The 144,179-nt window shown below is 41.6% G+C and overlaps 2 protein-coding genes across 6 annotated transcripts in view; one reads left to right on the top strand and one right to left on the bottom strand.

Annotated features, from left to right (window-relative positions):
- Window positions 1-31,092: 31,092 nt before the first annotated feature.
- shf (Src homology 2 domain containing F) lies at window positions 31,093-133,727 on the top strand (the record flags this gene model as incomplete). Of its 5 annotated transcripts, XM_083900727.1 has the most annotated exons (8): window positions 31,093-31,782; window positions 53,747-53,879; window positions 105,116-105,334; window positions 106,717-106,815; window positions 117,330-117,476; window positions 124,590-124,764; window positions 124,898-125,017; window positions 133,541-133,727. In XM_083900727.1, exons 1-8 carry the CDS (start codon window positions 31,345-31,347, stop codon window positions 133,725-133,727), a joined length of 1,518 nt encoding a protein of 505 aa, XP_083756853.1. In that variant the 5' UTR covers window positions 31,093-31,344. The 5 variants fall into 5 exon arrangements, with proteins under 5 accessions (XP_083756853.1, XP_083756855.1, XP_083756854.1 ...); XM_083900729.1 differs by lacking the exon at window positions 106,717-106,815 and having other exon boundaries at window positions 31,093-31,779; XM_083900728.1 differs by lacking the exon at window positions 106,717-106,815.
- An 8,171-nt stretch (window positions 133,728-141,898) lies between these two features.
- Window positions 141,899-144,179, bottom strand: part of LOC310936792 (ubiquitin-like protein 7) — a 5,073-nt gene continuing 2,792 nt past the window's right edge. Inside the window, exons 9-11 of the mRNA XM_083900940.1 lie at window positions 143,915-144,091; window positions 142,829-142,942; window positions 141,899-142,251 (exon numbers count right to left, since the gene is read on the bottom strand). Coding sequence (XP_083757066.1) covers window positions 142,111-142,251; window positions 142,829-142,942; window positions 143,915-144,091 — 432 coding nt within the window. The 3' untranslated portion in view covers window positions 141,899-142,110. The remainder of the gene's footprint in view (window positions 142,252-142,828; window positions 142,943-143,914; window positions 144,092-144,179) is intronic.

The following is a 144,179-nucleotide window of genomic DNA, read 5'->3' as shown; positions in this document are numbered from 1 at the left end:
ACAGAAGAGGGGGGGGGGGAGGGGGAGGAGGCTGTAGCTGAGAAAACGGGACTCTGGAGGGCGTCTGTCTGGTCTACTTAGCCCTCATTTTCTGTCTGGGTAATTACACCTGAAATTGGGGGAGCCAGAACACCTCCAGTGAAACTCTTCAATTTCTCTACGGGCCCCTCATGTGGATGCACACAGTATATACACACACGCACGTGAAATGATACGCTCCATCACACACGCGCGCGCGCTCACAACCACACTTGTGTAATCTCAAATGGATGTTTTTTCTTTGCATTTTTTCCCCCTCCTCTCCTCTCCTCTCCTCTCCACCTCCCAGTCCCTTTCTCCCTCCCACACTCTCTCTATCCCTTTTCCTCAGTATCTATTAGGTGTGACATTCCATTCTGCTTTTTAATCACCACTCTCTTCTTTGTCCTTCTGTGGCCAAATAACTTTGTCGCTGACAAAAAAAAAAAACCCATGAACTCTCTGTCGAAAAACTGCTCGCAGGTACAAATTCACGATGCTGGAGTTCACATGTTAGATGTAAACCTGAATATGTGATTACGGTCTGTAATTCTGCAAGTTAATTGGAGAAGGGCTGTAGCCTCCTTTAATGCAGCCTGATCAAAGTGTGAATGTGGGCCCTTTCAAAAAAAAAAAAAAGACACACATTTCTACTCCTGGCTTTAGGCTGCCTTCAAATCAATGCCTTTGTAAACTTGTGAGCTGGCATGTTGGATGTTGTTGTGTTACGTGTCGTGCCTCTGATTCCCGGAATGCCAGCATGCTACCAAGCATACACAAAGGCAGGGGATATGTCACCTCTGCTTAGATCAGTGTAAACAAGCACAGCCAGCATAATAAAGAGGGCTTTTTTGATGGAAATAGAGCAGGCTATCCGTTTTAAAATGGTGTTAGATTTACTCGCGCTGTTGAAACACAAGTGTCCAGGCGATAAATACTTAGTAAAAGCATCATGCGACACATGATTTAGGCTTCAAGGGATAAATTCTGTCAAATAAAGGATAAAAAAAACAGAGATGACAGTCACACACAACATGCATCATAAGATGTCATTTGTCATTCTTGCTGCAGCCTTGACCTTTTAACCTTTTGTATGTCACATACGTATCTGTACCGTGACAAGCACCCCGTGCGCCCTGTTGCCCGGCGCCTCCGCCTTCCGCTCCCCGTCACTGATGAAGACAGACGGTATGCGAATGGTTTTCCAGTGCAACACATCGCCGGCGGGCGGTGAGACTGAAAGTCAAACATATGCATTCAAAGTCTCAATCTCAGTTGTGGCTCCACCACCAGTCACGCCCACAGGTGGGTGCCGCTGATGGTGCTGCATGAGCTCTGCCGTGTTATGTCGGCTCAAATCACTCTTATCTCACTCCAGAAAATATGTCTTTGGCTGTCCTTGGAGGGAGAGCAGTCAGGGATGGAGGGAGGCAAGCGTGGGGGGTGGTGTCGGGGTACGGCAGTGGGAGGAGGAGGAGGAGGAGGAGGAGGAGGAGGAGGAGGCGCGTGGTGGGGGCTGTGTTTCAAGTAACCGCAACACATTTGTATTCCACTCTCATCTGCGCCGGGGCGGGAAAAGGTGGACAGACGTGGGAGCAAAGCACAGCAGGGTTTTTGGCAGGAGGTTCAGGAATCAAAGATGCAGTGTTACAAGATCTTAGCATCACTCTGCACTGCTTGACCTCTGCTGGCAGCCATGGAGATGCCTAAATAAACAATGTGATGAGACGTCAGGAGTGTAGACGGACTGCTACGGAGAGAGGGGAATAATAAACAAACACTGGAGATCGAGATTAGATTGCATTGCCAAACAAATATTTTTAGACTGCTGGGGAACCAAAAAAATCCACCAAATATGGGATCAGTCACATCTTGCAGCCGGGCTTGTTGGTAACTTCCTGCTCAAGGTGTAATATTATGAGGAATCAATAAGACAAGTCTGTATTTCACTCACTCATACATCTGGTATAATCATTTTTTTGTGGGTTGTGTTGCGTCCTTGTTTCTAGGAAATTTGATCAGCGTAAATAATCGCACAGAAACAGCGTGCACTTCTTTTTTTCCCCCGTGGGCATTAAATTCCCTGCAGATGTGAGTCTATATTCAGTTTGATGTGTCACTGCACTTAGCTGATGATCTCGACCAGATTGACTCAAAGATCAATGTTCTAATAGACACCGACTATACCTAATCAGGCTTATGAAAACGCTCGCCCTGACCCAAACAACTGCTGATTTCGCCCGGGCGCGCTGCACGAGCAAGCGTTGAACGGTGAGTGATGAGCAGGACGTAACCTTTAAAATGAGAGGTGGACAGTGAAAATTATTCCAAAGCTGGATTATCGATCTGGTTGCAGGGCTAAGTGGCTCCGAAAGCCTCCCTGACATCATTTCACCATTAGTAAAGATAATGGCTTTTCCTGAGTGTGCACTTTTCATCATACGAACACACGCATGTGCACAGACATGCAGCACGCACACACACACACATTTATCTGATCATGTGTCAGTGTTGAAGTTATTGGCAGGGGAGGAAGTGGTGATATGGTGAAATGTGATTTATAGAATTTGTTATTTTTGCACAGACGCCACAGTGAATTTGATTTGTGCATTTATCCCATCCTTTTCACACAGCAGTAGTGATCACACACACACACACACTCAGGCGCAGGAGCAGAGCCTCCTCAGGCCTTTACCCATCCTGGGATTTGAACCAGCAACCCTCTGGTTACAATACCTTTACCATGGCCATAGGTAACCAATTATTTAGCCAGTACCTCAACAGAAAATCATCCTCAAAGTTCTAAACACTTACAGTGACTGTGCTCCTCTTTATTTTTGCATAATTTCTTTTACAGATTTAGAATTTCACTCTTCATCACCCTGTCTTTCACAGCACTCAGACATACACACTCTCGCATTTTTTGTTCTTGTCAGTTGAAAACTAGATTTATGTATCTGATATCGTAGCAACAAATCACTAATGTGAATCTATCATCTGTTTTAATCCCGCTACAGCACACACACACACACACACACACACACACACACACACACACACACACACACACACACACACACCTCCCCACCCACAGCCAGTCTTCACAGAATGATCAGATCCATCATTCTTCATCCTCCAAATCATCAAGCGCCATCACCACCGATGTCTGAACTCCAAGCGGATTTCTCAATATTTCCCCAATGTGTCTGCACAAGATCATCACTTCTTTTTGGACAACCTGCAATAAAGACATTGAAAGAAAATAACATCTTACTATAAGCATGTGAAGAAGAATTTGCAGTCGCAAATGTGCAGCAACAGGTTGATTAAGACAAAAAGAAGTAAAACCATCTGAATAGTACATCATACATCTTCCATTTTAATTGGAATCTTGCATATTACATGAAAAATTCAGGGTATCGAAGGACTCTCAAAAGCACAAACGTCACCCTCGTGAGCATAGCATGACTAATAAAAACATACGTTACTTTTGCAGCAACTTTGTATTGGTTGTATTAACCCTTTGGTAACTTCCGGAGACATCCAAATATGCGTTATCATGAAATTTGACCAATCATTGACAGTAATATCTCAAAAACTCATGATAGAAAGTTCCTGAAATCAGGACCAGGATTGGGAAACACTGTTCTAAAAGGTTCTAAAAAATAATGTTCCTTTCACCTTTTTTTGTGTTTTTCTTGTATATTCTTACGTATATGGGCAAGGAACTATACATGGTACGTTCATGGACCATTTTGAATAATGTAACAAAAGGAAAAAGGTCTTTTAAATTCCAAGTAAAGGGTTCATATGCTGTTGCTCCATAATCTTGCAGGAGAAAAAAAACGGGAGGGATATGGCGTATAACAAAGGCTGTTTGTAATAAAACCTGGACATTGCAGCTTGTGAATGTGTCTGTCATCGCAGACAGACACCACAACTACATCAAGAGGGTGATGCTGAACTGCCTCGTGTGGTCCTTTTAGGCTCCACGCTAAGTCAGGTTTCACTGTCGTAAAAAAAACGTCACAGGTAAATTATTGGAGCCTGCGTCGCGAACACATCGCTGGCCCCGTCACGCGTTCATGCTCTGTTGGTCAGTCATGATAAGGGTGCCAGCTGTAACTCAGAACTGTATGAAATCACAATGTGGAATGTGTAAAAGTCTGATAACATTCTGTGGATAAAGGTCTTGTGAATTCTCCATTTCTTCCGAATTTGCTTCTTTTACTTTATGTGTGTATTGTACACCAGTCACAGACGCTGGCAGTAATTGTTCCCTTGAATTTGCATGCATTTGTGGGCATATGCAGTTAGTCTGTCTGCAGACGCCCTGACCTCTGTGAAGCTTTGTCAGAGTTTTGATCAGACCAGGACAGACTAGGTGAGCACAGCACTGTCAGAAATGGCTTATTAGCATAAAGGCATCCACAAAACCTCACACTCGAGCGTGAAAATGAAGACACACCAAACCTTTAGGCAAGTGCTCAACACAAAACCCCTGCACGTCCACATCCACACACACGTGTCGTGCACACAAAATTGTTAGGGAGGAGGGGGTCGAGGTGTCTGCGTCCTGGTTTTAGTGCCATTTTGTTTAATGAATGCGACAAAGAAAATGACCGTGCCTCGAACAGCACTCGATGGTTGAACCCTTCAGGTCAAAGCAGCCCAATTTATCTTTTTATATCATTTACTTCAATGTTATGTATTGTGAGTGGACAGCCCCCACCCCCCCAGGGAGCTCAGTTTTATCACGAGGTGCTAATTACGCTCACACAGGCTGGACATGGCCTGCGTGCATTTGTGGAGATGATCAAATTAAGCTCTGTGAGGAAAGAACAGACTGGAACATTTATCACAAACGGTTGCTCCAGTCCTGTATCTATACTGTTGGTGATTGTCCGGTCGATTGTTTGTGCGCAGCAGTGACCACACAGGCAACGTTTCATTTGTTTTACAAAAGAGGAAGCCAAATAAGTTTCTTGATGAATTTCCTGCACTTTCAGTGTAAACCATAGCTGAAAACACAAAGGTCACGGCCTTGAAGATGGCGTATAACCTCGGTGCACGTGGATATTTATAGCACATGGTTTCTCTGTGTCTCCCTGACACCGTGTGTCTCTCAGATGTTTCTAACCGTGTCGATACAGACTGCACATTCTCCCGGGGGAGAAGCTGTCACAGGGTTCGTATCCTGAAGAAAACAGAAAAAAAAGAGACAGCATTGCGACATGTTGTGCTGAAGTTAAAGCTAATGCGCATGCAAAATAACTTACAAAATTCTGTACACACACTGTAGAACTGCTGGGTTCAATTATTTTCTCCTCCACTAAATTCTGGAGGGCTTTACACTTGATTAGATATCAGATATAAGATTAAAGCGGACCTAGACCGGAAGTTCCAATTAACGCTGTTTTTTTGGTGTGTATCTGCGCCTCGTTCAACAGTTCAGCCACTGCTGAGAACGCTGTGTTGTATTGTAATCTCGGGCTCAGCGAGATCTCTGAAAAAAACCCGCTCTGGTTACGTAAACAGCATTTCTTCTGAACAGCAGATCCTCCTGGTCCGGGCACATCCGGTTGCGTACATTGTACTGCAGAAGAAGAAGAACGTCCGTTGTCGAGGTGTTTCACGCGTGACAGTGTCTTCCGACTCTGTGTCTGACTCCGGGTCAAAGTCGTAAAAAGGGACTGTGGCGGGGAGTCGTGACAAAGCCATTTTTTTTTTATAATGAGTAGCAGTGCATCCACTGTTCCAGAAGGGGGAGCTGCACTTCTGAGAGCTAGTGTGCTGATTACGTCACTTCCAGCTATTGGCCAATCACAAGATAGTTGGGAAGGCTCTACGCTGGCTGGCCAATCACAACACAGTCCTGTCTTCTGGGGGTGAGATTTCAGTCTGAAACAGCGCGGCTGATGAGAGCTTCAGTGAGGAGAGATTTCTATCGGCTCGTTTCCAGCAAATTGGAGGTACATGACCGTAAAAGCAAGTTAATGTATGTAAGTAGACCTCCATAACATATTGTCATGGTAATTTGGTAAAAGATGGATGTTGGAGCCAGCTCAGGAATCAAACAAGAGTTTATTTCTGTACAGAAAGAGCAATCACGAAGCAACTTGCAGATTAAGTCACCCCGCGAAGACCGCTGAATCAATGGAAAACCTCTCTAGTTAACCTGTGTGGTGGGTGTGACCCCCCCCACACAGACAGAGCAGAACAAAAGGTTTCCTCCCTCCCACGGGAAGAGAGGGAATCAGGTAGACCCCCCATTGGGAAAGAGGAAGATAGGGTGTTTACGACTCAAACCCCTGTGTGTAAAACAGAATAGCAAATGGTCCCTTGATCTTAGGTCACTGCAGGTCATACTCTTACATTTATACAATATCAATACAAAATTTCCGTAACATATCCCTCCTGTTTATGCTGATTTTAAGCATAATTATAACATAAATTTTGTAGAGTGTGAGAGCGAAAACCCTTTCGAGCAGTTCAAAACATTCTATTTATCCATTATCCTTTCAGAAAGGGAAACTCTCTCACGGTTCCGCTGCCCCGGCAACCACACACAGGTACTCCATGTTACAAGAAACAGTAATCATACACAAAATAAGCATCATTTAAAAATCAAACATTGTTTCCGTCAAAACAAAACATAAAACATCCTTTCTTAATCTAACAATCCCTTTGAACATAAACACAAAATTACAAACATTCACACATGTCATCCGGTAAATTTGAATGTTAAAACTTCAGTCGTGTTTTCTCCTGAAATGTCCAGACTATGTTGAATCAGTTTTCCTGTTACTGACGTTCAGGGCCCACAGTCCATTTTCTGCTGTATGAGCTGTTGCTTTCATACAGTCAACATTTTCCCTGTATTTTTGCATCACTTTCAGACCAAATTCTGCTCTTGAGCTTGTTGTACACTTCCTTGTACTTGCTCAGTTGACACAATGCCATGCTCCTTCAGACTAAACTGCTGATGATGTCGTTATCATCACAGTTCAAGCTCCTCCTCTCATTGGCTCTTCCACTTCCTTTGCACCCCCCTTGGGTACACTGGTTCACAGCAGCCGCAGCCACTCAACTTCCTTGTCTCAAGCTGAGCTTCCACCATCTTTTCTGAAAGTAAAGCAAACCTATGGACTAGCCTATGGAGGGCAGTCATCTAATGTGGGTTATTTAATATTCAGTACATTGCAATCTTTAAAACAGTGAGTCCTTTCTGCAGCTGTGTTAGCATAAGTTCACCTGTTAGCATTCCATCCAGTGTTAGTACTGTGATTTAAACATGCAGTTATCCAAACATAATCATTTCAGTGTTTTGGTAGTACACTTTTCATAAAATTTTGTTAAATCACTGTTGCATTAATTGTATCAACCAAACCTTAACTTTAAAATTATCAACGGTAATGACAACCAACCACTCACTTCTATATTCACACCTCAATTTCCAACATTCAATATACATAATTCCCTGGCTAGGAGTTTAAACTTCCACTCTTTACCAAATTCCAAAAACATCTTTCTCAATTTGTTTTACCAACTGCTCTCTCTCTCTCTCTAGGTTATCCAATGGTGCTATTACAATCAAATGACAGACTATCAGTTATTACTTTATTTTTCCAAATGACTACACGATTCATAACTAAATATTTCAACTCTCGATCTGGTAATGGAATTCTCAGTGGAGTATTAAACTACCACCAAAGATTACAAATGTATTATTTATCACATCTTCCATTACATTTATTTCATTTTTCCAAAAATTTTAAATTTGAATTATATTATTTCAATATGTATTTCCATTATTGTTCTCCCCCCTTGCACAGATTTACTCTGTGCACATTATTACTAATTCTAAGTCCCCTTACTTTCGTTATTTTACCTTTACTTGTATCCTGCGCTTTGTAATCTTTATGAGGTCCTTCATGAAGTCAGCATGTTCCTTAAAGACCTAAAAAAATCTTAAGATTTATTTCTTTAAACGTTTAAATTAAATACCTAATTTTGTTCAAACCAGGCATTAGTTAATCTGCTAAAAAAATTTAAATTTCTGTATCCAAATCTTTTTAGTAAATCTCCACATTTGAATAGTATGTGTAGCTTACTTACAGTGGCTTTAAATATTGTTCTTTCTCCTTTTCAAAGTTTTTTTGAGAGTGTGAAGTTTCACACCACTCAGGGGGAGTGAGCAAATGTCAGAGAAACATGATAATAGAGTAACATATGGATAACCACTCCTACTTCACAGAGAATCTTCAAGTTTCATTTCTCACTAAGCCAGTGAAAAGTACACTGCTCCAAATCACAACAAAAACAACCATTCTCACTGCACATTGATTTCCTAATTGCCACTTACATCATTATACATCACTAAAATAACAACATCTACAAAAACTTACATCACCAACAATTGAAATACCTTTAATCTTTCCTTTGACCTTGTACTAATTTTAAATATCAACATTCTTTAGACAACCTTAAACTCTCCAATACACTACTCATATTATTTACAAAGACACATACACTCAAGGTTATTTCTGCAGAGTCAGTTTCCTATAAGTCAGTCAGATCTGTTAGTGGATTCACAGATTAATCAGGTAGTCATCCACTTTACCTATATCAAATGTATCTAATTGTTCTTCATAATATCCAAAATTATCAAAAGATATTTATTTGGTCAATTTGAGTTCACCCAAGGCTTTGAGAAGAAAAAGAGCGTCCCCGATTTCTCCTCTCTTGGCGATTCATTAGAAACAACATAGCGTCCTATGTCGTTCCTCATGACCTTTATTATCTCCTAGCCTAATTGTAGATTACTTTAATTATTATACATTTTTATTCTTAATCAATTATTATTTTAACCTTATAGTGACTGTATTGTATATTTCAGATGTTAGTTGGTTACCACTTCAGTCATTTCATAAGTCACATCAACAACATCCACCAACACACATCTCTTGTCTACAATGAGACAAAGCCATTTGCAAATCAAACAAAATCTTGTCACACCTTCAACTTAAAAACTATTTCCATTTGTCCACTGGGCCTTTCAATGCACTCTTGAACAGCTTGAATTCTCCCATTCATTCACATTCATGCTCTACATCAGCGGTGTCAAACTTATTTCCACTGTAGGCCACATCAGCATACTGGTTGCCCTCATAGGGCCAGATGTAACTGTACGACAGAATAAATATAACTAAAAATGCAAACGCAACCTCAGAAAAAGACTTTGAAGCACATGTGATTCTTCAGCCACAATTTGACCATTTGTTGTTTTCCTTAAATTCACACGTACTCTACATAAACCACACTTATCAAGAGCCGGTAAGGACTGTCTTGATCAAGGACACTCCATCCTAGACAATCTTCCTCTCATTAACCATCTCATGCATCATATAAAACACAGGAACAAATTAAGCTGAGCTAACTCAGCCCCAGCCACACATCATCACCTCCATAGTGACAAGAAATATATAGTTCTTATAACTAAATACACAGTTCCTATTATTTATTTATTTAATTAATGAATGTGTTAATTTATTGTTACTGTTGTTTTTACCTTTTTTTTTTTGTATGTATTTTATTCAACATTTTAATCATATCACAACTTCAACTTTAACTTATTCTTTTCACTTTCACTACTTTCCACAATCCTTTTCAATCAACTTTCTTTTCCTTGCTTCTCAAACAACTTCATCATTTTATAACAGTCTATTCAACATCCAAAAACCTCCAAAAGCACATGATTACCATGCACAATAAAACACTAAAAAACTTCCTCATCTTCTAGGTTCTGGTGTGTACGTGTGTGTGTAGGTGCATAACCTGTTTATTGTCAAGTCATTCTGATGAATCCTCAACTCATCTGGGTCTCCTTTCTCCTTCCCCCCTCCAGCCTCCTTGACCTCTGCCTTTTTGAGCCTTACATTGTCGAGCCCAATGTCCAAATTTGCCACAATTGTAGCAGCTCTCATCTCCATCAATTCTCCATCCTCCTCGTCCTCCTCCTCTTCCTCCTCCTCTCCTGCCTCCACGATTGATGTTGTCTCAGAAATACACATCAGAAAACGCATTAGCATACTTTTCAACTTTTCATACCACTTATCTGACCTTGTCGCTTTCGGACTTCCTGTGACACTTCCGGTATGTGCAGGAACAGAGAGAGGAGGTGCAGAGTGAGAAGGAGGGGGAGGAATTGGAGCAGAGGCCTGAGCTGGAGGTGGTGGTTGTTGAGTGCTGATGCACGGGGGATGGAGACCCAGAGGCGTCCTTCTCCTGTCTATCTCAGTTGGAGTTAAAAACAGAATTAAATTTATAACATCCTGCATCTCTTCTTCCTGTCTTTTCTCAATTCCTTCTGTACATTGTCTCATCTCCTTTTCTACCAATTCTTTGCATTCTTCTACCAGTAGTTTTCCTCTAAAACCATACTTCTTTTCCCACTTTTTTTCACATATTTCACATTGTCTAACGCCTTCTGGCTCATCCGTTTCACATCTCCTTTAAATTGAACCTCGTCAGGTTCACAACATTTGTAACTGTTACAGTTTCCCATTTTTATACTTTTTTATTTTTATTTAATTTTTTTTTAACCTGCTTTTTTTATTTTACCGGTTTTACCTACCATTCATCGAATGGGCGTGATATCACTTACAATGGGCTATCTTCTTCGGTTTTCAACTTCTTTTTCTTAACTTTGTTTTTTCTTATTCTCACACTAACTTTGGATAATCTTTTCAGCCAGGTGGTTTGTACGACACATTTGTTCCGAGCAACGCACCCTTGTAATATCCACAGAGGATATTTAAGACACTGAATAAGTCACCACTAGAGCTAAAACTAACGATTATTTTGGTAATCGATTAATCTGTCGATTATTTTCTCTATTAATCGATGAATCGTTTAGTTCATAAAATGTCAGATAAAAAATGTTGATCAATGTCTGTCAAACCTGAAAATGATGATGTTTCTCGAATGTCTTGTTTTGTCCACAAACCAAAATGATTCAGTTTTAAAATTTCTTTGTTTATGTGGAGCAAAGAAGCAAAGAAAATATTCACATTTAAGAAGCTAAAACAATCAGAAATCTTGTTTTAATCATGAGTTGACGATTAATTTAATAATCGTTTCATCGATTAATCGTTTCAGCTCTAGTCACCACAAAGTTTTATTCTCGTTACCACAAAGTTTTATCTTATTCTTCTATCTTCTTAACCTCATCCATTGTATAGAGTCCCTGACTCTTTCCTTCTCTTTTTATTTTGACGCAGTCGAGACTTCGGGATTAGTTTGACTATGCTGTCCTTCCAAATAACAGACCACCCGTTCTTGAAGCCAAACGAGAATTTGTTTTTTCAACCCCCACAAATTAAGTTTCCAATGATTTGGCTCTTCACGTAAACATTCAATCTTGGTGCCAAACAAGGGTTTTTTTTCAAACCCCCCTGAAATTAAGTTTCCAATGATTTGGTCCTCATGAGATATTCCTAATTCTTGGTACCAGACGAGGGTTTTTTTTCAAACCCCCCTAAGACTAATTCTCCAATGATCTGGCCCTCACTATGTTTGATCTCGAAGCCAAATGAACCAGTATCTGTTTCACCCAATCCAAAATTAAATTTCCAAACGATTTGGCTCCTCACAATACATACACGACACGTGTCTTACCTTTTTGATTGTTTGACTCCCTGGCTGGTCCGTCACCCCTCTCTGGTTGGTCACCGTCACTGTCCCACTCTTCAGGGGACCTGGCCTCCCTGACCAAACGGAGCTTTAAGAGCCCCGAGGTGGAGGTCTTTTCTGGAGAAATGTTTCTTTTCTCCGCCTTGCAAGGTCTTCAGGTCCACCGTTGTGAAGAGAGGGACAGGTATCGGGGTCCCACGTTGGAGCGCCAAAATGTCATGGTAATTTGGTAAAAGATGGATGTTGGAGCCAGCTCAGGAATCAAACAAGAGTTTATTTCTGTACAGAAAGAGCAATCACGAAGCAACTTGCAGATTAAGTCACCCCGCGAAGACCGCTGAATCAATGGAAAACCTCTCTAGTTAACCTGTGTGGTGGGTGTGACCCCCCCCACACAGACAGAGCAGAACAAAAGGTTTCCTCCCTCCCACGGGAAGAGAGGGAATCAGGTAGACCCCCCATTGGGAAAGAGGAAGATAGGGTGTTTACGACTCAAACCCCTGTGTGTAAAACAGAATAGCAAATGGTCCCTTGATCTTAGGTCACTGCAGGTCATACTCTTACATTTATACAATATCAATACAAAATTTCCGTAACACATATATGTGCAACAGGACCACGCAATGTGAGCTTTATGTGAATTTAAGTTATTGCTGCATAATTTTAACAGTGCAAATCAAACACTCTATACATGTTCTGTGCTCAATGGGATGTCTCCGTATTAGGTTTTGAGCTCTTACAAGAGCACAGATTATCAATGTTTTCTCAAGCTTTGCTCAAATCCACACAAAAAAAATTACATTTGAGATCATGCAACATGTGACAGACGTGTCTTTAAGGAAATCATCAAGTAGCCTTAACCCTAGAACACCATTGCCGGGTGGTTTTCACCAGAGCAAATACATTAATGTGATTTTCATGAAAACCAAGTTTTCTTCTTCATTATTTATGTATTTTTTAGAAATTTTTTGTTCCCAAATTCCTAATTTTCCAGTAATTTTGGAGAATTTTTATATGGTCTCCTCATGATGCTTTTATACTCAAATGTGTCATGTATTGTCATGTTTTGATGACAAGTACTTTTTATTGGGCGTATTAATTATCTCGGGTTATAATCACCCGTCGTTGTTGTTTTGAATATGAGCGATAGGGTTTAAAAGACGTCTAAGGGGTTGAATATTTCACACATATCCCGCTATTCCCTGTGCATTGCTACAAGACTTCTGTATAATGCTCACAATCACCATCATCATCATCACTGCTGATGATCCCACTACCTATCAGCGATACACTACGTCCTTTGACTTTGCTCAGAGGTTTCCCGTTGGCTGCCTCAGACGATAACAGGCCCCAGAATTATAGCCGCTTCAAGATAAAAGTCAGAGACAAAAAAGAAGGACAAGAGAACCGCCTGCAGCTCAGCTACATTCCACAGCTCATTAAGGTACTATACATCTACTGCTTTTTTACCACAGCCTCTATTTCTAGAGAAAACAAGCCTGTCTCTTTCACTGGGGACAGATTCATTCTATGCAACACAGCAGGATTTGAACAAAATGATTCTTAACTGGATCAGAGGAGCAGTAGTCATCGGGGATTTGAGTGTACATTTTGTGCCTGTCACACATGGATAACAAGATAAGAGTGTTCATTTTAGAATGAGACTCTCAAGAGGCAAATAAAAACCAGAACCCTGCTGGTTTTAGCTCTCCATTAACAAGCCACAACTCATCACGGCGTAAATTAGGGAGGAATTTAACTCAGGACGGACATGAACAGTTTTCTGCTCTTCATGAAATTGTGCGGACGTGTGGTCATTTTTAGTCACGCGTGCACGCAGCATGGTTCTGCGTGTGTTGACGTTGTTGTCGATCAGTCGGTGCTTCAGCTCAGATTGACATAATCTCTGGAAATGTTTGATCAAGTGCCGTGCAATGACCCCACCTCAAATCTTCTATCGTGGTGTAAATAACAGGGGACAATGAGGCAACAAAGGGGAGCTCAGACGGAAACATCATCCATGTTTGTGTCACAGGTCACACACATTGGTTTTGAGCTTCCTGAAATAAATAAGTGCATTGCCTAATAATGTGTTTTTATTTGCTCATTACAGTTGCCAGTGTTTCCGATCGTAATGAAGGTTATGTTTAACGTGCATAGCCTTATGTCTAAATTATGACTAAATAACAAATATGAACCCTAAAGGATTATGTATGAAATGCATTTATAAAGACTAAAACTAAGCACATTTTCACTACAATTTTAGTTAGTTTTTAGGGGTGGGGGAATAAATCGATTCACATAAAAAGCGATTCTAATTCTAAGTCTATTCATAAACTTCAAAAATCTATTTTTGTATTTATTTTATTTTTTTTTTTTAAGTTTCTATTTTGAAAATCCACGCAAAACACCAGTTTGTGTTATTTGTGTACAGTTTATTTTTATAGCTTCTGGGAGAAAAAGGCAGCTCGCCTAAGCTTTTATTTATGTATGTTATTTTTTGTACAGTAAGTAAGTTTTTATTTTTTTGAATGCATAAATGTTTACTTTTGTCTTAAGTTTGCCTTTGTGTGATTATATCATTGCAATCAGTTTATTTATATCATATTATATTATATTATATTTTTAATCGAGAATCGATTTTGAATCGTGAGACAACCAAAGATTTACAACCCTATTAGTTTTAGTCAGTTTTATGAGCACACTATTCAGTTTCAGTTAGTTATCGCTTAATCAGTTAACAAAAATGTTTTTTCAACATTAGTTTTAAAGCTATACTTACCTTTCTTGCATGTCTCACAGCACTTGGTAAAAATGTGAACATGAATACCTCCGCCTCCCTCAAAGTCCCACCCTCCAGGACGTAACGGTAGAGGCTATGCGCATGCGCGTTCATTAGCAGCCTGGACACAGAGTGCTCAAGTTGTCCGCTGTGCTCTGACTGTAGGCTGGGACTGCGGCAGTTACCGCGCTTTGGGAGGTGATCCCGGCAACACTCGCTGCTTGTTTAGCTCAGTAACTGCACGAGAGAGTCTCCAAACACCGCAAAAAGTCAGCAGATTTAGCGACAAAGCTGCAATGTTGGCAACACTGCTCTGTCAGAGAGGCGCGCGGCAGATAACAGAGTCGAGGCTCGCGACAGAAGACGGAAACGTAGCTCGGCCAATTATTTTATTCGGTCCGAATATTTTAAAGGTGCCATATGTAAGAATGTGGCCAAAAACGGTTACTACATTCAAATTCAAAATACCGAGGTCTTTTAGGTTTCATTTTCTGACGTAACTGGCAACCCGTGGTTGCTCGGCAGCAGAGACTCTACTGACTGCAATGATTGGTAGACGGCTGTAGGTGGCGCCACATGACAAAACATGATTTCAAAACATAAACATGATTTGCAGTCTGCAAAATATTTTTTTTAATGCAGATATTTTGGCTGTACTGTTGTTGTTGGTGAGTTCAATTTGTTATATGAACATTATTCCTGAGTCTCTGTGACATATTAGGAGGATTTTATGTCCAGTTGCTTTAGATTTATTACATAATGCACCTTCAATTGGTCATACTTTTATCATAATAATATGTGAATTAAATAAATATGATTTTCAAAACTTGGTGGGTTTATTATATGTTTTAGAGTGCCATACGCTTATTAAGAGCAATTTAAGATTACAAAAAAAAAGTGAAAAAATGCAAGAAAGGTAAGTATCGCGTTAAGTTATTTCATTAGTTTCCGTTAACTACAATATCCTTGCTCCTTATTCATATAATCATATTCCTGAGGCCTCCGGCAAAACCTCTATCTAAAAAGAAGGGATGTGAATCCTCCTGATTAATTGAGCGGGGGGGGCTATTGAGATCACCTGTCTGCTGTTCATGCCACAGGATAAAGACTTAAACCCATGCTATGTGTGTAATGAGGCTGCCACTGGCAAGTCATCAGCCATTCAGCCTGGACATCCTCATGTCTCCCACATTACCTATCACACATCCATCATCCTCAGGATGTAATCATCCCCTCTAAAAACGCCACTTCGATGGAGTCTCTGGGATCCGCTCGTGTGCACTGACAAAACAGCGAGAAAATTACTTATCACTCACAGTCCTGTGATTGTCGAATACTGCCAGTCTCTCCAGGTTTTTGAAGGCGAGTCTTGAGACTCTTATTTTCCCCCTCCCCTCATGCTGTTTGTATCTGTTTCCCCACCTCGGAACATAAAATGAAGATGAGAAGCCCATTGTCTTGTGGTAATTTCCCCGGGGTGAAGCCCATTGAGTGCTACCGAGCTGTGTCTAATTTGTCTGGGAAGGTGTTATAAAGGTACTCGGGAATGCTGGATGCTCATATTTAGTGGCATGTGAAATCTCACAGCAGCTGCGCTTCTTCACAACTCAGGCAATGTTTTCTCATGTAAACTGTCCATGTCTCCGACTGCTCGACAAACTCCAAAGGCGCTTCGTTATAGTTATTGTGCACCTGGGTCGGGAAATAAATGTTTGTGTACACAGCTAAGGAAAAATGAAATTGAATTCCACTGGTGGGGATTTAGACTTCAATTGGAATTGGCCCAAAAAAAACAAAAAAAAAGTTCAGCCGCACTTTCAGCCGCATTGAATTTATTCAGTCGATATGCAATTACTAGAGAAGCTGTTATTGATACGCTAAAGATTCAAGAGAAGAAGCCGACCACGGCATTTAAATACAAGCCAGAGATCAATCTATCACAAATACTGACTATAAAAAATGTATAAATGAGGAAAATAAATGTATCTTTAACCCTTTAATACCAAGTGTACGACACTTTACCACAATTAGTTTGTGCTATTGGGAAAAAAATCCTGTTTCTGAAAACTGAAGTTGCACTTCAAAGCTAACGTGTGGTTATTATGGTAATTTCAAGACAGCGAATCAGTGACTTTGTCACCAAAAACGTATGTATTCAATTCAGTTTTATTTGTATAGTGCCGAATCACAACATTATCTCAAGGCACTGTACATAGACAACATCATTGGAATGAAAGAATTCTCTGAAAGAACCAGACTCAAAGATGTGCAGCCATCTGCCTGGACCGGTTGGGGTGAAAGGGGAAAAAAAAAGGGCTTGTGTTTTTGGACATTGAGACAAAGACTCTTTTTATCTTAAAAATGTTTGTTACTGTTCAAATTTCAAATTGAATATTTGAAATCTGGTGTTCAAACAACTACAGTGTTTTTTCTATTTTTTTTTTGTTGTTTTTTGGTGTGTATCTGCGACATTACCTTGTTTATGAAGCCCTGAAGGTTCGAAACAAACAGTTTAGCGATTGCTGAGAACGCTGTGTTTTATTGTAATCTGGGGCTCAGTGATGGAAAAATGTATATCGACTCGTTTCCAGCAATTAGGAGGTTTTTAACCTTAAAATCAAGTTAATGTATGTAAGTAGACCTTCATAACTCGCATATATTTGCGATAGGACCACTCTATGGGAGCTTTAACATGCAATTAATTGTAAATAACGACCAGATATTGAAAGTTATTGTGGAAAAATGGGCAAAATAATTTACTAACATGATATTTTCTGGCTCTTTCATGGTTAAAAAAAAAAGTCCAGACAAGGCTTCGGTGTTAAAGGGTTAAAACCGTATCATCCCAAATTTCAAAACATCACAATGTAGTAGAAGTGAGTTTTTTTTTGGTCTTTTTCCATAAAACAGAATTACACGGTGAGGATTTTTAAACAATATTTATGACGACACACACTTCAAGTAGATGTGATGAAGTGCAACACCGGCGCAATCAGCCGCTCGTTTTTATTTGGAACATGTTTCCGATTTTAGTTCTTAATCATCCCGCCCTGCAACAAAGCACATCAATCTGAGTATCACTCTGGCAATTACTTATCGAGCGGGCCCATCAATGTTCTTTATTTCCAGCCGCTTCCTGGCAGCCCGCACCCATGTGCACGGAGAGCAGGGGAGGAGCACGTTGTATTACTGCAGATTTTCAGCTGAATACTCTGTTTAACGCTGTAAGACTTTAACACTCGGAGGAGGAAAGGGACGGAAACAGGCATTCATTAGAATAAAGAGATGTTCAAGACAGATTTAAGAGCACACTCGTCGCCGATCTGGTTACGACACATTCACATTAGCATGACGGTGATAATCGAGGAAGCCACGGAGGAACATTTCTCATCTTCTACAGACACTCAAAACTGCAGCACATGGTAATTCAACAACAAACACTCGACAACAACGACAACAAAAAAAACCACCTCACAACTCTTTACAACGCTGTGAAGCATCCACAGCTCTATAAGATCACCAGGGACAGGTTTACTGTGCGTTTTCCCCAGAAGCAGAAGCACCGAACACAAAGTGAAGCAGCGTTCAGTTATTCTGCTCCTCACCTGTGGGATAAACGGCCTAAATACCCGAGGTCTGCTCAGACAGTCAGCGCATTCAAATCAGGCCTGAAAACGTTATTGTTTTACTGGAGCTTTCGCTTAAACGGTCAAATAATCATTTTAGTGCATTTTGAAAGACGAGAATGGATTTATAACTTGTATTGGCGAATCACACTTTTATCTCTTGTAATTGTAATGTCTGATTATGATTATGATATAATTATGATTAAAGGGTTGGTTCATCGCACTTTTTTTCCCACTTGGTCAAATTACGAGAACAATTACGATGCTGCTCTGTTTGCTTAATTCACATGTTATTGCAGTCGGGTTCAATTTTATTAAATTTTTTAAAGATCTTTTACTCTTTAAACTAGTTATAATTGACAGAGACACAATGAAGAGCGGTGTATTTTCTTTGAAGGCCGTCACTTTGACGTCAGCTTTTTGTCAGTTTTATTCATTTTTTTTCCCTCTGTTGTCGTGGGAACGAGACGTGCCTCTCAGATCCACGATCATTTATCTCTGGAAATTAGTTTAAAAAAGCAGTTTTTTGGGGGTGAAGTGGCTCTTTAATGTAATTTTAATGTCTTGCTTTTATTGTGTAATTTATCTTTTAATGTATTCCTCTGTAAAACACTTTGAGTTGCTCCTGTGTATGAATAGTGCTATATACAAATAATCAGCCTTGCAGCTCTAAAAACAAGCTAAATCTGCTCTCCATTTACATCCAGATCCAGACAATTCGTTCTACTGTGGAACTGCGCTAATAGGTTGCTATGAGATCTGCTTTTAAAACTGCAATATTCCCCTTATCATACACAAGGCACAGTTAACCTGCACAGTTGAAGCCGCTTTTTTTTTTTTTTTTTCTTTGTCAGAGGAGGACACTCTGGAAATCAAAATTAAATGAAAAAAAAAAAAATAGCACAAGGATGCCTCAAGCAAGGCAATCAATATGAGTTTAACTGTTGGCAATTCTCACTTTGGTAATTGCGGTTTGGAATAATGAAATCGTATTCAAGTGAAGCGTGACCAACACAATAATCATTTTGTTCCTGCGAGAAACTGGAGGAAAGAGGTTGGTGGGAGTAGATTTGTAGATAATTATTATCAGTGGAAGAAAATCTTCCACTTAAAAAAAAAAAATTACTTGCAATGCTGGAGTTTTGTAATTACTTGGAAGGATTTGGAGACTCATATAGAGACTGTGTGGACACAAACACAGACATGCTGTCCAAATGTGCTGTTGCATACCAGCAGGGTATTGTGCAGGGACAATTACGTTTTCATTTATCAGAAGCCGCTGACCATGCCCCACTGAGTGAGGAGGCAGTCGTTTGGACCGCGCTGCTCTGATCCATCACAGTCAAACACAATATGTTAACTATGATAACGAACACCAGTTAAAGGCACCATATGTAAGAATGTGGCCAAAAATGGGTTACTACATTCAAATTCAAAATACCGAGGTCTTTTAGGCTTCGTTTTCTGATGTAACTGGCAACCAGTCGTTGCTCGGCAGCTGAGACTCTACTGACTGCAATGATTGGTAGACGGCGGTAGGTGGCGCCACATGCCAAAACATGATTTCAAAACATAAACATGATTGGCAGTCTGCAAAAGATGTTTTTTTTTAATGCAAATATTTTGTCTGTACTGTTGTTGTTGGTGAGTTAAGTTTGTTATATGAACATTATTCCCGAGTCTCTGTGACATATTAGGAGGATTTTATGGCCAGTTGCTTTATATTTATTACATAATTCACATTTAAAGAAAGATCCGTCTTAAAGAGTACAACTGAAAAAAAACTGCAAAAAACTAAAATGCAAAGGCTGTAAAATATTGTTTTAACCCTTTAAGGCAAGGGTGTCAAACTCATTTTCACTGAGGGCCACATCAGCATAATGGTTACCCTCAATGGGCCAGATGCAACTGTCATACAGAATAAATGTAACCAAATATAATGTAAACTAAAGGTAACTACTCCGTAATATATTGCTTATTAACTTTCTGTATGTATTACTTATTCAAGTTACAAATATTCTATTTGTAATATAATAATAAAGCAGCATATATCTATTTTAACACAGATTTTTAAGACCAATTAATCACTCGCAGGCCACATAAAATGATGTGGCGGGCCACATCTGGCCCCCGGGCCTTGAGTTTGACACGTGCTTTAAGGTACTACTCAACCATTTGGTCGACCACACTTTAAGTCACTATATCGCATTGAAAAATGCATCAAGTTGAACTCACTAACACTAAATTAATGTCACTTGTCCTGAATGTTGTACTTTATGAATTATGCAAACCAGGTTTATTATGAATGGACATCTCAACCGTTTGACCGTTAAAATAAAATAGTAAAAAATGCAAATAAATAATTTTTCCTTTGCTTTTTTCTTGGTGCGTACCTTAAAGGGTTAAACAACCCCATAAAAACTACAATTTTATTCTCTCTCTTTCTGCCCCAGATCAAGGCCATAAATCACTCAGGACATATGCCAAATACTCTAAATGCTAAATACAAATATATGCCTCATTTTTCTTCTTCAATTGGATATTTTTGCACAGTGCTGATTCCATCAATCTGGGGTGACGCACTTAGCCAGGTTGATTCAAAAGTTAATTTCTCATCTAGGGTGCTTCTCTTCTCTGCCAGAAGATTTTAAAACCCCTTCACAGAAAAGCGAGAGAGAGCGAAGAATAACTAAGGCCGGCAGAAAAAATTAAAAAGATAAATAATTGACAAGGCTGCAAGTCTCACTATTACATGCTGTTAGATCTGCAAAAAACACACAAACGTCTAGTGAGACAAGACTTTTTTTCAGATTCAGAGGACTGCCCTGAGCTGGAAAAGCCACAAGGGAAAGAAAGAATTTGCAGCTGGAAAAAGCTGACGCACACTCGACCAACATCACACACCTGAGATTAGATTTGTTCCATCACCGAGCGGAGTCTGAAGATACTGTTTACTTTGCAAGAGTTGCGTTTCATGGCTTGTGTCAGGAGTGTGAGGAACGAGCTTTAAGGAGAACCATGGAAAAAAAAAAAAAAAGACGAGCAATCTCATCTCAGCCCTGATCTGTGCTGTGAATCTGACTGACATATCCTCCAACAACATCATAATCCCAGTAATCTAAGGTTACACATCTAACACAGTTTCAGGGTTATATGTCCAGACAACCAGTGGATAATGACTCATTAAGTCAATCACGGTATATTTACATTTCAAACTTTAAAACATGTTTTTTTAAGGACATGAGGGCAAACTGATCTTTCAAGAAATACTGTTTGCATATAAAATGAGAGTTCAAAGCCGCTGCAAAGCTGCTTAGTGTGTTGAGGTGGGAGTAATCAATACCCAAAGAATCAATATGAGTAACTCTAGTTGTAGTTGAGTATCAGTGCTAATCTCGAAAGGATCAATACCAATAACTAAATCAATCAGTCTCATGTTAGATCACATTGTGAACACTCTTTTTGAGTGCAAAAATCTCTGTTCCCCTTTCATTTTAAGGACAAAAAGTCACAACTAATTAAACATTGCAAACCTTGATGAGGAACAAAATATTTGTGCTACTTGTTTTTGTCTTTAAATGGCAGTTATAATAGATTTTAATTTGGTTATATATCGGGTTTGCTAGTTTTTATTTATTTTTGTAAATGCTGTTTTAATTTTGATTAGTTTTCGTGACACACAAAGACACACATAAACATAACAACATTAATAAATAACCCTCATCAGACACATCACATTGTTCTCCATTGTGCTCAATGTGAGGAAAATGTGAGAAAAAAAGCATGAGCAAAATTTAAAATAAATATAAAAATAAACCCAATAAAATACTATTGATTCACTTAGATGAACCAATTTAACCCAATTAACTACAGAACAAATGTTGTGTTTAACTTGCATAGCCTTATGTCCCACATTGTAAACAGATTATTATTTTTTTTATTATGAAGGAATGAAAAATGCTGTCTCAATACAACCTTTCAAAATTGCCTATAGAGAAAAAAAAGAAAATTGTTTTCATTAACTATGATAACCTTGATTCTCACTTTGTAAATGTAAACATGGACATGGTAAATGTGTAAATTTGTAAATGAAAACATCCCTTACCTTGCATATAAATATATATATATTTTTATGGATTACATGCTCGAAACAACATAGTTAACATTAGTGTGATTATGTTTAACATAGCATAATGAAGAAATGCTACATTTTATATCTTTAGATGTAAGTTACTGCTAAAATCTCAGTCGTAATACCCGAGTAAAGCATCTTCTATATAACTCTTCCAGTGCTGAACAAACTGTGTTGAATTCATTTAATTCATAGGATGGAGCATTAACTACCCAGGATCAGTGACACCTGCGCAGAGGTCAGGCTTCACTACACTGCAAAATATAGTGCACCTGTTTCCACTGTCGCCACTGTCATCTGCAATAAACTAAAATAAAATAGTGAATGTCCATTTAGCTCATATCTATGCTCACCTGCATCCGAGCAAACAGGGAGGATCATACATATAAATCAGGTTAGGAATCTGTTCTTGTCCTCCTACAAAGCTAAGCCACCTGTTTTGTGCAGTGGTAAAGGTTTTATTGAACAAAAATGACAGTCAAACCGTTTCTGGACGAGAAGCTCAAAGAGCAATGAGAGACGTGAGGACATGAGGAGAATTGATCCATACACACACAACTCAAACAGAAGAGATGGAAACCCACAGGGTAACACAACTGAGTGCTCTCACCTCTATTGTGTTAATACCATGGATGTATTTCAGTTTGAGATCAATTTTTCTATTTGCCCAGACAATGTACTTGAATGCTTTGTGTCCAAAGATGTCGCACACATACGTTTTTGAATGAAACGGAGTGACGAGTAGATTAAAGTAAACACTTAAATCAATTAAATCTTTAAATATCCACTTAAACTGTGATTTGATGGTGTAGACTGAGAAGCGGCGACAACTTAACGGCAGGTTTTTAAGTCGTCATACATCTTGGACTGGACGTGTGTGTGTGTGTGTGATTATTATTTTTTTTTTAAGATTAAGATTAAGATTAAGAACCCTTTAAATCCCGCAAGGGGAAATTCAATTCTGCAGTGAGTTAGTGAACACACACAGCACACAGTGAGGTGTAGAACATGTAACCCAGCGCAGTGAGCTGCCATGCCAGTGAGCAGCGCTCGGGGAGCAGTGAGGGGGTTAGGTGCCTTGCTCAACAGCACTTCAGCTGCGGACTGGTCGGGGATTGAACCGGCTACCTTCCGGTCTCGAGCTCGAAGCCCTAACCATTAAGCCACAGCTGTGCACGGTATTCCTTATGTTGTGGGGACCCAAATCTGTTTACACAGTCACATTATGGGGACTTGTCTTCCTAAGTTACTACATTTTAAAGTGCAGATGTGTTTTTAAAGTTAGTGTTATGTTAAGGTTAGGATTGCGCAGTATGTGAAATTAATTTAAGTCTATGCAATGTCTTCTGTAGTCATGTAGTGGGTTTTAAAAGTTGATATTGGCCTTCTAGACTGACAGCGCGGAGGTGCTGTGGCTATCTCAGCTGACATAGGGCGATAGGCGGGGTACATCCTGGACAGCTCGCCAGTAAGTAAAAGTACCACTGTTTTGATAATTTACTTAAGTACAAGTAAAAGTACAGGGCTAAAATTGTACTCAAGTTAAAGTAAAAAGGTAGCTTTTTTTGAAATGTACTACTTTTTAAGTTACTTTTTTGGGGGTTTTTTTCTTTTCTTTTTTTAACAAGGTTGGAGTTCTTTCTTGTGTCATGCAAAAAGGACAAGGGGACACAAATCTCTTTTTTTTTTTTTTTTATTATTTATTTTACAAATGCAAATCTACAGAAAACCCACACACCTCACATAACCCCTCTGAGTGTAAAAGACATGAAACATTCAGTATAATAAGTAATGATCGAATGAAGCTATTATTTCGAACTTGTGAAGACAGAAAACATAGACAGTTTTTAATTGTTAATTAATTAATTAATTAATTAATTAATTAATTTAAATAAAATATGTAAACACATAATGTATCCGTCAACATGGGTCAAAGGTCACAGGTGCTATAACTTTCTCACCCAAAGTTTCTGTTGACCTTAATTGACTTATATTTAAATTCAGGCCAATACTTCCAAAAAAAAACATACTTAATTAAAAGTAAAATTACAAGTACACAAAAAACCCACTCAATTGAAGTAAAGTGAGTAACAATACTATACTGTGTATACTATACTATAAGAGAGAATAATCATGATTAATAGAAAATTACGAGGAAGGAAAGTCTTTAATTTTTCCTGACATTAAGTTGAATTCTGCTGCTATATTGACGTGGGATTATTCTCCGTTAATCCTTTAAAGGTTTTCTTCGACACACTTTGCTCTCTATGAGCAGCCGTCTCACCTCCTACTCAAACTGATTGTACATTCACAGAGGGAGCGTCTGGGCACAACCTCTGCTGTCTCCTTGAGCAATTACATATTGATTTCCCTGCTAAGGACCTCGGTGAAACAGTCGTTGACAGATGGGGAATTTACACCATCAAAGATGTTCCACTTCCATCAGTCTGCAGCACACTGAAATCAGAAATCAAACCCTTGAGTGACTCCGGGTGGAGAAAGAAAAAAAAACAAAAAAAAAACACACCTGATGCGATGCAACAAATCTTTCGTACGTTTGATTTGAAGCGTCCGGCATCTGCATCTCCTTGAATCTGCTTAATCATGTTTCCATGGAGACCACTGGAGTGCAGCTGTTCGGTATGTTTACCAGACAGAGGATAAATATTTGGGATAAATAATTAATCTGTGAGAAAAAGCACACATTTGAAACCACATTTGGAAGATTTACAGCAGCTGAATCAGATTGTATTAAAAATATTATATTAAAATAAACTAAGGTGGAGAGGTCATACAGGCACACTGCATTTCTGTGATTAGGTGTGTGTGTACCTGGTATTCCTTATGTTGTGGGGACCTAGACAGTCACATTATGGGGACTTGTCTTCCTTATGGGGACCCCATAATGTAAATTACTACATTTTTAGGTGAAAACATGTTTTAATTTTGGGATTTAGGTTCTTCGGCTTGTCCTCATAGGAGAACCCTTTTTGGCTCCAGGTAGAACCTTTTTACAAAGGCCCTTTTAGAGGGTTTCACCAAGAACCCTTTTAAAACCCTTTATTCAGGAAATGAGTTTTAAAGGGTTCTCTGGATCAAAATGATTCTTACTGGAACCATTAGTGTTACCAAGAATCCTTGAAAAACCCTTTCTTCAGGGAAAGGGTTTTTCAGAGGCAAATGGTTCCAGGTAGAACCTCAGCCCTTGTAGAAGGACACTTTTGGAACCCTTATTTCTAAGAGTGTAGATAGAGACCAAACCGTGTTTATTATGGAAATATTTCTTCCACAAAAGATTAAATCTGAACATTTATCAATTCATTTACCTGGTTGGGTTTGTCTGTGTTAAGTTGGAGGTTTTTTGTATTATTTCAGGTTAGACTAAAGCCCCTTTTCCACCTATGGTCCCAGCTCGCCTCGCCTCGGCACAGCACGGTTTAGGTTGGTTTTTCCAAAATCGTACCTACTCAACGTGGGCGGAGTCATCGCTGCATGAAACTGCTGTGACTTTTTACACGCGACACACACAAATGAGTGACTTGTAAAGCAGTTGTTTTCAGTGTAACTGAATCATTAGATTCAATTAATTAAAAATATTTGTTCAGTACTTCCTCCATGACCAGACTCCGTCTGTCATGTATGACGATCAGAAGTGCTGTCGCTTAATATCGTTTGGAACTTTGCCAGAGCAGGTACTAAAAAAAGTACCAGGTACTATCGCTACTGGAAAAGCAAAATAACCGTGCCGTGGTTATTTTGGCGAGTCGAGGCGGTGGAAAAAACACCATATAACTGTTGAGTTCAAATGGATCTAAACATCATTGATATGGTTCCTGGAGCCTCTTAGGACTCCCGTAAGTGTCCATGTAAACATAAATGTATGTCTTTGTACAAAGTGCTTCAGCTGTTTGCTCAGCATTTCTTTACATACGGGGCCTCGTTTCCACCAGTGTAAATTGACACAGTTACTGTTGCTTGTCAAGAGGAACTTAAACATAAGAAAGCTCTTGAAAGATTCATCAGGCACTCTTGTGCAGTAGTAATGCAACACTAGCACACGTGGATAGTGGATAGTGAAGTATTTTAAAATTCAGAGGCTTTCACTGTCACAGTTGATTCATGAATGCCTTCATTATCTGTTTGCCTTCTCCAACGCACTGACTCTCCCTGCAGCCACGCCCCCTGTCCTACTGTAACTGGGCTTAAAGCAAAGGTGAACTTTTATTCTCATGACATGTCATGACGTCATTTCTTAAACCGGAGCTGTGACACACTGCACAATTCACTCGAAAAGAAGGCATTACAGTATCAACAAATGCTCCGAAATATATGGTGTTGCTTTATTCTGATAAATATAGGTATGATTCAAACTGACTCAAACTACTGTGAAATGAGTGAAATCATGTGTTACCCAGTGATATCCCTGCACTGCACACAGTTTGATGTTCAATGTCAAGACAGAGGGAGGCAACAACACCGTCGCGCGAGTAAAGTCAGCTGCAGCGAACAGGATGAAGTGTGACAAAAAAGGAGAAAATTACAGAGGTTAATTCTTCTACAAAAAAATAGTGTTTCATGAGATGATTGGTTGACACTCACCCACCTGCACCTGCCACTGTAAACACACAGAAACTACAGTATACTGTTTGACAGAGCAGCTTTTCAGATGAAGGACGCGGCGCACAAATAATGTTACATCGTTTCTTTTCACGAAGACTGACATCAACGTAATAACATCAGCGACAAAAATCCCCTAAAGTTATGCAGCTTTAAGGAAAGGAGGAAAACACCATTATATTACACAGCCTTTCAAACACTTGAACTGTGTACAATATCTAGAACAGAATAACATTTAACTACAGCAAACTGAAGTGGGCACTGCCAGCTTCTGTTAATATAATATATATAATATATATATATACGTATAATATACGTATATATATATATATATATAGTATACGTATATCCCAATATGGCATATGCTGTATATATGCTGTAAATTAAGTTCTTGGTTCAAAGCCAGTTCTGCAATATTTTTAGTTTCCTCTGCCTGATGAGAAGTATTGACAATGCTAATAGACTACAATTCTGATAAATGTCTTCCTAAATCCTCCCTGGCAAAAGAAGCAGACTTGCCAGGTCTTAAAGAAAGAAGACGATTTTCATCCCATGACTATGAGGTAGTGGATTACAGGATTTGCATTTTTTAAAAAGAGCCAGCGATGGCATAGCGGAAGAAAACCGGTGAACGCAATCATGTCACTAATGCGAGTCGGACACTGTAACTTAAATAACACACACCTGCTCCTGCCACAGATCTTTTAATATTAGACAGGCTATTACCCTGCAGTTCTGGCAATATTTATATCACAGATAAATCCAGCACTTAAGTTACACCCACAATATAAACCTACAATTTACCATGTGTGAGCTGGGTTCTCTTTGCCCTTCTCTGCCTGAGAGACTGAGGTTGTTGCAGGACTGGGAAAAATACCAAAAATACTGCAATAAACAAAGGACCATCTGCACCCTTTTACTTCACCTTTTGTTTTAAATCTTTTATGTATAATACAAAAGTTAAACAGATTAACTTCCTGGCTGTGGGATGAAATTATTCCTTTAAAGTGTAAGGAAATAACACTGGTTAAAATGTCTCTGTGCTTGGCCAAAGTGCTGCAATGGCAGGATTTCAGGGCAGAGATTGTAGATCCTGTTTTGATCTTGAGAGCATGGAGTTGTCTCTCCCAGTGGGCTGTCAGGGTTAAACTCTGATCTGTTCACTGTGACTTGCTCCAGGCTGTGTGTGTGTGCGTGCGCGCGCGCCACACGTGCATGTGTGTGTGGTGTTATTAAAAAGAAATATTGCTTCATAAAAAACACCCTGTGCTGCAGAACATGACTCCTGTTAATGCAGACTGTTGTCGGTTGTCTCTGGAAAAGGGGAAATGGGATTATGTTTCATCTGCCCACCGACTGCAATTAGTGTTTAACATGTGAAGCCGTGACCGTGTGTGTTAAAAAGATTTAAAAAAAAACAAAAAAAAAACTACTTGGACAGAAGTGTTAATCTGCATTTGTTGTTTTTGTACAATTCTACTGGTGGATTTGTGTGTTGGTCTTAACTACAACAGTGTCCATTGTTACTACAGGCTCCAGCATCTCTCTCCACTGGTCATTTGCAATGCAATTTGCAATTAAAACAGTCTGCAGTGGCCATCTGGACACGAGGACACTGAGAATGAGCAGAGGACATTTTAACATCGGGTCCTGTTGGTGGGGAAGATGAGGACCTGAAGTCGTTCGAGGATTTGGATCTATTACCTTTTTTTGTGTGTAAATGTTTAGAAATATAATGTAGTTCAGATAAGGAGAGGGGTTTCATTTTTATTTTATTAACATTTAGCCTACTTTTTTCATGGATCCCTATTACCGGCAAGCTAATTAAATGCAACATTAACCATGGATATTTAAATGAGCCTAACCTCTTGCACTGGTTCACATGAAGTGGATTTAGCATTAGATCTGAAAAAAAGACAGACAGAACCATGGTCAGAGGACATTATCATCATCATCATCATCTCACCTCCAAATTACTCCCAGCAGAGCAAATCCTCACCTTTATTTTTTTATTTTTTTGCTTGCCCTGATGTTTCTGGAACTAAAAACCAAAGCGATGCAATGGTGAAATAATACATTTATCGTGGAACCTCAAATGTCTGCTTTGTTTACTGTTATTTTTGTGGTACCATTTCTTCCATTCATTAACATATTCAAAACGTGTGATTTTAAAAGTATGTTTTAAAACATATCCAGGTTATAATGGCACACATATTTTAGGATGAGCTAGAGCTTGCATTATGAAATTATGAGTCCAGGTGCATCATCAACTCCCCCAGCTTGGCTCCATTTTTCCCCCACAATTGCAGTAAAATAATTTATACAAAATGTTATGTATAAGAGACCATAGAGGACAATAAACATAGACATCGTTGTGCTGTGTTACTAGCCAGCCACTTTATTAGGTACTAGGTACACTGTACAGAATAGCTGATGACCAAGTATTGCAATTGCCTCTGTCATCCTATTGAATTCCAAACAGTTTGCACATAAATATAACATCACATTACACAAAAGAACATGAAAAACAGCAAAAGCAGGGACTGTTGGTGCCATGCTAAGATCGACCTATACAAGGGGTTTGCGACCTTTCAAACTAAAAAGAGCCCTTTTTGTCCCCTCTCCACCCATATAGAATTAATGTGGAGCCATAAAACCTATTTGACCCATAAAATGAAGATAATACAGGATTTTATCCAGATAAACTATCGATCTTTTAGATATAAAAGATGGATACTTTGTTGCATTTATGAAATTTAGGAACTACAGAAAGAAAACTGTTGACGTTTGCCGTTTATACCCAGATTCTTATAAAGTGGAGAACACAATAAAACACTGAATTATGTAGAACTAGGTTTGCGGACAAATTAATGGAATTAAAATCAACTCACTTTGATATAAATGAAGCAATATTTGGATTGCATGTATTTCATGTTTGAAAAAACCAGAGGGACGGGGCTCCAAACGTGTACTTCTTCATGTACACATTATTTCATTATTTAAGTGTCGGGAATGGCTGTACACATTATGACATATTCAAAATACACTCCTGTAATACAAAGATTTGACTTTTATATGTAAAAAACACAACATAAAATAAACAAATGCATATCAAACAAATACTTTAATAATAATGTAAATCAACAGAGGCACCAACAAGGTAATAAAAAAGGTTTATAAATAAATCACATCTGAGAACTATGTAAAAGGCTTTGGTAAAAATGGGGGGGGGGTAAATTCTAAATAAACTACTGCAATCCAAACTTTTTATTTTTTTTAGTTAATTGCTCTTGGGGACCCTCTAGAGGTCATGGTGCCCTAAGCAGCGGCTTAGTTTGCTTATGCCTTGGGCCGGCCCTGGTCGTGGGCCACGTTTTCATTATAACATGATATTAAAGGTGCCATATGTAAGAATGTGGCCAAAAACGGTTACTACATTCAAATTCAAAATACCGAGGTCTTTTAGGTTTAGTTTTCTGACATAACTGGCAACCCGTGGTTTCTCGGCAGCTGAGACTCTACTTGACTGCAATGATTGGTAGACGGCGGTAGGTGGTGTCACATGCCAAAATATATTTTTTAATGCGAATATTTTGTCTGTACTGTTGTTGTTGGTGAGTTCAATTTGTTATATGAACATTATTCCTGAGTCTCTGTCCAATATTCGGAGGATTTTATGGCCAGTTGCTTTAGATTTATTACATAATGCACCTTTAAGTCGGGGGCCGCATGTAATCGATTGGGGGGCCGCCAGTTTGAGATCTGTGCCTTAGTCAACATATCAAAACACTTACAACCCAATTTATTGCATTGATCTCTAAAAAAAATACACTTTTTTCAAAACTACTAGGAGCCACTGCAGAGCGACTGAAGAGCCACATGTGGCACCAGAACCGCAGGTTGCAAACCCCTGGTCTATACAGTCACACTAGTGACTGAAGAGTGAGCGTAGTTTCAGATGACCGGTAGGGGGCAGTGAGAGTTCTCAGGTGGAGAGCGCAGGTTTGTTTGTCGGGGGGGCGTGTGTTCGGTTGTTCCTCTTGCACAATCGCTCCCATGTAGTTGCGTCGTCTGGCAAAACCTGACGTGGAGAACAGCGCGGAGCAGTCAGTCAGAACGGCCACAGAGTGTGTGAGCGTGTGTGGGAGAGAAGGAACGAAAGAGCGAGAGAGAGAGAGAGAGAGAGAGAGAGAGACTGTGTCCACGCGTGTGTTTGAGTGTATGTGTGCGAGAGAAAGAGAGAGAGTGACAGAGTTGCGGCTGGGCAGATCAGAAAAGTGCCTGTGGTCTCTCTCCATTTCTCCTCCCGGCTCACTCACGCTCCACAGCCGCACCAGAGTGGCGACACGCGCTCCCAAGCCCGGTCGTCTGGCCGCGGGTGACCCGAGGATCCCACTCACTGTGACCGGAACACGCTCGAAGCTCCGCTGGAACTAAAACTACATTCACTGACTTGTGAGCGATGCACTGGCAGCATGGCCAAGTGGTTCAAGGAGCACCTCGGATTCAAAACTACCAAAGCACCTCCTCCGGCGCCTCCGAAACCGGACTACAGACATTGTCACACCGGTGTGCCCGGTGCGCCTGGCTTCCAGCAAACAAGCAGCTCCGCGGCCGCCTTCCCGAGCCCCGTTCAGCCGGACATACTCGCTGCCTACAAACTTCAGAAAGAGCTGGACTTCGAGGACCCGTACACTCCCGGTGGAAATATTTCGTTCGGGCAGAACTTGAACACCGTGGTGGGCTCGCCGGATATCAAGTATGTGTCGCCGAAGCACCGGCTCATCAAGGTGGAAACCATCGAGAAGAGCAGCCCGGCTCCGGGCGGCCCGGTCACCGTCACCCAGGCGGTGGCCGTGGGCAGCGTCAAGTCTCCCACCTCACCTGCTCCGGACCACGATAACAAGGACAAGGTGCGTATAGGACTCGGACAAGTTTTTTAGTTGAACTCAACAACTTTTTTTTAATGAACTTGAAACAAAAAATAATACTGAACGACTTTTAAACAGATTTTAGTTCAATAGTTCACATATTCTCTATTGTATGCAGCATTAGCACATGAGACGCCATTAAAAAAAATACAAACCACTCTTTATTATAATGCAATAATGTAGACTTTAACATTCAAATGATCATGTCCGAAAACAGTAAAGTATTTTAATAGTCTGACAAGTTAGCAATTGACCATTTGCAACATCTCTTACTGAATCACAGAAACACACTTGTTTCTCTTTAGCTTGTTTAGCTTGTTTTAGCTTGTCTCCATGGCACAGAGGTTTGACAGGTGTACATGATCAAATTAATGATGGCTGAGTTCCATTTAGCTTTCCTCAAGTTTAGAGTGCAATCCAAATATTGTGTCCTCTGTCTTTTCCCAGTCACTTTCTCCTTGAAGGAAAAATGTCACTGAGGTCAAGGACTTGAATGTGACAAATTTAATGAAAATACAACTATGGGTGTTTAAAGCTGCAGTGCTTCATTTCTTTTTTATTATGACGACCCAATGTCATTTTTGTTGAGTTCAGACAATTCAAGTGAAGCCGAACATCATCTTTGAAACTTTTTGTTTTACGTAAAGACTGCGCAAAGGAAAGGAGGAAGTACGATTGCAGCTATTGCTGCCTATGCTAGCTGTTGTGCTAGCATAGGGAAACGTAACAGGTTGGACTTGGCCTTAAAACGCAAATGGATGCATTCTACTGCTAAAAATAGTTGGATGTTAAGCAGTTTGATGGGAGAAAGGCTTTTGCCGGCTGGTGCCAGATCAGTTTGGCCTATGTCATCAACCATTCAAGGTACACACCAAGAAAAAAATCAAAGGAAAAATTATTTCTTTGCATTTTTGTATTATTTTATTATATTTACTTATGAGAACAATAACCAAAATCAACATATATTTTATTTTTTTGAAACTAGACTGGCCTCTACCAGACGTCTGTTCATAATAAACCATAAAGTACAACATTCAGAGCAAGTCACATTAAGTGTTAGTGAGTTCAGCTTGATGCATTTTTCAATGAGATATAGTGACTTAAGGTGTGGTTGACCAAATGGTTGAGTAGTAACTTAAAGGGTTAAGAGGCACTGGCAGTGTTTATGGTAATAGTGGACATCAGTGACGTAAGGGAACTTTACTTGTTAGTCATAGGAAATGAAAATGAAATAAAAGAATGGGAAACGTGGCATGTCACAAAAGTGGTCACAGTTACAGTCCCTGATGAGATTAACATAAAGCTGACAGGCGATGGTATCTGATAAGCATCAATGTCCATTGTAATTTTAGCTGCTGCTGCCTTTGATAATGTCGCAGCGTTATCTCCTTTCTTTTCATAAACAACGGTTCAGTCGCTGTATCTAACGCTACGGGACAAGCGAAAAGCTACCGTGTTACGGCCGCCTTCCGAGATATTTATGGCTCGCCGCGTCACTTTTTGGACGCACCACGGCTCACCGACTGTCGCACCCTCCTGACCCTACACGGGCCAAACGGAGCCGTCGTAAATGTAACGGCTGACCACCTGTGCCAGGACGTATGCTGCTGCTGTGGAAACAGGCCTGTAGTTTTCACTGTCACGGAGAGAAAAACAATCTGTGTATGAAGCGTTTGACCTCAGCTATACTCGTGTCAGGAATGAATCATTACAACTGGCTCTACTTGTTATCACGACCGCACAACAGCTGTCCACACAAGTTGCGACACACATCCACCACCCCCCCCGTCTGTCAGATAAGTAACCTGCACTAACAGGGTGTGCTGTGCCGTGCCATGCAGTGGAGGGAGCAGCCCAGGCCGTGTTGACACACACACACATCTCAGTATTTCAGTGGATATGAATTTAATAGTGACGTCTTTAATAGTGTCTTTTGTTCACTTTGTGCAGGGACATTAACTCACAGTTCACTACTGGGTGAAATGTGCGTGTGCGTGTGCAGCCTTTTCCCAAGCAACTCCACTGATGTAGACTTAACCCAGTGTGAGTGTCTCTAATTTAACTTTAATCTAATCTTATTTAACTAGACAGATCAATTTAGTGAATGTTCTCATTTTGCAGTGATCCCTGCTGCTGCTGCCTCCCGGGGATGGGGGGGGGGGGGGGGTAGTATTACTGGTGATGAGTTTATGGATGTATAGCTCTAATTTGAGCCTCTCTCTTCGCACACTTCTGTGAGCCTAACAGCTCAAACCTCGTCCCAACACAGAGCCGATTGCACATACAGGCAGAATGTGTGCATGACTGTTGTACTGTCACGTCAGGCCTCTCAGGAATTCACACAGCAGGTTCATTTGAAGGAACCTGAGACGCTTGGTGTCGGCGAGGTTAAGGACATACTGTATGATGAGTGCTATCCCGCCGAGGAATGCGCCTGCACGGCTCGCGCACATGAGGAGAAATCACGACCATGTGAAAATACACACTGTGCGCGCTCACTGTTTCCTCCTCGGATCACGCCATGCTGTCGCAGCCCGCGCTCCCAAATTCTTGCGGTTGTCTTAATTTCACCTTCATGCTACTTCCTCCTCCTCCTCCTGCCCAAACCGTGTTTGCTTTTACACCTGTGCTGTGTCCTGTGGCGAGCTCACAGTTGGTTTTAGCTCCACATTTTGAATCGGAAGCCACAATGTCTACAAGGTGTGTCACAAGAGTGTTGCATGATCTTTTTTTTTTCTTGTCCCAGTGTTTAATCACACAAAACACAACTGTTACCAGCATGGCTATTTTTTTCCCTTTCCCCTCATGCAACATGAATTTCTGTCTTCTGCCTTCAGCTGGCTTCAGCTCAGGTTTCATTAACATCCATCTTTTATCAGCAAAACAAATGGGCAGCCAGAATCTCCACACATCATCCAACCACTGCAACTGTTGAAACTGATTAACATAGATTAAAGTTCTGGTTAACTAATGCCAATTTGGATCTGCTCAAGACAGATGTCTCTGCCCAAGCTCTTTTACCATTTAGCTTTAACACACAGCGTAGATGATTATACAGTATATGTGGTTTAATTACCTCATACCACGTAGTGTGAATGAACAAAATCATTATAGACAGCTGATTGACAGGTGCTGAGGGATACGTTGAAACGGCGCAGTTCTGGAGAAGCAAAGTGTGACAGAATTGGTGTTTTGCTGAACATGACCAGCCCTTGTTTTTTGTCAGTTTTGTCACAAATTTGTTTCTAAATATTCTATATCGATGAAAGAGGCAACAAAGTCACAACGTAATCTGTGTCTTTACGATGCAGCAAAAGCAAGACGGTGTAAGGACACACAAACATGGCAGATAGTGAGTGAATAAGATTAAGATTAAGAAATTAAGAATTTTTTCACCAAATCCCATCCCAGTGGTCAAGAGAAGAGGAAGTAGAATTGTGGAAGCGACGCTTAAAGGGGACACATTTTTAACATCATGCTCAAATGTTCTTTCCACTGACTAATCCTCAGATTATGATACAATTATGAAGACTGTGACTTCTTAAAGCCGTTTCGATTTTGACTTTTTTTCTTTGTGCTGCTGTTGAATCAAGAGTTAAACCTTACAGAGAGAGAAGTTTGCAGCAGGAATAACTCTCATACATAAGACAGAAAACAAAAAAACAAAGCACACACACACACACACACACAGACAGACAAAAAAAACAGTCTTGCAGTTGTCACATTTAATAAGCCACCGGGTGAAATATTTCTAAAATGTCACGAACATGAGAACATGGCTGCAAATGTATTAGCGGATGTATAATTGGCACTTTAAAGCCTTTGTCAGTAAGTCACTGTGCTCTTCAGTAACTACACTGTTGCCTCATTGAGGGCTGCGAGGATTACAGTTCGACCTGAAGCTTCTTTCCAACTGTGGCTGGACATGATCATTTTGTAAATCTTTCTCAGAGAGAGACTCTCCAAGTGAGGATTGTTTAAGTGCTGTACACGAACCTGGCATATATGACGTATGTATGCGTGTGTATATATATACATGTGTATGTATAGTAGTCACTTGTCTCAACAGTCTCTGTGGGAGGATGCTCATTTTCCTGTTACTCTTCCCTCCGGCTGATGTTTGACTGTGTTAGATCTGTATTCATTCTGATGTTGCAATGGTTCGTGTTGGAATGAATAATAAAGGAAAAGATTGTCAGTCAGTCAACCCCTTCAACAATATTGTCGGATTAAAACGTGCTTTAGTGCAGGGTGTCCAAACTATGGCCCGTGGGCCAATCACGGCCCTTGGTGAGATGTTGTGCGGCTTGCACAGCTTCATGTTTATAATGTTATTTATGGCCTGTGACCGACTTGGACAAAAGCTCACTGCTCCCTGTTTTTATGTTTGCAATTCTGTCCGTGGGCGGGGCTTAGGAAGCTACCTGCTGATTGGCTAGTGAGTTTTGGAGCGACGGCTCAATGGAAGGAAGTAGACCTAGTTTGGATGTCCCAAAGATAATCTTCACAATTATTTTAATAACTGCAATTATTACACTTACAAGTACCTTGTCGGATGTAGGCGAGGAAAACCTGGGGGAACGAGTTCCAGACGTAAAAAAATCACAAACTCAAGCGTAATCCTGATCCCTGTGAGCAAATTCACTGTCTATCCCACAAGAGTTAACGGCACATCAACTTCAGTTTTATTGAGCATGAAAATAATAATCATAAATTACAGTAACAGTAAATCTGGCACCTTGTGGTGATGTAGCTCAAAGCCCGCACATTGATGCACTAAAGTTAAGTCAAATGAGTCGGTGCACCTAGACTTCTGTGTGCCACTGAATGTAATTTAGAAGTTTTATCATACTTTTATTTTAGCCAGATTAGACTCTTAGCCAGCCTCTCTGTCATCTAATATTCCATAACCTTTCCTCATACTTATAATAGTTTTTTAGCCATTGTAGTTTTACTTTACAACGTTATTTTTGTGGGCAGGGCAAACATAATTAAGTATTTGCAATCTACACATGGATATTAATGTGAAAATAACCTGAGACACTATCTGCTGTGTTTTACTCGCTGACTAAACACTGACTTGCAGGAGACAGAGCAAAGTAGCCAGTGTCTTAACAGCATTGCTTAGTTTCATTGATGATTTAATTACTTGACTCATGAATGCTAATTATATCAGTGCTTACCTAATTCCTGAAATGCCAATAGCGGCATCAAGTGAATTTCCTCAAGTCCATTTCAATTCACAGGCCTCCACTGGGTAAAAGGGAAGATAAAGAAGTTATCTCTATCTGTTCTGCAAATTATAATATATCAGCTCCATTTTCACATAGCCTTTTTTCCCCTACTATCTCCTTAGAGGTGTTGTCTGTTGAGAATATGTCTGTAGTTGTATTTCCATGCCTATTGTCACTTGTAGTTCTGAGGTTTACAAAGCATTTTGTTTTTAATGATGCCACTGGTCATGGTAAAGTAAGCTGAGGGAGATGATCAATTATCATCTCGCCATGGAGCTAATTAAAGGCTTCATCTCCCAGCTCATCGCTCTACTCGGCGCTAACCTCGCCTTTCTCAAGGACACCCGCAAGTCCTGACGGACTCCACTTGGAAACGCGTAAACAAAAGCAGCGGTGCAGAGCTGACGGGGCGGCAGCATCCTTGTGAAGTGCCGCGGCCCCGTCATCGTAAGTATCTTGGCTGATAGTGTATCTGCGCCTGGGAAACTGCTGCTCCAATCTCGCTCCTGCTCCCTACAGGGCTCTGGGTCCCTTTGACTCACTGATCCTCTGAGCCAAGTTGCATATCTATCTATAGAAGTATGCAGTTGCATCAGAGGCCCAGACAGCTAATGTGCAGCCAACAGAGGCGTATGGATTGACAGATGTCCTCTGTACTTATTTTCCCTCCATGCGCTATTGTATAAGAAGGCATGCTCAGCCAGCAATTCAACTTATTATGCAGGAGGGGTAAACATAAAAATATGGTTTTCATTGCTGAAAAGGTTGTGTTTTGCTTCCTGTGAGTGTGTTTCTTTGTTACTGGCATAATATTTTACAAATAACATCGCAGTGAAACCAGGTAGGATCTTTTATACGTGGTCAAAGAATAAGGTGAGGAAAGTAACACTATAGGTGCATTTGTAAAGCACTTTCCATTTTCACCAATAACACAGGAATTTAGGCCCCATCCCATTTCTCCCCCTTAAAAATTTGACATTGTTTGGTGTGCCCTCAACCGTAAATTCCCCTCGTTGAGGGAAGTGGCTTCCCTGTGGAATTGGGACATCACTATATGCAAAATTAGCGTAGTGAACGTAACGAACGTGCTTACATATGTCACATGTTGACGATACTATTCGGATCGAGTTTTTGTGTTGCCCGTCATGTAGCTTTACATGATGGGTATACTCTCTCAAAGCACTTGGAAAATAGCCGCTAGTTGGCTAGCTGCTTTCATAAATCGTCAGTTATTTTCTGACATTAGTTTTCAAAGAAAATAAAAAAAAGTCCTCTGGATGTATATCAAACTAACATATTCCAACACATTTCGACATTGTAAAGCGCTTATTTGCGAAAATATACTTACAACGAAATTGTTCCTCTGCAGATGTGGCCGCCATCTTTGTTGAAAAAACATTTACCGGCCCGCTGAATTCGCAAAGCATTATGGGTAATTTCATCTTCCACTTCGTTTTGAGCCCGCATAAGAGCTCACTACATTTTGAGGGTTCATTTTAAGTAAATGGTAAATGCATTGCAAAAAATGTAGGTTTAGGGGAGATTGGGATGGGGCCTTAGTCAGAAAAATTTCCTGCATTATTTTATATATATATTATAAATGCTACCGTTTTAAAGTATGACATAGATGCACACGAGCAGTGTCTTCATTCCCCATTTCACACTGGACATTTAAAGCATGATTTTAGCACGACTGAACGTGCAGGGTGCCAGCACCTGTCTGCCCTGCACGTTTTGCAGTTGATAATCGGTTAATCTGTTGATTATTTTCTCGATTTAATCGAGTAATCGTTTGGTCCATAAAATGTTGATCAGTGTTTGTCAAACCTGGAAATGATAATGTTCTCAGATGTCTTGTTTTTGTCCACAAACCAACATGATTCAGTTTTAATGCTTTCTTTGTTACGTGGAGCAAAGAAACCAGAAAATATTTACTATTTAAGGAGCAGAACCAATCAGAAATCTTGTTTTAATCACGAAAAAAGCTTCAAACCGATAAATCGATGATCAAAATATTTGACAATTAATTTTGCAATCGATTAATAATCGATTAATCCAGTAATTGTTTCAGCACAGCGTCTACAAAAAATAAATAAATAACAAGCTGCATAGTGTAAGCTTGCTTATGAAGTGGACACAACAATAGCAACAAAGGCAGACAATGAATATAACATCCCTACTCTAGTATAGTATATCCATCACATACTGTACATACACTTACCAGTGGAGGTATTTTATGATCAGGCTCGCAACACAGGGCTGTTGAAAACACTCAAAAAGTGTTGCTTTCTTCCTTTTCATTTCCTCTCGCTTCTATGTTTATAACTGTGATGCATTAGTGTGCAGGGACAGTAAACTGCAACGGTCAGGCATGTTGAGTGCAGACCACTTTTTCCTGGTCACATAAAAAAAAAAAAAAATTACACACTCAAAGCAGTATGGGTTGCCAGACCAGCAGTGCAATAACCTACAAACAAGTATGCACATGCTGAATTTTATTATATTTAATTAGTGTGTTTAATGAAAATGACTGTCATCTCCAATTTTAATTTGCAAAAACAAATCACATGAGTGCAACTTCTGGCGTTTTTTAAAGTGGTATATTTGTAGTGGGTATGCGCTGTACACCTGTGTATAACGTAGACTATAACACGGTGAGTCGTGTGTTATAGTGAACAACAATCCTAGATGGATCTGGGACACCTCACAGCCTCCAGACAGAATGTCCAGCGTGTTTTTTTTTTTGTTTTTTTTTGACGTCAGTGACATTGATAAATAAAAGCACAGAGCATTCTGCAGAAGTAACAAGCACAAACAAAGAACCTCAGGTTCTCTTTGAGGGACCGATGCTCCAACCTGTCCTCAACAAAGCAAGAATCATACACAGTGCTGTGTTTTCTCTCTGAGTGTTGTTTAGCCCTGCCTTGTGGTTCCTTTTGAATTTCATCACATCGATCGTAATGATCGGTCGGTTTTGGTACCACCGTGTCATCTGTCATGTCTGTCGGTCACGTCGCAGCATGGATTTATGGCTCTGTAATCACCTAATGTGACACAGTGACTGACCAAAAGATCATGTGACCTTTGTTAAGGGCTGCAGGCAAACATTGCCCTATCTAGTCATGATGCAGAACTCCCCTTGGCATCATCAATAGCTATGCTTACATGTGCAAAATGTACATCACTTCCACGTCCGTTTCATTTTCCTCCTCTTCTGTATCTATGACTTACGTGTCTGGTCAGTATTCTTTTTATGGAATGGAAATACACCGCTTTCTTCAAACAGATCATCAGTTCAATATGTCAGGTTTGTGGAAACCCTAACCCCCTCTGGTTTGGAATGAAATAGATTTCATAATGGGTTGTGTTGGATCAGTGTTTTTGGATTTTCCGATTAGACTTTTATGCCAATTACTTGTGTCCACGTGAACATAGCTTATGTTTGATATGTAGGTCTATATAAAAGGTCCCACATTATGCAAAATCAACTTTTTAATCATTTTACGACTTATATTTTGGAGTCTGGAGGCCCTACCAGTCGGGTTAAAAAAGATGACTCACTCATGTTGTTGTGGTCCTCCTCAGCCTAAGTACAGGAGATAAAGCACGCAATGTTGACTTCTGCACTCATTAGGACGTCTCAATGCGCTAAATTCCTGGAATTGTCTCGTGGAGCTCCGCTTTGTCCGTAAAACACTGACGAGGGCAACGGAATCCGAAAACCGGAAGTCCGCGAAAAGTTCTATTCTTGACTCCACAGTGCAGCACAGAGTCCTACACAAACTTCCAACCTGGGAGGATTTATCTGTTCAGTGGATACATGTTATATATGACGCCAATGTGTCTGCTGGAGCCTGGAAATGATCACTTTACCAAATGCTAACTGCTGTTAGCTCCCAGTAGCATCTGTGGCTGATCCTGTCCTTTAAGTTTCGTTTTACAAGTTTTCATTTTTAAAGAGATACTACTGAAGAGAGCGTTCTTAACAGGGCTGTTTTGGCAGGGTGGTTGAACTGCTGTGGTGCTTCATCCATGTTCATTAGGACACCAAGGAACTAGTTTAATTTGGCGAAATAGGATATAATATATGGGACCTTTAAGTCCATGACATCAATGCATTATTATGTGTATTTCTGTATTCGATCGTAAATATCCAGGTTGAACTCTAGCACTTTCAAAGTTCACAGTACTTCAGCACCGGTAGATGAGGGCTTGTAGTGAGTGTGTAGTGTTTGGCTCGTCTTCACTTCACCACACTGTGAATATCTCTGCTCAGTCTTCCACCCAGGCGCTCCAGATTTCAGCGCAGTTTTTCTTTTTTTTATAAATGCATCCCCACTGGCCTTTCGTGCCCTCATCTTTGCTCGCGATAGAAGAAATGTCGAGCACAAATGTCAATATCACCTGAGTCTGTGAGATTGGTTTTCCTCTGGGAGCCAGAAAATGAACGAAAGCGTCAGAAACCATCATGTTTTGTTATATCAGCCATTTTTTTAAGCGTGGTGCTTTTGCTCTCGGTATCAGAGGGCTGCTCGGGGTGATGGCAGGACCCGGGTGGACTAAAGTGTCGGGTCGTTGCAGGATGTGTTTTCACAAACCTGCTCTGTGACTGAGGAGAAGTCGAATATAATGTAAAAAATCACCACAGCGCTGGATAAAATGTAATCCCAGCATAACAAGTGCAGAGTTGGAACAGTAATTTCCCACAGTCCTAAAAAAATGTTGATGTTTTACTTTAGTTTATCACAACTGTGACAATATCATACCCAGGTGGAACAGATGACTGTAAAAGATGTGTTGTTCATGCCGTGTGGATTGTTGTTTCTCTTAATCATTCTCAGCAGTGACAAATTTCTTACCATCGGCAGTGGAAAGATTGTGACTCACGTCTTAAGCGAGCACATAATTGTTTTGACAATTGAGATAAATGTATAACTCAGCCTGTGTGTTGCCATGGCTGCTGTGACGAGCAACAGTGAAGTCTAAAGTGTGACGTCTTGCTATAGTAAGTGTGATTTGCAAGATTTGCAAATGTTTCCAGTCTGACTTTTTTAATTCTCTGCTGAAGTGTGAAAGAATGCCATGCATTTCCTGAGCTATTTTAAGCATCTGAAGCCTTTTCATAAACTCACTGGGCTTCTTCAAGACTGGACACGATATTCAGTCTTCATTACCTTCGCCAAAATTATACAATAAAGTACCTCCTTTCACTTTCTTTAACACTCTCCAGCTTTACTTTCATTGAGAAAACACTGTCACAACACATTCCTGTGATCTGAACAAAAATCCTTGAAGAGTACTTTGAAAGGGAGGAAGGAGCACAGTGCGCCGTGGTGCACGGCTTCATACTGTGCGTGCCTCCCTCTAAACAGGATGAAGTCATCCGGTGGATATGCTGGAAGCCATAATGCAATGCTCATTCAATTGAGCACTGAAAGGTTTTCAGCTTTTTGTCGAGGTATAATTTTGGTAAACACCATCTCACCACATGTGCCTGAAAGTTACAGACCTCTGAAATGATGGCCTGTAGCTATTGTTTGCTTATTTTCCCCTCTTCCCCACTGTATGGGAGAGCCTTCTCTGCAGTTTAAAGAGTCCCCCGATGGAGGGCTGTTGTGAGTGTTGTGTTGCTCGATTTGCTTTGTCTAGCTTTGCACCAGAAGATCAGTCATGTGACTCCACCAGGTTACAATTAGTCTGCAGACTAGTGCTGCAGCTCTGGCCACTGGGGAGTTGTCAACACATGGCTCTGTTTTGCTTAATGACAGTGTGTATGTAGCTGAGTCTAGAAAGGAGGGGAGTCCGGGTAGGCTGAGGCAGATCGTCACACACCGATTAAAAGGAACAAATAGTGCCCTAAGGGTGCAAGCCATCTGAAAGGGAGAATCACTATGAAACACTGAGTTGTTGTTTTTTGCACAATTTCGGTGAAATCAGATTTTCCTCCCAGACACAGCACAAACGATCTTAAGTGTAACTAAAGAATTATATTTGCATCAAAAAACAATATGTGGGAGAGAGCATTGCAGCCAGTTGTTTTTGTGTCACACTGCAGCAGCAGACAGTCAGACTTCTGTCTTGCAATGCGATCTGAGCGCCCACCAGGAAGCTGAACGCTTGCATTTCTCCCGAGTGGGATTCCAGACTTACATTTCATATGTTTTACAAATGAGACACCACACTGATCCTGTTGTGATGTCGCTCCGATCTGTTTCCACATTGCACTGGCATTGTTAAAGCTGAACAATATTTGATTATGTGATTGGAATGGTTGGGTTGCTCCAGGATTAAGGAAGTGCTCCCTTCCTGACAGGAAGTGTTTACAACTTGGTGACATTCCCTTTTTAACTTGACAAGTCTGCGCTCGCCTCTCCGTGTAGGCTGCGCGTCCTGGCTGCTGCTGCGGCTCGCGTCGCTAAAATATATCCATGGTTTATGTTCTCAGCTGTTTCAACGAGATGTCAGAAATGGTGACAAATGGCGTTGGCACATACTTGTTGTAGCTGCTGACAGCTGTTTGTGGCAGCAGACTGGTGATTGTTCCTCACCCCTCTTAATATAGCCTCTCTCGACTTATGCTGTCCTACTTGAAGAGGTGGGAAACCACGTAGCAATGGCAGCGTGATTGGACTCCACCCTGCATATTCCCCCTATTGTCAGATTCGGCGACATACAGGAAATTTGATGTATCCTTGCCACACACAGGTGATCTGAGGCCACAGTTTGACCCAGATCTCCTCACATTAAAATCTCTAGCTGAACTGAGGCTTGTTTCTCCAATTGCTTTATGAATAACTGCCCCAAATATTTAAAGCCTGCATCCTAGCACATCTTTGAAAAGCCATGATGAACAATGACGATTTTGCATATAGGCATTCTGGGAGAAACATGTACTGTATATACTGTATACCTCACACTTTAATGAAAAATCTGCTTTTTTATTAATGTTAGAAACCTTTTGTAGCCATGTTCAGGGTCGCTCTATCATTCACATAGGTTCAGGATTATTGTATTTTATCAAATTTAAACTTTCCATCATAGCGCCTGAATTATTCTGGAGAGTGGCGCCGCACCGCTAACTGTGTGTAGCAGAAACACTGCCAATAACTTAGTCACACAGGGATCGGAGCAGGGGAAGGAAATTGGATTTTGTCAAGCATGTCTTAAAGTACTTAATCTTGAATATCTGCCGCATTAAGAACACCTTTAAAGGGTGCAACCTTCGGGCTCCTCTCTCTTCTCCACTGGTGGTCGTAAGTGGCTGTGTGGAGTTTGTGTCAATGAAGCAGGTCCCTAGAGACAAGATGTGGTGGGTTTTTTTCTTCTTCACTGCCTTGGGGAGGCCATGCTTTCATTTATCAGAAAAGAGCAGGCACCGAAAGAGTGTATTGATTTGTGAGGGTTCACGTTTAGGTGGGTGAAATTGTCAAAGACAGGTAATTACCCCGTAAGTGAATTGCTGAGGTAGAATTTATAAAAAGGGATGGATGATTAAGATATACGTTTTTTATCGGTGCCGCTTTCAAAATTATCACCATTATTTATTCACACCTGCTTACTTTATAGCCTGAAAATTATGACGCAGGAGTGATATCAGGTGCCTGATGTTTAGTTATTTATAAGTAGGTTACATTAAGCAGTGCTTTAAGAACTTTAGAAGTGTATAAACAATTTATTATGCATAGCAAAACCATCCTTGTAACCTTTTGACCTATAAAAACACACAAAATGTTAAACTTTTTTGTTATGGTGTACATTTTGTTTGGTTCAGAGGCCAGAATGCCACATTCTCTCCTTGTCTCTCTGTTACATATGCTTTAGTGGGGACCAAAGCAGCTGAATGTTGTAGTATATGCACGGAATATAAAAGTAAACACACCAGTGCCAAACCACCTGTCCAACAACTGTGCAGCAAAGCAAATTTTACCTATTTTGGTCCCTACTGTGTTGTCAGAGAGAGTGTGTGTGTGTGTGTGTGTGCATGCGCGTGTGAGTGTGAATGTGAATGTGTGTGTGAGACCTCCTCCAGCTGACATACACACACACCTATGTGAATTAGTGGGGACCAAAGCAGGTGTGCATTGCTGTTCATCAGGGTTTGCACAGAATAGAGATGTCGGAATCAGAGAGAGGTTAATTGTAAGAAATACAACTGTAATCACCGATTGTTCCATTAAATACTAAAAAACTATAGTTTTGATAAGTTCATTTTGATCACCTGCAAGCCCATAGGTGTAATTATCTATGGACTTTGCATTGATAATGAAGATATTGTTGATTGAGATCTTGTTGAAACCTTTTCTCATGCATGCAAGTGTGCGCAAATCATGCAGATGCTCATGATTTGCGAGTGCATATGTGCAACCCATACTGTGGTGTTATGGGGGAACTTGAATTTGCATTCCCTTTCCTTCATGCATCACTGATGTTTTCCTACAGAAGTGTGGCGCATGTTATCAGCGTTTGCTCTCGTTGCATCTGGAGTCGTTCCCATGCAAACCATGATCAACAGCAAACGTAACCTCTGTCTGTGTGCCAAAAAGACCCGGCTCCAGCATTGGATGTCGCGCGGAAGCTGCCCCACATGGGCAAGAGTGCAAGAGTTCTGAGGAACTGACATTTAATGTGTTCCCAATGTTTAAGTGGGGGTTGTGTGTAATAAATAAGTCGGCAGCTAGAAGCGAAGCTGTTGGACACATGTGAAATTGGTGGTGTTGCTTGATCTAATCCAGTGTAGTTTACATCACGCACTGACCATAATAGTCCTGAACCTGCTAATGTTAATGCCAAGAAACAATGTTAGTGTTTTTCTGAAGCTTAAGGCTGTGCTTCAATTAATTATTAGCTAATACGTGAAGAAATAATTAGAGATTTGACCAAAAACAGTATCTTATTTGACGATTTTATCCATTTAGTTGTAGTTCAGGATCAGATTTCCCTTTAACTTCCATCACCAACCTCCTCCTGGACTCCTGTAGTTAAGATAAGATTGCTTCAAGTTGGGACATTGTTTGAAGACGGTAGAAAGCTTACTGAAGATTTATTGTTGCTATTGTTTACATTGGGGCCTGCCATCTTGCTTGTTTCAAGGCTTGTGTATTGTTGCACTTTATCTCAAAGGGGAATTTTTGTTCAAATCCCACAAAGGAAAATAAAAACAAAGTTATAGCAACTTGTTTTGAAAAATGTCAGTTGTAGTTTGTTTTTAAGAAGGAAAAGAAATAGAGAAATTCGTAATTTGTGTTTGTTGTGAGATTTTACTTTCACTGTCACTCAATATTGACAATTATCACATTAAACTGTTAGCCAGGTAAAGACTGAGTGTTGTTTTTGAGTGAGAGTTGAGCAGTTAATCATGATTTTGAATTTCTAAACACTTAATGTTTAAGGTGAAACATTGATCACAATTATGTGTTATATCATAATGTGTGTGTGTGCACAGTGCCTAAACATTGTACCACTATGTGTTTGACCTTTTTTATGCTGATATAGTAGAACATTATATGGCAATATATATTGTTATTGAATTATTTGCCCTAGTGTAAAGAGATATTTTTACCTTGTTTGCTCAAATGTCACAGGACAAATTGTGTGTTTACCAAGGCTGCTTTTGAATAATTGTCCAATTAGATTCAAAGCAAACCAAAATAATACACTTTGAAATGAAGATGTTTTTTGTTTATCTGCAGCGACGTGTTCTTCATTCATGTACGGACTGCAGTAGCGTTTGACTGATTGTGAAATAGCGTCTTCGTAGTAAATGTAATAATCTGATTAGCTGCCTCAGCAGACTCCCTTAAGTGGGCCTTTAGAGGAGGCACATCCCTCTTCTCGGCGCACTGAGAGGCAAAATGCTCAAGCAGCAGTCGTTTTTTTTTTTTTTTTTTTCAGGAAACATTTCAATAAAGTTTCATTAATGTCAGCTCTCTCGGGTTGGAAATTCACTCCGGCACTGTCTCTCTGTTACAGGCGGCACCAGTTTCCCCATCTGCCTAATCTGTTTCTGGAGATAAAGAACCCAGTAGGGTTCAGTCTTCATCAGGAGGCCTTCAATGAATTGTAACAAGATTTAAACTCGTGTCTCGGAAATATGAACCTTCTTGTATTGATAGTAACTGCATTATTTCAGCAGAAAAGCTGTGATTATTGCCGCTTAAATACATCCCCTTTCGTACCAGTTCTCAAACTGTGGCCAGGTTCTCTGCAGGTGAATGCACACACACACACACACAGCATCCATCCTGTGTTTAAAGACAAAGATAAGGTGCAGCAGCCGTCAGCACAGGCACTTACCAGAGCTTGCTGACTTTTGCTTTCACTGGAACATTTGAACATTTTTTTTTTACCCCCCCCCCCCCCCATCCAGACAGTCGAAACTGTCATCCGCATTGGAAATAGTGTCTCTTCATTCTTTGTCTTTTTGTCCCTTGCCTTACTCTACCCTTCTGTAAAATGTCTTTCTGTCCTGACAATAGCGGCATGTTTACTTTTTTTTTTTTTCGTTACACTGAAGAACAAAAGAGCTGCCGCAGCGGAAAAACAAAGCCTTTTCAAATGCCTTGATGCAATTGAGTTGCTAAGCACTGAGTTGTATTAGGTTATCAGTGGTTGAAATCCCTTGTGGCGCGAGACATAAATCACACACGTCAGTCCCCCCTTCACCCCTCCTCCGTCTATAGCCTGCTGCTGCTGCTGACTTTTCCTCCAGTCTCAGAGGGGCTTTAACCTTGACTAGTCCCTGACGCATTCAATCCTTCCTAGATCGGCCAAGACATTAATATCATATTCTTGTCAGGACTCATTCAGCGGGAGTGCGACTTCATTTCCATCGATGAACATGTCTGAATGTGTCTGCGCTGTTGTCGCATGGTGAAATTACCGGTCTGCCGTTAAACCGCAGTGGCTTATATTTGTTTATCGTTTCAAATTGCCAACACTGGACGCGTTGCTTTCTCAAAGTGCCGACAAACACAGCAGCTTATTATAACTGAATCCCCGACTGTGGGGATCAAAAAAAAAGTTTGATTCTTCTGCTCCAGATGAACTGATTAGCTGGCCAAACACAATCTCGCTGTCAATTAAGAACGCAGAAAGAGTTGAAGCCTGTGTTTTCCCATTTCTAATGAAAGACCGAGGCCCAATCGAATTGCAATCCTCGAAGCTCCGGCACCGTTGAACAATGAGCCAAAGTGGCAGGTGCCCACTCCACTCTCCCTCCTTTACTAATGTTCTCCCTCTGTTCTCACTGATTTGAAATCAGCTTTATCGCCTGAGAGCCACATTGCATTTCAAGAAGTCTGTGTCGGGGGCTGCCAGAGCTCTGGCAGGTGTAAAACGTGGGCCAACCTGGGATCTGAGCTGTGGAATGAAAGTAATTGAGTGAGTTCTCACTCTATGCTGCCGAGCAGGACCCAACCAACGCATGGACATGGCCTAAGCCTGTGAGGCACCTTTGTGAGATACGCACAGGCTTGCATCACAGCTTAGCCAAGACCTGATATATTAAGGCACTCAGCAGTCCCTCCGCACTGCTGAGAGGGGAATTTTACTTTCATGACAAGTGTGGCTTGGCTGCAGTCCTGACACACCCTGGCATGCCACAAGGCAGATGGTGTGTCCCCAGGCGACGCCATCACTCTCGAAGTACCCCTCTCTTCACAACCTCATGCTCCTGCTTCTGTTGAGTGCACAGTCATTAGTGCAGTGGGGACACATTGCAACAATTTGGGGAAATATCAACCACATCTCCCACCGAAACATGAACCGGGCTGCAGTGGCTGAGGCCTTTTTTATTTAGAGGTGGTCTTTTGATGGTTTCAATCCTGAGAAACCTGAAAAGGGATCAAGTGTTGGCCGCCTACTGTTGAACACTGATTGTGACACTGGGTGGAGTTGATACTCACCAAAAACGGATAATTTGTAGGGATTTTCTGGTCATTTTGAACTGATTGGGAATTGGCAATTGTCCCATACACCTGACCAAGATCATTTCCTCTAGCTTTAGGGCTTCCTTCGTGTAGCTCAGCTGTACACTATAGCAGTATTTATGTCATATTACTTGTGTTTGATATAAGTGGTCATATAATAATATTATAATATAATATATATAATAATATACCTTGTTTTGATCCGCTGTGGTGATGCGCTTGACACTCAAAGTGGGGGGAGGCTGTGGGTGAATGTTGCTGTATCTTGAGTTTGGAAGGACATTTGTCTGTGTTTGTACAGAATATAAACGTGAAAACCCAACAGCCACCACCTGCTCTCCCAAACCAAACCACCTGTTCAACAAACATGTAGAGAAGTGTTATTTTCGCCGTTTTTGGTGGCCATTTAATGACATGTTGTGCACAAACACGGTGCTGGCTTAGCTACAGCCCTGCCCTCCCTCTCCCTGTTTCTCTACCAGCGGTACCTGCTGCACAGATGGATGACAGAGAGGTCTGTTAGGAATACGTATTATTTATTTATTTCATTTTTATTACTACAGACGGTAACCATGTTCTTAAACAAATGTTATGAAGAATGTAGTTGGACTTTTGAGTCTCAAGTCAAAATGAAAGTGAAACCACAACCAACTTCTTTCAGTGTCATTTGTATTTTTTTGTTGAAAGGCTGGAAAAAAAGCTGGTTTTCCCTGCTGACTGGAAGAAACATGAGTCAGGTGCTGAAAGGAGGTTTTACTGCTCTACTTTGAGCTAAATATACACATGCTTGTAAAATGTAAGTCTTTTTTGTGTGGCATAAGCTGTTTGATGACAAGCCCCTACAAACCTTATAATGTTAGTGTACACAGCAGGTGCCACAATTAAGTTATTCAGTGTTTTCAGCTGCAGATGTATTCTTAAAATCAGACCAGTAGAAGTTTAATTGAGAGGTTTTAATTTAAAAGACTCATTTTAGCTTAAGACTCATTTTAGCTCGTTTACGGAGAGCCCTCTACGTCGCCCGAGAGCCTCGCCGTCGTCTTCGGCTGCACAAAATATTTTTTAAGTGTCCGTAACTCCATCAAGGGACAACGGAGACGGCAAGAGCTGCAATTAGTCCTCAACCAGTCTCTGGGCGGCATCAACGGGGATGCAGTGGGTGCTCTGATGATTAATATGAGGTAGCAGTTCATCAAATTTGCCAGCCGCCATTCGGAAGTACCTGAAGTGGGTTTCTTCGTCCATGTCCCTCATCGGTCCAATACGACTGTTAAATTCGCCTGCCATCAGTCTCGGTTCATTTAGTGGACGTTCATCCCACCTCCTGACACAGTCTCCTCAGACTTTCACGTCTCCATTTTTGTATCAAAAGTACCTATATTTCTCTCTCGGACGCCATTGCTCACTGTAGTCAGAAGCACAACAACCTTGCGCAGCCACCCCTACTGATAGGGAGGGAAATTGCAGTGCGTATCCGGGGAACTATGAGGGCTCGAGGGGTCCCTGTGGTTACACAGTTGGATAACGCATTACGCAGTTTTAGAAGTATAATGTGGCCCTTAACCTTGTGGACTCTGATTGCATTTGATCCTGATATCATTAACTCTCGGATGCTATCAGACATTTCCATCACATACCCTGTCCTTAATTTGTCCTGCATTATGTCAACAGGAAAGGCAAAAAAGATGATGTCATGTGTTTGGAGCGCCTCCACATGTACTGTAACTCCAGCCAGAATGTTGTGCTTTCATTTCCTGAAACATGCCCGAACATAATATTGGATAATGATGAAGGTATATGAAGCAGCGATGTGCAAGGAGGTTAATGTGCTCAAAACTTCACTTAAGGCCAGACATGAGCAGCAGAGGATAATATAAGAAGTGTTTAATCACATGTTTGTTTTTCACTCTCAAAGTTCTAGCCACTCTTCTCCAGAATGTGCACCACAGTCACATGGACACTGGCCATGATCCCGTCCATTTAGGTGATTCATGTGTTTTTTTAGTGAGGGTTACTTATTCTTAGGTTCGGGCTGTGTTCTCAGTGATGGATCCGAAGTGGGTTTGGCACCTAACACTATCATTACTGATGGTTCTGTTTCCATGCAACAAGGTGTGAGATGGTAATGACACTGTGGCTGTGATGCATAATTTTGAGTTTTGGGACCTCTGGGCCTGCAAACATGTCGCTCGTTACAATAGCTGCATTTTAATTAAGCATGTGAGGGGGAAATATGTACAGTTGTTTGTGGCACAAAAACAAACCAGGGAAATGTTTGGACTGGATCTATCCCCCCTGCTTGAATTCACAGAAGCAAAAAAAAAAACATTTGAGGAACCCATAATTATGTTGTGGTAGAATAAAAGTCCTGGTTATTTCCCCCCAAAACAGATGAAGAGGGAATATTGAAGAAGTTTAAACACACAGGATCTGCTATGAAACACATCTGTGGTGTTTACTTCCTCTGCTATTGTTGCCTAATCCATGTATAGTGCTGGTGATTTGTGCAGGAATATACCTGCCAGCCTTTCTCTGTCACTAAGCTGCTTTACTCATTATCCCTGTGAACTCTGGAGCTTGTGACACTCGGAAACTTTCAAAAAAACAACATTGGTGCTTTCCCAGGTGAAGAGAAATCTAAGTTTGAGAGAATGTGTGTGTGTGGGGAGGGAGCTTCACATGGGTGGCCTACATAGGGTGTTTTCTTTGGCATAGACGGGCAGTAGATGGACAGTGGTTGTTCTCAGGGGGAAAGGTTGCTCCAGCATGAGGTTAGATCCACCTCCAGTTTGCTGCGCCCAGCCTCATCCACCAGATGAGTGACGAGTTTGACATTAATGTGACCAAATCCCTTCCTGTTCACACACAGTCATAGGGTGCAGTGCCAGTTATGTAAGAGTTGACATGCTCACATAGGTTTGTGCGTAAGCTTGTCCTTGTATGGGTTTAACACTGAACACACAAAACCTAGTTTTTCTAACAGTTTGCCCACTCATAGTACAGATGGCTCAGATGGAACATTATTTCCTTTCAAATTACCTTTACTTTGGCTGTTGCGTCCTCAGAAATGTTGCCCCAAAGCTCTATAGATGTGTGGACTGTTGCTCCGCTCTCTCTCTCCCTGAGGCTATATTTCTGGATCTCAGGACATCCACTTAATTGCCATCCATCGCATAAAACGCTCAGCAAAAAGAAGAAAAAAAAAAGAAGACTGCATTTAGACTGTGGCTCACTGCCAGCTCAGCTCAAATCTGCTAAATTGTTTGTCTTAAGAAAGTTGAGCAGTTGTGGTTCTCTTCTGTTGTCGGGCTATCATATAATTAGGCAGACCAGCAGTAGCAGAGAGTGTGCTGTGAGGCTAAAGGCTGAGGCATTGTGGTGGTGTGTTGAGGCACACAGAGGTAGAGCGGTGTTTATATACAGTACTTGTCCATCTCCTGCTCTGCCTCGGTGGATGTCACTTGATTTTTTTGCCCATAGGCCAAAGCCGTACTGGTGGTGCAACTTCCCTGATATAATTGTCACATGTGGTCAGATGGTGTTCCATGTTGTTACATACAATAACACTATTGTTGTCACATAATGGTTACATGTCGTTACCTATAGTAATTTGCTATCATTCAGTTTCATTCATTTGCATTCTGTCACACATTGTTATATTCCGTCACACATTATATACAAAAGTAATGTAAATTTATTGCAAAATATGATTACATAATTTTCAAGATGGTTACATATTGTCACATATGGGTGCATATTGTTACATAAAGTTGCCTATAGTTATATTCAGTCACATATTATCAGATACAGTTGTTTACAATTACATATTAGGGCTGAACGATTTTCTATAAATATTGAATTGCAATTACTTTGACTGCGATTGCGATATGATTCAGGATATGAGAGGGAATGGTGATTTTTTACACAATTCTCATTTGCATTTGAACAACATGAATATTTAAAATGATTTTCTGCGTGATACTTGTGCAGGTCTGTGAGAAACAGCTCTGGCTTAAAGAAATCTTGAAATATTGAAAGTTTAGCCCTATTACATATTATTGTTACACACAGTTGCATATTATTATATACATTTGCATATGATTACAAACAGTTACAAATGATTACATATGGTTGCATAATTGTTACATAGAGAAACATATAGATATCTAAAGGTACATGTTGTTACATATATGTACAATTTCTCTTGGTTGCATATTGTTATACCTCTTAGGACCATCAAGATAATCAAGCTGCCTGGATTTTGTATTGATTTAATGGCTGTAGTATAGTCAAAAAATGTGTGTCAATCAATGAGTGCTCCTGCCCACTTCTGCTCCTTTTTCACCTTCAATACCTGGCAATATTGTCTGTGATTGGACGGTCGTTCCACGCTACCGTAATGAAAGGTATATGGGCACAAAGCTCTATTTCTCTGCTTTCTTGTATTCAAGATTCAAGATTCAAGATGCTTTATTTATCCCGAGGGAAATTATTGTGCAACAATTGGGAGGTAAAAGTGTAGATGTACAAGAGTTAAAAGATACATAAAATAAAATAAAATAAAATAAAAATAAAAATAAAAATAAAAATAAAAATAAAAATAATATATAGTATCCATCCATCCATCTCCTACTGCGGAGTACACACTCTGGACAGTCCATAGTTTTCTAGATTACAAACGGTCCCATATGGTTACATAGTTTTGCATACAATTCTAAAAAGTTCCATTTGGTTACTTACTGTTACATATGGTTATGTAATGTCATCTCACCTCTTGTCCTACAGCTTATTATCCTTGAGGACTACGCAGACCCCTTTGACGCGGAGCAGACTGGCGGCGCGCAGACCACCACGGAAAAAGTGACGACTGAGAATGACGGCTACATGGAGCCATACGAGGCTCAGAAGATGATGGCAGGTAGGCTGTCATTTTCACACTTTGAGAAGCTCCAAGTTAAGTGATAAAGAAAGGCTTCCGTGCCTTTACGTTGTGTGTCTCGGTGGAGTGTTGATCAATATGCAGTGTGATTTTCCGGAGCAGGGAACTGGTGAAGAGGCTGAAAAGGCTGAAAGTCAATTTACATGACAGGTGCATCAGGGCAGAAATGGCCCGCGGTGTCATGAATGATACTAAAAACCTTTTTCTGAAGCTCAGACTCTGTCCCCTGAAGTCATTGCGGGCCTTTAAGTGCTTCAAAAACATACCTTAGAAGTATTGGATCAATAAAGGGAAATGTTCATTCATCTAAATTGCGCCCACACAGGACACTCACTGGGATTTCCAGGAAGGCCTTTTTTTAAAGACAAAACAATAGATGTGTGTTAACATAAGAATTCAGCTGAACCACGTTCTTCGCACAGCTCGTGTCATGAGTACACCCATGATTCTGTGGCTAAATGAGCGCAGCACTGACAAAGACAAAGGAATGTGCGGAGAGTGATGAAACCTGAAGCGCAAAACATGTGGCAGCTGTTTCCTCTTCTGAACCGACATATGAAAATGTTTGTATTTAGACCTTGATATATAGTGACCTAGTCATATCACCCCATCGTTGGACGGTTTCTCTCACCCTTGCTTACAGCGTTGTCATAGACAAACACACACTTGCTCCCACAAATACAGGACACAAATGTCCCTCCTTGGCAATTTCTGTTCAATGGGCCTCCAGACCTTTGACCCCAGTCATTGCCTCAGCTAGGAATAAAATATTGAAGATTTATCGGCTCTTTCAGGTGGAAGAAGAGCAAATCATTCACAGCATCACTCGATTCTTTAACTTACTCCAAGATTTTCTTTGCTTTTTACAGTTTTAACTCGACACCCTTCTGAAATCTGGTGTATTGGCAAAACAGTGTTGGCAGCAATCGTTCGTTTGATTTGATGAAGTCTTCGTTTTGCTGCTGTTGTCATTCCTTGGTTTTCTTCCCTTTGAAGCATGAAGCTGTGCAGTTTTCAAGCTCTTATCTATCATATCTATTGATCACCTGATGCTTTGTTTGGGGTGTTGGGGTGGATTTATGTCAGATTAATTTCACAGAAATTAGTGCATATGGAGGATTTCTGCTTTTTGAATATTGGCTATTTTGACATTGACAGGGTCATTATCCGTCTCTGCACAAATCCATTGATTTTATGAAAGCGTAAGACAGACAGGCTATATTGACTATGCTGTAGAATGTTATCTTATTAATAATTAGTGCTGGGCGCGTCAACATGCGTTAACGGCGTCAATGTTAACGTGCGTTAACGCATGATGCGTTTCCATGACGACTGACCGGAAAAAGACATGCATGATGTCATTTTTACCGAAGTCCAGGTACCGTTTACCAGTTAACTCCTTTAGCTCCTTTAGCGCCGGTTAGCCGCCTACAGTCGAACTGGAGCAAACGGCATTAGCGACGTAAATGTGTTAATGTGAATGTTTACGTGCCGCGGCACCAAAATCCAGGCACCGGTTACCAGTTAGCTCCGTTAGCTGCATTAGCTCCTTTTGCGCTGGTTAGCCGCCTACAGTCGAACTGGAGCGGACTGTTTACTAAACGAAAAGAGCAGCGCTACAAATAACCAGCGTACCTGTGTACTGCGTATGTGTGCCTCTGTTTTTAATGTTTAGTGTTACTTTAAAGACTAATTTTAACAATCCGGAGTCACGTAAACATGACGTCATACGCGTCTTTTTTACGGTCGGGCGTTAACACGCAGTCACGTAAACGCATCATGCCTTCATTATAATTGAGGCACCCTTAAATGTATGTGTGTGTAACATTAGTTTTGTTTGCATAATTGAACACTTTGCAAACACTTTAAATTTATAATTATGAGTGACTGAACCCACTTAGTAGTATGTTGTTTAGGGTTGTAATGATTAAACATCACTTACTAAATTAATCACCAGCTATTTAGGTAATTAGTGGGTTTTGTTTGTGTTTTTTAACAATTAAAATAGGTTCTCTGATTATTCAGCTTGTTAAAATGTAATATTTTCCGATCTCTTTGTGCCATATAATAAAAGAAATCAATAAAACTGAATCATTTTAGTAAGTTTTGATGTTTTGGAAACACGGAGGAAAAAATAATTGGCAGATTAATCAATTCTGAAAATAATTGTTAGTTGCTGCCCCAGTGTTGTTAAACATTTATGTATCTAGTGCAGAAACACTGCTTTCTTCTGCATTTTCTCATTGCCCTTGAGTCAAGTTTGTACATTTGTCATTTAAATGTATTTGGTCAAGGTTAAGGAAACCTCAGCTGTGTAATAAAGTGTCAGGTGCTGCTCTTTCAATCCCAGTCTTCCAGAGTAATCGCTGCATCTCTCATTGATGGTGTGCTGCTCAGGCAGAACCACACACTCCGTTTATTTGGTTAAAAAGAAGGAGAGAGAGCAACCATTACATGGGCCTTTGCACTGTAGTAAAGTAAAGTAGAGGACATCAAATCTTCAAAAAGTTAGCACCGTGTATCTACCTCGTTCTGTCACCGTTGCTCTCTGCAATTTCTTTTCTCTGTCACTCTGCAGGCTTTTTAATTCATCTGAATGTCACAGCTCTCAGACTTCTGGCTAACAGCCTCCCTCTCTTCTCAGCTCTTGCTTTCACAGATGGATGCAGATGAACACCAAACATCATGGCCGACACATCACAAACCTCCGACTGTCAGAACAGTCTTTTACACTTTAGCCAGATTTATTCACCCAGAAAACACGTTGTCCTCTCGCTCACAAATCTACAACTTAAAGTAAAATCACTTTTTTAAAGCTTCACGTGGAACATTTTAATGTGTATAAGGTTTGCATTCAGGTGCAGAGAGGTGGAATATCTCACACACTGAGTTTTATTAAGCTGCTCTGATGGAGTGGATGTGATTTTGAGCCTCCATTACATCTTACTCTGTTTGCACCAAAAGCTGCAGCTGTTAGTGCTCTCTAACAAACAGTTTTCTGACACTTTTACATCAGTAATCTTATGTCTGAGAAGATTTTCCTGAGTTAAAAACTATCTGGTACTGGGATCTTTAGGACAGCTGGTGAAATCAGGAGAGGACAAAAAGGTGTTTTACTTATGCTCTCTTAAAGGTCCCATATTATGCTAAATCAACTTTTTAATCATTTAAATCCTTATTTTTGGGACTCTGGAGGTCCTACCAGTCAGCAAAGTGTGACAAAAGATGACTCACTCATGTTTTTGTGGTCCTCCTCAGTCTAAGTACAGGAGACAAAACATGCAATGTTGACTTCAGCGCTCATTGGGACGTCACAATGCGCTAAATTCCTGCAATTGTTGTCTCGCGGAGCAGTTCAATCACCCTCTTTTGGCAGGGTGATTGAACTTCATCCTTAAGGTATTTTGACCAAAGCATGTCACAGACATGTTCATTAGGACACCAGGGAACTAGGTTAACTTGGAGAAATAGGATATAATATGGGACCTTTAAAATATCTTTTGGTTATTGTGTACAATCTTATTATCTCAGCATGTTAAATGATTTCTGTTCATGTTGGTGACATTAATAATGACAAGTATGAGGTCAATTGAAGTTTTCCTCACTCAAGCCATGCCGTGTTTCACCACAAGTTGTGTGTTCTCAAAGTCAGTGGAAGAACATTCCGATAACGATGAATGAGAATCTACAATCCACTATAAATCATTCTGTCAAAGTCTTCTGTGCTTAGAAACATGTGCAAGTACTGAAGACTCCGATTACAGTCTGTCAGGTTTGTGTGTTGTCACCAAGAGATATTGATTTTAAGACTTAAGAAAGCACACAGTCCAAAGTAAGATTGTTGCATGGATTCAAGAATCATAAAGCTCCTCCCATAAACCACATGTTGTTGAACTGCACATTGGCATTTAAATATACAGTATATCATGTTTTCGAAAGCAGTCATGGTGATGTAGTTATTTTTTGAATGCCCAACATTCACATTTAGATTCACATTTCGGCCACATGGAGCGTGATGCGATGCGTAAAACCCAAAGCAAAGAGAACCGAGCTGTTTACATAACCCTGTGTGTGTGTGTGTGTGTGTGTGTCAGTGTGTGTGAGCTGAACTGGCCCAGCACTCGCATCTGTGCTCCAAAATCTGTTCTCTCTCTCTCAAGAGCCATCTCTAGTGAGGTAAAGCTGGCTGATTTATGGGCCTGCTGGAGGGGCATGTCACGACTTCCTTAACCTGAAAATCCAGCCCCACCTCCTCTTCACACACACACACACACGCACACACCACCCCTGCAGAAGCTGCTCTCCACTAACTGCACCACCTGCGCTTGTGTGAAGCACATTCGAAGCACAGCGGTTCCTCTCCGCTGTGCTTCGAATGCTTGTCATGTCCACATTATACATGCTGTCTTTAGTCTGCTGTGTGACGTTGAATCGTTGGTTGCTTGTATGTGTTTTAGGTGGAAGTTCAAGACGGATTTCACAGATAACGTTTTTCTCTTGTGTGAACACAGATATGATCACAGTGACAAACACACACCTGTTAGTATGGACATTCCCATCATACCTTAGCGCCAGCCTTATCACAGGAAGAGCTGTTGGAAACAAAGTTGGAAACATTTTTGTGTGTGTGATGTTACTTTACTGCTCCACTTGACTGTTCTCACACACACACACATTGCTGTAGCTGTTGAGACTTGTCCCACTGACACAAGCACACAGGGCTGGGCCAGTGCTGCAGAGGAGTGTGCGTCAAGCCATTTCTCAATGAACACACACACTCCCTACTCCCTCTCTACACACACAAACACTTACACACATTTTTACTTCCTACTCACTCACTCACTAAGGCAGGCAGCTACCATGCGCTCACTCACACGTACGTGCCACTGTAACGCTCGTTTGTAGGCGTGCTTTGATGGCTCGCAGAAGTCACCAGAGCAGTGCGTGTCACTTTGCGGCAAGATTTACTCCTGTCCATGCTATGCTAAAGTAATGTCAATGTGGTTTCTGCTGTTGTTGCGTGCACTCTGCTCAACAAAAGGAAAAAAAAAAAAAACACTTTTCCTGAGATCTCTGTTTAGAAAGTGCTGTTCTAGCATACACGCGAAACATGAATTACCTGGCATCTGTGCGGGGAGAATCTGCATGACGCAATTGTTTTGGCCCTTGCCAATAAGATTATGCACAGCAAAGGATCCACAATGCAGTCTGGCATTCTGAGAGGATGCCCCATTCAAAGTAAATGTCGGTTAACCTCCGCCTCACATGTGGTAGCGCACTGTTCAGCAGACACAGGCGAGCAGAAGGGCAGATGACCATGTGACACTTTTTTTTCCCACAGAGCACACAAGGAGGCCTGTTGTACAAACAGCCCGTCCACACATCTTCATCTTGCCAGCGTGTGTCTGTATGTTTCGGGGGGGTGGGGGTTAAGTTTTGTTGCAGTGGTGAATTTATGACACACTGCATCATAGTTGAAACTTCAATTTCTCCTCATCCCCATGTTTCTTGTCATGCTCTTAGTCATTTGGCGGCAGGAGAGTTGTGCAACAAGGCCAGAGCAGCCGGAGGGTAAAAGCCTTGATGTTTTCCATAATGGTTGACTCACGGTCGATGGGTGTTTGCTATTTCTCCCTCTTGTCCTTAGTCTTTCTATGTCTGAGGAATGTGTTGGGAAATGTCTCCCGGCAGTGGCACCTCCTGCGTTGCGCTCCTGATGATGTGGATATGAACATTCTGTGCCAAGGAGATGAGTCATCAGCAACGGAGCTGATTAGTTAAAATTACCCATGATAATGTGGCACTGAGCCCCCTGTTGGCCCGACAACATAAATCCCAGTGTTGGCAACAACGTTAGCAGGTGTGGGGACACTGAAAAATATATGAGGTTGAGGGGAAAAAAGGTAAATTGAGATGAATGAAAGGGGGAGAATTTAAATGAGACTAAATGAAAACTGAATACAAACACGGACTGAGACAGAAAGTTTAAAAAAAAGTTGGACAGGACAGAAACGTGGAGGCAGGGAATTTAGGAACAAAGTCATTCAGCACCTGTGGTTTAGTTTGCAGGAACAGTTAAAGAGAAAATAAAGGAGGCATGGTGTGCTGAATGGTTTCCATCTCCTCACTCACACAAGAATGAAAACTCACCCCAGGCAATTACAGGTACATGTGGTGGCACATTTCTGCCTTTATTGCCTGGAGCTGTAACTTGAGGAATATCCAGAGCATGTACCAACAGCGACACCTTCCCGAAGGTCAATTATAACTTTTACACAACCTCTGGAAGTCTGTGCTGTCAATGTGGGAATGCTGGCTTTGTGTGTCGTTGGTATACAATACATTTGCAGCTATCTGTTCAATTAGTTGTTGGAGGTTCTATAATTTGAAGCACATGTAGTTTGGTCTACTGTAGTGAGTATATCATATAATATATACTTTTTACTGGCATTTTGAATCATGTAGTCATACAGAGGGCCATGCAGCAGTTAATGGACACTAAATGGGCCGTGAGTGTGCGAGTGAATGATTGTTCGGTTCTATGTGTTGATGGACTGGCGACCTGTCCAGTGTGTACCCTGCATTTCGCCCCATGTCAACTGGAATTGGCAACAGCTGTCTCGTGATCATCGTGTGGAGGATCGTGGGTATACGGCTTATATTTGGGGTTTATGTAGACCAGTGATTCCCAAACTGGGGTATGGTAATGGTGGTGCAATGGTGTTGCTCATCTAGATCTTTTTGGTGAGCAATGATCAACTTTGAGAGATTTTATGTGGTGAGTGCCGTTTGTATTTTTCAAGTGCACAGGAGTAGGGGTTACGTGGCTGGAGGTCAATTAACTGAAGGGGTATGGGACTGTGAAAAGTCTGGGGACCACTGATGTAGACTACTGCTTGATGTTTATTCGCTTCATCTTGAATTACCATCTCACACATCTTGTTCATCGCTGTCCTCATGCCTACACTCTTAGAAATAAGGGTTCCAAAAGGGTCCTTCTACAAGGGTTGAGGTTCTACCTGGAACCATTTGCTTCTGGTTTTTCAAGGGTTCTTGGTAACACTAATGGTTCCAGTAAGTACCATTTTGATCCAGAGAACCCTTTTCCTGAATAAAGGGTTTACAAAGGGTTCTTGGTGGAGCCCTCCAAAAGGGTTTTTCTTCTGAACAATTTCCTCCAGGATAATAAAAGTATCCTGATTTTTGATTCTACGAGAACAAGCCGAAGAACCTTATATTGCACTTTTATTTCTAAGAGTTTACTTCACCCACACACGGGGAGCATTGTACAGCAATATCTGTATTAGAGCCAATCAGAGGCAAAGACCTATCCCATCTCTGTCTTTGAAGATATTTGCCTTTCTTGAGTGTGAGTTGGATAGAGAACAGTACACAGGCTTCTCAGATGGACAATGTGGAAGCTGAAAGACCGAGGCATAGTCATACAAAATGAAAAAAAAAATGCACTTGAAGAACTTTGGTTGACTTTTGATATACAACCCTGTATGTATCACCTTGAAAACCTCCGGTGTTGATCATATTCAGTATTGATGTGTCGATACAGGTCGACGCGTTCCCTATAAGTGATCATGACGTTTGCATGTCCTCCACGGGAATAATAACACAACTCAAGAACAGTGTATGTAGGCTTCGTGTGGATTCAGCTGCAGTGTTACATACATCTAAAATTCAACATAGTCTGATGTCACCCTGCTCCCTGACTGTAGACATTACAGTTACAGCCTAGTCAGCAGGTGCCAGGTTTTGTCTGGAAGCATGGTACTGGCTTATGTCACGTCTACATTATACATGAGAAATGACTGACAGTTATTAAAAACAGACTTGACATGGTGGCGCTGATTGAAGCACCAAGTCAGTTTTTTAGGCCTGGTGCTATTGATGGAGCCTTGTTATTTCAACTCATGAAAAAATGGTCTGTTAAAAATGCATTATGTAGTAAGAGCAGTGTGTGGTTTTATATCTATAATAGGAAGTGCACCCATAAAAGTCGCAGTTATAGATTTCCTTCTGGTTCCTTAGTTAAATCGGTTCCTTTGTTTCCTCCATCAATGTTAAAGAACTTTGTCCTGGAACAAGCATGAATGTGTAATACAAAATTGCAAGCACGGTTTCAATAGAAGTTGTTTAATTGTGCAGCAGCATCTTTGATAAATTATTCATTCAGAACAGAAGACGGTCACTTGGTCATCCCTTCCTTGGCTGTTAGCAGTGTCGGCTGCAGAAATCTTTCCACCTCAGCTGTTTTTGTCGGAGGGAGTGAAGTTTCAAAGAACCTGACGATAAAAAAAAAAAGCTGTGATTTGTATGCGACATTCAGTGGGAAGGAGAATGAGGTTGTACTGAGCTGTGCTACTGTGTTGTACCAAAAAACAGCACACATCCTCGGCAAAACGTTTCCTGGCAAAAGTGATGATTTAAAAATAGCTGTGTGTTTCGCTCACTTTGACAGTGACATACAGGGTTACGGCTCTGTGTGTGTGTGTGTGTGTGTGTGTGTGTGTGTGTGTGTGTGTGTGTGTGTGTGTGTGTGTGTGTGTGTGTGTGTGTGTGTGTGTGTGTGTGTGTGTGTGTGTGTGTGTGTGTGTGTGTGTGTGTGTGTGTGTGTGTGTGTGTGTGTGTGTGTGTGTGTGTGTGTGTGTGTGTGTGTGTGTGTGTGTGTGTGTGTGTGTGTGTGTGTGTGTGTGTGGTCTGCTAGATAATGGGCCAGCAGAGTGTGTGGTGTCGAGGGTCATTTGGCGAAAGCTGAAAGAGTGGAAGGTGTAGGAGGTAGGAGGAGAAGAGAAGCGCAGCAAAGATTGACGACTTATTGATGAAATGTGAAATCTCCAGCTCCGGTCTGACAACCTCCCTCCTCCTCACTTAGCAGCGAATGTCGCCCGGCAGAGGAGTGTGCACACGCCGCGCATGCCTTTGTGCATAGCTTTGCTGCTGGGCGTTCATCAATATATTTGACATTTCCTCGAGATGGTGCCCGTGAGGGCGAATCATAATGTTAATTGTCATTGTCAAAATCGTGCTCATCTCAAACGAAATATTCAACAAAAACGTGCAAAGCCGTTTGTTTGTTATACCTGTGATTTGATTTTATAATGGCTAAACGGAATAACTAGTACTAGCAAATAATAAAATCTGGAGAAGGATAATTATCCACTGATTTATTAGTTGGACAATTTTTTTTTTTTATAAGAAATGTAATCATCTCTTTCTCATTCCCTCTGTGGTGAGAAGCCTGTGTATCACATTTCTAACTGACAAGCTGATTTCACACCGGCACACACTGGGAAAACAGAGAAATGCTATAGAAAAACAGCAAGAAAACGTCTCGTTCTGGCCAAGACCATTCCTGCTGCTCTACATTGTGCTGTGGTGCCAGTCTGTTCCAAACCAAAGGACGGATAGGATGGCAGACCCACTCTCGATTCATTACGGCTGCGTGAGTGGGGAGGGGCTGGATGACGGTGGAGGGACCAGGCTGCCACTGTGGTGCAGGTTGGAGGTGCTGAAGTCATTCATTTTAAAGGTAAGATTAATGATACCATTAATCCATGCCTGTGCCACTGCAGAGGTACGACAGTACAGAATTCATACTCACAGCTGGCCTGCAGCACACATCCATGCACAATCTCTTGTTAATAGTCGCACACTAAGGTAGAGGTGTACACAGCTGCTGTTTTTCCTCTCTGTAATCTGATGTGTCAAGTGTCCTTAAGTAGTGATGGAACTCAAGGCTGTAGTTTGTGTCCTTGTTGTTGGCATTTATTTGTCTAAGGTTATTGGCCTGATTATATTGGCTCGTGAGAGAGTGAGAGTGGCGGAGGGAGGATGACAAACTGTGCTTTTTGTAATGGCTGAAGTCAAACTGGAAAGGAAACCATGCCATGTTGAAATTCCACTGCGGCAGAGAGCTGTTAGGCGACCGGATCTCTGCAGCTGTTGAGGGACACGACAGATGAGCACAAAAAAAAAGCCAGAACCAGAAACAAGCATACTGTACTGGGTAGTGTGGAAGGATTTGAGTCACACAAACATTGTGACATCATATGTATGCTGTGTCCTTGATATGAAAAATGGCTCTGTCAAGCAATACTATCAGACCTGACTGACAGAATGTTATATAACGTATAGAGTGGCAGTGCAGGCATTGGAACGACTTGATATTCTGAGAATAGAAATCACATTTTGTAGGCGCTTCTCTTTGTTGTCATGCTTCAACAACCTGTTAGCAGTTGTCTTGCTTTACTAGCGCAGTGTTTCTGTTGCCTCTCTCTGTCATAAAACACAATTCATATTCTGTGTGCAGTTTGGGAATATGGCCGGGTAGAACAGCGCTGCTATACTGAGTAACAGGGCGAGTCGTGTTGAGCTGATAAGCTTAATCATGGCTTAAATCTAACAGGCATTTGTTTATATTCAAAAGTAACACACCACAGTTTTAATTAGGTTTTTGTTTGTTTGGGTTTCTGTTCAAAGATTAAAAAAAAGAGAGACAAATGAATCTTATCTTCCCCTCAGAGTTAATGCTTTAAAAAATGTTTGAATAGTGATAAAACTGAGCTCAGAGTTGGTGTTTGAGATGATTTTTTTCTGTAGCTTTATGTTTTAGGACATGCTCATCTGCAGTTTGAGCACACAGGGATCAATACCTTCAAATTCACCTCGTCCTTGTGCTGTTTGATGAGGATTTTCCACCATAACCCAGAACTAATATCCTCTCACACACCCAGAGGCTTGTTTTGGTCCCTTTTGGATCCAAAAGAGAAATGAAAGAAAAGATGATGGAAGGAAGGTGAAGGGAATGAGACAGAATCAGAGAACGGAGAACAGACCTGTTCACTTTTCCCAGTTTTTACCTTGTTCTCCAGCTGACAATGGCGTGTTTGTCTCAGATAGCCGCTTAGACATTGTCGTGAAGGGAAGCTGTGCAGGTTCCACATGCATGAACGTTCCCTCTGTCTCTGCAAAAGGTTTCCGACCTCTCAGGAAAAAATTACATTTCAGACAAATCATGACAAATTCCATGTTTAAGACTTGAGTCCATTTGTATTGCTCAATTATGTGATTCCATCTGCATCATGGAACTCAAACTCCTAAAATAGTCCTACATACTACATTGACCATGTCAAAATGGCCCTTTACATGGTTTGTGTGGTCAACAAAAGATAGCTTGTGAAAATGTCAGAAAGTTAGGAAAACTATCTCACAGCTTGTGTGCTGCTACGGCCTGTTACTCCCCGCTGCTGCTGCTATATATTTTATATACTAACTTGCGTTGTAGCCTACAATTCAATAGCTGCCATCAGTGTCATTAATGATGCGAGGCTGCGAGCTTGTTCAGGGTGTCTGCATTTCAAAGTCCATAAGACACGCCTCACATACACCCCCCCTCTCAATTGGAGGGCTATTTAAGCTGCATTTTGTTTGCAGAATGACATCTCTGATGGTGACGGGATGCAAAAGATGCCACCAGTGCAGCTCTATTATAAGTTTGAACTGGAGAAAAACATGGTTTTACTCTGTAATGTTAGAAAGTAGCAGTTTTAAACTATCTTTGACAAAACAACAGGGTGCACAAATAACAACAGCAGCCAAGTTTATTAGTCGCAGCTGTTGTGACGAACCACCACCGGGTATTTCAATCCATATCGGTGACACTCGGCGCGTTACCTTCAAGTGAGAAGTTGCAGCCAAATGTTTTCTACACTGCTCTGTTAATGCTAATGATGCCAGCTAATGATTTTGCACTGCACCTGTACACTTCCATGTTTTGACTGAACGTAGCTTCATGCACCAGTTAAGCAGACGTCATAAACTTTTAATCATTTTACCACGTCTTATTTTTGTCTCCCTATCGGTTTCTACCGTCGCCAACCATTTGAGTTTCCTTTCCTCTCATTCTCTGCATCTGTCTTCTCTACCAGTCTCGCCAGGAGGCAGCTGTCTGGGACATTCCTGTTTTCACTGTGATAGACTATAGACTAAGCTCTTTTATAGGGTTCTTGTTGTCTTGTAAAATAACCCTGGAGTCTTTTTCTCTCTCTCTCGCAGCCAATTTATTGGTGACATTTATTTAGAGATGACCTTCTCTTCGTGTATCTTTCAGCAACACCCAGCGTTATCTTTCCTCGCAGGATAATCCTGCCATTATTGTAGCTTGATTTAAACATTTACCCTTTTCCTGTTTTTAGTGTCCGTTTACATCTCTGTGCTGAACAATGCATATACATATACTATTAGGAGTGTGCATCACTGGTTATAATATAAGACTGTTAAAGGCTGTTGTTACACTTGAGCCCACTAATTAATTAAAATAGTTAACCACTACTATAAAGGTACATGGGGGATTATAACGGTATCAGAGCATGTCAACAGTGCACTCCAAGATTCAAGATCCAATTAAACAGATGGATGTTATCACAGAATACACTCTCCTGTGCATGAGTCCTCACCTGAGTGGTGTTCGAGTCTGACGGTGAGCCAACACTGATGCTTTTGGGAGTGTCATCACACAAATGACAAAAATAATGTAAAGCCATTTAAATTAATTACTTTGAAACTAATACAACAGTTCCCCCCGTTCGTTTCAGGCGAACAGGGGGAGGATCTTTGGCAATACTCAATGTTGCTGTATGAATATAAAATGGATATTCTTCCTACAGACTATCTCTGACCTTTAACTCTCATTACTTATTCCATCAAGAGGATAATTACTCATCTGAAAGGCTGATAATTTTGCTTTCAAGGAAAATGGCGACATGTACTTTGGCTCCCACTGTCTCCCTCTCTCTCTCTCTCTTTCTCTGTATCCTACGGTACTGCCTTTGTTTGCATCCCATCTTATCAATCACGCAGTGCGATTGTCGATGCACTGCAGGGAGGTGAGGTGCTGGGTCTGCCTCAGGCCCGGCTGGTGGGTTTTGGGTTGTAATAGGTTGGTGCAGGCTGTTAATTTGATACGGTGTGTGGACGAGGAGCCTCATTAGGGACAGTAGCTCAGAGGGAGACTGGGTCCTCCATCATCACCAGGATACCACTGGCAAGAGCAAAATGGCGTAAAGGAAGAGAGTAGAAAGGTAATTTGGAGAGAGGTTGAATGTGATGGAGAAAGGACAAGCGCCCTGATAACATTAGAGCAGCATGGGTCAGTGTAGAAAAGATTGATGACGGATAAAGGAAAAGTCTTAACCATGGACTAGAAATGGGATTATAACGTTATTTTCAGAACTGTGTTTTTCATTTCCCGGAACAATTGGCCTGACTAAGTCTTTGTGATATGAGAGTCAGATGTTGTCATCTGCTGTTATTTGCACCTGCGTCATTGGTAAATACAGTGAATGTGTGAGGGTGAGAACGGGTGACTGCAAAAGAGAGAAAGAAGCAGCGCAGGAATGATATCACCAGTTGATCTGAAATTGGAAGGAAGATGTGGAGAGGGGAAAAAAATGTGCAAAAACAAAAATAAAGTTGACAGGGTGAGAAGAGAAGCGGAGAATGAGTTCAATGTAAGAGTTCATATTCATTTGAGCATTACATTTTCTTTCCCGCTGTGTGCCTCAGTGTGGTCTCAGAGATGAGATGCAGCCACGGACAAGAGTGAATTATTAATGTAAAGATCTATTTCTCCACCGAATCCAATAACTTGCCTATGATTTGGCTGTCAAAAAGATTGGTTGCCTGGGTAAAGGAAAGTCCTTGGTCACGTGGCATTGCGAATTCTCCTTCCTTGGTAATTGACTCATGCACAGTATTGACTTTCTGGTCACAGTGATTAAGGGAGCCAGACCAGACTGGAGCCCAGAGTCTGGCTACTCGGGCTGGGTCACTGGACCTCACAGCAAGCCTTCCCTGGATGACCTTTGTGTAGAGCACAGAGCCGTTGTTAACCCGCAGCCGAATTATCTGGAAATACTGATCACTGTATTGACGTGGAACAGTGGAAGCTGAGAGCAACTGAGTGGTTTTCTTGACTGCTGTTCTTTTTTTCTCGAGTAATACATATAAAAACAACGTACAAAGAAACTAAAAGCAACTGGAGATGTGGCGTTGCTGGTGCAGGTTGCGTGTTCCTTTGGCTTTAAGCTTGTATAGTTCTATTATAAGTATTTTTGAATGAAAGTATAACAATCAAGTAACAAACTTTGACTTGCAGTGTCTTCAAATGTACAGAAAATGTTAGCATATAGAGCTCCAGTAGCTGACCATGGTAACGCCTACCTGGCAGGATGCTATGCTGTTCACCTCTATGGAAGTATATACTAGACACAACATAAATCAAACATGATCGAGATCTCGTCTTTTCCCCGGCTGTTTTCATCATAAAAGTTGATAAGAGTTAACAGTTGGAGACAGGCTAACAGGAGAGCTGCCTCTTACTAATGCTAATATGCAACACTTACCCTTCCAGTTAGAACAACGCTATCTTTAGCCGCAAATCTCCAGAGTTGAATGTTGGTCACAAAGCCAGATTGCGTCCCTTTGTTTCCCCTCCAGGATCTTGTAAACTTTCAGTGACTCTCTGGAGTAAGATGAAGGGAAAGTAATCAGGAAGTTGGAAATGTCAGGATACTGCATGTCTGCTGGAATAATGTCCTCTCCGGCTGTTTCAAAACTCAATGGGGCATTATATGGATCAGATATATAGGTCTGTCAAATTTTGCGATATATATCGGCAGATCTCCGTGGATTTAAAGTGTGCAGTGAACTCTTACAGGTTGGATCCATCATACGTCCTGTTAATTTTTGCCGCATCTTAGGCTGCAAACATGGTGATTTACTGAGTCAAGAGTTTGGAGGTCTTTTTGAATAAACAGCAATGATGCTGTTTCTACACCCGTTTCACTGATCACAGTCTCTTTAGGAGGGATGAGGGAAGACGATTCAGAGAGCAAAAATAGGCTTAAACAGACCTGTGGTGAGAAATCCAGCAGGAAAGTGACCTCTGTTCATGTGGGACTTCTCAGGGGTTCGATCATCACAGGGGATGTAACGCAGTTTGGTTGACCTGGACCTGGAGTCTCTGTGGTGGACATTTAGGCGTTTTGATTGCACTGCTTCATGCCTTCAGAATACAGAACCACAGGCAGAGGTAAACAACCATAAAGGACACTGACTGCGTAGAGATTTTGATTTACCACACAGTTAGTGTGTGATATACAGAAAAAATATTTTTCATAGATTTTAACCATAACACAATATAACATATTAAGCTACTTTTTTGGAGCCGTCACCTGACTGACATGAATGAACGATCTAGAAAAATAACCCCAAGATGATTCTAAAAAGCATCGTAAAATTAATTTCTAGAGGCTGGGATGCTTACTGACTACAACTCTGGTGATCTGTGACATCTCAAATGCTTAGAATGTTTTACAATTTCACAGAAAGCTTGGGAGTTGGAAACTTTTATTGATTCCACTTTGATTAGTACCCCACTGATCACATATTTATGTCTGAAACAAAACAAAGACTCAGTCTCCAAACCACGTTCCGGTGTGCACTAGTGTAATTGGTGGTTTGGATGTAATGACATCAGTCTGACATTCAACAAGTATGTGTCCTTGTGACCAGCCACACATGACGGCTGTTGTCTCACTCATCCTCTGAAGACACATGGCACCATGTCACTTCGCTGCATGCCAACCCTTGATCGGTCTCATTCGGTCTCATGCTCTTTCAAAAGATTCCTCGTACTTCCTTCAACCTCACTTGATGCAAGTTACTGAAACTCTCATATAAAATGTAGGCTGTAAATCTAAAATCAGATATATTTTGAATTTGTCTGCTAAGAAAAACATTTATTCGAGAAAAAGTGACTATGTAAAGTTGGACTTCAGTAAAATAAGACTGGTTTTTGTGTTTCAGCCTCCTCTGGCCCTGCAGCGCCTTGCTGTCTGGAAATAAATGCAGTTATAAGCTGATGACAGCACTTTGGACATTAATGTGCTATCCACCCACCTATTCTGATATTATTATTGGCTTCCTGTTTTGTAATCAGAGCAGTACACTAGAACGCTTAGACAATAACTGGATAGATTTCTTTAATACATTTTTCTTTGAATTTAGACAACCAGAAATACTTTCTGTGCACTCATTATGTATTTAATTGCTAAAAGGAAAGTTTAATATGTTTTTTCTTCAATAAAGACACACCAGGCTGCACTGAAATACACCCAAATAAACAAACAGCTTATGATACATAGAATGTTACATAAATGCCTGGATTGCTAGCAACCTGCATTATATTTGAATATATCAAACATTGGTTTGCCCTCACATGTGACTAAAGCTTATGGGATGAAGGAAAACAGATGAGGAAACTGGCAACAAATACCATCAAATCTCAGCTGGTGACATTTTGCAGGTTTTATTGGCAGATCCACAAAATCCTCTGTCCTTTTAAGACCGGCTTTACTGTCCACCTGTCACTGCATCTACCTAAGCTACAACTTGAGTAGATGTTGTTCAGCGACATGTGTGGCGACACGTTATGCACAACCTTCATATTTGGGTAATGAGTGCAGACAAGATGGCTGACAACATGTCTGCATGACCCGTGTACGCTACGTGTTGATATTTTCCTCATGTGCAGGCACATCATCTTTGCACTCATGTAATGAGTAGTGACGGCATATCAGTGTCTGTTTTTGGTTCGTCCCCCATGCACTCAGAGCAAAAGAAACCCTCTTCTCGCTGCTCTATTGTGGAGGCATTAACACCATTATCAGGGCCCCTCAATAAGGCCAAGCAGATGTGGCCGAAAAAAAAACTGAGGTTGATTGCTTGCACAAGGCAGCAGTCAAATTGCAGAGGGTGAGTGCTTTGTGATAACACAGGTCTTTATGTTGCATCTATGTGCACATTTCTGTGGGTATTACAGGTTCTATTTTTAAGTCGTAGCCCTCATGGTGGCACACAATAGGACATGTCATCATTGGCGCTATGAGAAATCCTGCCACATTGGTGAATCCCTGTGCTTTAAAAACAAAACAAAACACATCCCTGCATCTTGCTTACTTTTCTGTTCAAATGCGTGTGTATGAAGTACATCAAAATCACAAAAAATAAAAGCACCAGAATGAGGTTTGTCTGGTATTAGACTTTCAAAATGATTTATTATGTGTAGATATGTACATTAGAGCGTGATCAACTGACATGAGCTGATAGTTCCCATAGTTTTTCCCTGCACCCAACTGCAGAGGTCATTTAATCTCTTCTGTATTGAAATTGCCTCAATGTTTTGCATAATCATGTTGCAGCAGAGGTATAATCTAATATAGTTGAATTGAAATAAATAACTATATATAAAAGTATTAGTTATTATTATTAGTCATATTGGGGATCTTGGCGTGCTTGCTGATGTCCGATAATACAACCGATATCAGCTGATACCGACATTGTGTCGATAATATCATGCAAAACTTAGCAAACTTTATATAAACAGGTCATGTTTGGACACACAAAACAAGATGTCCGTCAGGATTTGGACAGAAAAATATAGTCTGTGATCTGTTTCCTGGGCAATGTATAAAAATTAACTGAACATGTTTAAAAGTAAATCTCATCAAATAGCATAAGCAGCATGTAATTTCTTTCTGATAAAAAATGGATTCTTCCATGATGTTCATTTCGAAATGAGATTAAAAAGTAATTACTTTATGGCATCCAGTGATGTTGGAGGAATATAATCAGTCTCTTTGTTTGCATAGGACAATTCCAATGTGGATTTTTTTTTTTTTTTCTTGTTTGTGCACTGATTGTGAAGGTGATTGGATCCATATTATTATTCGTGATGATCGGAGGGCATCGAAGTGATCTGAGCATGCACTGTATGCATTTTATCACAGTATCATTTCAAAGAGATGAGCAACCACGGTTAATTTGAGAACCATTAAGCCTTCCTTTAGAGCCTCTATCGCTGGCGATTCAATTTGATCCTCCTGACTTTTTGTATTCTGCCAGAGTGTTCAGAGTTGTTCCAAGCAGACCCGAAAATGTTCAATGTCTGTCATTCTAGCAAACCGAAGAGTGAGTTGCAGAAGTGAATGATTAACTGACTGCACTCGATTGCTCCGTTCTGCCCGGGTGTTCCACTAGTCTTTGCTCTTGCTGACAAATAAAGTAGGGGCATCCATTACTCGCCACCTCTCCACCTCAGCGTCGTCCCCCTCTGCTGCTCCACACAAATGCCGAGCAACAACGCCTCAACATGCCCCTCTCAGATGCCCCTCGATGCGCTGTCAGCAGGCCTGCGTGTCGCTGTCAGCGTGCCACTCGCAGTTCATCCAGGCTGGGATACCAAGCCCATCAGCATGTCTGTGGGTGACACTGAGCCCACCCACAGGCTAGCTGTGCCCGGTCAAGCTGGCTCAGTCATGGGGTTGAATGGAGGTAGGCTATATCCCGAGGAGATGAGATTGATGAAGAAGCAGAAGCTTTGTTCTGGTTGGAACATATGGTCTCCCCAGCTATCCTGGAAGCTTTTGGTCACCTCTGAATCAAAACCCCTCATGAAACCAGGCTTTGTCACTGTTTATAGTGTTGTGAGACTGAGTCATCTCTCCTCTTGGCAGAGCTTCGCTGCTCAGCGGGCAAAGGGATCTGTCAGTGAGCGGAGAACAGCTGGTCCTTTCAGGGCAGACTGCTACCCCACAGGATACCCCGCTTGCACACTGTCAGTCTAGCTGATCTGCACCCACAGACACACAAAGGGGACTTGGCTTTGCGTATTCCTGCTTTTTTTTTCCTCCTTGGTGTCCCTTGGTTGACATGATCTTGAATTGAACTTAGTTACTTATTATGATTAATTTGTTTTCCAAGGATTCTTCCCCTGTTTTCAATGCAGGGAAAAACATTTGGTGGGTCATCATTTTCATTGAAGTGCAAGCTAAGATACTGTGTATGTGAATTTTGCTTGTGGAAGTGGTCTAACCATTAATCAGATAGTTTAGAAAATTACAGAATGAGAGGGTGAAGTTGTGGACAATGCCTCTTGCCCCTTCAGTATATGTGGATGTTAATTAGTCTGGCAGTGTTGGCTCAGATTCTTAGTGTGAAGGAATGAAGTAAGCCAATGTGGTTTCAGTATTAAGAAGTGAGACTGATGGCAAACTACCTCTTATGTGGTTCTTGGAGACGGCCTTTGGCTATAAGTTATAACCTAAGGCCTGTGTGTGTGCATTTGTGCAAGTTTTTGAGGTAATCTATGTGTTGTGCTCACTACCATTTGCAGGTCTATTTTTTTTTTTTTTTTTCCCATCCTCAGAGTTTCCACTGCACCTGAGTAGTCTCGTATGCCCTCACAGCTGAGCCCATGCGTTGATGTATAATGCTCTGATGAATTCCCCCCTGAAGAGAAACATACTCAGTGTCTTCAGGGGTTTTTGAGGAGAGACCCTTACTATCTGTCCAAAGTACCCTTTGTGTTGATAGGGCGGATTCAAGCACAACAAAACCCTTCAGCAGTAAAGTCTCTATACTTGGATTGCACCAGGTGGGTCATTTCCTCAGCAGAGAAAGAAAGGCACAGTGTGGAGTCTGCAGAACCATACGAATAACAATGGGCTCTTCTCATCCTGAATCAATCAATCATTTAGAGTAGTCTGCAAATGATTACAGTGCCGAAGCCATTAGGAAGGGCTTCAAATAATTATGATAGTGCTGGTTTGTGGCATTAAGGGGAATAAAAACCAGAGGAGACGTAATTTCACGAGATCGAAAATTGGTTTGGTGATTATATAGAGGCTACGTGGAGAATTGAACACGGACAGTGTTGGCACGAGACCCAAATAACTGTGCAGCTTTTCAAGCTATTTTAATCTCGGATCATTAGAATTTCTAATTTCAGTATTCCAAAAATAAAATGGCCTCCAACACACTCAAGGGCCATTTGGAGCAGAGTGTAAATTGGACAGGAAGTGCATCAGTGTGTTCATTAATCTGTCAGAGAATGGAGGACAATCAAGGAACAAATTAACACTTTGTTTTAGTTTCTTTGCACATGTAAAGTTTATTCGAAGGCTGCTTTTGATAAGTAAATTGTCACAGCAGTGTCGTCAATTCAGAAATGACATCGGACTGTAGAAAATCCTGATACAACCTCTGGGTTTTTAGTGACAGAAGGTAAGAGGCATCACATATTAGGCAAAACCGCCTTTGTGAGGTAGTGCAGGACACCTGAAAGGTTCCAGTAAAGACAGTTTGGACATCAAGAAGAAGCCCACCCGGATGCTGCCTTCCTTTCAAGGTACAAGCCCAGACGCACAGAAAAAGAGGACAGATTATGGACGGATGTGACAACAAAGGAGCTTTTGTGGTTCACCTTTGAGTTGTCTGCCGCCTCCTAATTCTGAAAAACAGAAGTACACCCAACATCACCTTTTTTTTCTCTATTGCAAAGTTCAAGGCATTATGTTAAGCTTTTAGTTCCGTTTCTGCGCTGCTCCACCCTTTGTGCATACATCCCAAGGCAACATGTCGTGGGTTTTTATCCTTATTAGTTGAAAGATTCATTGGATCTTCTCCAAGCCACTCCTCATCTTTAACTGGAAGTCCACTGGGATTGTTTGCTCTGAATATTACATTTATGCATGCAGGTAGTGATTATGCATGCAACTCCAGGCAAAGTATAAAGTGAGTCTCTCTGTGTGTGTGTGTGTGTGTGTGTGTGTATACACTTCTGGAAGTGTGTCAACAGAGTGATGTGGCTTCTCTGAGCGAAACTGCCATGTTTGTGTGTGTAAAAATACATTCAAAATAGGATTCGACATGTCTCCTTACATAAGAGACATTTTTGTGGTGTTGGCCTTTTCACGGTCAAGCCATCACAGAAATGGCAGAACGTATATTTTGGACATATACGTCTTAATTTGTGTTTGTGTCAGAGTGGACATTTTCCCTATATCTCTGATCAGCATTCTGTAGAGTAATTGCTGTTTCATCTTCAGTAATTGGACTCTTTGGGCTTTCTTGGAGCACTACAGTGCCGTGCAGAAAATCCCAGCCTGAGCAGCCTGCAGCCTCTCTCAGACAAGTCTGACCTAGTATTTCAGCAGCGCCTGAACACTCTGAGGATACAGACAGTGGTTGGTGGGGGTTTTCGGAAAGGAGAGGAGCGAGTTTATGCAAAGCCATAGCAGCAGTTTTTACTTTTCGGAAACATTACTGCGCGCCTTTTGTTCTTCATTTCTCATTCTAGTCTCTCGTCTGCTCCCAGGAGAGATTTGTTATCACCCCTTATATTAATCAGAGTTTCTCTCCAGCTCCTGCCAGGCTCTTCTCTTTTTTTTTTCCTTTTTTTTCCCCAGCTCTGTAGCCCTCTCAATGGAAGTTTACTTGTGTTCGGTATCTGTTGGGACGTGGTCAGAGGCCCTGTGACACACTCAGGTGGGCTTAATGTGTGTTTACTGCGGCTTTGGCATTATTACCAGAGCTTTGTGGAGGCGTGTGGCAACAGAATGACCATGTCTGTGAAGTGAGCGCGTGAAAAGAGGCGGAAGCACACTGCTTCCCTCCCTCCCACCCACGCTCTTCATATCCTGACAAAGGAAAGGCACTCACTGGGTCATACGGTGCCAAACTTTTGAGGATTGCCCCTTTCTGAGCTCCTTTCATTGCCCTCCCCGTCTCTCTCTTCCCTCCTCTTTGCTCGATGTCACTCCTCTCTGCCACTTAGCCTCAGTATTTGGAGGAGGAGGATTGTATAAGAGCTGGACTGGTTCTGCTCCTGGCAAGCGAGGGAGTTTAAATTGAAAAGGAGATCCGGAAAGAAAACTCCCATTCCTTTTCAGGCCTGTGTTTTGTGAAGGCTCAGAAATGTACGAGAGGAAAGAAGATGAAAATGTACAGGAGAGTCGGAAGAAAGAAATGGGTCACATTCTTAACAGACAATGAAGGACTTTAAACGGAGAGGAATTCTGACATCCTACCTGTGTCTGCTCTGCCAATAATGATCCCAGACTCTGGGTTGGCCGAGCAAATTGAGGGTATATTTTTCTATACACTGGGCAGTTTATTAAATCAAGTGCACCAAAACAGATGGCCTCTAGTGTATCTAAAAATAGCCAGTGAACCATTATTTTGTAATTGACTAATATTGCTGAATACCTTTTGGGACGTTTTTATGTGTGCCTGTTGGGATATGACAAGTTTGCTCCTGTTTTAGCTTTTCCTCACTTGTATTTCTTTTTTTCTCCTGATCTTACCAAATAAGACTGACGGTTCATTTGGGAGTGACTTGAACTCTATTGCATGTTTAACTTCCACGTGCCTCTCCTGAGCTGCACCAGTTTGTCTGGGCTTCCTCTCCCTGTTGTTGAGCACCAGTTCCCTTATCCTATCCATAACTGTGTCGACATGCTGATGATGTTTACAAAGGAGATTGTTCAGTGACAGAGGTGGGACTGGATCAGCTGATGGTTATCTGTGTGTTCTCAACAAAGTTAGTTAATGCCAGGGCTGCAGCTGCACTACATTTTTCGCAGATCTATCTACCCAGGAGATCTGAGTAAGACTAAAAACGGTGAGCGTGCACCGCTGCCCACACAGCAGAGCCTTCAGTCTGCTCACGATACTATGCAAACACAAGATCCCTGTGGCTGATTATTTATTCAGTACAACTGAAGGCCTTATAAGGTTGAGAGCCACAAAGTCAAAAGGCTTCTTTGCCTATTAATTGCCTTTGATCAGCAGTTGATGCATAATTGAGTGAGTTTAGCAAGATATAATGCAGACAATGGAGCTGCTGAAAATGACCTTTCGTGTTTGGTGCAGATTTAAGATACCGAGTTGAGATGAGACTCTGGCAGGTTTCTTAAAGCTCTTTTTTTGAATATAATTTTTGCCTTTTTGACAGTCAATAAGCCGCAATTTGACATTATCTCAGACCCTTGTGCTGCTTGTGTTACTGTTATGCATTAACTGCTTTGGATACATGAGTCCTAGATTGATTTATGCTGTTTTGATAATGACATGCAGGCATGCTCTTAAGTTCAAAGTGTCCCTTAACAATGGGAACAGAGAGTCTGTTTGGCAAAGTCACTGTCTGTGCCACCACAATAACATCTGTTGTTAGGGGCTCGTCAATTTAGCAAGTGCCTTATATTATTGACCTCTGCCAAGGAGGTATATGTTTTTGCCAGAGTTAGTTTTTTTGTTTGTCTGTCTGTGAGCACCATAACTTAAAAAGTAATTTTTTAGGAAATGTCCGCATTGGGAACAGGATCAAGGGATTGAATTTTGGGTGTGATCTGTGTGACGCGAGGTTACTGGTTACAACATTCGCAGTCTGACCCAGACGTGCTGGCAGGGTGTATTTTGTAGGCACTGAGCTGCCTTGGCGGAGGTCTGCGCTCACCGAGTGCTTTTCTAGTTTTCTTTATGCTTCTGTGAACTGAACAGTCCTGTTTTATGTTATAGTGTAGTTAGATCGTAGGCATTGATTGCACCAATTGAATGATACAAATAGTACCAAGAATTGTTTGGAAGTTAACCATGAAGGTTAAGCTTTAGAATTGTGTTGCTGTTGATCTTTCTTGGGTTGGAACTCATTAACTTGAGTGAATTCATATTTGGCACACATCATCTCCTTTCTTTCTTTCTTTCTTTCTAAATAAAGAAACCCTTTGTGTTCTTGCTGAGTAATGAGTCTACCTGCGTATTCTTTCAAGCTGCTTATTACAAAAGGAAGGAAAATTGTAGCAAGTGCTCTTTCAGGTCAACTACTGGAATTTCAAAATGTTACTATGACCGAATGACAAACAGAAAAACATAGAGCCACTGTTTGGTCTGTGTGGGCACACACATTACAATCATAATACTGTAAATTAACAGTTGGATGTTTGTTCAGACCACAGCAAAATCTGTGCCGTGCGTGGACGATAGTGTGGTTTTCATACTGATCAGCAATGAGCATGCACCCTGTCCAGTTGTGTTATTTTCTTGTATGGACTTAGATTCAGGTCCATTTTGGGTTCTTGGTCAGTTATTTTCTTCAGTCGCCTCAAAGCTGAGGAACACAAACTCTGCAGATAAGACTTATCTTATATCAAGTCAGGGAATAGTTGAAGAATTCTTGATTGCTTTCTTGTCAAAACAGGGGCTGCCCTGTATTCATTTGTAATTTCATCTGATTAGCTTTAAGTGGAGGTCAATAGTGCAGGAAATAGTGTTGCTGTGCAGTTATCGGACTCCTCTGACACAACAGGTTGGCGTATCCCTCTTCCATGAAGATAAGTGAGTTGAAGCTAAATCTCTGCTCTCGGACTGTCAACTCGCCTTCACAGCTGATTTGTATTCATGGAGTTGGTGTTGCATCGCATGGCCCTGACCTGACCTGACATTTTCATATTTGACTCATCTGATTGGCCCTGTGGTAGAAGGACAGCCTGCTGATGCCATCGCTTGATAAACGTGGTTAGGATGTCACTCCCACATGAACATCAATGCTATAATAATGTGAATAATAAATAAGCAGATGTTCTGACTAATGCCCCCCCTGATGTACTTTCTCAGTGTAATTATTTCCCACAGTGCACTATGTTTACATATAGTACATCTTATCAATGGCAGGAATATTGTATTCCTTAATAAATCATTTCCAATAAACCAGAGGCAGACAAGAACCAGGTCACACAGTCTCATCTATGGATGTGGTGTTCACAATCATGGTTTCATATCAGTAGGCACTAATCTTTGTATGCCATCAGACAACATGAATTAAAAGCTATTTGAAATCCTTCTGGATTTGCTGTCCGATTGCCTTCTCAATCTCAACTGAGACCTCAAGAGAAATCTTTATCAATCTGTGGAAATGCAGAAAATAGAATGTCTCCATCTTATGCAAGGGAGCTTGGATGTGGAGCACTGCTCCCCCCCTTCCCCTGTCTATATCAGTTTAGCCTTGCTCAAGCACTTGCAGAATAAACAGAACACTGGGCAGTAGCAGTTCTGCCTGGCTGGTTAATGCAGTAAAAAAAAACATCCCTCAAACTGAGTTGAGTCAGCCCTGCTGTCATGCACTGGCTTCACTTGTTTACCTGGATTTAAGGAGGAGGCCAGAATTGACATATTCCATCAAGTATTTTTTTTGTCAATTATATAATAGATAGATAAATGGCCCGATTGCCTTTCCGTCATTTGTGTTGACTGTTAGGCCTGTCAAGCTTGCTGTTCTTGCACAGTTAACCATGTTGCAGCAGTTGTAGAATCATCCGCTGAAATGTATCGAGTTCCCGGTTTCACACAGAGGTTGAGTGAAGCAGGTAATGAAATTTCTGGCCAGCCACTGTCGATGCTGCTGTCAGAAATGACAACTGCAATTAGCAGATTTCCTCCTAACAAATTGTGTGAGTTGGTTGAATATAGTGTCTGTGGCTGATTGGTTTGTAAACTAGAGTGATGTAAAAGCCTTGGTATCTATCATAGCAGAGCGTGTGATGCTCTGGACACTAGTCAGCATTTTCACCAGATGAGTAATAAGATGCCTGGAGAATGGGGACTAACCAATGGACTGTCAACATGGGGGAATTTAATATTTAGGAGTAGAAGCGCTGTATATCACATGTAGTGACTTTTATTGACTTTCAAAGTATGCAGTAGCATTAACTAACACTCTACTCCCTCGCTCTGTAGTAATGTTGGCTTTACTACAACAGTTGGTAAGCTTTTTGTTGTGTTTTTTTGCAACCAGCACCACCCATTATTGCATGTCCTGTAAACACAGAGACAACATATGAAGAAAACCAAAGTTTGTCCTGCAGGTCTATACTGCGCCAGGTTACAGTTGCCGGAGGTTTTTGCCAGAGTTTCGCCCACGTTCATTTCGTCAGATCCAGCATCCCAGGTGCAGCGTGGGGTTTAGTAACACCCTCTACTTAAACAGACTCACAGCAGGGACACACCTTTCCATTTGCTGCTGCACATCCAACCAGCCACCTTACAATAACCAGCCATTTTCTCCTCTTGTTCACCACCTGACGACACCATCTATGCTACACTTGTCCTGCAATTATATCAACTATCAGACCCTAAAGCCCTGACAGTCACACCTACTGAGTCAAGACATATTTAATTAAAATATCCTCAATTTTATGATTGTTACAAGATATTCTGACATGCCAATACCATGGACAATAAAATACTAAATGGAAAAAGCCTTTGAACCTGAATACACGTGTGACTGGCTGACTGTCTGAGACATGTAATGCTATCACATAGAGTTTAAGGCATTAGCATCATCTCAGTGGGAGCAAGTGTAATTGAGACGTGGCACGTGGTCAGAAATCTGATGGCAAGCTGTGTTTTAAATGGAAATTGAGAGAGAGAGAGATCAGGCAACATCAGTTAGTGCTGATTATGTTACTCTGAGAACTGTTCAGACCTGGGATAGATGCATGCGTTTGTGGATTAAAACCCATCTGGTTCGCTCTATTATGAGGGCTGTTAAGGAGAATGTTTAATTTCACTTGACGTGGCATAAGGAATGGCATGTAGCAGGTGCTAAGTAGACTTAACAAACTCATAAAAGCAAAATATATCCCAAAGTTGGCTTTTGGGCAACCACCAGTTCACTTGCTTGGACATTTTAAAAGACAAAAGAAAAACATAAGGTCGATGACGTACTACGAGAGTCAGGTTTTTCAGTGTATGACGCCGCAGTGTCTCATTTAGCAGAGATGTTTATTAGTTCATGGGGGGGAGACTGCGGGCAACACGCTGTGGTTTGGCTGAGTATCAAGCCTCCGTCACTGTCACAAGGATGACAGGAAAACTGAGACTAGCTGCCCAAACCCATTACTGCAATTAACAGTGATGGGATTGTGCAAACGCACATACACATGCGTGTGCACACACACACTCGCACAACCATACACTCACGTCCTGTGACACATTTAACTGTCTGGCTGTAGTTCTAATGGAAGGACAGGCTCGGCTTTTAAAAGCGGTCAATTAAGCCCAGTTGAAGGAAGGAGGGAACTTGGGCTTGTAACTTAATGAATGTCAGGAGACGAGTAATAATGACGTGTCTGGAGAATATGACTCCGGCATGAGAATGAGCTCATCCAGACCGCCCGCCTTTGCGATAATAGCGATTTATGTGATAGGGATATAACATGTACCCCCATCTGTGGAGCGTGACCTATGAATGAAAATGAACTGATTAATATCATCTTTGTTACAGAGAAGGATGATGGTACTTATAGGGCAACCAGGCAGGAGGTCGCAGGTTTGACCGCTGCAAACATTAGCTCTAGTGGTGTCTAATGCTTAATATATAATTCACAAGTAATTCTCATCAGGCAGTAGCAATTATTTTAAAATGCCAGTTATCAGTTAATTAAGCATCTCGCCAATTAATTGTTCTGTGGCAAGAAACATCCTTGTACGATCGCACAATAAAATCTCAAACTGCGTTGGTTAATTTTTCTAAGTGTGTGCTTAACACAGTGAGCATCAGGATTCCTCTTCCGATGCATTCAAAATACTAACAATCCTAATAACAGTGACACTTCTATGGGTTTTATCCATACTGTGGTGCAATCCTGAACTTTTGACCTGATTTGACCATTTCGGAAAAGATCCTTATATTGTTTTGGCTGGTTTAGAGTCTGTGTCATGTTCGCTGTCATTTCTTTTTGTTATCTTCATGTTGCTTTCATGGCCACATAATTTTTATTTTTTTTCCCGAAAAGTGCAAAGCATCTTCTAAATGGCACACAAAAATATCACATGTGGCACCATGAAATAAACTAAGGACGATATAGTTTCAAATAATCAGCATTTTTTATTCTATCATCACATGATAAAGTGTATCATTATATTACATAGCCCTAGTTTTCAGTATGCTGCAGCAGTTAAATCATTCAAGGCCTGCTTGTGACATCAGTGCGAACATGATGTATGAGGTAAATTCACAGCTAGTGAATTAGAGCTATACACTTTCTTCTTCATCCCTCGCCTCCCTTCTTGTTTTCTTATTCAGTCTTTCTCTTTTCCTGACTGCCTTTTAAACATACTGGAATTGATCCTGGCCTATTTTCTGCTGCTTATACTCCCCGAAGTCAGCAGAAATGGGCCTTTTCATTGTGTTATTTAGCTTCCCCTAACATCGTGTCATTTTCTGAACTCACCAGCATGAGAGGTAGTTAAGAGTATTGTGTTTTTATGTTGTATTATCAATGGACACCAACTTGAAACTGGTTTCTTCTGCTATTTTGTGCGCCTTTAAACTGGTTTACTGTGCAAGTTGCGTCTGTGTGTCTGTCTGGGACAGGCATATCTTGCTGACCGTTAGTCAGATCGCCCTAAGACTTTGGATATGGGTTGATCATGGACCGATGGTGTGCATCCTTGATTTTCCAATTTTTTGAAGAATTTTAATTTTCACTGATTTATAACGCTACACCAGGCAGGCAGCAGCTCATCAGCAGCAGCTGGGCTGTCTGGAGCGGGGAAGAGGTAATGAAGAAGCTGTCCTCAACGTGGGTGAGACATTTTCACATGGTTCACCACAGAACATGGTGTTATACTGAAACGACGAAGTCGGTGTCCATTCACTAATACTCAAGCACATATTTATTCTGCATTAGTATGCTACTACTTTGCGGCTAACTTGGCGAACCTGTTTCCAAAGGTAAGCTAGTGAGGCTACAATTAGCATTGGCGTAGGGCTAACATTACAATACAAACACTGTGCAACCTCATTAGTCACAATGCTAATATTTTCATTTTCGATGAGCATTAGCGTAGCTAGCTGTTTTGTGACTGTCAGCCACGCCAGAGGTTGCATTGTTAGCCTTTACCTTCCTCATCATGCATTACCATAACTGAAAAATCTTCTTCAGCTCCCACTATAGGCACTAGTATTTAGAAATTTGAATAATATGGATATCAGGTGGAGGCAGTAAAGGTTTCTTGAAGTAGATTCCTCTCTGACATTATTAAAGTAAAGTAATAGAGAAAGTGCATGATTAGGAGTGATTCAGGAACACCACCTGAAAGAGAGATGACACGTCAGTGCTTTAGGTAAATATTTATGTCCTGTTTTATGTTTTATGTCATCTTCTTCTTCCCACCACTATTGACATTATAATATCCGTTTGTAGCTCAATGCAACTTTGAGATGACTCTTGTTCCACTTAGTTAGAACTCGGCTCTGTCCTCCTGCCAGCCATCATTGTAAACACAGCAGCACTCCTTGCCAAAGTACTTCCACAGATGGCTCAATGAAGCTCTCTGCAGTGTTGTTCCTGTTTATTCAGCACTGCTCATCCCCTTAATGAAATAGCTTCATTACAGCAATTTGCACTCGTTCAGCATTCTCCGTGAGAGCATACAGATGCTCAAGTTGCACCGGTAGGTGTTTGCGGAAATTAACTTGCCCCGCTCTTTAAACACAGCGGTCATTCAGATGACTTGGAAACCTTACTTAATGTGTTTGTCACGTCGCATATTTTGATGCCTCTGATGCGTTTTACTCTCCTCCTGGTCCTGGTACACACACTTAGTCACCCGTTTTACTTGTGTACTTGTGGCAGCTGAAACAAAACGCTCTAAAACTAAGTAGTTGAGACATTATGCATGTGGGAATTTAGTTTGGAGGCCCATAGTTTTCAGCATTCAGCCATCTCAGCGCAGTCATGTCACTGCTTTTTGAGCTCTCTTACGTGTAAAAAAATGTGAGAGAACTGGATAAATTCAGGCCAAAACTATTCCTTATGTCCACTTTAAGGGAATACTAAAGATACAGTAAAGAAATAGTAGACCACCTTCACATCACTCAACGCACCAAAGGTTGTTGCTCCGAGAAGGACTGTTAGTCTTCATGGCCATTTCCTGAGCACACTATGCACCATTTGTTTAATTATCTTTGTGTTATGAGAAAGCCAATATAAATTACCATAGGTTACCATGAGTCATTTGTTATAAGTGGCCATAAATCACAGGGAGTTCAATTAAGATATTGGCCACCTTTGTTGTGCTAAGACGTGCAGCCGAGAACCAACAAAAAAACCCTCAAATTATTCACCTCACAGCCTCAGTAATCATCTTCAGACCAGTGGTGACCTAATATATCCTCCAATGACAGTCGTCTCTGCTTGCATAATTCTGCAGCACTTCAAAGCGCTGTGCTCTAATGACCCAATACAGTGATGTCAAAGGGAATACAATCTGAGGTGCACAACAAAGTGTCTCGCTGCCAACTCAAACTCATTGATCCGTTCATCTCAGGTGATTTCACCTGTTCATTGTTTAGGTTGAATCACTGAGCTGCGTTATGGTTTAACTATGAAATTATAAATCATTTTCAACAGGTGTAACTCGGTTCATTCCCTTTTTATATGAATGCACAGAAATTATGCTGCTTCCATACAGGGATATTTGTACATTTTATTTTATTTTTTTGCCAGAATGTGTATTTGCTACCAATTCTGGCATCCAGCGGCTTTGATATCACCATGCTTAGTATTCATGCTTTGCCCTCGTCCTGCTCTCATCCTGAAAGGATAATAATTTTCACATTTTCTTAAAGGTCATGAAGACCCCAGCCATGTTAAAGATAAAGCCCCATGTGTGTGTCTCCGTTACCTGTTCCTATAAACAACCAGGAAATTGAAAGCAACAATTCTTGACAGGGTGGCAAACCTGTCTGAGATGAGATTTTTCCGTGACATTTGAGTTTCCTTTGCTTTTCTGTGCTTATTTTTCTTCTGCTAATATAATTTTTGTTATGTGGGTGGTGGAGACTTGTCTAGCAATTATTTTGAAATAAAACCACTCTCAAGTGAGCTCAGTTTCTCATCAATGGAGACAAAAGTGCTTTGCTGTCTTACGACATCAGAAGATCAGGATTGTCTTTGATCCAAGGGCGTAGAGAAGAGGCAATCTGTCAGTTAATTGTCCACTGTTAAGCAGGATCTGCAGTCAACGGAGGAGAGTGAAATGACTCGTTGCACTTTCAGCTGTAATGCATTACTTTTTCGGAATCAGTGTTGCTGTGCAGCATCTCCGCACTAATTTGACATTTCACAGCTCCGACTTGATGATTTCATATCCTGCAATTGGAGTGCAAATCCCCAGTGGTTCTCTCATTGTTGAAGCCATAACATCTCAGGCAGATTTTTGTCTATCGCATTCATGCATGCTAAATAGGCGCCAGGTCAGCTTTGAAGCCGATAAGAGATGACATTCTCATGCAAGAATAAAATTGACAATAATATCGATGAAAGGAGCTGGGAAACAAAAGATGACCGCCATTGATGCTGGCAGCTGGTCATGCTTTTTGTTCATTTGTCATTTTATGTTTTCTCCCCATACTAAATGTTTTTGGTTTTTTTAGCAATACTTCAGCAGAGTGTGAAATTAGCATTACATAACTGAATGATTGTGCCATGAAAAGATAAGGTCTGGAGAATGTTTTAAAACCTCTTTATTCAGTGTTTTTACAAGGAATGCATCTGTTTTAACTACTGGATTATTTGTTTTGGAGTCATACACAAATATGCAGATTATTTGCACTTCTGGTGAAAATTATTTACTTGAACAATGAACGCTGAAGGAATCCAAACCCAAAGTAGTGAAGAAGCATTGTTTACCTGTTACACGTCAACTCAAATGGGAATGTAGCTCTGTAAAAAAGAAACTACTTAGTGTTCAGTTTGTTTTACTTTACTAGATCGCTTGATTGCTTTAAGTGAAATGGGGGAAAATGCAACCTGTTTTCTGGGGGAAATGTAACAGACGTTTGTGTACAGCAGATGGTTTCTGAAAACAAATCCTCCGAACACCTGACTGTCTTGATCCACAAGGAACAAAAATCTCATCCCTTTTATTACTTCATAGTCCAACAGAATTTACAACCAACTCCCAAAAAAGCTTTCTCTATTTGTGCATTAAAGTTATTCTGGACATTAATTCCGTCTAACCATAAAATCGCAATAGTTAATCCTATTTTTGTACCCTCAGAGAAACTTGGATTCGATTTAGTTCGCTCCATATGTTGAACATTTGGGTCCAACATGGAACCTCGTGGATAGGCCCAGGGCCTTTCACATTGTGGCAGATGGTGGATTATCCAAACAAGCGGACAAATTACCTAGGATTCCCCTCTGTGCCTGGGCACTGTTGAGAGCGACTGAGGGGCCAGCAGACAGACCTGCCAGCAGCGGGTCAGCTGGCACCGTGAGCTGCTCACACACTGCCCCTGTCTCACTTCCTGTCACCTTTACCTCTGTTCCTCTTCTCTCCCATTTTCACTGACAGCGCTAACTCTAAGTAGATTCTGTTTCTTTTTTTTCCCTCTCTTTTAGCTGGAAGTAATCGCTTTGCGTCGTGAATATAATGCTGCGGATGCACTTATTTTGATCGAGTTCATCTCCCGTTTGCTTGTCGCTGATGGAGGCCGTGTAATTATACAGCCTTGTTCAACCAAGAATGTGTTGTAGATAAAACAATAAAAAACAAGGTAGCAGTGTCATTAGTTCAGCTGAGCTCCGTTTCTAGAAGCGACACATACAAGGCTAATCTCGTTTTAGCCCATAAGAGTTCTAGGAAGCCATGTGTCACCTTCCAGAAAATGTCCAGGACGCTTAATTCACTATTGTCATACAATGGACCTTGATGGTGATAAATGATGCTTTTAGGAGGTGAGTCTCAAGTCTTAATAGTGATCAAATGCCTCTTTCCTAATTGAATTGTCCTGCAGACATTACACAGTCCATGTAAGTGTATCAGAACTGGAGATTTTTTTGTGTGCTCTGTTCAAACGGAGCCTGAATGGCTGATGAATGTTATTAATGAAGCCTGCTAATGCAAGCAGACAGCCATTCAAATGTAACCATTTCAAGGGGTAGCAAAGCCGTTATGGTGGAATAATCCCCTTCATCCACAACAACCACATCATCTATTTAAGCCGTTCATGTATTTATTCATGAGTTCTTGGAGTCATCAGCATTTTTCAGCGCGCATCTCTCTGCCTCTATCCGTTTTCCTTGTTGCATCTGACCAGGACACACACACACCCCCACACACAAACCCCCACAGACACACACACACTCCTGAGTCTGAGCTCACAGGTTGCCAGCGGGAAAAAGGTCAGCCATCATTTAGCCAGCAGAAAATGTGTTTGCTGGTGCCTCATCCTCCGTGGGTTTGTCCAAAAGAATTCACACAACAGCAGAGGAAAATGTCAGTACATGGCGAACATGATCACGCCACACATTTGGCTTTATTCTACCTGAGTTGTTGTGAGTTGGATGTGGATTAGCAGTAAACAATGAATCATAGTGTTTTCTCTTGGTTTAATCGCAGTGCGTGCATAGAAACATGACATTGAGTCATCAGTGTGTGTAGGTGTGTGTGTGTGTGTGTCTGTCTGTGTGTGTGTGTGTGTGTGTGTGAGAAAGATTTTGGAGAATCTGAGCATGCATGGAGGAATTGGCCCCTCCTTTTCCTGACAGGATTCTGGTCGCTTCCTATGTCTCAGCAGGAAGTACAAGAAGTCAGACTTGTATCCATGTGTTTAGGAGGGACACGTCTTGTACACTGCTGGAATATTCTGCCTTCATCTTTGTCTTTTTACCTTTTGTCTGTTTCACATTTTCACACACGCATAGAAGCGTAGACACCATAAATCAAAAGTCTCTTACAGTTGGAAAACACACTCCCTCAACCGCGTTTTTCATTTGCCTAATTTCCTGTCACACTGTTAGAGACTTTTCTCTGTAAAACTATGTTTTATTCACTGGAGAAAACAGTTAGAATTGCACTTGTCAGAGGTTAACAGCGCAACTGTGCATAGCAGAGAGATTATGACTGTTCAACATTCAGCCCCCTCACTCGTGTGGAATCCAGTGTGTGTGTGTGTGTGTGTGTGTGTTCCCTGAAGAGAGCTGATGGGCAGCAGTCAGCGGGGAAGCAGCAGGTGCAAGAATGTGTCAGCAGCTCTGAGCACGATGGTTTTTGTCAGCCCGCCCTCAGCTAACTCCGAGGAGGAGGTGTCTGAGGGTGTGCCACTGCGGAGGCATCTCATACGTAGGTACAGGCGCGGTTGCCGGCGCCTGGTGTGAACTATGTGCTGTCGTTTGTGCCAGTTATCTGTGCCCTGCAATGACTTTACGTGTAAGGAATAGGCCTCTTGTTTTTTTTTGTTTTTTTTGGAGCTGGCCTGACTTGTACGAGCAAAGTCGCCCACACAGCTGGAGGAGGAGAGGAATCCAGCAACCCTTCCATTTACTGGTTCTGTCTGAAAACCAGGCCTAACAGGCAGATCTGCAGCCCTGTGAGGCTCTGACCTGGTATTTTAGACTTCTGTAATGAATGGTTTTCCCTCGACCAAGGTGGAGTTTTTAGCATGTGTGTATCTGTCTGGGAGTGCGCGTACGCCTGCGCGCGTGAATAATTATAGTAGAAAATGAGTGGTGTGCTATTCCCTCTGAATAGCATGACGTAAAAGAGGGAGACGGCTTAAATCAACAGCAGCATTCCTTTATGGAACACGTTCGGCAGCTGCTCATAACTCCGTGATAACACACTCCCTGCCCTTGTGACACAATGAGCTTCATCATGCCCGTCATCGGGACAAATAAAAACTTAGTTGGGTACGTCAGTAATGCATGTTTTACTTGGACTGTACTAATAATAGTTTTTAAGTTTTCTAATACATGCACTGTTACAGTAGCAGGGACAAACCCTGAAGACACGAGCAGTTTGTTTGTCTTAAGCTCAGTGGTGTCATCTACAGCATGACTAAAAATATTACTCTCAACCTTCTCTTGAAAGTTTTTTTTTTTTCCCCCACAATGGCAGCAGCGTGTTATTGGATCCGGGAAAGAGGGATGAAGCAAAGATTACTCATGTAGCATCATGCTTTCTTTTTTTTTTTTTTATGGCTGTGAGTGTTTTTATGGGATTGCCACTGACTTTTAACCGCCTCTACTTGCTCACACAGCCTATGAGAAATGACCATGCAACTCCCAAGCCCTGATTCCAGGCAGTTGTTAATACCTATGCAGCATTAGTGACACTGCCCTTTCCCAAAAACACTTTGTTGGCAGGGATCACTACTTAAGCCATAGATTCACTAGTGGTTTTTTTGGGGGATTTGGGCTGTAAAAGTCAGTGGTGCACTGATGGATGTTTGGCAGAGTCCCCCCCCCCCCCAAACGACTAGTGGTGCTGCTGTTACTGTTTGCGAGGTTGTTGGAGGAGAGCCCACGTGGCACAACTGCAGCCACATGTCTGGGGCCTTGCCAAAAAAAGGCGGCATCATAAAACTCAGGCATGGAGCCTGAGACAGCACACACCGACAAAGTGTTATTAATGTGCAATCCTTTTTTTTAGCTAATGAGAGCAGCAGGGTTTTTTGTTTTTTTTCCCCATATATCACGTATGACCTTCTTTTTCCCATTCCATCTATCTATAAAGCAAGTTGTGTCTGTGACGGTCATATCTCGCAGTTAGTCAGATCGGCCTAAGATTTTGGATATGGGTTGAGCATGGTCCGATGGTGTGCGTCCTTGATTTTCACGTTTTTTAGAGTAATTTTAATTTAGCTGATTTATCACGCTACACCAGAAAACACAGTGCAGCACAGAGTTCTACACAAACTTCCAGCCTCAGAAGATTAATCTGTCCAGTGGATACATGTTATATATGACAGCAATGTGCCTGCTAGAGCCTGCAATTGATCACTTTTCCAAATGCTATCTGCTGCTAGCTCTCAGAAGCCTCTGTGGCTGATGTAATTTCCTGTCCCTTAAAGCTCACATAGAGGGGTCCTGTTGCACATATATGTTAGTTATGGAGGTCTACTTACAAACATTAACTTGTTTTTATGGTCAAAAACCTCCTAGTTGCTGTAAACGAGCCGATAGAAATCCTCTTTCTGACGGTGTTCCCCAGCCGCGATATTTCAGACTCAACCCTCACACCGAGAAGACAGAGTGTGTTGTGATTGGCCAGCCAGCGTAGAGGCTTCCCAACTGTCTTGTGATTGGCCAGTACCCAGAAGTGACGTATTCAGCACACCCGCTCTCAGAAGCGCAGCTCCCCCCTCTGGAACGGTGGATACACTTGTTTTAACAATGTTTAAAATTAGCTTCTTTACGACTCCACGCCGCAGTCCCTTTTATGACTTTGACCCGGAGTCAGACCCAGAGTCAGAATACACTGTCGCTCGTAAAACACCTCCACAACGGACGTTATTCTTCTTTTGCGGTTCAATGTACGCAACCGGATGTGCCCGGATAAGTGCCCGGAGCAGGAGGATCTGCTGTTCCGGAGAACCGATGTTTACGTAACCGGACCGGGTTTTTTCAGAGATCTCGCTGAGCCCGAGATTACAATACAACACAGCAGTTAATCGGAACTTCTGGTCTAGGTCCGCTTTAAGTTTTGTTTTACTAAATGTTCTTATTTTTGAAGGAAAATCACTTCTTTTCAATGAATATAACATTAAATGAATCAGAAATACGCTCTATACATTGTTAATGTGGTAAACGACTATTCTAGCTGCAAATGTCTGGTTTTTAATGGAATATGTACATAGGTGTATAGAGGCCCATTTCCAGAAACCATTTCTCCAGTGTTTGCTAATCGCATTAGAAGGCTATTGGATGATTAGAAAACCCTTGTGAAATTATGTTAGCACAGCTGAAAACAGTTTTGCTTGTTCTTTGACGAAAGCAAAGTTTGAAGGGCAAAACTTCATTCTTGTCAACAAAAGTGTGACTTTTAATGGAAAACACACTCTCTTTATAAGTGACCCCAAACTTTTGAACAGTAGTGTATATACAACTGTAGGTTGACTTCAGTTTATGATGGTTGTCTTTTCAAATCAAATTATGTAAGAGTTTAAGACGCAATGAGGCATCACCTGCAGCACATGTCATATCTGTAAAATAATATCTTTAGCCTTCAGAATTTCTGCCAATAACTTAATTGCGGTATTTTGACCTGAGGTCACCAGAAGTATTGTATATAATATCCCATCTAAATATGACGGGACTGTAGGGGGTGTTAAAAGATTAGCCGTGATAGAAGTAGCTTCGTCAAGGTGTACATTGCAGCTTTTGTTTTCATAGGTAATCACTTTTGTTGAGCTCATTTTGTACAGCACACCCTCAGGGTCAATTTTAGTTAATTGTCGTTTGGGGGTTTCTGTTGCATGTTTGACTCGTGATGGAAACTGAGCTTATCATTTTATGAGAGGGCTCTTTGTAGACTGTAAATACAGCAGGTTTGACACTCCATTTGGAAAAAGACTGAGCTGACGCCGTCAGTGTACTTGAGTGGGATTTGTATTTTGTTTTGTTGTTCTTTGTTTTATGTCACCATAAGTATGTATCACTGTTTACCAGTAAATCAGCCTCAGGTGGCCAAACAACATAAATTCATGTGCAGTGAAAATGTGTCTTTTCAACCAAAGCAACATCCCCTCCTTTTTTGTGTGTGTGTGTGTTGTGAGTTGTCTTGTTTACTCCTCGGGGGCAGGTGCTCAGCACTATTGATTTTGTACACTCTCCTCATGAATTTTAAAATCCATTTGATTAACAGAGGGGCTGTGAAAAAGCTAATGAAATTTCAGAGCCACATCCTTTGAAAAAAAAAAAAAAAAAAGCATCATCTCATGCAGTGTTGTCAAATATTGATTTAAATGCCAACAAGGGATCTGGTATTTTTATTTTTTATGCTGCGTGACAAAACGCTGATGAGATTAAACGAAGGGGGCAGTGCCAAGACAATAATAGAAAATATCAAATCGCTATGGAGAAGGCGGAATAAAAACGGCATTCTGTTAATGTCCGTCACTCCACGTTTCTGACAGACAGCCAGCAAACAAAGTACACTGCAGCACATTTTACTTACAACTTTGAAGTAAGCCATGTTTGAAAGATGCCAAAGTTCTGCTTACTCACGTCTATATTTAATTTCTGTCACGTCTTCAGACAATGTTGCTATAAAAAAAAAAGATGCAGATGACCATCTGCCGCTCTGTGTTCCACTCCTCCATTGTGAGCTGTAAATGGGCAGGTCTACACTCAACTGCACCTGCCTGGAGCTCAGTTAAAGCATATTTGTGCCAACTGGTTGGCATTGGTTGAATCGATGAATCTTCAGTTCAATGACTGCAAAACTCACTCTGTATCTTGCTCGATTGCATACCACAGTGTGAAACGGCTGCGTGAGATCATGTCTCGCTTACTTCGGTGGTGTCTGTAAAGTCATGTCATCGCATCGCAGACCGTATTCCATGTGCCGCCTCTGCCCTGGCCCGTTCTGACCTGTCAGAGTGAGTCAGGTTTGATGGGTCTGAGAAGTCTGACTGGACTCCAGAAGCTTCTCTGCGGGCACTTTTATCTTTGATCTAATGGGAGCTGAAGAGGACAGACACACTAACACACACGTTGTAGACGTTTGTCCTTTGTCGCTCATTGGTTGGAATAACAGATATAGAGAGACTCCACAGACTAGCGTGTACTAATATTGTCTCGACAGAGCAATCATAGTGTGAATTGCATCATATTCTTGATTAGGAACAGGCTTTTTATGTTTTGCTCTGTTTTATTTATGTATTAATTTTTTATAGCCAAGTGCACAAATCGGGAGTAAACAACACTACAGCCTCAAGCTGTAGTCAGACACGTGTACATTCGATTTTAATTAGGCTGTGTTGAAATGTAGGTGTCTCAGAGAGCTGGCCTGGACCTTATTTTTGGATGTCTGATTCAGATCCATATGTCTGGCTGTGTTTTCTATGCTTTTTATAGAAATGCAATATTAATACAACTCTGCTTTGAGCTGTGTACTGTGTTGTGACCAATTGAAAGAAAATGATTTTAACAGCAGAGAAATGACGAGCTGCTTAAGTTTCAAATTGCCGCTCTCCCTGAAGGATTCACTGTGTGAGCCAATGACACATGTTGCTCTGTATACTTTATTTTGTGAAAGTAGTTGTAGCAGTAAAAATAACATCTATTAACTAAACGTATACATGTACACTTTGGATGAAAGTGTTGGGCCACTTACTCATTACATCTTTTATGAATCTATAGCTACGAGTGCAGTGTCCATAAGAAGTATGTATTCCTATAGTGGGAGCTGAAGTAGATTTTTCATTTATGGCCAAATGAGGCTGTGTGTGAAAGTTGGATGTACAAAGAGGTGTAGTCTTGTGTAGACAATCCTGACGGTGCCCCTGCCTGGTGTAGCGTGATAAATCAAGGATATTAAAATTACTCCAAAAAACTTGGGAAAATCAAGGATACACACCATCGGGCAATGCTCAACCGATATCCAATGTCGTATCATATCCATCTTAGGTGGATCTGACTAACGGTCAGCAAGATATGCCCGTCACAGACACAACTTGCTTTATAGATAGATTGTTATGGACTTTGCAGCTTCCATTCTTCTTGAAAGGCATCCTACAAAATTTGGAGTGCATCTGAAACCCACAAAAGCTTATTGTGACCTCAAACACTGAGGTTGGACAGGAGGGCCTGACCTGCAATCTCCATTCTCGTTCATCTCAAAGGTGATTAGAGCTGAAACGATTAATCGATGAATCGATTATTTATCGATTAATAAATTAATCGCCAACTATTTTGATAATCGATAATTGGTTTGGCTTTTTTCATGATTAAGACAAGATTTCTGATTGTTTTAGCTTCTAAAAAGTTAATATTTTCTTGGTTTCTTTGCTCCACATAACAAGGAAATCATTAAAAGTGAATCGTTTTGGTTTTCGGTGAACAAAACAAGACTTTCAAGAACATCGTCATTTCTAGCTTTGACAAACACTGATCAACTTTTTTAACATTTTTTGACATTTTATGACTCAAACGATTAATTGAAAAAATAATCGACAGATTAATCGGTTACGAAAATAATCGTTAGTTGCAGCTCAAATGGTGATGCACGCCTTCATGGACCTTGCTTTGTGCACTGGGGCACAGTCATGCTGGAACAGAGCTTTTCTTTGTTCCCACAAAGTTGGAGGCATAGAATTGTCCAAAATGTCTTGATGAACTGAAGCATACCAAACTTCACAGATGACACAATGCAGTCAAGCAGGTAACATTCACCAAACAGATAGAGAAGCATCTACTGTATACATTTTGATTTACAACACATTTCAAACTGACTTCAGGATCGCACTCATATCCAGTTAGCTGTATAGAGTATTCCATTCTTTTTACAGGCAGACTGTATGACTAAATGTTTGATTTTCTACCCCACCCCCCAACCTCTCAGACCTCAACAGCACAGCCACTACACACAGAGCTCACCGCACAGCACTTGACCCACTTAATCTATACTTTGTGCTCCTTCCATCAGGCCACCGTTACAAGTCGCTCACCTGGAAAAAAGTCAGGTTCAGCAAAAGTTTCATCCCCAGTGCAATAACTGAACTGAACGAGTTGGTTGGTGGTGTGTACATGCTGCTATATCGTTGTTTTTATTCACTGTCCATGTTTGTGTGTGTGTGTGTGTGTGTGTGTGTGTGTTTCTCATGGTTGTGTGGAAAGTGAAGGAATAGTTCCTGAAAAGGACAATAAAATAAATAAGAATGTAATATTATCCACCTGTGGCAATGGGACTGCATGAAACGTCTAAATTCGAATCATTAAGAGGTGTGTCCGAATACTTTAAGTATTGATTTATGACAGAAAGTCGTTTTTTGGTGTAACGCTACAGAGCAACTACAGTGCTAGCATACTGTATGTAGTATGTACCACCGCGTTTTGATCATTTTGGGTGTTTCCATTTGGAGATATTTACTGAAACGATACCGTCTTTATGGGGAACCTTTTTAAAACAGCATGAAAAGATTGTTTACGTTTAGTGCCGTTTACGTCTGGACATGGCTATATTTTGGTGCCGTTAGTCTTACCCGTTGTGTAACCTGTTGGTATTTATGTTGTGTTTTATTCACGCCAGGTGATTGGCCAATCATTTTTCTCACTGTAATATAAACATTGTTAGCAGCTTATGTGCTAATCCACCTAAACTGTATTTACCCGCTCCACGTATGGTAATATAAAGCCTACATCAGAGGGTCAAAATGCTGCATACACAGAGAAACACCAAGGTCACTACTGTTTAACTATTTGCATTTGCCAGAGCTTTGTTCATGCACGCTTCCCAGAGGACGTGCACGTCCTGAGAGTGGAAGGATTGGTAAACACATCACAACGCTGCTCCGGCAGAAGTGGCCCTTGCAGATAAAAGGAACAAATCAATACAAGTCCTGCCAGTATTCTCTTTTCCCTTTTTTCGTCAGAAGATGCAACTGCTTTTTTATTTCAATTTTTTGTTGTTGTTGTTTTTTGGCTCCAGTTTCAACCTCATTATATACTTGATATGCCTCTTAAAAAGCTTCAACTTTGAAGTTCAGGAATGGTAAACGTGGTATTATGCTTGTGGGGTGTGTTTGCAAAAGCTGCTGCAGTTTACACTCGCTGTCATATTAGTAAGAGTAAAAGTGGCTGTGCAGATTGCAACAAGAAGAAGAAGAAAAATATGTGCCGCTATCCTCTGTTTGTAATCCTGTTTGTGAATAAAATGTCAGGGTTTCAGCATGCATCCATCTTTGCTAACGAGAGACTGCCCAAGGAGAGTACGGCGACTGTCGGCTTCGCTCAGCATGGAGGCGATAGAACTTAATTTCCCACAGAATTCTTAACAGTAGCTTCTGTCTGCATTGTTGTGCTGCAGGCACTCACATTATAAGATTATCATTCTTGAGTGTCTTCTGGCTTCGTTTGAAAAAGCATTCTTAAGAGACGCGACTTGATCAGGCCGAGGAGTCTGATGTAAATGTTGTGAATTCGCACTCTGTCTGACCCACGTCATTATTTTTTTGCTTTGCTCCAGTTCAGTTCTCCTCTTGTGCATGAATAAGACTTTTCCTCTCACACGTCTTACTCCTCGTTTTTCTCTTCTTTCCGACAGAGAAGAGTAGAATGAGCAGTCTTGACATTCCTCGTGGGAATGTGAGCTGGTTGAAGGCTGAGTTAGCGGGGGGGGGGGGTTCATGAGTGGGTCTGCTGACTGTTGCTGGAGGCCTATCACCATTAATGGGCTATTGACCCTCCTTCGCGTGGGGGGCATGAAGTGACTATTTATCACTGCCACATCCCCGTGTCATCGGACTCCCCCTGTCCCCATCCACTGCAGCCACACAGGCAGGTTATTTGGCATCATGTCAAGAGGCGCTCACTGGCGTCGGCCAACTCATCCTTCTTTTCTCTTCCTATCCCTGCCTCTCTCACTCTCTGTATGTTTATCTCCCCTCGCTTTCCTCCCCCGTTCACTTCGCAGAACCAATCCCATCCTCGCGCTGCCTTGGCCTCCTCGCAGTCGCACACAATCTGAACTCTCGGTGCACCCTCCTCTAATCCACCACCAGTCTTTATCTACGCGCAGGAACAATAGCCGCAGAGCAAGCGCGGCTCTGAATCGCAGCCTGCAGAAAAGCATTTGCTCAACTTCCACAATGCTGTGGGCATCAGCGTCCGCCAAGCAGCCTGTCGCTGCTTTGCAATAAGCCCTCGTCACTGTGTTTCAAGAAAAGGTTCAAGCGTCTGTGTTTGTGACGATCATCCAAATGGTATTTCTGCAGTGCAATCATTGCCGGTTTGCTGATCTACTGCCTGTCTTTTTGTTTGTTGACTGTGCGTGAGGTAGCTCTGAAGGCTGTTCTGTGATTCGTGGTAGGTAGGTAGGGTGTGTGGGCACCTTTTCAAACTGCTGTCCCTATTCATCTTCTATTAATGAGCTTTCACCTGAGTCCTAATGACCTGTAATTGCAATGGTGCTCCACACCGGATCAATGGGCACCGTCCAGCCCTGCAGTGGCCAGTCATTTACATAGGTGAGGCATTGCCAGTGTTACGATGTGAGGCAGGATCAAACCACAGGGAGTCCCTCAGTGGTATTACATCATTCCACGTTAAAGAGCAAATCCACTTAATTACCCAGTGAATGCCGGACTTTGTTAATTAACAGTCATTTCGGTGATCATAGGAAACTCCATAGCTTGTCGGAATTTAGCACTCGACTTTGTGCTATCAATCCGTCCAGGGACTGTTAGGTGGATTAAAGTTATAGCGTCTATAGAGGTGAACAGCACAATATCCTTCCCAGAGGGCATTACCTTGGTTGTGTGACGTCAGTTATCGGAGCTCTATACCCGTTCGTATAAAGCTTTATTAAAGGGGACATATTATATCAACGTTTTAATCATTTTAATACTTATATTTGGGACTCTGGAGGCCCTATGATTAGGCAAAGTGTGAGAAAAGATGACTCACTCATAAATTAGTGGTCTGCCTCTAAGTACAGAAGATAGAACATGTGACGTTGACTTCCGCAGGGTATGTGACGTCAGATTTCTGGAATTGTTGTCTGCGAAGCTCCACTTTGTTCTTAGAAACACCAGAGTTCAGGCGAGGGCAATCGTATCCCGAAGAGCGGAAATCCATGAAGTGTTCTATTCTTGGCTGCACAGTGCAGCACAGAGTTTTACACAAAGTTCCAGCCTCAGAGGATTTACATGTCCAGTGGATACACGGCGGTAAATGACCCCTTTCCCAAATGCTAACTGCTGTTAGCTGCCAGAGCCTCAGTGACGCTGACGTAGTTTCCTGTGTCGCATTTGCATTTAAAGAGACAGGCACTCAAAACCGAGCTTTTTGAACAGGGCTGTTTGAGTAGAGTGATTGAACTGCTGTGGTGCTTCATCCTTAAGGTATTTGTTCTAAAAAGAAAAGTTCGCACACAGCATTCTTTATACGTCTTCTTCTTTGTTTTTGGTGTAGCAGCGTTACAGGCCTGACATATACCACCGTGTCGCTTTGGTACATTACATACGGATAAAGACGTTTGCTGAAAGGCCTTATTTACAGATAACTTTTTTTAAAACGCTAAAGAGAAAGATTGTTTTATGTTTCGTTCAGTTTCTGTGTAGGTAGGTAAGGTACATTTTTCATGGAAGCAAAACCGAGCATTCAAATAATACGTCATTAGCTCCTGGACATGGAGAACCTTTTTACGGCTGTTCATATTATTTTATTATGCACATTCTCCTCCCATCACTCTCCTTGACTTTTGCCGCATTCTCTGTTTATTTCTCCGTCTGTGACAAACTTGCATCACCTGCCTGTCTCCCTTATTTTCAGTCTTGCCTCCTCCTTTCTCGATTCACCTACTGTTGCTCTTTGTCTCTTTCTTTGTTTTTCATCCATTCCCTCTGATGCTTCCCCCTTTTATTCATATCTGCTACTCTTAGTCTGGTTTACTTCTGTCATCAACCTCCTCCTCCTTGTTTTCTGATTTATGTGTGTTGTCTCTTTCGGCTTACTCTCTGCTCCAATTGGGGAATGAATCGATATACATGTCAGCGTGTTGTGGAAGACACTCTTCAGCTTCTCTTCCTTTCGGCGTTGTGGGAAAACACTCAAACAGACACACACAAGCACTGGCATGTGACTGGATGCACAAAACTTAACGCGTATTTAATGTTCTTGGATTTTCCTTTTCAACATCCTGACGTGAACAATGCACATTTGTGACTTGTTTGAAAGACTTTTAGATGGATTTTTTTGAACATTAGTTCACTCGGGCAACACCAGCTCTTTGGATCTGTTTCAAAGAGCCACTCATGTGTCATTACATGAGGTATGGCTTTGAGAAGAGAAGAAAAAAAGCATTTGTAAGAAAGCACAAGCCTAAAATAGTGCAGCGAGACCCAAAATACTCGCCTCTCAAGGCCAAAGCAGGAATACACTTTGGCTGAACCTCACCTTCTAGGCTTCCCAATAGTGTGTGTGTGTGTGTGTGTGTGTGTGTGTGTGTGTGTGTGTGTGTGTGTGTGTGTGTGTGTGTGTGTGTGTGTGTGTGTGTGTGTGTGTGTGTGTGTGTGTGTGTGTGTGTGTGTGTGTGTGTGTGTGTGTGTGTGTGTGTGTGTGTGTGTGTGTGTGTGTGTGTGTGTGTGTGTGTGTGTGTGTGTGTGTGTGTGTGTGTGTGTGTGTGTGTGTGTGTGTGTGTGTGTGTGTGTGTGTGTGTGTGTGTGTGTGTGTGTGTGTGTGTGTGTGTGTGTGTGTGTGTGTGTGTGTGTGAGTGAGACAGGCAGGCAGAAGCCTGAGAGTGTACCCACCACAAGCTTGGCTCAGTATGTGCCAGGAGGAAGGAGAGTGAGAGAAGAAAACAGCATGGCTGCTTTTGTTTTCTTCTGTTTTTGTTCTGTCACAGGGCTGATGGAGATGCAGCAGACACACAGACACACATTTTCCCTTCACAAAAAGACAAAACCTGTCATGTGAACACAAAGGCGGCAGGCGCATGGCTGGCATGCTTATTGATCGCTGACACTCCAAATTGCCTCCAAATATCAAATCAAGCAAAAAGAAAGACAGATTGAGGGATGAAGCACTCATGCTAATTTGATTCCCTTTGTCTTTGCTGCTTTTGTAAGTGGAACAATGTTATCAGAATTAGGGAATATATCAACACAAAGGCAAGGAAGGCTGTTTTATCTTGGCTTATTGTTACCTATTTTTCCAGAGGGAACAGTTGAGTCAAAAAAGCCTTCTTTTTTCTATCTCCGCTGATAGAAAAAAGCAGAATGACGCTCAGTAGTAGCAGGCCGCCATGGGTCAAGAAACAAACACCTTCAGTTGTCAGCCAGCTCTCCAGACTGACGTACGGTACCCGTGTGTGTGGTCCCTGGTACAGCTCAAATCTGTGACCGGCACCTGCAGATCGACAATGTTCACTCAGAATGAAGTGAACCAGAATGACGCTCAAGCTACTGAAATGTCTCATTGCTACTATACAGGCCTTACTGCGGGAGCTTTGGAAAATGTGTCTTTCCTATGGAACACGCGTGAACAAGCCAAGGCATGAGTTAACCCCACATGCAGTGTGCAGCGATGTATATTGAGTTTCCTGTGTTACTTCATCGTATGAATGCAAACAGCAAAGATCTGTCTTGTTAATAACCGGCCTGACGCGAGTGGAGGATTTCTTCAAAGGTGTTGTAGCTGTTGAAGGAGGCAAATACAATCCTTGAAACCTTGGTTTTCGGACCATTGTTTTCCTGGGCTATAAAGTCAATCACATTTAATCCTTCACTCGTGCAAACAAAAACATTCCCCTCAATCAAATCTAGATTCTCTGTGCCTCTAAAGGCGCCCCTTAACAGCAAAGACTGTCTGGCTCAGTTGACGTAGGTGGAAGTCTACATTTGTCATTTGTAGAGACGCATAACCTTTAACCTAGCAATCAGAGCACAGTTATACAGTTGTATAAGTGCTATCCCTTTTATTGGTGGGCAATAATAATGGATGAGGCCAAATTAGACAGTAGTGCCTGATGAGGACTAAACAGCCTGGTCGGTCTTTTACATGCAGCCGGATGCATCTGCCAGGTTGGTTGAAGTTAATGCTTTTTGATTGAATCCAGAGCTCTCTTCCTGCCCTCGCACGACCATGATAATATGCCCCGAGGACTCCTAAGAGGAACAGGATCCTCCCTGGGTTTATTGCAAGGAATATTTTTCATCTCATCTCCCATAGGAATAATCTCTCCAGTTCATGAACCAGGAGAAATGTTGATAACATAGACGTTATCTGTTGCATGCTTCAAGACATCTCTGCCTACTCCATACTTTTTAGGGCTGGGCAATATGGGGAAAAAATCTTATCAATATATCATTTGATATTTATAGATATCACAATATAAATATCACAAATATTTCTGTCAAGCTTAAAGGTAGAGATAGACCAATATGTTTTTTCAGTGCCGATATGATACGATTATTAGTAGTCAAGGAGGCCGATAACCGATATTTAGAGCCGATATTCATTTGGAAACGTTATCACAGATACCTTATCACTGTATGTCCATATCTAAAATCCAGCCCTACTTTTATGACAGTGCCGGTCTCATTAGGGAGAAATGGTTCTGGGCTCAAAAGCAGCTGTTTTGTTCACAACAGTATGCTCCACGGTCCCCTGCTGCTGCTGCTGCTGCTGCTGCTGCTGCTGCTGCTGCTGCTGCTGCTGCTGCTGCTGCTGCTGCTGCTGCTGCTGCTGCTATATGTGACTGTTGAATAACCCTTTGAGAGCAACAGCAGCAAAAACCTTTTAGTGATTTAGAGCAGATTCACTGCTCAAAATACTGAAAACATTCAGCACTCTAAGTGAATGGTGCAGTGATTGTAGTGGCACCAAATGTCATAAAATCCCTCTCTTTCTTCCTGATCGAACTGTAAAATAGACGGGAAATTATGTTTTTTTTTGCTTTTTGGGAGCAGTGAAGGGCAAAAGGCAAAAGAAAGGAAGTGCAGCATCTGGACAGGAACTCTGGCATCCGGGGAGGTACAAGGTCCATCAAGTGGGGGGGGGAGAGGGTGTGGTGCATGACCTCCCACCCTAAACAGAGGGTAGAGGTCAAAGATGGAAGATAGACTGCAGCTGCGCTGCAACATGCAAGCCCCACTGCCATGCCAATCACTGCAATTTGCCTCGACAGATGTGTCCCCACCCAGTTTACCAAGCGTGCTTTAAAAGGAGCTGTCAGAGGGAGGAGGGAAGGAAACACTGAAGCAAACCAGAGAGAGCAGGAGGAGGAAGGGAAACAGGCCAATAAGGTTCCTATCTGCAGGAGCAGGAGACTCAATCCACTGCAGCAGTTAATCCAAGGCAGCGTGCATCCAATTAACTGCTTCTTCCCTGATGTTTTACTCACCACCTCACCAGTTATACTCCATCCCCCTCATTTCACCCCATATGGCAACGTCCGTTTGACTCTATCGCCCCTTTCTACAGCTATTTGTTCTTCTGCAGGGGAGATAGGACCTAATCATGCAAGCATCTCGTAACACAGAGTCTTTTAACTGCTAAGATCAAAGACTACAAGTTTGCCTAATGCAGGATTATGCTGAGATACCAGACCTGGCAGCCTCAGCTCACTCCCCTCCCCCCCCCCCCCCCCCCGCCCTTCTTCCTTCCACCTCCAACACCACCAGCGGGTAGCTCCATTAGGCTGTACGCATTGCTCATTTTTCCGCAAGAGCTCCCTTGGGCTAAGAGGCAATTATGCAGTAGTGTGGCATAATATTTCATTCTCTTCGCATTGCATTGCACTATGGTGGCGCTGGCCGCTAACAGCTTCATGTGGCCCAGGAGGAAGGGTGCATCCTGCTAACAACTTCATACGAGTAGAGGGAGATTGAAGACGGGCAGAGGAGGAAGTGGAAAGAGGAGGAGGAGATTTTCATAAGGGCATGATGCTTCATTAGGAGTCTGGTCTCCACATGGAGAAAAAAAGGAATTCAATTTTTTTTGTATTTGAGGGAAGAATTTCATTCAGAAAATCTCTCTGAAATGGTAACAAAGGAGCACAAAGCAGCAGCCAGTTCCTCTATATAGATGCAACTTTGAAAGTGGGTTTTTTTTGTTGTTTTTTTTGTTTTTTTTAAATCTGATTTGAATGCGTCATTTTGCGGCGTCCTTAACCCTACAACACCATTACCGGATGGTTTTTACCCAAGCAAATACATTACAAGTTTTCATCTTCATAATTTTTTTTTTTTTTTTGACATTTTTTGTTCCCAAATTCCTAATTTTACAGTAATTTTGGAGCATGTTTTGATATATTTTGATGACAAGTACTTTTTATTGGGTGTATTTATTATCTTGGGTAAAAATCACCCGGCGTTGAATTTGAGCGATAGTGTTCTAGGGTTAAATGTAACGCCTAATACGAGATACACTATATTCATGATTTTAACGCTTTTAAAACCAAACGTATCGCTGACGACACATTTGCACAAGCGCACTTTGCATTATTGTAGGTACGCAACGTTTTGTGCTATCGGAAACATTCCAATTACAATTTCTGAAAGCTGAGAAGCTAACGTGTGGTTATTAGGTAATTTCACTCGTACTGTTTCATGAAGCCGGAGAATCAGCATCTTTGTCGCCAGAGAGGAGAGAGTGGGAAGAACATGTATAGTTTGACCTGTTTTTACATTGAGAAACTTAAACTGTTTTATTGTTAATATGTTTTATACTGTTCAAATTTCAAGTTAAACATGGAACTGCAGGGATTTTCTAAATAAATTTCCACCCATCCATTATCTACCGCTTTATCCTTAACTGGAGGGATTTCAAATGGGCAATTCAAATTCTTAAAACTGTGCAGTAAATTGTACGGAACTCCCAGATATTGGAAGTTGTTTTGGAAAAAACGGGCAAAAGCACTTAGTTACAGGACATTCTCTGGTCCTTTTTATGGTTAAAATAAATCCAGACGGACATTTTGAGGGTTAGGTGTTTAAAAGGTTATGACTATATATACACACAGTATATATGCACACACTGGCGTGCAGGAAAAGCAGACTCAGTGTATATCATGGAACAAAGTATCTGTCTTCTTTTCTGCAAAATATGAACTAACGCCATCACCACCGCTTCCCGACCACTATAAATGATAAAATCCACATCATGTTGAGAGTCTAGCAGCTTTCCACTCCAACGATTTCTTTTCTTGCCCTGCTCCCTCGCTCTCTATCTTCGGATGAGTGTCACGTGTCGTCGAGTATAGCTGCTCTTGACAGGTTTGTACTTAAATCCGTTGAGAGGAACATTTATTTTGCCTTTGTGGAAATCTCTCGCCTCCACGTCTGAGTTCGTAAAGTTCTTGTGGAATCTCGTGGATTTGAGCCCACCAAGAAATATCGGTGGCAGTTTTATCCCCTGGTGTGTTGAGGCCGTTATAACAATATTGTTTGTTTGTTTGCTTTTTAATAATATTAAATGATTAGATTTGATTGCTGCGATTATTATGGTCTTTAGTGATTGCAGTGGGATTTTAGACTTAAGTCCCTACTGTATTTTTGAAGTACTAAGTGCTGTATTAAAAACTGCTTGGGTATTCATGCTGAGAACCAATTTGTTTTTAGTGCTGTTTGGTGTTTGGTGTTTCAAATTAATTTAAATGTCTAACCTCCATTCATCTGCTGTTGGTTTGAAAGAGATGAGTGTGGCGTTCAGCCATACTTCTGTTCTGACAGAGCAGGCATGTATAGCTCGAGGCAAGGCAGTTTTTTGGAGGGGTGATCAGTGTGTTTTTATCTCAGACCTCTGCCTCCTCACTACAGCTCTGCTAGTGTCTCTGTGTCTTTCTTCTGTCATTAGTTCAGGAACAGTAAACTGCCTGTTCATGTAAGAGGCCCCTTCCTGCTTCCACACCACCTCAGCTGAGTGAGATTTGCTCTTGAGATACAACACAAGTGTGAGAGTTCCCAGCATACATTAAGCCTCGTTGACAGACCTGGTTACCAGCATCTGTGTCTATTGTGTGTCACCGTTAAAACTCATAGTAACGGTCTAACTGTATGAATTTTTGCCTGCCATGTATGATGCATCCAGCTCTGGTACAAAAAACTAGCTTCAAGGGAACATATTATGCAAAGTCTACTTTTTAATCATTTAAATTCTTATATTTGGGACTCTGGAGGTCCTTTCAGTCGGCAAAGTGTGAAAAAAGATGACTCACTCATGTTTTTGTGGTCCTCCTCGTGAGAGTGCTGGCGAGGGCAACGGTATCCGAAAAAATTAAAAGTCCGCGAAAAGTTATATTTTTGGCTCCACAGTGCAGCACAGAGTTCTACACACACTTCCAGCCTCAGAGAATTTATCTGTCCAGTGAATACATTTGATGGCAATGTGCCTGCTAGAGCCTGCAAATTATCACTTTTCCAAATGCTATCTGCTGTTAGCTCCCAGTAGCCTCTGTGGCTGATGTCATTTCCTGTCCCTTAAGTTTCGTTTTACTTTTTTTTAAAGAGATACTACTATACCGAGCGTATCTGAAGAGGGCTGTTTTGGCAGGGTGATTGAACTGCTGTGGTGCTTCATCCTTATGGTATTTTGACCAAAGCATGTCACAGACTTGTTCATTAGGACACCAGGGAACTAGGTTAACTTGGAGAAATAGGGGATAATATGTCCCCTTTAATCTGACTGTGTAGCTGAAGCTGTTTTGTCCCTCAAAAACATTCACCATTACAAAATGTGTTGTTTTAGTGTCTCCTAAGTGCATACACAGTGGTAAATCCTCATTTCTCATTTGCCGATGCTGTTGTTTCCCATGGAGTTGCATTAATGACCGGTCTTTCTCCTCGATTCTAGAAATACGATCCAGCGGACGAGGGTCTAAAGAAGGATCCGTGAGGCAGCTCCCTCTGTACGACACGCCATACGAGCCAACAGAGAACGGCGGTGACACGGACCCCGAGCACCCGCGCTGCCCGAGGGAAAGTCGGCTGCCCCAGGACGACGAGCGACCCCCCGAAGAGTATGACCAGCCCTGGGAGTGGAAGAAGGAGAGGATTTCCAAAGCATTTGCAGGTACGACAAAACCAGTGCAGAGACGAGAGTATCACCAAACATAATATATGACTGATATTAAGAAGAAATAGGTAAACAAGTTTATTTGATAATAATAATATTAATAAGAGTGCACAACTTTGCCACTTTACTTTGTCTTACAAGATGTATTTCAGTTGGTGCTGGGCACGTTACCGGCGCCTGTTAATGGCGTCAACATGGCATTTTTCGTGCTGCGGCACCAGAATCCAGGCACCATTTACAAGTTAACTCCGTTAGCTACTTTAGCGCCGCTAGCGCACATACAGTAGAGCTGGAGAGGTATGTTTATTAAACGAAAAGTTACGTGTTTCAGTTAATGCTGGGCATGTTAATGACGTCAATGACGCCAATGTTAACGGTGTCCGTTAACGCCGCCAGTGTGACGCGTTTCCATGAGTGACCGGAAAAAGACACGCGTGCATCATGTTTACGTGACTCCCTATTGTTAAAATGCGTTTCTCTTAAGTCCCACAGTTTTTCGTGCCGCGGCACCAGAGTCCAGGCACCATTTACCAGTTAGCTCCGTTAGCTCCTTTAGCACGCCTCCATTAGAGCTGGAGAGGTCTGTTTATTAAACAAAAAGAGCAGCGCTACAAATAACCAGCGTACCTGTGTACTGCATACGCGTTCCGCCACGCGCGTCTTTTTCGGTCAGTCGTCACGGAAACGCGCCATGTTTTAACGTTAACGGCCCAGCACTAATTTTAATTCAACTCCTTTTTGACAGACCATAAATTAGCTTTCTTCATCCTAATTTAAATGGAAATACCTGTTGCATAATGATGTCAATACACTTTGAATCTACCCATGTTCAAATTCAGCGTAGCTAGGACTGCATTTTTCCATTTCAATCTCAATGTTTTAACAAATACATCTTTCTTTTCTGCTCGACTAATCCAGGTGACTGTTGACAGCTCTAACATATTTGCTTGTGGCTTCTGACAGGTTTAATGTTTCTGCTGCTGCTTTCAACTACATTTACACTTCTTCTTCTTCTTCTTTTCCCCCCTGTGTTCAAACACCTGCTCAGTTCACTTGCAGGTGTCCAGCATACTCTGTGTTGTTTTGATCCAGCTGCTGTCTGTTCAAACTTAAGATGATATCTTCTGCTTTGGGGGTGGAAAGGCATGATTGGTTGTGCAGGTGCATGTAGGTGCAGGTAGTCTCTGTGTTGTGGGAGCTTTAGCATGGCTAACACAGCCATAACATCAAACAGGGCTGTTCCTGGAAAGAACATGGCTTTGGACTATAAATATGCACCCCAAATTAAAAAAAAAGAAAGAAAGAAACATCAAGCTTTTTAAGTGATTAAAGAAGGCCCTTTCTCTTTATATTTTTTCTTTTTTTTTATCCTTGAACAGCTCTGCTTTGTTATGACTGCATTAGCTACGAGGGCTCTGTAGGTGGCACTGGATCAGATCCCCACAGAAGAAAGGACTGCACCTCTAAATCCCTAACAGGTACCACTGGAGACGGGGGATGGGGAGTGTCTCATGTCTGTCTGTGTTTGTTTTTTGTTTTTTTCTTTTTCATGTTCACATTGTGACAGTGATGTCTGAGCCTTAAAGGACTCTTTTGTTGGTTTTGGGGGTGAATTTCTAACTGAAATCCTCAGAACTAATGATAAAAAATTTAATAAAGTCTTGCAGTAGATTTGAGAAAAGGTCACTTCACCCACTTCAAAGGCAAAATCAGCTTGATTTGAGACATTTCTTGATTCAGATGACATTACCAGGACGCTACAGTTGTGATTATCCAGTGTGCTAAAAATGGCACCGGGACTCAAATCAGGATTTTAGTGGACACACAAGTGTTGTCAGGCGTAGGGGTGATAGGGAGGTAGGTGGGTGCCACGAGAAAAATCTTTGGGGACGTATTGCTCACAAACCTAAAACTGTCCAAGTGACATCTCTGTGTTACAAAGCTGTCCTGACATTTCCCTTTTCCATAAAGAGACAAACACACACACCAATCAAACAATGAGCACGTGTTGAGACATTTCCTAAGTGTTAATTGCCTTCAAGGCATGAAATACAAAGAAAGACCAACGAAAAGAAAAGAAAAAACTTTAAAAAAAAATCCATTCTACTTCTACTGAGATAGAATTTGCTTTTATTTCTATTTAAGAAAGTCTTCAATTCGAATGTGTATCCTGCACAATAACATCAGGATCATTAAATCGTGACGGTTCCATTTCCCTTTTTTTAACTACAGTCACTTCAACAATGCCTTTAAAAAAAATAAAATACGCATGACCATTTGTGGAGTTGAGTTTTTAAATTGCGCTTTATAGACTTGTTAATTTTTATCCTCCATCCGTGTGCTGAACATGAAATGGTGTTTTAATAAAGCCAAATTGATATCTGTAGATAGATAAATTGAGATCTAGTTAATCACGTTTGGGAAGTGGAGATCAGGTGGTGGATTTAACTTTCTATGTCCTGGTAAATTACCTGTATTTATGAAGGGCTTTTCTTTTAGCAATGACCGCTCAAAGTGCTTCACCCATTCATACATATATTTTTACCGTACTGTATATGCAGCCCTGTTTGGCACCTGTCCACTAACCCACAGTGTCACACGTGTGTGAAACAGAAGTCAGTATTTCATGTTGATTGATTTCTAAAAAACTTCCTTGATGAATTTAAAGGTCCCATATTATGCAAAATCAACTTTTTAATCATTTAAATCCTTATATTTGGGACTCTGGAGGTCCTATCAGTCGGCAAAGTGGGAAAAAAGATGACTCAGTCTAAGTAAAGGAGATAAAACTTAAAGCTAAATTCCTGGAATTGTTGTCTCGCGGAGCTCCGCTTTGTCCGTAAAACACGCGAGAGTGCTGGCGAGGGCAACGGCATCTAAAAAACGGAAGTCCGCAAAGTCTGTGAAAAGTTATATTCTTGGTTCCACAGTGCAGCACAGAGTCCTACACAAACTTCCAGCCTCAGAGGATTTATCTGCAATGTGCCTGCTAGATCCTGCAAATTATCACTTTTCCAAATGATAACGGGGCTGTTTTGGCAGGGTGGTTGAACTGCTGTGTTTCTTCATCCTAATTATTTGACCAAAGCCTAATGAACATGTCTGCGTGTCGCAGACATTAGTTTATTAGGACACCAGGGAACTAGGTTAACTTGGAGAAAAATGGTATAGGACTGTTAATATCTGAAACCTTTAGGAAATGTTTACACTTCTGTTTAATTGACGAGATGAGCCACAGTAATCGAGGTAAGAGAGCAGAGATGATGCTGACATGGTCTTCACTGTAGTTGCATATAAGATATAAGCTTCATTATTATTATTATTATTATTATTAATAATAATAATAATAATAATAATAATAATAAATGTGTGTTAAATCTTTGTGTCATCAAAAGGAAGAAAGCTTGTGAATCTTATTTGTGAAAGAGGCTCAAAGGAGGTTTGGTGCATACTGATGCTGATCTATAATGAGTATACCAGTCTAATACCTTACACTAAGTGAACATCTTGTCATCTGCGGCAGCCGTCCCGATTTACATAGAGCTTAGTCTTGTTTGGACAAGCTCTGTTCCAACTCATTCACACTGCACGTATAATATATTGACACACTTTTCCTTCTGTGTTTTCTTGACATTTATGTTACTTCCTCTTTTTTTTCTCCTTGTATAATCTAGGCCCTCAGGTGTCATTCTCATAGGAGTCGTACTGTTCTTCCTCCGCCACTGATTAGTTAAATAAGAGATGCTGCTCTCTTAATCGCTTTTCCTCTCCCCTTCATTATTTTTCTGTCAAGCAGCACTCAGAGGAGGTTGTTTCAGATGCTGTTTACTAACACGTCCCTCTTTCAACTCCCCTTTACAGACACTGTCCCTCTTTTGATGATGATTAATTTAATTTCCCTTTGGATGTCAACGTGTTGGCTGGGAATTGGAAGAGCTAAGTCCTTAAATTGTCTTTCAAAGGAGAAAGGTGCAGGCCAAAAAGTACTTTGATTTATTGCACATCCTCTATTCGGGCAGCAATAATTCCCCCCACTGTTTGGAAGACGGGAAGAAAGATGTGAAACGAGTCTCGGGGACAAACTTTGGTTGGTTTTGTGGATGAGCCTCAGATCCAGACATCAAGAGGCTTACAGAAAGTTACCCATCTTTCAAGGTTGGACTTTGTGCATCTGCACCTGAGGCTTTGATCTTTGCAACCAGCTTACCTCAAATGTCAAGAAAGTACACAGTGCCTCAGCATTTAAGTCCATTTTTGAAGCAGTTCTTTAGGGCTGCTGACGGTGCTATTGTGTCCGCTTCAGAAGTCAGCGTTGCATCACTTTTAAGAGTCAGCTCAGGGTAAATTGTCAGATTTTACCAGTTTGCTGTTAGCTTAATCTTAATCTAAAATCTCCCCTGTAATAGAAAATGAGATTTCCCTGTCTCATTTTCTCATGAAGCAGGTGCTGTGCAGTTCTCCATTTGGTTTTTAAACGATAGCTTTCATCTAAATAAGTAGTAAGTAATAAGTTTGATAACAATTCTCTTACTGACTGTCGATTTCATTCTTGAAATTTTCATGTCTCATTTTGGGCAGCATTGAATGCTTTGCATGATTGTTAGGTTAAATTAGGTAAATGAAACAAAACTTAAGGGACAGGAAATGACATCAGCCACTGAGGCTACTGGGAGCTAACAGCAGTTAGCATTTGGAAAAGTGATCATTTGCAGGCTCTAGCAGGCACATTGCTGTCATATATAACATGTATCCACTGGACAGATAAATCCTCTGTTTGTGTAGAACCCTGTGCTGCACTTTGGAGCCAAGAATAGAACTTTTCGCAGACTTACGGTTTTCAGATACCGTTGCCCTCGGCAGCACTCTTGCATGTTTTACGGACAAAGTGGAGCTCGGCGAAACAACAATTCCAGGAATTTAGCGCATTGTGATGTTCCAGTGAGTGCGGAAGTCAACATCGTGTGTTTTATCTCCTTTACTTAGACTGAGGACCACAAAAACATGAGTGAGTCATCTTTTTTTCACAGTTTGCCGACTGATAGGGCCTCCAGAGTCCCAAATATAAGGATTTAAATTATTAAAAAGTTGATTTTGCATAATATGGGACCTTTAATTGAAGAGAATATAAAAAGAGGCCAGGCCATAATGGCTTCATTGATTGAAGCCATTATTTGTAGGAACAAATAACAAAATTTAGGTATCTGATACTGTTACTTACAGTAAAGAAAGTCTTTTATCTAAAGCACATATTTGCATGTCAAGTTTCCTAAATTGTTTGTTTTAAGGATGCATTAAGTTTTGTAAATTCACCTTTTGATTTAACGTTGGCTATCTGCAATGGATGATACCATTATTACCCTAATTTACAACATGGTGTGTACCTTCCCCTCAGTAGCCAGTCCCACATGGCTGAACAGGAAACGCATTAACGGCTCCGCAGTGAAATTAGTGATTTAAAATGTTCTCCCGTCGCCGTTTCAACCACTTCTGTAGGCAGACGGCTTCATTTATACTCCGTCTATACTGCGCCGTTTGCTGAGCGAATTTGCTCCTTTATGATTCTATAGTTTCTGAAGCTCTTTATGGCTGCGTAATGTCAATGACTAATGATGCTGTTCACAGGACTGGATTTCAGCGGCACTTTTGTGTGCGCATCAAAAACACTCACGTTTTACATCCCAACAATTATGTGGCACATCAAAACGTCTGCAAAATAAGTATTAACAGATAATGAAAAAAAAGATGTATAACCACACTTAAACAGTGCAGTGTTTGTGAAAAAAAAGAAAAGGGAATAAATAAGTACAGAGTAGGGCCTACACCTTCCCTCCATGGTATAACACAATAATGCAATCTGCAGACTATTTGTCTTCATTAATGACAGGGAAAGGGACAGCAGACTAATGCTCGTGGCTACAGCACTTTTCCCCTCAGTTGTCCCCATGGCTGCCTGCATTCTCACCTCTACACAACATGGTCTGGCGTTATTATTCACTCTCTATCCTGACAGGTATGCAGTGGAATGTAAATTCCCTGCCTTGTTAAGGTGCTTGGTGGCTGTGTATTTGCGGTTTGGTTAATCACTCATCCCCCCCACCACCCCAGAAAGAACACACACACACACACATGTCACAGCCTCTGTCACAGCCTCCCTTTCGTCTGTTGAGTGCGGGTGATGGATGACCCCGAGCGTGAAGAGTGAGGAAGACGCATTAGAATTGACCACATGACGACGCTCGCAATGGAAAGTGCGCTCGTGTGTCCCGTCGGCTTAATCCCTGCGTGCTTTGTGTTGCACATGTGGCACGCTCACTCACACACCCAGACGTGGACACACCAGCGTCGGAAATATGAACCTCATCGCAGCAGGAAGGGGGATCAAGAGCTATTGTTACTTAATCTCTTTGCCCTCTGGTACCTGCTAGTAACTCCTTTCTTTTGGCTCCTGGCCAGCGGGGTACCATGCATTTAACAGGGAAGATAACAGTGGGTGCTGTCTGAAGTTGCTCCCTTTGGTATTGCGGAGTGTTATGGTTTCTTTTTTAAAATGAATCTTCGTTGGCCCAGGAATTCAAGGCTCACGTCCTAAAGTAAATAACAGTCCTGCAGTTGTTACCTGCACCAGCTGTTTTTGTCTCTCAGTTTTGGTGATTCAGATTTTTCTGAATCCTGTTTGCCTGTTCTGGCTTCCTCCCGTCCTCTTCTGCAACTCCTTCCTGATAACCTTTCCCGCCTGCCCTCTTCCTTGAGCGTCTTTGTGTCATGCCATCTTTCTCTGGGCCACGGGGCGTTATCGCACTCGCACACATTGGTCACAGCACAGCAGCGCTGTAAACCTTCCTCACAAAGTAGAGAAGCGTCGCGTCACCCGGCAAGCCCTCCAGAAAGCTCCTGCTCGGCCAGCCGTCACTCACCTATCTCTCACTTCTTTCTCTTTTTAAGAAGAGGCCTGGCTGTCATCTCATGTCATTCTTGTGCCAACAAACAGATCTGTGCTTTGAAAGAGAGCTGGGCCGAATAATGTGGCAGATACCATATGCAGAGAATTATGAGGTGGCATTTTCGCTTCCCTTGCGCGATACACGGTGGTTATCTGTTATGATTGGGGTGTAGCGATGGAGCTAACGCATCTTCAAAGGAGGCTGGCTTTGTTTTCCTGAGCTTTTTGGCTCGAAACGTGCAGCATAAACATCACAATCTTCGGGCTTGTTTTTGAATTTGCATGCAATTAGCCAGCCAGATTAAGCAGAACCAAATTAAATGGCGTTGGTGGAAACGAGCGTCGCTGGTGATTTATGGTGTTGCGATGTGTTTACAAGTACCATGGGCTAATGAAAAGCCGAGGTAAACAAACACCCAGCTTTAAAAATAGACGTGCTCCTGGTCAGAACAAAGGGAAGGTAAACTTTAATTTTGAGAAAACAAAGGGAGCAGGTGCCCCTTTTTTCCAAGGATTCAAGCTTTCAAATAACGATTCGGCTGCAATGTTTACAATGCTCGTAATCAAATGTGCTGTGTTAAAATCCAGGTGAAATGTTGACTGGCACAAGGAAGAGATTTTTGTCCTATAGGCATGTTTGTGTGGTTAACTTGATGTTTCATTGATTTGGATTCATTCATAGTCGACAGGTGTCGTGTACTAATATGGATTGAGAATAATCCAGTTAAGAGATAGCATATTGATCCAAATGTAATCAGATTAAATGGCAAAGATAGAGTAATCTTTTGGACCTATTTCAGCTTCCCTAGAAATAGTCATTAGGCTCTTTGTGGTCACATTCAGGGAAGGAAAAACATACGTTTACTGTAATCATTAATTGCAATAGTCAGAATCGGAGACTCCAGATTGATGTTTTCTCCAGTCTTTAACCCTGTAAAGCCCAAACCATTAAATCATTGACAGAAAATCCAAATTCTTTGAAACTGGAGCCTTTATTGTTCCTTCTGAACAAACAAACATTTTCCTTTTTTTTGGTCAAATATCAATTTCCATATAGCGGTTTTTAATTTATATCATATTTGATACAGCAGGTCACAATGTTTAAAGATTCTTTTTTTTTTCTTGAACAAAAAAGACACAAAATCTAACAAAAACAATGTAGCAATGGAACTGGCAGGGTGGAAGTCTGGAAGACATAACATTTCAGTTATTTTTTTTTACTCATTTGCTGTTCACAACCTTTTTATTTTTGAGTGATGGCAGGCTTGAAAACTGTTTTTCAGACAGAGATGCACTTTGCATTTCTCACAGTACACATGGGCAAAGTGGCCCATGCAGTGCTGGCATCTCTGTCGGGTTTCCCGTAATTTTATATATCGGGTTTGTCAAGGAAGAAATTGTCACACTGCTCATGTGGGGGGCTCAAAAACAAATGTATCACATATGATACGTTTGGTGTTATAGGGTTAAATGACTACACCCTTTTCCCCCCATAAACTAGCTTTTGACTCCTGATAATCAGCTGGATACATGGTTATTAATGTTGTTTGTATGTTGTTGTGTTGGAGATGAAAGTATGGAAATCTCTGAGGCAGCGCAACGAACCATCAGGGCTGATGTGTAAATAAGCTCCAGTGTGTTACCGGCGCACTACATGAACAACACTGCTTGGCGTAAATATTGTCTCATCCATTACGCAACATCGCACACAGAGTCGACGCTTATTAAGCAGGGTCTCCGAAAGGGCATCATTTTTTAAAAATACATTTGAAAGTGAGTTTCAGTCGCCCAATTTTGCGAAAAAAAAAAAAAAAAAACTCCTGGATCCGCCTTACCTCGATTTCCACAGTAGCTTAATGTAATTATTCAACTGTGAAACCAAGCAAATCTGATCCACGCTCGCCCGCATCATCTCGTCTTCCTCACACTGACTCTGCAGAGTGCAGGCAGGCCTTCAGCTCCCCGAACAATTACACACTAATCTGCAATGTGAAATGAGTATTAGGCTTTTAATCTCATAGGAAGAGAGTCCCTTACTTCACCCCAAACTAGAGGAAGTTATATTATCTTCCAGAGTTTGTGACCTTCTGTCTCCAATCCCCCGCTGTTCCACCACCCCACACTTTTCCCCATTAGTATAGGCAGCAAACGGCTTCTCCTTCCAGCCACCTTTCCCTAGATAAGCCCCTTGACACGGTAGCCCCAGCTATTTAATTGCTTGTCAGACCAAATATTCTGCAGCTTTTTCCCCTTCATCTTTGCTGATATTGCTTCTCATTAGCATGTATTTTGAAACCACCGTGCTGCAATTCCTCGCCGGGTTATGGACAGACAAGTCTATCAAATTATGTTCATCCTCCCACTGAAAACCAGACGCTGCACCGGCCCAATAAACGATACACTCACGCTTATGAATGCAGCTCCTATCTTTTTTTTTTATTATTGTAGGCAGCTGAAGCAGCACTTAGACGAGGGGGACATCGCGCTGAATCAAAAAATGCGACTTCACTAATCTGACAAAATAATTGCCGTCATTTAGTTGAGCAAAACTCGATGTTGACACGATAGCAAATCCTGCAAGCTCTTAACTAAGACATTTCCTGTTAATTACTGAGCAAAAAAAAACACATCCTTTTATAATGAGCAAAAACAAGAACCAGATTTCTGATACAAAAACCTTTGTTTAATGAATATCTCAAAAGCAACTTTATCGTCGTGCCCCTAAGCCTCGTCTGCTGCTTAATTAACGTCTGCCAGTCTGTTGCTTTTTTGTCGCTCGGGTTTGTAAACACGATGTTGAGTCTAGTGACGCCGCCGCTGCCGTTACCAACTTTTTTTAAGTGTTTTATTTTAATCTTGTTTGGTACAGTATTAAATAAATAAAGGTGGAGTTTTTTTATTTGTTAAGAATATCTGTTGCAATTGAATTCTTATTCAAATGACCAAACCCCCCATTGACCCGTAATTGACTCGGGTCAGTTGGGGGGTTGCAACATTCAGCCGGTCCGATTTTGCTTTCTCACTTTAGTGCAACGAACCAAACCTTTTGAATAATCTATTCCCCTCCTCGCCTGAGGCGGCGCTGCAACAAAAATTACTGGAGACGAGACATCAATGAACAAGAAAACTCGCTCATCTATTGGTTAATGCAGGACAACTTCTGTTTCCTCCCATTAGGAGGAAAACATGGAGCTGCATCAAATCTTATCGTTTTATGTGAACATCAATCAATTTGTGAGTTTACAGCCCAACAAAAGATCTCGAGTTTTTAAAAAAATTCCATCAACTAATATTATTTTGTTACACAAACGTGTAAGTTAGTGTTGTACCAAATCAAAATTATGTTTTCATACAGTTTGGCTAACTAATCTTGTTAAGATGATTTAAAAATTATATTAAAAAATTACATTTGAAATTTTTAGTTGGCAAAACTTACAAGTTTGTCTAACAAAATAATATTAGTTGATGGAAATTTTTTAAAAACTCAAGATCTTTTGTTGGGCGGTAAACTCAAACATCGATTGCAGTAAGTTGGCTTGAAATTTTGAGTTTTCTCAACTTTTTATTATTTTACAGTGTATGCGTTGCAAACATTTATGTTTTGGTTGCGCATGTTTTGGTTGCGTTTACCCACAATGTCCTGCTTTCTACCCACAATGCCCTGCGTTGTGATCCTCTTCCTGCATTTGGTTCACTTGAAAAAGGTGTGTCTGGATACTAAAACAGCGTTAACAACAATCGTAAACATATAATCGTATATGCATTGCAATAGCTCTCCAAAAACTACTACTGATGTGACTTCATTAGCCTTTGGTTTCAAGCTACAACACAAAAGTCCCTTCTTTCTTCCGTCTCATTTGTCCTCAGCTACTTAACATGTGGCTCTTCCTCTAATGATGGATGCTTTTGCACGAGCGCTCAATTCACTGAGGTAGTAATATATGCTGGCTGGACATTATTTAAGGGACAAAGCCTGCCCGAGTGTCCATCATCAGGATGGATTCTTCTGAAGTTTGTTCCAGTGGGAGATATTCTCTGCATCATATGCATTATTTTCTCTGAAGGCGTGCACTAAAAATAACAACAGACTGTGCGCTGATATACTGTATCAGTGATTTTTGTTCTGAGGATGTGGGGTAACGGAGAGGGGAAGGACGGCAAGGCCAAGCATAGATTATTTTCTCAATTCATTGTCATGTTCAAATGATGTTGTGTTTTGTCCATTAACCAGAATTATTTAGTTTGAATGATTCCTTTGTTATATGGAGCAAAGAAATCAGAAAAAGAATCTAATTTTGAGGTTGTTGGATTAATCGTTGCAGGCCGACATTTCTTCAGTGAAGTTGATGTTCAGTAGCGTTTCACTAACGCCAGCCCTCTTTCTAACTTTAACCTAGTGCTGGGCACTAGGTTAAAGGCGACGCGTTTCCATGACGACTGACGAGAAAAAGGACGTGCGTGACGTCATGTTTACGTGCCGCGATGCCGGAGTCCAGGCACCGTATACCAGTTAGCGCCGGTTAGCGCGCCTACAGTCGAACTCTGTTTATTAAACGGAAAGAGCAGCGTTACAAATAACCAGCGTACCTGTGTACTGCATACGTGTGCCTCTGTTTTTAAAGTATCTCGTAAACATGACGTCGTGCGCGTCTTTTTCCAGTCAGTCGTCATAGAAACGTGTCATAAATGCCACGCTAACGCGCCCAGCACTACTTTAAGCCCCAAGTTCTTTACTCATTTTATCTGCAAAGTGGAACCAGCTATCAACACCCAACCTGTCATTATAACTAACAAATCTTCCTTTTTCAGACCTGTTGTATTCTCTCCTTCCTTCTCTACTTTACAGCTGCTGCTGATTCTTGGATCAGATTATCCTGTAAAGCAGCTCTCTTCCACGATGCTGACATTGCATACTCTTTTCTTCCCTCTACTTTTTTCTGTCATTGTTTCCTTGTCTTCTTCACGCCGTCTGTCGTCGCCCATTTATGCCTCTCGTTTCCGTCCTCTCCTTCCCTCCACCTCTCTTCTTGGTGACTTGGGGACCACTTGCAGTAGAGATTAAAGTGATCAAGGACCTACCATGGCCCCCTCCTGTTGGCCAGCTCAACACCAGCCCTCCCCTGGTGGAGGAGCTGGAGTCTCCCTCCCAGACAGCTCAGCCCTCGCCGGGACAGACAAGCTGTGACCAGCACCACCATGGTGGGTGTTGGTGTTCACATTGTCCTGTGTCTTCCCCCCCCACCCCGGTTACTGTCCCTCCCTCCTTCCCTCCCATTAAATCTGTCCCATTCGTCCATCCATCTTCCCCCCAATCATCCATCCATTCATCCGGGAACCATCCTTCAGTGCGGTTACATGTCTGTCTCTCTGATTTCATTAAGGAACACTGTGAACGGTGAAGTGTGTGTGTGTGTGTGTGTGATTGGTTTCCCCTGTCATTTGCTGGTCAGTGATGACTTACTTGAATAGTTCACAATCTTTGCGAGGCACAGTCTAATGTGAATTTAAAGTCTTAGTTCAGTAATGGCTGTTCTCTTCCATCTGGATTACATGTGGCAGAAAATCTCTAACTCCTGTGCAGGTTTTTAGGGCTGAAGGCTCATTAGTTTTAATTGTGCCGAACTGCCTTCTGCATGGGTAATTGCCATTTGCTGTGACCCCCATTTCCTCTCGTCAACATACTCATAACTGTCCCAGATGTCTCTCTCTGGCCCACTGTTTTTTCTACAAGTGGCTCTCGTGAATCGATGAACTGAACTCATTTTGAGGTAATTGTCAGTGCCTGTGTTAAGTCTCTTCACCCGCAGGTTTAGCCATATTTGGCACAAATGTAGTGTTTCATCTTAAAGACGGGATTCCTACACAGTATGGAAAAGTATGGAATTTAATTTTAGTAATTTCCAGGTCTGAATAAGTATGGAAAAAGGGAAAACAGTATGTTTTTTTGTCGTTTCCAGACAATGAAACTAATCAAGCTGGCTGTAGAATGGTGTTGGGTTACCATGGTTACTGTCCGCCATGCGACTGCGATTCTCATTTATTTATTTATTTTCCATACGAGCCAGCCACGTATTGTCGGGAGCGACAGTGTCGTGGATCCATGCAAGTTTTCCAAGGGCTGGCTTCTTGAAGAATGAGTGAAGGATTTTAAAAGCATTTATTTACATAATAAGCATCTAACAATTGGTATTTAAGGACATTTGAGTCTGGAAAATTATGGAATTTTGAAATGGAAAATGCATAGGAACGTCACAAAATCCTGTCATGGCCTTGGTGATTCGACCACTCACCAAAGATCCAGAGAAAGGGCAGAGGTGAACCATTGCTTAGTAGGTATAATATCTTGTTTTATTCTGATTTCTAACCATCTCCAGTGTAGGATTAGAGAAAGGTTCTGGAACAGTGTCTGCTCCAGCTGCTTCTATACTTGTGAGAAGCACCTGTGCCGTTACTGGTCCTTTGGCACCATTCATGTTTGCAGAAGCTTTTTTTCCTGCCAACATGGCAGTTTAAACAAACTGAGTCACGTGACGCCCCGCAGCTCTGTAGTTGATTTTTGAAGCCATTCCGCAGACAAACACTCCCACTGTCGTAATTACCCAGGGAAAAGGAGGACGTGGAGCAGCACTAATGCCAGGAATGGGATTTCCCTTGGCAGAGTGGGAAGACGTAGAGTGAGGCCGTGTAAGAGGACACCTCTGCGCGTCGTAGGCGAGGACAGGGCAAGAGGAGTTGATTTATGTCCATAAATCCATGGGAAAGGTTTTGGTTCCCTCCGTGATGTGAGTGGGTTTAAGATTGGCATCCAGCTGTAAAGCGATCCTCTCGCTGTCTGAGTCCGTATGGCCCCACTCTACATCTTTACGGTCAAAGGTCACTTTGCCAGACACAAGGGGGCCTAATGGCCTCCACGTCCCCAGTGAATACAGTTACACTGCACTCTCTTGACCTCGGCATGCACACGGACCCATCGTCACACAGCAAGACATGACTCATCTATTATAGACGGGATTGCTTACATATTCAAGACCGGCTCAGCCATAGTAAACACGTACGGGCCATTATGTGTTTGTGAAGACTTAAAGGCTGTGTGGTTTGTTTTAAAATAGACCATAGACCACCCGTCATTATCGAAATATAAAGAACGCTTGACGAGGCTGATATCACATCTACATGTAAATGGAGGCCACCTTTGTCAGAGTATAATGAAAAAGCTTTGTTGCCTTTGTTTATGACATGAATTAATTATCCACTCTTTTATTTTTTTTAATTATCCACGCAGTTCTTTCTTTCCTTCCTCTTATCGACGCTAAGACGAATAGAAAAACTTAATTTCAAAAAGCTGGCTCTTTGGTGGGTCGCCCCTTTGTCTTGGAAATCAGCCTTAGACTTTGGGGGATTTATCTATACAAAGATGTGAAATCATCAGAGATTAAAAACGTGTCAGTATAAATTAAAATGCACCAGTTTGTGTCGTATCATACAAAGCTGAGCTCTACTCTCGATGCGTAGCAGCGCATTCTGATGAAATGCAGGTCTGCTAATCATTTCACACGTTCCAGCTGGAAACGCTGATTTTCACCTTGCAATGTAGCGGATGACGGCTCACCTCGCCCCTCAGACTGGTGATTGTTTTTGATTGGAGTGCCATTAGTAAATGAGAATTAATTACCCCGCTTAATTAGAGGAATTTGTGCAGGAGTGTGTGCAAAGGGAGGCGAGGGAGAAGCCGCCGTGTTCAGAGAATGGAGAGCGAGACTGCCGTGTGTTCCGTGCCGTGGCTTCATTGTGGCACTGCAGTGAGAACGAGGCCGTCGGAGAGATAACGGAGAGTGACACCCTTGAAAAGTTGACTAATCTATTTTCTGCTTCTTTTTTGTCATATCGCGTCCCTCTGTATTACAATATTGCATGTCATGTCGATGTGGTCACCGTGTAACCCTGGAGGTCATTTTGACCTCTGTGTTTATCGTCTCTCGCAGCCCGATCAGCTCCCTTTCTGACGCACTGTGTTTTTAATTTATAACAAGGAATCTGTGCGTGCGTGTGTGTGTGTGTGTGTGTGTGTGTAGTCACCGTCTGACTGACGGCTCAATCTGATACACAGATTAGCTGTTTTGCTGCACTCCACAAGCAGCAACTCTGGCGACCTTACACGCAGATGCTTGGATTTATGTGGCCACACTCCTGTCTCTCTTCAGCTGCCTCTCAGAGCTTTTTGTCCTCCTGTGGCCCAATCCTCTCGTCAATCTCCTTTCGGGGCCATGTTTCTCCTTGAATGAGTTTGGGTTCAATCCCCTTTGATGTTCAGCCTTAAAACGTCATCTTTTTTGCGATATTCCGGAGCTAGAGCCGGTGGCGTGGCTGACGTGATGCCGTTTGAACTTGAGCAAAATGGAACTATAGACTTTTGTTGAATTGGCAGACTCTCTTCAAGGTAATACTCCCCCTTTTTTAGAACTCTGCCTCTGAAGTCTCAGCTCTGACAGGAAAGGTTGACAGGGTGAGGTCTGCAGAGAATTGCCACTCAGCCCTGTTTACATGACGGAGGGGGGAAAGAGGGTTTAATCAAGGTCAAATAAAGAAGCGATTGTGTCGAATTCAGGCAGACGGAGGAATTAGAAGGGATGGATGTGCGAGGAGCTGCGGTCTGGCAGATGGTTTAGTGGGCTGTAGATATGGAATGTGCGGTGAAACCGAGATAACGGTGATTATCCTTCTGCCACAAAAACAGATACCTTTAGAGTTCTGGCGAGTGAAAGGAACATTGGAAGTGTGAAGTGATGGATTTGGCAGGTTTTTGAATGTAAGAAAGTAAAGTTGGACAGTTTTATCGCAGGAATAAGCAGAATTTATGACACGTCAGTCCTGCATTAGGACCAAGCATGTCACTGCTCTGTCTGCCCATTTCTCTTTTTCCTTTTCTCTATCTGTTCTAGTTTTTGATGTGCAAACACACAGGGAATGAGTTGAGTCGTGACGCAAAGATCAAAAGACAAAGTGTGGAGGACAGAAAAACCAGGCCAGACATTCGTATGCAAACAGAAAGAGAAATTGGAAGTGAAGGAAGGAGTGAGTGAGAGAGCAATTTTCTGCATCTTCATGTTGTGATCTGTCAACGCTGACGGGGATGAGCGGAGCAAACGTGCATGTCCCCCTGGTCAGTTTCCATGGAAACGCTATCTCTCACCCATACACACGTACTGTATGCTCATGTTATTGGCACTGTATTCCCAGACAAGTCAGTACACGCACAGAACAAAGTGACCGCCTGCAAAAGTTTATTTAAAGAACTGATGACTTTGTGTTTCATGTGGACTTCTTACTCGCAGCAGCAGTGGCTTCATCTCATTTGACTGCCTGTGGTCGGAGCATCGGGCCCCTAACGCAGTGAAGCTCAAGTTCATCATCTTCCCTTAGTGTGCGGTCAGAGTCACAGTTTACCCAGCTGTAATGCAACAGAACCATTTGGCTGTCATTTGTAAAGGCTCAGCTGTAGCCTCGATAATGAACGGTAGTGCAGAAGCCAAGATGACAGTGATAGTGGCAGTCATTTGAGAAGAATCACTTACACAAGTTCATCTTTAGGGAAACGCATCAGTGAACGCAAGGCCGGAGAGTTCACTCTGCAGTTGAGTGGGGAGGTGAAGGGGAGCCCCTGGTGGCTGGAGGTGAAACAACACAACACTGAATCAATTTCTTTACCTGCCCCTGTCATGTTTCGTAGTGCGTGGACTGATCCTTTAATTTAGTCAAAATCTCAGAGTATAAAAGTATGGAAGTTAATTTTGTAATTGAAGGTCTGTCTTCCAGAAAGTCACAAAATCAATCTGATGAATTTGGAAGTGATTATTGCGTTAGGAAAGAAGGAAGAAAGTTTAACATAAAGTTATTTTCTTAACCCAGCTCGGATGTAATGTGTGAGGTCATTCATTTTATATTTACCAAAAGTAGTAAGTACGTTTTTTGGAACTTATTATATTTTATAATGTTAAACATATCTATGTGGATGTAAACAGTGTTGGGTAAATATTTCTGCAGATTAATTAAGTACCATACTTTCATATAACATGGCACATCACTGAAACAAACCAAAATACTTTGATACTTACTAGATCTGGAGAATTAATCCTTAAACATGTAAGCCTCAAAATGTCCGTCTGGACTTTCTTTTTTGCTTATTTTAACCATAAAAGGGCCAGAAAATAAGTGCTTTTGCCCATTTTTCCAGAATAACGTTCAATATGTGGCAGTTATTAGCAATTTACTGCATGTTAAAATAGTGTATTAACAATTGAAATAAATACATAACTATAACAAACACTATAGTTATACACGAACAACAGATTTTGAACAGTATAAAGCATATGTAAAACTAGAAAAGCACTCGGAGAGCGCAGACCTCCGCCAAGGCAGCTCAGTCCTACAAAATACAGCCTGCCGGAGCACAGCATCTACGGATCACGCCCAAAATGTAATCACTTGTTCCTGGTCCCTTTGTGGACATTTCCTGAAAATTTCATCCAAAACCGTCTGTGACTTTTAGAGTTATGTGGCTAACAGACAAAAAAACTCAGGCGAAAACGTATACCTCCTTGGCGGAGGTCAATAAAATTTGTTTGAATTTGTGTCTCAATGTCCCAAAAACAGGCCATTGCAACATCGCGAGTGACATTACCGTAATAACCACAAAGTGCGCTTAGCGTGTCGTCTGCAATATGCTCGGTGTTAAAGGGTTAAATAAATAAACACTTTTTCTTCTGACACCAGGTATCACATCCTCCACAGGTCAACGTCCTGTAAACAACATTAAACTTACTTTCGAACATATTTCTCTCACAGACATTGTCACCATTAGTGTGCACCGCTGCATTTACAGCACCAAAGAACGCTCACGTGTTTTCCCCATGTCGCCACAGGAGTCAAATGTGTTGACACGATGTTGTCTCCTGTAACCTTAATTGATTGATAATATCAGACCTCCTCCACTCAGTGTGATACAGGAGCTCTTGGCAAGCTGCTCACACACGTAATGTACGGCGTAATGCAACCCTCTTACTGAATCACAGAGTCTAGACGGTTGCAGCAGGGCCGTCTCCATTGACGTGCTGTGAAGACCTCAGTGCCTGAGTGTCTGTTCAGCCAGAGTCATCAACACTAGATGGAAAACTGTGATGCAAAGGTGTATTGTTGATGCACTGCTAACCATGTGTTGCTGGAGTTGATATGTTGACCTTTAGCCTCAAAGCAAACAATGTCCAGCTAAAAGCTTGTCATACAGTTGGTGTAGAAAGTAGAAAAGAGAGCCTCCATTTTTGTTTTAGAAGCACGTCAGTGGATCAAAAAAGGGTCTTACCAAAACTGATGGTGCTGTGACATAAATCACAGTGATGGCTGAATGAGAGAAAATGGGAGGTCAGGTGGGATTTGGTCCAGCTCGCCATGTGGAGGATAAAGTGGTTGAGAAATGAACGAATGGACATACTGTATGTGAACCTCCACTTTCATTATTTCTGGCCTCCATTACCCTCTGCCATCTTCACCTGTCCTCATGAATATTATCTCCTCTCGTTTTCATGTTTGCTGTTGTAAATAAGCTCACATTTTTTTTGTTTCCTCTGCGTGCTGATTGGCTGTGAATTTGCCTCACGACCTTGATGTCAGTCACGTCATGAGCAGAGGTCACAGCCGGCCCCCGCATACCAACAAACACCATCCCTCTGAGTTGCCAAGAGAGCTTGTTGTGTCCACAGTAAACTGTGAGAGTTTAGAAAAGCCATGTTAATGTTTAACTTGCTGCACTTGTCCGTGGGAGTTTGTGTGTGTGTGTGTGTGATGTGTGTGTTTGTCCACATATGGCATATTAACTTTTTTCAGGTGTACGTGTGTGTATTTGTTATACACACCTGAATTTATACACACATTTGATTGTTGGAATGATCTGGAGGACGTTTGTATGTGTGTGTTTGCATAATTGCTGTCACTGGAATGTTGACACAGTGAAGAATTGATCTGTGCCTCCCACAGTGTGTGTGCACACGTTCAGTTCGGTGACTTGTGTGTTGCGTTGTGTGTGTGTGTTGATCGGTTCCAGTCCAAACATTTCCCAGCTGTTTACCCCGTAACTTATACAAATGTCTCCTTCCTGTGAAGCACACTAGCATTTCCAAGTGACCTTGAACTACACTCCTTGACTTTGTTGTGTTACCTAATGCTGTGTTGTCAGGGTGTAGTTGATGCTTTTTTGGAAAATCATCAATCATTTCCAGGCCAGAATCATCTTTCAACTGATGTTTTGTTCTTCTATTACAGTTCAGTTCGATGGTGTGGAGAAGTCTAGAATGTCTCCAACCAAGGATGGGAAAACTCGCCCGCTGCAGCGACACTCCAGCAGCTGTCTGGTCAACACTAAAATGACATCGCTGGAGCACTGCGGCTCCTCTCTAGGGGAGCGTATTGACCCCACCATGCCCCTGGAAAGCCAATTGTGAGTCAGGTCCTACCATTCTTTTTTCCATTTTATGTTCCTGAGTGAGTTTGTCCAGTTGTTTGAATTACTTTGTTCTATTCTGTGCTTGTTCCTCCTACTGTCTCTCTCTTTCTCCCATGGTTCGCTGCAGCTGGTACCACGGAGCGATCAGCCGAACAGACGCAGAGTCTCTGCTCCGGCTGTGTAAGGAGGCCAGCTACCTGGTGAGAAACAGCGAGACCAGCAAGAATGACTACTCCCTCTCCCTCAAGTAAGGACAGACATTACTACCGATCAGGGCATTAATGGCTTTTCGTTTTTGCAGGTCTACTTATCTGTCAATAAAATAGAAGCGTCGTTTGATGACCTCGTCACATTGACACAGTGGAGGAACGCTTTTATTAAAGTTCTTTGTACGTTAACATAATAACCTCATATGTGAAAAAAAAAAAATAAGGGCCACATTGAGAAAGCATTTTTTTACAGTACACTTTGAGAATAAAGTCATACTGTACTCCGACGCCGTGTGTAACAATGGGAATTGTTATCCTTGTTCATGTTATGCACGTTTTATAATGTGCATCTTTATCAGTCCTGATACTTTTGATAAAATGTGATGCGGATGTGCTGGTTTGTGAAACCTATTCTAAAGTACAATTCCTCATTTTAACAAATCTGCACTAATATTAAGGCACTAATACCCAGTCGTAGCGAATACCTTGAATTTTAAGTGCACAACAGAAAGTGATTATGATCACCGGCTCTAGCCTGGGCTACGTCGTCATCGTCCCCCCCCCCCCCCCCCCCCCCCCGATCCGCTCGTCTGAAACCCCCTACCAAAGCTCAGCATCCTGCGTCTCCTCTATCCCCAGGTACACGGACACAAGACACCGGAACCTCTAACCCAGAGGTCTCAAACACGCGACCCGCGGGCCGCATGTAGCCCTCTATCAATTTCATGCGGCCTGCCACTTAATATTAAGTTTTTTTTATTTTTTTATTTCTGGATTCAGTTTGCATCATAATTACATTTAAATTAACAAGGTATTCAACTATTTATGGTATCATCTAAAAAAAAAAACACTTTTTAACATTTATTTTAATGTCTTTTTCTCAAAAAGTTAGACTTTTTATCATTTGACCGGCTCCCAGGTCATTTGAGTTTAAGACCCCTGCTCTAACCCCAGTGTCCCTCTACACTCTACACTCGCAACGATATTTCGGCACCCTACTACTGCGCAACATATTGTACCATATTATTGCACACTAGTACACGTGGCAGCTTCGTTAAAAAGTAATTGCACTGGCTTTAAAAAAGAGCCTGATATTGATATAATTTCAAGTGTCAAAACTGACTGGTGGATTACACACTCTAATGTTTTTCTTGTAGAGGTCCTTGTGTACATGTGCCCCAATTAAATGCTGACTCTGTTTTTTTTTGAACATTGTAATAACTTTGACCTCTCTGACCCCCATCTTCCACCGACTTCCTATTTGTCCGTGGTCCTCCACCTCCCCTCGTATCCCCTATGACAGTGTCAGATCCTCCATTTTCTGATGTGCCCAGGTCTCAGTAAATTGGTGCCCTTCACTTTAAACTCCCCATCTCCACTACGCGCAGCAGGGACTTCAAAGCAGCCACTGATTGGTTTAGTCCGTTGTGACATTTGGTAGAGGTTAGCTTGAAGGCTCACAGCGCAGTCACATCCTATTGTTTTTGACAAACGTGAGATGTGCAGGTCGGTTTTATTTGATGATTGTCACCTCTATCAGTTGTCAGGAGCAGGCTGCCAAAGCCATGTGACTCTACATCCATGCATTTGTTATTAAAACTCAGTATCTTTGTTAACAAATGCTCTTTTCACTATGACTTAACCTACAAATCCATTTTATATTACAAGACGGGCTCAACCGACGACATTTAGAAAAATCTCCCCAGCTTGGTGACGACCTTCATGTAAGATAGAAACAATCATATGCTGAGAGACATGGATTAGCCTGACTGTTACAACAGAGCTAATGTAGCTGCGGGCTTGTGTATCTTGGCAGGGGAAGCAAACTACTTTTCACCGCTCCAGTTCTCTTTTATGCTACTGTAGCTGACTGCCCGACGAACTGCAGGTCTCAGTGAGTGATCATGTGCTTGTGTTTGTGTGACTGCTTCTTCTTCTGATTCTTTTTCTTCTTCTTCTGCCTCACTGGCAACTCTGACTTCTATCCAATCAGCCACTGGCTGTGACCAAGATGTATCATCTGACATAAAAAGCATGACCTGGACTTCTGAGTATTGACAAGAATCTTGCCATACAATACATATCCCAATACAGGCCTCGCGATAACAAAATATGGATTTTTGGATGCAGCTAAATGATGCAACATTATATGACAAAGAATGCAGCCTAGAAGGAGTAATTGTTAAAGGTGTCATATTATGCAAAATCAACTTAATAATTTTAATACTTATATTTGGGACTCTGGAGGCCCTATGAGTAGGCAAATTGTGAAAAAAGATGACTCACTCATGTTTTTGTGGTCCGCCTCAGTCTAAGTACAGGAGATAAAACATGCGATGTTGACTTCTGCACTCATTGTGACATCATAATTATACATTCCTGGAATTGTTGTCTCGCAGAGCTCTGCTTTATCCCTAAAAACGTGAGTGCAGGCGAGGGCGATAGTATCCGGAAGAGCTGAAGTCCGGGAGGTGTTCAATTCTTGGCTGCACATTCTTGCAGCACAGAGTTCTACGCAAACTTCCAGCCTGAGAGGATTTACATGTCCAGTGGATACATTTTATATATGACGGCGATGTGCCAGCTGGGGTCTGCAAATTTCCAAATGCTAACTTCCTGTTAGCTGCCGGAGCCTCAGTGATGTAGTGACGTAGTTTCCTATATCTCATTTGCGTTTAAAGAGACAGGCACTCAAAACCGACCGATGTTCATTAGGACACCAGGGAACTAGGTTAACTTGTAGAAATAGGGTATAATATTTCTCCTTTAAATCATGGCATGATTTTAATGGACTCCATTGCTACACATGTTTATTTTACAAATTTTACACATTTCTCAAAAAAAAAGACATCTTGAGTGGGGAAATTATTGTTATAAAAAATAGGGATGGGAATCAATATCGATCTGATATTGGTCAAAATCACTGTATCGGACGGATAAAAATGTCAGATCCGATACAATCCAAAAATCCTATATATGGCTTCACTATGCACAGACTGTAAAAATGTAAATGAAAAAAGAGCAAAAGCATTTACTGCATAGCTGAGTCATGTTTGGGCTATTTCGTCTTTTTGTTACATAGTTGGAGAATGATGTCTTTGAAATGACTCAGCACAAAATTTGTGTCGTCATAGTTCATAAATGGTCTAAAATGACTGTATTGGAATAATATCGATATCGGATATCGAACAGTATCGGACACAAAGTGTTATCGGTACATCCCGAAAAAGGTTTTCCCCCAAAGTTTCTGTTCCCCCAACCTTTCTCTGCATGCATACGTGGCATCTCCTGGGTGTCACAGGGCCTCATATCTCATGCCTTTGGCGTCAATCAGATCAAGGTCAGGAAACAATCAGTGGGCCGATTCGTGGGAATGACAGGTGTCACATCGCTGCAGCCTGGAGGTGATGTTTGAGCTCCGCCTGCTGCTCTCACGGCACTGAAAATGAGCGAGGGACCCGAGGTGAATATCTTCCATGGCTGAGGTTGCTGAAAAATGTATAAGGTCGTCAGGTGGCACGTATGTGTACTGCATTATTAATAAAGACAGACAGTGCTGCGAGGCCCCGAGTCTCGAGAGTACTCAGGCCTGACGGAAAGCTTTTTCCTGGTCTGCTGTGGCCTCCATAGCAGCTTCTTTCTCTCTCCATGTCCCTCACCTGTTACCCACCTCTGTCTCCTTAACTCTCTTGTTTTTGTCATCCTGTGGAGAGGGCTTTGAAATCTGTTAAACTCACCTCACAAGTCTCTCCGTGTCATCCTGGGTTTTTCCACTGGCTGAGCAGAGGAATAGTCAGAGAGGATCACAGGCCAAGCCAATCAAATTGTATTCCTTTTTCAAAAACTCATTTATTGGGTTTTGTACACAGAAGATTTGGTTTCCTGTTTCCTGACACGAACTAGTTTAATTACTCTGCAGAACATAAATCTAAGCTACTCTATAAAATCCTTTTTGTTCCACTGCTCTCATTTCATCCGTCAGCCAGACTCAACCTATATAGATGACAGCGTTTCTTTCTTAAACATATGAGCCAGACTGCATTACACTAACAGTATTATTATTTTTTATCAGTCGTATCTTTCCCCAGAATGGTCAGGATTGTCCTGGGCAGACTAATTCAATTTGTATTTATATGAAATAGTGGGAGAGCGCAGGATATCTGATGCACAGTAATGCTTAAAAAGGTCATCGCTTCTGCCAAGAGTCATTATCCTTTGGCAGATGAGTTTGTCTCAGTTTCCTTTCTTCCTTTTTTTTTTTTTAGACCGGTGCCACAGATTCATAACACTGAGAGCATCATTCATGGAGCAATTCAATATGTAGACGGCCCGAGATAAGTGGCGATTGCCGTCGGGGCTGCTCCTGCTTTTAGGTTCAAATCAAAGTCATACTCCGCCACAGACAGGACAGCAGGACCTCCCCGGCGGAGATTAATCCTGATTAGACAATAGAAACACACACACACTGGGAGGGGGGGTGATAACACCACAAAAGACCTGTCTTCTCAAAAATAGCCTTATATTGGTTTTATCAGCAGCTCTGTTGTATCGCTCTGTCGTCCCCGACTCCTGTGTCTGGAACATGATAAGCTGCTCCCCCCCAAAAACACCAACTAGAAAGCCAGTAGGGAATCTAAAAACGATGTTATTGATGTGTTTGCTATTCTAAGTGTGGCTTTGTGGTAACCTGATACCTGTCTCTCAGTGCTCAGAATGAAGATTCACCAAATGCACTTAGAAGGGAAGATAATGTGTGTTGTTGTTTTTTTGGTTTTTTTAAATAAGCTCTCCAGGCAGCACTTACAGAATGTTAGCGTTGCAGCAAATCATGATTATTTTTATTAAGGACAGGCTCAAATATTGAAATCAAAGGCACAGTAATTGAGAATGCTGATAGTTGTTGTCCTTCAAACCTCAGTGAGACATTTCTAATACGCTCCATTTTTGCCATGCAGAGAACACACGGTTACACAATTCACCTAGGTAAAAAAAAAAAGAAGCGTATAGCCACATATCACCATTAATGGTTTAACCGTGTTCTCATCATGACAGATGCCCCCAAATTGAACCCAGTGTGGGTTTTTTTCACACTTCACTGTTATCTCTGTGCTGGTTTCTCTCTCCGTGCATCAGGCACACAGAGAGAACACAACCGCAGGCCGTACACATGCAATTACGAGATAAGTAAGAATGAACATGCCTGGGTGCCAAAGGCCCAGTTCCCACTCCCATTCATCACAGATAATGGACACAGCCGCAAACATTTACATATACTGTATTTACATCGAGGATGTATATTTAGTCACCTCAAAATCGGCGGTCGCTGTGTCTGCTCGCCTTTTGCGTACGCACACGTGAATATGAGGGGAAAACAGAAGGTACAGTCTTGATCACCACAGAACCAAAAATATCTGTTGCTGCGACACTTAACATTCCTGCATGCTTGATAGAATAAACAATATCTCTTTTTGTTTCACTGATCACCTTGTGTACATTCATCGTGTTTGCTGACCTTGTGAGTCCTATCTCTCCGATAACGCCGCACCGCTCTCGCGCTCACCTGATGTTTTGTCATAGAAACGCGATTGTATTGTTCTCTGGACATTTCCAAATATTATACAACACAGGGCAAAATTCCAATATGATCCATCCATCCATTTTCTACCATTTTATCCTCCACATGAGGGTCGCGGGGTGGGGTGCTGTGCCAATCTCAGCTGACACGGACAGGTCGCCAGTCCATCACAAGGCCACATAGAGACAAACAACCATTCACACTCACACCTACAGTCAATCTGGAGCAGCGGTCCCCAACCTTTTTAATGTCAGGCAATATTTTCACGGACCGCCCCCCTAACGCTCTCTGGCCGATATGGTAACGCTTAACCGTGCCTTCAAAATAAGATACACAAAAAAGCTGTAAACGTTTCATTAATGTTGATATATTTGTTTCAATCGCTGAATGAATCCTGTCATATTTGGGATTTGGGAAGAGTCAGGACCTTAAATTGCTTGCACAAAACTATTGATCAGCACTCAGCATTTGTTTGTTGTTCATCAAAATCAGTATGCGGCAAGAGTGTGGGCGGGAGAGAGAGAGCGTAACGAGTGCGAGTGAGTGAGGTCTGCGGTCTTGGCCATTAGTTCATTTACTTATTTTTGTGTAGGTGTGTAGGCTGAATACTTCGCACAGGTAAGCGAGTTTAGCGACCCACTCCTTGTCACTGAAATGTGCTGCCAGCGGTGACTTCTTTTCTGCGAGAAATCTCTGCAGCGGCTCTCGTAATTCAAACACTCTGGCCAGCGAATTCGGTAATTTTTCAAAATAAAACATTGTTCAGACCCTGATAATAAAAATGGAAATAATGTAAGTTATTTATTCTTTCTGTGCGGCCTGGTTCCAAACAACCCACGGACCAATACCGGTCTGCGGCCCGGTGGTTGGGGACCGCTGATCTAGAGTATCCAATTTACCTAATCCTCCTTAACACTTTAGAATAGGGAACACATATTCACCATTAACTAGATGCTTACTAACATGCATATAAGTAGCATACTAGCCCTCTATTAGTAATAATTAAGCACATATTAACACTTATTCTACATAACCTTATTCTACCTCTATTACGACATTAAGATTTTTCCTACATAAGGTGTTAATACGTGCTTAATATTTACTAATAAAGGGCTAGTATGCTTCTTATATGCATGTTAGTAAGCACCTAGTTTATGGTGAATATGTTCCCTAATCTAAAGTGTTACCTAATCCCCATATTGCAGGTTTTTGGACTGGAGAACCCAGAGAAAACCTACGCACACACACGGAGGGAGAACATGTAAACTCCATGCATGAACTATAATATGAGTTAATATTTGTGAGCTGATTAAAGACATTTGCAGCAAGTGAGTGAGCAGTGTCTGTGCCTACAGCAGTCAAACCCCGCTGATTGAAAAGGCCATTATGCTAATGTGTTTTTCAGCATTTGCATTGTATTTAGCTATTATGCTAATGACGTATTAATAACAAAACTGTGAATTTTAAAAAGCAGGATATAGGGATCATTAGCTTCGTATCAGCCCGTTTTTTTTTTTTTTTTTGCTTCTGCATCTAAAGATCATTGGCAAGATGTAAAAACGTATCGATCAGAGGCTTCTGGAAACACAGAGAGCTTTTAATTTGCTGTGCATTTATTGCTGCAGCTTAAGTGATTTATCCTGAGGGTTCATTAGCAATGCCCTTGTGCTCTGGGATGTGAAACCCAGAACCTTAAGCAGTCAGCCTTCTACTCTCCTCCCCCAGGCAGCTCCAAAGTTATCAGGCGTAATCCACCTTTCAGAATATTGTCACGTACTCCCGGGAGCAACTGCTGTGGGATTAAACGAGGAATGGGCTGTCGAGGAGGAATGATCTGTTTTCTTTATATTAAAGTCCGATCCATTCTTACATGCTTTTTTCTCTTCTAAATTGTGTGTTTTTGTTTGTTTGTGTGGCTCTTGGGGGGTCGATCCACCAGCTTCGTTCTGGCCTCAAATATCAGATGAATTGCTCAGACATTGTTTTATAGATGTGTAAATAAATAAATAATCTCCATAAGCAGGTCAAAGTGTTTATTTATCTGGGGAAATATTGAAATATGAAGTATTTTCCCACCTTTCTTCATACCTTCTCTTGCACTAGCATCAGGCTCATGAAAGTAAAATCAATGTCCGTCACATTCACATCCATCTCAGTGTTATACTTTTTTTACTAATATATCATTATCTCGGGTTGGGCTTGGGCTTTTTTTCTACCTCACAATTTGAAGGATGTGTTTAACTTTTCAAACCAATTCAAACGGCGACACTTGAACGCAGCAATCAGCTCGTCACTCAGATTCACAGATCGCGTTATCCCGCGTCATAACATAAATGATCGTTAGAGATGGCGAACTGAAGATAAGAGAGAACAAGTGGTGGAAAGGAAAATGACTGGAGGAGCTTTAAACTCATTATAACCAAGTGTGCAGTCACTTCAAAAAAACAAATCAAGGCAATCAGAGATGGCAGACTTCACCCCATTCACGCAACAAGCCTTTGGCGGCCTCTATTGGTTATATTGGCAAGTACAAGTGTGGAAGCACAGACACACAGAGCCACTAAAAACAATACTTCACTCCCCCTTTCCAGTCCAAAAATGTTCTAAATAAACTTCATATTGAAAGAAAACTAAATGTACCCATGTACTCCGATAAAGTTGACGGTCTATGAATCTGAAGAACCTGGAGAAAACCCACACACACATGGGGAAAAAACAAAAATATATAAAGAATAGCCTAAAACCATGCTGAAATACCCTAATTAACCTATTTTAATGTCTGAAACACTAACAGCCTACATTTTGTTATGGGAGTTAGTTTTATTCTCTTGCAGGCCAATACTTTTTCTAACAGTTGGATACCGTCACGGCTGCACCAGACTCGGTTATAAGCCGAAAACAACACGTCAGCTCGAGAAGTCGACAGCCTAACAAACTAACAACATGTTTTCTGCCCCTTGTCCTCTTGTCTTCCCCGTGTCTCCAGGAGCAGCCAGGGCTTCATGCACATGAAGCTGTCACGGACAAAGGAGAACAAGTACATCCTGGGCCAGAACAGCTGCCCCTTTGACAGCGTCCCCGAGATCATCCATTTCTACTCCAGCCGCAAGCTGCCTATCAAGGGTGCCGAACATATGTCCCTGCTCTACCCTGTAGCCATTAGGACACTATAGTGCTATGGGCCACCTGCAGGCATCAGCCCCCCCCCCCCCACACACACACACCCCCCACCCCACCCCTGCAGCACTCACTGGACCACCCGGTGGCTCCTCTGCTCTTCCCGCCCCTCTGGGCTGAACCCCGTAGGCTCATGGGGGGGGAAGAAGAGCGGTGGGCGTCCCCAAACTGCTGATCCTGACTCACCTCACTGGCCGACGGAATCCAGGCCGACTGCATTACTATGTCACACTTACAGACTCAGTGTTTGCAGAAGTCTCTTTATTATTTTTATTGTACTGTAATTCTTATTTTATTTTTTTTATTTATAAAAGTCCACCCGCTTTATTAAGTCACAGACTGATGGACGTCATTTCACCCTCGAGCTGATTTCTGGCACTTAACAGTCAAAAAAAGAAGAAAAAAAAAAAGGTACAACATTTGAAACATTTGTCACTGAGATGGAGAGTAGAGGACCTTTAGAAGAGCGCGTTGTACCCCTTTTTCGCGCGTATGAGCAAGTGTGATCGTGAACGTTTTCGCTTAGGCTCTGCTGTTATTGTAATTGTTTGTAAGGGGGACTTGAAGATTGTAAGAGCAGAGTAAAGGAAAGTGACTTTTATGAGGCATATTAAGGGATATCGTCCACATGGGCGCCGTACAGTGGCCAGGATATTGAATAAAACCGGGCCTTGTACGAGCGGGTATTTCCCCAGCTGCAGAGAAACAACAGGCCTGCGTGAGCCGCCGTGCAGACTGATCTCTCTATCTTGTCATAGTGCGTTGCTGTCTGCGATCTATCACATCAGTGACGGTGTAAGTACCATAGTGGTGAGACGGGCAGAAGAGCATGATGGATGGGTCGTCCCGTCCGACACAGTACAATTGGCTCAGAGAGACCCGATCCTGTCCAAATGGACCAAATTACCCCTGCTGTCCCCCCCCCCTCCTGCTCAGTATGGCTTTGCATTGGGAGAATGAAATATGCCTGCATTGTCTACCTCAGAAAATCAATTTCATTCGCCCATCTGCAGATCAATAGGTACAATGGGATTGCAGACATCGACCTGTCCTCGCTTCAACATTCCCAATTCTTTTTTCAAAAAAAAAGAAAGAAAAGAAATGACATCATTGGTTTTAGGAATATGTTTTTTTTTTTCGTTTTTTAAATACAATTATTTCAAGACTTTTCATTAAAAACAAAAAAAGAAGAAGAAACCAGATTTTTCAAATCCGCAATTGTATGTATAGTCAGTAATATGATACTCTGTGATGTCAGTAACAAATGTTTGGTTAATGCCTTATAATGCATGGGTCAAATCAGTCGGCAAGATCAGCTGATTTTCTAATTCCGCTTTTATCGATCGTTCTGTGTAACTGTAATTAATTCTGGGGTAATAGTTACTGTTGTGTTAGTCCTCCGTGACGGCGCCCGTCGGTGGGCCCAGCTGCATCGTCCTGTGCCGGTGTGATCATGTTTTTAAATGACTGCTCTGGCCTCTTTTACTGTGGTGCTTTGCTTTTTTTTTTCTCTTTACTTTTTTTGTTGTCGCTTCAGAGTTCTAAGTGCACGTTTGCCTCGGTGGCTCGGAGTCTCCCTCCTGACCTAAGTGGGATTGTCTAATCCACCGCGTATTCTCCTCCTGACCAATCAGCCTGCTTGAACGCCGACCTTTAACCTGTCTCTATCATCTTCTCTCTGTCATCTACCCTTTTACCACCAGAGGTGCATGCATGTGTGTGTGTGTGTGTGTGTGAGTGAGAGAGCGTGAATGCAGGGGGTGCATGTGTAAGATTTATATGCGGTTTTGTGCACAGACGTTCTGACTTTTCAGTATGTTGTTAAACCCTGCTGGTACAAACTGGTGACAGTTATTGCTTGAATCATTTTTTGGGCTGTATCTCGCGCTAAAGAAATCAGACTTCAGCCCTGTGAGTCACTGCTTTTTTGTTGTTGTTTTTTTGTCCACGTTTTTTGCATTGTTGCATTCACTCATTAACCACGTTTGAATTTTGCAACTCACAGGAATGGCATGTCTGTCTTTGTGGCCTGCTCTCTGCAGTTTATTGTGTCTTAATATTTCAGCCCACATCCTATAATATTGACAATAAATCACAGCGAGATGTCACTGCAAGAGCAAACTGTCCTCTGGATTTTATTTCTTATGAGTTGCAGAATTCTCTCTTTGGTTTTTATGAGCAAATCCAATGGAAAAATTTCAAATTTTTTGAAAGCTGCATCCAAAGCTTTAAAAAAGGAAAAAAACTGACACCAGGAGCTAAAAGCTACGGAGCCCCCGAAGTAATTTGAGGAGAAAAAACACAAAACTTGAAAGTTATGATTTTTTTTTCCCTTCAACTTTAATTATTATTATTTATTTTTTTTAATCACGAGTTTCCAAAAAAATATGGAAAAAAATTAATAATTCATCACTTTTTTTGAAATCTCGACTTTGAAATTTTTTATCATTTTTTGGAATGGATTTTGAGTTTTTGGACATTCAAACTCAAGACTAAAATAGAATAAAAACATTATTTTATTATATTTTATTTTTTTAAATTTCGTAATTTTTTGGAAATCTCGAGTTTGAAAGTCGAAATCTCGAATTTCAAAAAAAATATGAAAAAAAATCTGTAATTTTTTGGAAATCTCGAGTTCAAGTTTTTCTTTTTTCATCAGTTTTTTTTTTTTTTTTTACCTAATGTCACTTTGGGGGCTCCGTAAGAAACTGAGTTTAGCGAGCATGACTACAAATTATGGCTTTGACTATATTATCTACACACTGTGCTATGCAAATATAAACCACAGTCACTGAAGGGAAAACGTGCCTCCAACAAACTCTGACATGTGATAGTACAAAAAAATGTCCACGGAGACGAAATGGAATCAGCAGAATGACCTGATTTAGTAAAAGAAAAAAAGAAAAAAGTAGTTTGTAGAAAGTCGGACGTGCAGAAAGCGCTCTCATCATAGGAGGGTGTGTGTGTGTGTGTTTATGTGATGAAAACCTCTACAGCTATAGTAGGGGAACTGTATGTTGATGCAGTGGACCTATATAAGACGATATCCTAAGCAAGAAATGCAAATTGAAAATAAACTATTATGCGTGATGTATCCTTTATGTTATAAATGTTCCCTGTTTAGGAGATGAAAGCGTTCCAGAGGCTCCGTATTCAGTTACTGCTGCTCATGAATATTTCTCTACAATAGGGAATGAATGAGCCTGTGTAAAATGGCCACGCTGCCGGGAGAGAGAGAGAGAGAGAGAGAGGGAGAGGCCTTAGTGTTGAAAGAGAAAGGGAAAACTGAGGGGGAGACGGAGGGAGGTGGAGGAAAAAGTAACGGAGAACACGAGGAGGGATTTGCTGCAATCGGTGGACGCAATCTTCACATTCATATATTTCTACATTGAGAATGTGGAAGAGCCTCCCTCTCCTCCCTCAGAAGTGTCTTAAAGCGCACGTGTGTGAGTGTGTGTGTGTGTGTGTGTGTTTGTACACTGTTGTGCATGCATGAAACAGTGTTTGTGTGTGAGTGTGAGTGTGAGTGTGAGTGTGCACTGGTGTAAGTAGCCATCAGCCATTGACTTGCCCCATGTGTGTATCTCTCATTTCACTTTACTTTTAAAAAAAGTGGTAAAGTGGCGTGTGTGTGTGTGAGTTTTCCTCTGTGTACATTTCCGTGCCACGTATGTATGTATGTATGTATGTATGTATGTGTGTATGTATGCACTACTATAACATATCTCTGTACAGTCCCTCATGGCCAAATGTATATACTGAATGTATTGTATGGGGACATAGAGGCAACATGGTTCAAAATAAAGACAAATTGGGTTTATGAGTCACATCTGATATGGTTTTCAATGACGTCTTTTCCTCTTGTTTGATACAGACGGCGTAATTATTTGTTGGGAGGTAAAAAAAAAAAAAATCTCCTCTGTGTCTCCATCTTCACCACCAGTTACCATGGTGAAGCCCCTTTGATAAACCGTGAAGGGTAACCACTGTTTGAGCCAAGGACAGAATGCTGGGCCTATTATCAAGCCAGTTCTCCAGCACTTGCTCTCTATTGATTCACTTTGTAGCTGCAGTTGTGTTTATATATTTTTTTTTTGACTCATCCTGCTTTGTCCGTCGTTTCCTCGCTCTCAGCAGCACCTGCAGCACTCTTTTTTTTTTCTCTGTATGAAAAAGTATGTGTTCCTCGCCGTGTTCTGTGATCTGTATTTAATGAAGTGCAAATCCTCACTGTGATATTTGGAAGGATGGAAGGAAGTCTTTGCCTCGAGTGAAGAGCTGAGGGCACTTCTTTTACCAAACGGGAGACGACGACAGTCCTGTCGATTTTTTTTTTTTACTGGCGACGATTTATTTTACGGCTCTGTAAAAAAAAGAATCACTTAGTTTCCTGGAGGAGCTCTGCACGCCGGTGCTTAAATATTCAATTAAATTCTCCATATTTGCTCGATATCTTCAATTCAACAACTTACCGATAGTTTGTTTTTCCCCATAACTTTCACAAATATGAACAAAACCCTCTTTTTATGTACGTTTTCATCATGGAATACCATACTCCGGAGCCCCAGACATTCAAAATAATCAAAATTAGTATCATTTAGTGTATTTTAGTATAATTTAGTATATATAATTTTTAGTATAATTAGTTCCCACAAAATTCTAATTAGTAACTACCATGGCGCGGCTTTTGAGAATATCTTTGTAACTCATTCCCAACCTAAAATAAAACTCGATCATCACACTATCTCTGTTCATCCTGAAGCTTCAGCCCTGCAGGTAATTCATGAGAATGTTATTTGTGTGCATGTTTTACCTATTTCTAGGGAACTAATTAATATTTCATGGCCATGAATCTGAGTTTTTTCCCCCCCATGTCATGTCTGGGGCTCTGTACTATTCTGACTCCACTGACAGTATAAATGTATCACTGTTATTTGCTTACAGGAAAAAAATATCTCAGTCTGCAGAGTCTTAAATGTAAATGATGCTGATCTGGGTCCAGCATTCAGCTCAGATGAAGGCAGTTTTAATCGTCAAAACCCTGATCTTTTCCCCTAAAGAGCACAGGTCTTTACAGGTAGAGATTGGATGACAGAACTTAACTACAGGCCCATGTGTGCACATTTTAACACTATATCATAGTCATGAGTAACAAAAAAAAAAGGGGTTTTTTGACCCATTTCCATCAAAATGGCTGCACAAAATACATTTCAAGTAAAGAAAAAAGAGAATCCGTTCAACTTTATTTAAAAAAGGAGCCCTGGCTCCACATCATTTTAGATTTAGTCGTTGATTTTCTCTCATCTGAGTCGACTCGAATCAAATCCACGGCTTCAAACGAGGTCTGATGTCTCTATTTTCAGTTTCCTGTTCTGCAGCAGATATGTTCTCGTCTTCTGAGCTCCATCAAGGGTTTAAGCACCTGGAAGGAAAATGCATCAAAGTCGCTTTTGTGGGCAAAGAGAAAAGACGACGAGGTGGAAAAGAAGGTGGGAGAATAAAACGTGTGGCTTGAAAGCGGCGAACAGGCCACAGAGGGATGAAAATGGCCTTGTGTCTGTTTCGAGGCTCATTTCATATTCCGCTCAGTCACAAGTGGGCACAAAACAATCTCCGGTAACAGACCGTATGTTAATAACACGTTAAGTGCCCCCCTTTTCAGGGAGACAAAAGCAGGTGAAGCACATCATACCAACCTCGTCTCCTCCTCTGGCATGTGGGAGGATTTCATCCCCGAGAGAGAGTCGTGTTGGTATTGTTCACCATTTCAAAAGGTTTTGGCACAGACGATTTCCATTCGCTTAACGCGTCGTAAGGACATGGTGCAGGATCTCGCTCGTTATCCGAATCACTGTGGGAGTAATTGAGCGAATTTATGCTGTGGATTTGTTTGCGTTTGGAAATACTAGTGCAGTGCCCGTAAGAAATATGTATTCCTATACTGGGAGCTGAAGATTTTTCAGTTATGGTAATGCATGATAAGGAACGTAAAGGCTAACATAATACAAACCAGTGGTCACCAACGTGGTGCCCATGGGCACCTGGTAGCCCGCAGGCAGCCAATGCGGTGCCCGCAGGCTCACTTCACTTCACCTCACTTGCATGTATCCATATGATCACTCAGTAAAATATCATTGATATTGTTTATAAGAACTATTACTCATTAGGAGTAAGCACTGGAGTTAATGTGGATGCAATTGAATGCATAATATTAAAAAAAAAAAATAATGGTGCATAAAATGTTAATGTGGTAGCCCTCCATATTATTCTTTATCCTTCAGGTAGCTGTCGGTCTCAAAAAGGTTGGTGACCCCTGATACAAACACTGTGCAACCTCATTAGGCACAACGCAAATATTTTCATTTTCGATTCGCATTAGTGTAGCTAGCTGTGGTCACTGTCAGCCACTTAGCCCTACGCTAGTTAATAGTAGCCTCGCTGGCTTACCTTTGGAAACAGGCTCGCCGAGTTAGCCGCAAAGTAGTAGCATGCTAATGCTAAATATGTTATATAAATATAATATATGACACCTCGTCGTTTCAGTATACACAGTAACACCATGTTCTGCGGCGAACCGTGTGAAAGTGTCTCACCCACCGTGAGGACAGCCTCTTCACTCTCACTTCCCCGCTGCAGACAGCACAGCCGCTGCTGATGAGCCGCTGCCTGCCTGGTGTAGCGTGATAAATCGGCGAAAATTTAAATTCCTCCAAAAAATTTGAAAATCAAGGATGCACACCATCGGGCCATACTCCACCCAAATCCAAAGTCATAGGGCGATCTGACTAACGGTCAGCGAGATATGCCTGTCACAGACATACGCTTTATAGATAGATGAAAAGCCTCTTCCAACACATGTCCGATGTCTTTTCACGGTGGCTAATTCTGAAGAAGTAAATAAAAGTTTCTGCATGAAATCTCTTTTCAAACCTCCCTGACTCTGTGACAGTTGTGATGATGCCCAGTGAAGAGGGACAAACGTGACCGTGCAAACAAAAAGTAGCGTGTAGATAGTCGAAGGCTCGTCCTTTTATCTGCTGCCACCTATATTTGCCTCAATAAGATCCTAACATGTTGATTTAGGTCAACACACATAGGCGATACTGCTTTGAAATACGTTCCCAGTTGCACATATGGTGTGCGAGAACATCTTTTCTATACCATATGCCATCGACCGTCTCCATGACAACGTCACACGGTGATTTTCCACAGTTAACTGTTGAAGAGTATCCTGAAAACTGCAGTTAAGACGCGTGGGATGATGTGCTATGCATTACAAACATGAAAAAGATGTGATGTGACATCTGATTCCAGTGAAGCACGACATAAAACGGCACCTGGATCTAAAATAATTCTCTATAAACCCAGCTTGGCGTAGAATCTGGCTTATTTTTATGCTACGGGGAAGACGACTGTTTTATTCAGTTGTTTTGTCAAAGCTATGACACCGTTTCTTTCAGCGTGGTGGGAATGTTTTATTTTTAAAATACACTTGAAGGCAGATGACGGCGTAAATTGCCCGCAGGTGTGCGTGCATATAAAGAGGAAATGTGGACAGACGGAGGCTGGACAGACACAAAGAGCTGTTTGGGTGCTGTGCTTGTGAAAAGGGCAATCCACTGATTGAGCTGTCACATTCACAGATGCAGTAATAAAACTAAGCAGAGCAATTACTGTAGATGGAGAGCGTTAAGTAGCAGAGGGGGGCCGGCAATACGTCCTCCCCCAAAACACCGTGACGGGAGACGATGACACAAAGCAAATATTTCTGTCTGTAATAAGGCTGAGGTGAAACAAGAGGCATGCAGGGAATCTCAGAGGACGTTTAAGAAAGCAATCGCCTTCTCTGTGCGACGTTCATTCTTCTGCTGCTCTCTGTCATCTTTAAAGAATAGAATCGCACAATTACAAAATATAGCAACCATTTATCAGAAAGTATTCCACAGAGACCGATAATGATACTTTGATTTTAGGGAAGGGAAGAAAAAAAAAAAGCAAACACACTAGTGTTAGAAAGATTATCCTGGAAAGAAACAAACCACTACACTGCCATCTAGTGTAAGAACATAGAAACTGCATGACACTGCAGGAGGATGATGTCAATGCAGAGGATCATGGACATGCCACCAACGAATAATGTCAAGAAACGCTTATGAGGTAAGTAATATTCAATTTATTACAAGTCTGGTCGCATCAGTATGAAAAACCTGTCATGACTTTAGCGGGGCTCAGCTGAAACGGTAACGTATGTGTACTTTAACATTTACAAAGTGTATGTTATTCTTTCTCGTCTCTGAGTAGCATCGTTATGAGCTCTCTCTCTCTCTCTCTCTCTCTCTCTCTCCACCACAGAAGATTTATGTCCATCAAACTCTGGCCTTAAAGTCCTGGGCCTCCAGCGAATATGAGCTCGAGGGCAGCCTGGATGTCACCATCTGTAGCCTGCAGTGCTCTCAGCATCAGCTCCTCGTCCTGGATCCCCATGTCCCTCAGCTGCTGCATCTGGGACTGCCAGCGGCCCTGGCGAAAAACAAGAACACAGTTAAAGAATAAGTTTAAAGATCAGCAGGTCAGCCCTGCTTCACAGCTGCAGTGTGAAACGTCCACTAATAACACAAAATAGCAAATCAGAACAGAATGTAATAAGGGTCGGTACATTTTTTCCATTGCTATGTTAAAACTTACAGTGTACAAAGAGGCTATAAGAATGTGCAATATAGAGTGTCTAATATTCTTTTTTTCCAGCTCAACCTAGACAATCTGTCAAAAAAGAAATAAATCACCAATTACATAGTATAAACACACCTGAGCAAAAAGTACTCAAACTGTTTAAAATTGGATTGAATTAGTGAAATTCAGAAATACGCCACAGTTAGCTTTACTGCTACTTTGTATCACTACTAAAAATGTGATATAAAATGAATCAGAACTTTGACTCAAAAACACATAAATGAATGCCTGAATGTGACCTATAAACACACCCCCAGGATGTCCATATAAGGCGTTTTATTTATGCACCTGTGGCACAGATCCGTGCCTCGTGAGCACTTATACTTGGGTTACTATGGTGATGAGATGCCCGGTTACGTAGCCTCACCTGTAGAGCGGACATGTTAGTGGCTTGCAGAGCTTGTTGCAGAGCCTGGCTGAAGAGGTCATTGCTGACTGGGGTCCCTGCTGGCATCGGACCTACGCCACTGGAGGGATCAGCCTGAATCATAAGACAGAGATACAATGAAGGGGGAAAAAAAATCAGTATTCAGCTGCTGGAATACAGCCAGTTTTTCTCAAAACAGAGACAAAAAGCATGAAATAATTAAATGAAAGAGGGACTGTGGGGCTGTCACTGCAGTTACATGTGCATAAAGAGATTTTATTTGAAAATGTAAATGAAAATGCAATGTGTATCTAGGTTTTTTGTAAACCAAAACCATGTGACGTTATTTGAATGCCCTCCGTTGTCAAGAAACCATCAGATCTGACTCTGGGAGTGTTTGTTTGTTCGTATACAGCGACAGTCAGCAGGTCACTTTTGAAACTTCCCATAGGTGCGTTTTTTGTGTTTTCTGAAACCTTTGATTATTTCATCAATAACTCAGCTGCAAACTATAATACTTATCTAATTGCTTCTGAATGTGATAAACCTGAGGACTATTTTCTTACTGCAGAAAGACTTGCTGGACAGTTTTTGCTTTTGGAAAGAGGTAATTGATTTTTATGGTCATATATCTGCAGATTCCATTCCAGATTCTTCCATCCATCTATCATCAAACGCTTTATCCACCACCAGAGGGTCGCGGGGGGGTGCTGTGCCTATCTCAGCTGAGGGCTATAGGCGGGGTACACCCTGGACAGTTTGCCAGTCCATCGCAGGGCCACATATAGAGACAAACAACCATTCATTCACACTCTCACACCTACGGTCAATTTAGAGTGACCAATTCACCCAATCCCCAAATCTGTATGTTTTTGGACTGTGGGAGGAAGCCGGAGAACCCGGAGAAAACCCACGCACACACGGCACACACACACAACATGCAAACTCCATGCAGAAAGGCCCTTGTTCTAACAGGGGCTCGAACCCGGGTCTTCTTGCTGCAAAGGCAAGAGCGCCAACCACTACGCCAGCAGATATATATACATATATATATGTATATTTATTTAAAAAGTAAATAAATCACACCTGGCTTGCTGTCGTAGGAGTGACTGCACTGCTGTCCGGAGTGCTAGCGAGGGCCAGTGCTGTTGCCAGCTCGCTCTGTGTGATTGGTCGAGGGCCCGTCGCTCCACTGTGGCTCAGAGACACTGGTCGCATTCCTGCTGAGGCTCCGACTCTGTTGGAGGGTCCTGCTGGGCTTCCCTGTCACATGCATTTAGACACACCTTAGCCCCCGACCATTATCGGCTCTCCTGAACATGTCATGTGATGCTCAGAACTAAATCGGTCA

Source organism: Microchirus variegatus (genome assembly GCF_963457635.1).
Source record: "Microchirus variegatus genome assembly, chromosome: 14".
NCBI lineage: Eukaryota > Metazoa > Chordata > Actinopteri > Pleuronectiformes > Soleidae > Microchirus > Microchirus variegatus.
The sequence above is the reverse complement of the archived record's forward strand: the minus strand, read 5'-3'. Positions and strand labels throughout refer to the sequence as shown.